Genomic DNA, 121,896 nt, shown 5'->3' with positions numbered 1-121,896 from the left:
TGGCTAGGCATATTTTGAGACATTTCACAAAGAGATTACAGAGCCGCACTAAAATCCTGCCGTCGTTTTCCATTATAATTTGACATTAGTATGCCTAGCCACGACTTCAAGCTTTTTATGTACTTGCACCCTTAGGAACATTGATATATCAAAATTGTTAAAATGTCAAGATGATCTTAAAATGTTTTCTTGTACCATGCAAATCGGAGCTTGTTATGATGTGTATTTTTCAACCATTTTTACAAATTTAAATTATTTTTCATTCAACATTTTCAATTCCAAAATCAGTTTGACATCTAATATTCGATGCGACTGCCTATATTCTTCTACCATGCATTCAGCTGTTTTCCTAGTGAAAAATAGACTTCTAAACCCCTTTTAACGGACACTTTCGATCATGGGATCTCTGTCTTAATCTTGGTTTTTGTTTTGATTTTTATCTTTATTACATATTCTCGCTTAGGGCACTGTTTGTCATCCCGCTTCTTTTGGTGTTGGTTCGCTTGGATCGTGAAATTGCAAAAAATAAATTCGCGAATAATCTTTAATTATTAAGTCATTTGCTTGTAAAAAATTAAAATTTTGGGAGGAAATGGGTGATGTACAAATGTTAATGGAAATGGGCTTCCCCAAGGAAAGAGCCGAATACGCTCTAAAGGTTACCAACAACAAAGGAGTTGAGCCGGCTATGGAGTGGTTGTTAGCTCATGTTGACGAACCAATTCCACAGCAACCTGCCGTTGAGGAGGCACCCAGCACTTCTAATTCGGAAAAAGTTGCCGGTGAAGCAAAATCACTTAAATGCGATGATTGCGGTAAACTGTGTAAAGATCAGGGTGAAGTAGAATTCCATGCTGCAAAGACCGGTCATAGCAATTTTTCTGAATCCACCGAGGAGAAAAAACCGCTAACAGAAGAGGAGAAGAAACAACAGCTGGCTCTGATTGAAGAGAAACTTAAACAAAAGCGTTTGGAACGAGAAGAACGCGAAAGGCAAGATGCCCTGGAACGTGAACGTAATCGCATTAAATCGGGCAAGGACATGTCTGAGGCCCGCAGACGAATCGAGGAGTTGGAAATGAAAAAAATAATTGAACAACGTAAACGTGAAAAGGCCGAAGAAAAGGCAGCACGTGAACGTGTAAAGGCTCAGATTGAAGCGGATAAAGCCAGACGCAAGGCCAGTCAGACATCACCCACTGCCGAAACACCGGTTGCTTCGTCGTCATCGGTTTCTTCTACCACACCAACTGCTGATGCTAGCGTTAAATCTCCCCCAAAGGAGTACAAAGAGACACGCATCCAGATACGTCTCCAAGATGGATCAACTCTAACGGAAACCTTCAACGTTAACGAACAACTGTCCGCAGTGCGTGTGTTCATACAAATGAAAACCGGCAATGAAACGCCATTTGGTCTGATGACAACATTTCCTCGCAAAGTTTTTGACTGTGATGACTTTGAGAAACCATTAAGTGCTCTGGGTCTGGTACCATCGGCCGTCCTAATAATGACCAAAGTCAATGTGTAAACATTTAGCAATATGGTGTAGCTGCTGCATGCGTATTGGATCACTTGCGACATTTAAAATAAATAAATAAAATCGTATTTAATCTCTTTTTTGGTAATGCTCGGCAATTTTGTATGTATATGTATTTATTTCGGTGCAGCAAATAGACTGCAGATTTGAATTTTGTTTTTGAATAAAACGTTTGATACCAACATAAAAATGGCATTATTTTTTTATCAAATATGTTGGGTTCAAATAAAACTGTCGCCTTTTAGGCACATATCTGGGATATGTGATATCAATGTAAGGTTTAGATGCCATTCTTCAGAGTAGGTCCATCCCATCAAAATACATAGCTTTGATAGTAAAAAATTAAAAGTAACAAATTTTCTTGTCGATTACTCGGTTTTTGTCTGTGACTTGAAATATGAGTTAAAGAATCGCCCTGCTGAATTTATTTACTAATAGAAGTTCCGAGGCTAGCTTAAACCCAGCTGAGAAGCTGATTTTTAACACTATATGTGGTCTGTTCCAGAACTGCAAAAATGTAATGTCTTTTTCTACCTGTAAATCCCAACGATGATGTTTCGCATATAAATTCGCATATTTCCCCGACTACGGATAACGTATACCATAGCCGCATATCAACATCTGCTAAACAAACATTTAATATATAGTACATATTATTAATATATTAATTACAATAAATAACTCAAATTGTTTAAAAAGTTGGAGATTCTTACACATTAGGGAACAGAGCTATTATCTCCCAATGTTTTCCTGTCGTCTTCAGCTATTGTAATTATTTCGATAAATCGATAGTTGAATGTATGAAAATCGATGCATCCTGATTGTTTACATTTCACCGGTTGTTGCATGTAAAAGTTCGCCAAATTTCAGTAGAACTTGGAAGTTAACTCAAATCCATAGAATTTCTTCCAAAATCTATTGAAGCTGCTTAAGGATAGACATGCACTTTGAGGAGTTGGAGGCGCTGGATCCTCGCAATCCAACCCTGGCGAGGATTGAAATGCCGACACCACATAAAGTGTCCGTGCTGATTCTAGTTCAACAATACATAAAGGTTGGTAGCTGGTCAATTCCCGGTTACACCAGTTATTCTTGTTAATTTAAGCTAATCAATCAACTCTATTTTTCGTAGGCAAAGAAAGCTGCCACCGACACCGGGTTATTCTATCCCACCAAGTACCGGCGAAACTTTTGTATGTTGCTGCTTAAATTAATTCAATATCCAGATATGACCTACAATGATCTTTATCAACTGCTGTGCTCACCAAAATTTAAAATAGACCCAGTACATTTGGAGGGATTTGAAAAAGTAATGGCGGATGTCTTCTCGCTGGGCATTGAAACTCTATTTGATTTTGCCGAAATGGATAATATTGAAAAGATGCTGGCCGAACAGTTGGGTGTTAGCCAGTTTAGTCTAGTGGGATTATATATACGACGAGTTGGGGTGATATTAGAACGTTTGTCCTTCCCTGAAATGATGGCTTTACACAAAAATATATGTTTGTACTATGAAAAAGGTGAGGGGATTGGAATTCTACGTCATTCATGTCACTAATTTGAATTCTTCGTTTCAAGGTGTACGGTCATTGACATTGGGACCACGTAAGCCACACTGTGGAGCAAGCACCACTGCAACCAATATCACAGAAGACGATGAAAACACCATAGAAGAATCGGTATTGGATACCGAAACGGTGCATCAAGACCGTAATCCGCACAGTAAATGGTCACCCAAGCAGGCCCAGTTGTTTGTGAGCCAACAATGTAACCTCCTCGAGAAGAATGAATTGCGTGCCCTGCCTCCGATTGAAATGCAAACAAAACTCAATGAAATCATACAGGATAATCCACTCAATGCTAAGGCGTACTTTTTGGGCTACATGAATCAATTGCGTTTGCGTGATGTATTTGGGGCACTGGATGCCTTACATCGTTCGTTCGATCGCAGTCCCAATATGATAACCCAAAATGATCAAAAAGGCTTTCAGTACTTCAGCGTTAATTTGGCAATTTTACACGCAACATTCAACCACAAGAAGGAAGCCTTAAATGCTCTAAAGGAATGCATAATGTTGGCCCAAGAATGTGGTGACAAACGATGTCTAGATTTGGCCAATTCCTGGTATTGTTTATTGAACAGTAGTCGTATAGGACCGTTCGAAAAGAGTTTGCCAGATATACAAGATCCCGGACTCATACAAAGTCTGTCCTTGGCCATTGAATTTGTTGTGGCATTTGGAGCCAAATGTGGATTTTTGCCATTGGATTTGTTTGAACTCTTGTTAAAGAGTGATGAGTTGAATAACAAGAATACTCTGCTTGAACACATTTCCGATTCCTTGGCTCTACGTTCAACGCTGTGGGTTCTCTACGGTCGCTACGAGATGTCTGCTTTGTACTCTCAGCTGCTATTGAATCTCAAGAAGACATGGGTCTTTGGCGATGTTAGCAACTCGGAAAGTGTTAGCAAAGTTTTGGCAAATCTTGCCTTGTGGTTTTATGCGCAAGGTGAACACCAGCTTAGTGCTGTGTTACTATATCATGCTCGTACTAGATTTCCTAGACATCCTTTTGCAGCTGACTGGATGACAAGTGAGTGTCATATTTCCATACAACAGGCTATCTACCGTGGTCGCTGGCAAGATGCTTTACGTTGGTGCTGTCAACTTTATTTGCTGGACAAACATGATGGCAACATACAAAGGGCTATTGTCTACATTTCGAAATCGTACAACAATACAGCTAGGAAAATTTTACAAAATTTATTGCAAGATAATGAGCTAGACACTCTGCGACAAGTTCGAGTTTTAACCCTGTTGGCTTGTAATAGCCTAAATGAAAACAATGTCTCCTCGGAGACCATCGATCTATTAATGCGGGCGTCTGTTATTGCTGAATCTGCATATATGCAATACGAGCATGCCATGGTTGATGTGATAATGGCCCAAGTGTTGCTGCAAATGGGCTTGCCACAAAAGGCCTTGCAAGCCTTGCGCAATTCCATTGAAACAATCTACACCAATGGAGGCATATATGATCGGGCTAAAACAGATTTTATTTTTGCTCGTTGTCTGGTGGCTGCAGGACGTGATCGGGAAGAACAACACAAACGTCTAGTGAAATCGTTACCATCCTTAGAAAGAGCCATAGAATTGTTTCGTAAATTGGAAGCACATGCCAAAGTATTGGATGTCTTGGTTTATATCTCGAAGACTTTCAATACATTTGGTTTTATTGCGGAACGTAATAAGTATGCGTGTAAATTTAAACAATATTATACGGAGAATCCTGTACCAAGGGAGTATTTAGGCATGGCCTATTAATAAATGTGTTATTTTTTATTCAAATATTGAACTTGATTGCATTTTTGTTCGATTTGCAGTTCTTGATGATGGAAAACAACAATTTTACTAATTTAACATAAAGCATACTTTTAGGCGCTTGTTTCTTTTGTCTAGGCTAAAAATGACACAGGCATTGGTCTACAAAGAACCGGCCGAAATTTTGCATGCCGTAGTTAAAATTTGTTCAATATCAAGATAAAACCTTTTATGATCTTTATCATCTGTAGCGTTTAAAATTGATCCAGTACATTTTGAGGGCCATGGGAAAGATATGACAGATGTCTGCTTTTTGAAGTAGTTAACAAATTTTTATTATATATTGCATTATAGCGCCTAGAGGAAAAAAACGATCTTTCATATAATTTGGTTATATTTAGCGGAGTGGCTGGACTGGTGTTTTAGCATTCCAGAAATTGTCACAAAATTGGCTGAGGCTTTTGTCTTTGGGCTAATAGGATTCGAGTCGAAGTTTGGTCATTTAAATTGAAAATTTGGACTAATAAACGATTTTATTATCTTAATATTTTTCAAAATCAAGGTATCAACGCTCCAACAATGCTTTTACAATCAATCCTAGTACAGGGAAATAACCAATATCCAAGTAGATTTTTACAATGGACAACATGGTTTTCAAAAGCAAATATCTTTTTAAATAATTTCCCTTTCAAATTATTTTGCGGAAGTTACTTTGAAGATCGAAAATTAAAGAAAATTTTTGTTCTTGCGGTTGGAAGAAAATCCATCGAATAAGCCAGTTATTTACTTTTCCGGTAATTGTCAAGAATTTGACGAAAACTCATTTTCGCAAGAATGTAAAAGTTTATACTACGATAATCGATTTTACCATTATGATATCAAAAAAAAAAAAAAAAAAAAAAAATCAAAATTGGTAGATTGTTACAGATCCTGGAACAGAGCATATACATCGAATTTGATTAAATGTTTTTGAAAATTTGATTCATTTTTTGAAACATATTTTTTTTCAGAGGTGTTTATCACCAAAAATCACTAAAATATATACAAATTTCGATTCCACAAAATGAATTGGTTTCCGAGATATATTATATTTCTTGAAATATTAAAGTGGGAAAAATTCTCCAGAGAATTTATATTTGTGATTGCATTGGTTACGTAAGTTAACAGCTTGTCTCGTGATGTTTTGTTAAATTTTGACAGTTACGATTAGAAATACGAAATTGTTAAAATGAAAAAAAAAAATCCCCATGGAATTGACATTCGTGATTATCCAGATATTCCAAATTTGAGACGTTTTCGACACTTCTTCTGATCAAATTTAGATAAAATACTTTGTAGGTACAATAAACTAAGGAACCCTTGTCTGACTACTGCAGATACCAGTTCAATCCGCTTTTTTCCACACTTCATCGTACACTGAGTACAGAAAAAAATAAAATAAAACCATTCAACAGCTCTAGTAAATCCAACATAGCCAAAATTTTGCTAATCTAATATTCTGATTTTGATTATCTCAGTTGAAGGTTTTATTTACAGCTGGCACCCGAAGGTGATCAATCAATTTCAAATATATCAGCGATATGCCATTTAATTGGTTGAGCGTTTCGGATGTTTGTTTTCATTATTCTGCAAATCACAAATTGTAAATGAAATCCATAACAAAAACCTGGAGTTAAATAAAAAATGCTAGTCAATCCGTAATCATCGTTCTGGTAGCACATGTGCTCCTAATAGTGAGTGTGATTTCTATCATCAGTTTTAATTCCTTGAATAAAAAAACAAGGTAATTTATTCGGTTATTAATTATTAAACTAAACGTACTCATAACTTAATCTAAAATCTTTTTTACACATCTTGCATTCAGTTTAATCCAGTTTCTTGCGTTTCGAGAGGGAGGGTTTCTCAAACACTTGTTTCATACCACCTCCACGTTCACTGTGGAATTTAAGATTGTTTGCCGTCTCAGCATACCATGGCGAATCGAATTTAGTCGTGTCTTGATCAACTAAATGTGTATATTTGGTACGACCACAACGTCCGAAATTTTTCACTTGCATTACTTTGGGGAGAATAGTCTTGTCAAAGTGATCCTCGAGGGTGGCTTGTGCAAAATCACGTTTCAATACATCATTTTCCTCATCTAAATAGAAGGCACCACGATGATAGTATTTCTGCAAGAATTTATATTTGCCCTTGACGGCTTTGTTGGTGACGATCTTGGGATTCATACGCAACTCCTGTCTTCGTTCCTCTTCGGTGAGATTGCGCATGCGATCGATTTCAGCCTTTTCGCGTTCAGCACTGAAAAAATAAGAAAGAGTTTGATTGATTTTTTTCCATCAAGAGAATTACTTAAAAATGATTTTGTGTTAGTATCATTTTATGGAACCTAAAAGGTATATATCACAAACTATGGATTAACAAGGTAAAAAGCTATAAGTTCGGCCGGGTCGAACTTTGAATACCCGTCACCATTTGAAACGAATTTGGCAATTTTCAAAAAAAAAAAAAAAAAAAAAAATCTGTTAAAAATTCTGTTAAAATCTTAAAAATACCGAATGTAGCCGTTATATTAGGGTCTATACGACGACGTGGATCTGCATCATCAAAATACCGAATAAAGGGAGGTACTATTGTATGGGGCTATACCAAAACGTGGACCTGCACGGACACCTTTCCGTCATAGGCTGTAGTATCTATTACGAACTTCAAATACCAAAATTGAAACAATTCGGGTGAATAATGTTGCTAAAATCATCAAAATACCGAATATCGGGAGGTACCGTTATATGGGGGCTATAAGAAGAAGTGGACCTGCACAGACAATCTTCTGTCATAGGCTATACTATCCATTACAAACTTCAAATCTCAAATGTGAAACAATTCCGGGGAATAATGTAGCTAAAATCATCAAACTACCGAATATGGGGGCTATACCAAAACGTGGACCTACATGGCACATTTTCAATACTGAAAGTCCTGCAGACATAGTATACATTTGAGTAAAATTTTATCAACCTTCTTCATTTCGTTCGGAAGCTAGAGTGATTTCCACAGACGGGCATACGGATAGACGGACGGACATCGCTAAATCGACATAGAATTTTATTCTGATCAAGAATATATATATTTTGTGGGTTCTAAAACGTATGGTTCGAGGTGTTAAGAACGGAATGACATACTTAATGGTGGAGGGTATAAAAAAGATTTAAAGTGTGTCTTGATCTGTTTTTAAACATATCGAAAGAAGTGACATGTAAAAAGTTATAATAAAAGATATATTTAAATGAAATATGGGCAAAAAGGACTGAGAAGCAGAACATGCCCGTAATATAAACTTTCCAAAATGTGAACTGCATACATCTCAATTTTTAGATTAGTGCTGTCTTTTAACACATATTAAGGAGATTATTATATCGAAGAAATTGCAAAGCTAGTGGATTCATACAAATATTGGAACACCAATTGATATGTGATAAATTGTGTTATATACGACTTAAATAGGACGTTTCCACTTATTCTTCCACATCGCAATGAATGAGAAGAGAAGCATTTCGAAAAGCACTGGGTTGATAGATTTGTTTTAAATTGCAAGCTATAGAATACCTATTCAAGTTTGGTTGTGGAGTTACTTCTCACAAATGTACTAAAGTGCAATTATTTTCATAATAGCTATCTAGTTTATTATGTATTTTGTCTACGGATGATATCTCTGCCGTTTCCCCAAAAGGTTTCCATTACTTACTTTTCTCTTTCTTCGCGATCGCGTTTCATGCGTTTTAGTTCACGCAGTTTCCATGCTTCATATTCCACTTCGTCGTTCTCGTCATCTGTGCAAACATCTTCTATTTGGGGTTCAGCGGTGTCATTCTAAAAAAATTGGGATTCATTAAATTTTACAAGCCCACAATCATTTGAAATATTGAAACCTTTGTCTTTTCCAAGTCCTTCTTAACACTCTCCTCCACAAGGCGGAGAGTATTTCTTCTTCTTTCTTTGGCCAAACGTTTAGCCTCCAGTTCCAATTGCTTTTGTTTCTGGGCTTCACGCTCTTTCTCCTGTATTGTGGCACGATCTTTTTTGCGTACAAACAATGGCTTGAGACGTGGTTCATTGTCCTCTTCACTTTCAGTTTCCTCCTCATATTCTGAACTTTCCGAGTCGGATGATTCTGATTGTTTCTCCTCCTCCTTTTGGAGAATTTCTTCTTCCTTTTGTTGTTGCAACATACGCTGGCGTAACTTAAGACGCCTTTGCTCCAATTCCGTTTCACTTACATCCGAATCGGAATCAGATTCCGAAGCCAAGGTGATTTTATTTGTGGTTTTTTGCATAGCCTTCTCATCTTCGTTTTCTTCTTCTTCTTCGGAATCACTTTCTTCAAGAAGTTCCGGCTCATGGATGTGACGATGGCGTTCCATACGCTCTCTTTCCAATTCATCTTGTTCCACAGGGCGGGCACGTAGTCGTCTAAGACGTGGATCATCTACATCCTCCTCGTCGTCGTCTTCTTCATGTTTGTTTTCATGTCGTCTACTTCTAACTTCCTCCTCTGGTTCTTCTTCTTTGACTTCCCTGTGATGTCGTTTTTCATATTGCTGTCTGCGACGATGTTCCAAGAAATCATCGTTGTCGCTCTCCTCGCTACTGGAGTTGTATTTGGCATAGTCGGGACGTTTTCCAGATATGTAACGCTGCACTTTTACTTTCTGCATGGATATTTCACCTGAAATCAGGGAACATGTTTAAGGACCATCATCATGCCAATAAAAACATGTCCAGCTTACCTTTTTCATTTCGTACGGCCACAGCACCGGCCGTACTCTGGATACCCATTGGTACCGTTGGGTTATTCATTTTAGCTGTGAGTCGATAATTCTTTTGGACTCACTATTTTTCTTTATAAAATGAAAAAATAAATATTTTCACTACCCACTGACAGACACACACACACTCCTTTATTTACAATGCGTACGTCGTAGAGATGGCAATATATCGATGAAATGTCTTTATAGCGTTGCCAACTTTTCATAATAAGCTATCGTTTATACAGGGTAACACAGAAATGTTTGTTAATTGAAAGAAATGATTTACCCTATAGAATATATTGATATGTCATTGTATAAATCCTCATAAGGGATAAAAGATACGTGTTCTTTTTCAGAAACAGAAAATCTACTACTTTTGAATATTTTCGATATTATAAAGGGAAAATCGGTTATCGTAGTAAAAATTTGATCATAATTGCAGTTCTGGAACAGACCAAATGTTTACGCTCTTGTAGGTTTTAAACAGAGCAAATATTAAGTCCAAATACTTTTTATATAGGGTTGCAGTTCACTCAGATAGACATTTTTGGCAGAAACTATTACAAAAGACCCCGTTAAAATCTAATATGAACACAATTCGACCGAGTATATTTATGCAATTGTAAAAATTATAAACAACCAATACCTTTATTTTCCTAAATTTGATTAAATTTCATTGACAATTGTAAATAAAATTTCCATTTCTATTACTTTTTGGGAAATTTCAGCACCTACGGTTAAGGTGTAAGTACATAAACAGCTTGAAGTCTTCACATGACATATTTGTGATATATCATAAAGGGATGCTAGAGCCTTTACAATTTGACATTAATATGCCTAGCCATGTGTCATGCTGCTTATATACCCTCACCTTTCAAGTGGGAATGCATAAAGCGCTTATTTGGCTGGCTTCTTTGTAGAGGAAAAAAGGAGTTTTAGGTTGACATAGTTCGATTTTGGCCCTAGGCTCCTATGTTCATTTCCTAAGAATCTAGCCAAATAAGCGCTTTATGTATTTCCACCTATACTTTGTAATAATTATACCATGGTCGCAGTTATTGACACTAATGTAATATTATGATCTGTTCCAGAACTGCAGGAATGTAAAGCTTTTCACTACTATAACCGATTATCCCTTTCTGATATCGAAAAAATTGCAGAAATATTAGATTCTTGCAGCTTCTGGAACAGTGCATTAATGTTCAAGACGATATCAAGCATGGTAGAAGAATACAGGTAATCGCATCGACAAATGTGCTGGGATAATGAACTGTCAAACCAATTTTGAAATTAAAAATGTTGAATGGAAAACTATTTAAATTCGTAAATTTTGCGACTTGGGAGTGTGCCGCAGTCGTAAAGTAAAAACCCAGTATTCATTTCTGTTAGTATGTAGATTTCGCACAGGATTTAAAATAAATCTGGTTGTGAAAATATCTATTTTTGTATGATGAATCTGTTGTAAAAATGCGGGTTAAGCCGGATAAAATTTTGTATCTAAACGCACTACTAAACGCCGTGCATACATACACAATAAATCCATAATCGATACATTTCACTTACTATAAGAGTTGACGCATACACAATCAAATTGACAGTTTAAACCACTAGATATTTAATATGTAAACAAACATCTATTTACGCCGAAAGTGTTTTCATAAAACCTTTTATTTATATTATTAATTCCTTTGAATATACGTCAATGTCAATCAAATGACGTAATTAAACACGTAATAATGGTGTAGGTGTGAATAAGGCTTTATGGTTCGTTAAGATTTTTAATATGTGGTTGTAGAATTGCATGTGATTGTAGTTGTTACCTTTCAATAATTCTACCATGACATTTTTGTTTGCATTTTTATTTAATTTGTCTTCAAGATATATACCTTTTTAAGGTTTATAATAATTTGCAAAGAAAAAAGCAACTGATTGCACTGGAAATTTGTTTGTATTGCCACATATGCTTTCAAGTAGAACTTGCAAGAATCAAAAAGGAAAAATCGGTTATTGTAGCACAAACTTAACATACTTGCAGACCCTGGAAAGGAATTATAATAAACCCACGTAATGGGACGTATAAAAGTACGTTTAAATTTACGAAATCTACTCGATCTCAAATGTGAATTCCATAGCGTATACATCAAATAATATCCACTGGATTTATAATTATGATTTATGTGACGTATACGCTATGGAATTGACATTTGACAATACGAGACCGAATAGATAAATCATGCCCTATTCCATTACGTCAAATAAAATACACTGGATTTAATAATTGAGGTATGCCATGGTAGAAGAATACAGGTAGTCGCATCGACACAGCTGCAGCTACACATTTTTGAAATTTGTAAAAATGGTTGAAAAATGCATATTATAACAATCTCTTATTGGCGTCGTATAAAAAATATTTAGAAATCTACTTGTTTTTGATAAAACATTTAAAAAATTTTGACATATCAATGATCTCAAGCATTGATGCATCTACCCATGGCAAAATAACTGATGGTAGAACAAAGCTACTACTTAAAATACAATTTATTTCTTTTGGTGCCCTTATTATGTAAAAACATATATACATTTTGCCAATGTGTTTGCATTGTTTGGAATAAAAAAAAAAATAATTTGAAATTATTTCAATTTTGTTTGCAAAATAAATGCAAATTTTCGACGTAAATAGCTAACAAATTGTACAATTTTGTGATAAAACTGTATTGTCCTATTTAAAAGTCTATTTGGCACTATAAGACTCCGTTACAGAGTTGCATTTCTCTAGTTTCCTTGAAGTTGAGCAACCTTTTTGATTGAGTCATTCTTCTACCATGAGGTATGCGCAATGGGATTGACAGTTGAAATCCACTAGATTCATTGCATGTAAACAAGCCTTAAGACGTGTAGCTAATATTTGTAATACATTTCCACCCCCAGAATTACTATCATTTTTGTTACAACATTTGTAAATAATTATAAATTTTGCATGTCATAATATGACGCTATGTCAGACTTGTAATATTTTTTATTAGGGTTCCATGTGCTGACCGGTGTTTTATTTTATTAAACAACTGCGTATTTATTTGCATTCTTGTATGCGATTAATAATTTAAATACTATTTTGTATGACTTTCAACTTATTACAGTGTGCAACAACAAATTATTTTTTGAAGAGTCCAATTCTACAAAAATGGAAACTTTAAAATTAAATACATTGAATTTAAGATTGTAAACAAATTATAAATGTATCATGATAGAAGAATACAGGTAGACGCATCGACACAGCTGATGGGACAATGAACTGTCAAACTAATTTTGGAATTGAAATTTTTAAATGAAAAACTATTGAAATTTGTAATAATTGTTGAAAAACGTACATTATAATAACCTTTGATTGAAGTCTCATAAGAAAACATGTAAAAATGTATATATATATTTGAAAAAATATAAAAAAAAAATATGTCACAAAGTATGCCATGCGAAGACTTCAAGCTGTTTATGTGCTCTCTTACTTACAACGTCAGCCCGTCTGTTGTAATCACGCTAGAGTCTAAACGAATAAAGATAGGAAGCTAAAATTTTGCACAGATTAGTCTTTTGTCTGTAGGGATGTCAAGTTCGAAGACGGGCTATATCGGCCCACGATATCGTATAGCCCCCAAATAACGGTACCCCCGATATTCGGTATTTTGACGATTGTAGCCTAATTTTTTAATAAAATTGAATTGACGATTTTAGGGACATTATTCACTGGAGTTGTTTTAAATTTGGTATTTAAAATTCGTAACCTATGGCCTATGACAAAAAATTGCAGGCACACGTCTTCGTGTTGCCTCCACATAACGGTACCTCCCAATATTCGGTATTTTTATGATTTTAGCGACATTATTTACCGGAGATGTATCAAATATCGTATTTAAAATTTGTAATGGGTTCTACAGTCTATGACAAAAAATTGCGCATGTAGGCTCAGCTCTTCGTATAGTCCCGATATAACGGTACCTATCTATATTCATTATTCACCTGTTTTTATACCCTCCACCAAAAAAGGTATGGAGGGTATATTAAGTTCGTCATTCCGTTTGTAACTCATCGAAATAATCATTTTAGACCCAACAAAGTATATATATTCTTGATCAGCGTAAAATTCTAAGACGATTTAGCCCTGTCCGTCCGTCTGTCCGTCTGTTGTAATCACGCTACAGTCTAAACGAATTAAGATAGGAAGCTACAATTTTTCACAGATCTCTCTTTTGTCTGCAGGCAGGTCAAGTTCGAAGATGGGCTATATCGGTCCACGATATCGTATAGCCCCCATATAACGGTACCCCCCGATATTCGGTATTTTGATGATTTTACCCACATTTTGCAACGGAATTGTCTGAAAATCCACACAAGGAGTTCCTTGTGGGTACTTTATAGCTCGGCAGAGAATTATCTATATAGGTCCACAATATCGTATAGCCCCCATATAACGGTACCCCCCGATATTCGGTATTTTGATGATTCTACCCACATTTTTCAACGGAATTGTCTGAAAATCCACACAAGGAGTCCCTTGTGGGCATTTTACCTCCTCAAAAAGAATTGTCTATATAGGTCCACGATATCGTATATCCCCCATATAACTGTAACCCCCGATATTCGGTATTTTGATGATGTTAGCCACGCTTTTCAATGGAATTGTCCTAAGATCAACACAAGTAGTTCCTTGAGAGTACTTCACCCCCTGAGAGAGAATTGTCTATACAGGTCCACGATATCGTATATCCCCCATATAACGGTACCTCCCGATATTCGGTATTTTATGATTTGACCCACATTTTTCATCGGAATTGTCTGAAAATCCACACAAGGAGTTCCTTGTGGGTACTTTATACCTCGGCAGAGAATTATCTATATAGATTCACGATATTGTATAGCATTCATATAACGGTACCCCCGATATTCGGTATTTTGATGTTTTTAGCCATATTTTTCAATGGAATGGTCACAAGGGGTTCTTTGTACACAAGGGGTTTTTTGTGAGCACTTTACCCCCCGACAGAGAATTCTCTATATAGGTTAACGATAACGTATAGCTCCCATATAACGGTACCCCGCGATATTCGGTATTTTGATGATTTTAGCCACATTTTCCAATCGTATTGTCTGAAAATCCACACACGGAGTTCTTTGTGAGTACTTTACATGCAGACATAGATTTGTCTTTATGGGTCCACAATATCGTATATCCCCCCATATATCGGCACCTTCCTATATTAGATATTTTAAAGATTTTAAAAGAATTTTTATTGGATTTTATTTTTTTGAAAAATTTCTAATTCGTTACAAATGGTGGAGGGTATTCAAAGTTCGGCCCGGCCGAACTTACTGCTTTTTTACTTGTTTTTTTTTTTCAAATTTCGTTAAATATTTGAATATTGTAATGGCTTATGACAAATTTTGCCTATGCAAGCTCACGTCTACGTATAGACCCCAATAAACTTACTGCTTTTTATACCCTACAGACAAAAGGAAACGAGATAAACACATAGTTCCTTTTGATGATCTGCATAGAATCACATTCTGAGTCGATTTATGCATGTTCGTCCGTCTGTCCATGTATTTTTGTAAACAAAGTACAGTTCGCATTTATTGCTCTATCCAGATGAAATTTTGCACAGATCATTTGTTTGGCCCAAGGACGAACTCTATTGAAATTGGAGATAGTCGGTCAAAATTTAGATATAGTTCCCATATATATCTTCGTCCGATTTGCGTTTTATTGTGCACCAAACGTGCAATATCAGCCGAATAGTATGGAATTTTGTACATACAACCAAATTAGGCCTAAAATTAGTTTGCCAAATTAAATCGAAATCGGTTCGGATATAGCTATAGCTCCCATATATATTGTTCATCCGATTTGTTGTATTTGTTACCCACAGCCGTAATATGCACTCTGTAACAACGATATTCAGGGAAATATATGAAATACATCTCAGATATATCTTTGCCAAATTTGATCAAGATCGGTTCAGATTTGGATTTAGCTCCCATATATATCTTTATCCGATTTACTTTTAATTGTGCACCAAACGTCTAATATTTGCCCAAATTGGATGAAATTTGGTTTACAACTGAATTGAGTCTAGAAGCTAGTATGTCAAATTTGGTGAAGATCGGTTCAGATATAGCTATAGCTCCCATATATACTGTTCATCCGATTTGTCATATTTGTTACCCACAGCCGTACTATGCACTCCGTAACAACGATATTCAGGGCAATATATCAAATACAGCTCAGAAATATCTTTGCCAAATATTATCGAGATCGGTTCTGATTTGGATATAGCTCCCATATATATCTTTATCCGATTTCAAATTAATTGTGCACCAAATGGGCAATACAAGTCCGAATTTAAAAGATACAAATGCTTCGGCATATTTAGTCTTTTGAACTTCAAATTATAATTTTAATCATAGTGTGTATGATTGAATTCTTCCATAAAAAACTTTTAATTGTTATGGGGAGCTCTACTAAATTAGCAAAGTGGATATTCCTTTGGTTGTGTATGTATACGTAAACAAACCTCAGCTGAGCGGCATTTATATCTTCCCATGGTCACATCGACACAGAAGATGAGGGTTTAACATATGTGGTGACACTTTTATTGTCCATATGTATTTCCGTGTGTATGTCAAATACATATGACTCATAATTCGTGCTATCACACACTTGCTAATATTTTTTCTTTGGTTACATTTCTATTATTTATTTAAAAAATTAAAAAAAAAATCGTTTGAATTTGTATTTGTAATATTTTTGTCGATTAGTGCCATTTGATGACATTTAATATTATTAAATAAATCAAAGAACAACAAATTAAAATGTAAAAGCATCCACGCCACACTACCTTTTAACTTGCAATGTGGCAGAAACAAGTTCATTCATGTGGAAATTGAAAACTTTCCATTATTTGCCAAAACGAAAAGAGTAAGGGTGCCTGCTGTAGCAGATTTGTTTGCATTGGCCCAGTGCGGCATATAACAGGTTCTAACTGATCTGTGCCGGACTAAATTAATCTTTTCCCTTCCTCCAAATGACACTTGCGCTGCTTGGAATGCTGATTATTACCCCATAACCATAATTATTGCATTACAAAATTTGAATTGAGTCACACGCGCCTCCTCAGCTTCTGTTGATAACACGCAGATATTATTTTTTGTTTAGTTGTTCTATTGAATTAATAATAAAACTATCTTAATAATTGTTTGTCTTTTGTTTATGAATTTGTGATAGCAACAAATGGATAAAAACAAATTACTTTCTACATGTAACAAATGACAATTAAGAGTTGAGTTGTTGTCAGTTCATTGTGGTCACGCAATTTCATTAGCTTGACATTCTTAATCTTTTTAGGGAAGTGAAATTCTAGAAATAGTTTCACTTTTTCTGAAAGCATCCCAAAAATTATCCCTGTTCCAAAATCTTGATGTTTTTATGACTTTTTTGGATGCCATTTGTATTTAGAGTTGAAAATATTTTAGAAGCTTGGGAACATTGAAATGTCAACATTTTTAAAAATTTTGTCTAAAATAAGAGGATTGGATATGATATCGGATAAACTTTTTTCATTGAAAATTCTCAATTCCTTGACAGTTCATTGTCCCAGCAGCTGTGTCGATGCGACCATGGTAGAAGAATATAGGTAGAAGCATCCATGCATGGGAACATTGTCAAAGTCAAATTTTTTAAAATGTTTTATCAAAAAAAAAGTAGATTTTTAGATGTTTTCTTATACGACGCAAATCGGAGGTTGTTATAATATGCATTTTTCAACAATTTTTATAAATTTCAATAATTTTTCATTCAACATTTTCAATTCCAAAATTGGGTTGACAGTTCATTGTCCCAGCAGCTGTATTGATGCGACTATCTGTATTCTTCCGCCATGGTCGAAAAAAATGTTGCGGAAAAACATTAAATATTTAATAGTATGTTTACATTACAGTTTCTTGTCGGGTTAACCGCCAAATGTAATGAATTTGGAAATTTACTAAATCCAGTAAACTGCGAACGTACTATAAGTTCATCTAAGTCTGTTCAGATTTGGCTATAGCTCCACTAAATTCAGAGAAATGAACGATAACGTTTTTTTATTATTAATTTCCAAATCAGAACTGCTTATATTCTTCCATACAGGCTCTGCAATAGATACTTTTTTATACCTTCAGCCATACGGCTACAGAGGGTATATATCATTTGATTCGGCCACAACGTGTCTCATCAAATTAACAGTTTTATCCATAGATCTCTTTGGATCAAATCCGTTTCAGACATTTCGAGTCGTCCGTCCGTCTGTCTGGCTGGCTGGTGCACACGATAAGTCTCGAAGGCAGTATTCGATTTGTTCCAAACTTGTTACATCGTAATATTTTTTATCAAACTTAGATCAAGTTCGGAGATGGACAATATCCACAAAAAGTCGACATTTTCAAAAAAAAAAAAAAACATTATTTCAGCGCAGAAAGAGATAAGATAATCCGATTTGGTTCTTACTTTGCATTAATGCTACGTCAGGTACGAAAATGGACAATATTGCTCCACTCCATTAAGTACCTCCCTCACAAAGGGTCAAAATTTTGAAAATCCATGAAGATCATAAAACGCGTAATCCATCCGATTCCATTTAGACTTGGTACATTTTAATATTTCATCAACACAAGATTTGTTATAAAGATGGTGGAGATATGTCCATTCCTTCTGGTCCCTCCCCCAATCCGAATCCGAAATGAGCATCCGGCTCTCTTCATTATGGATTTATTGGCATTATTTTTACTAACATCAGATGTGCTGTGAAAATGGGATATATAGACCCACTCATGCTGGTACCTCCCCCATGTAGGGGTGTAGGGTATCATATAGTCAACTTCGCCCGACGTCAGTCGTTCTTTATTGTTTTTTAATTTTTTGAATTTTATTCATATTATTACAATTTTTTCTATCAATGGTATCCAAATAAGAACATCCATCTCTGTCATTTATCCTTGTTTTGTTCTTAAGGTAAGAATGGATAGAAGGCATTTCATTTCACTTCCAGTGACAGCTCATTATATTGTTAACAAGCGTAGAATTTTCCAGAAAAAAAGTTATTCATGATGGAATTCAAGCGTGATATGTGATTTGATTTGGCTGGAAAACCACAAGTGGCTATCGTTAGAGCACTCCAGCATTTAAATGTGAATAAATATTTTGTGTCTCGTACCATCGCTCGTTACCGTGATACTGGTAGCGTAGCCCGACGTCAAGGAAGTTGACGGAAAAAAACAGCGACATCAGCAAAAATGTGCAAGAACTTACACTGCAACAGAAAGAAAATAGACTCGAAAGAGCTAAAGAGTTCCTTCGCTTGGCCGAAAGTGGTGAACTGTCGCGTGTGACTGTTTCATTGGCCGTTTGAAGGCCATAATTCGTGCCAAGGGTGACCAATTCGAACAAATCTAAACTTATTCTAAAATTTAAAACTATTTCCGACAATTTTTCGTTCATTCAAAAAAATTAAAAAAAATGTAAAAATTGGGGCGTTTGACTTTGTTGCAGTTTTTTTACCTCACCCTGTATTAATAAAATACTAAAATTAATCCTTTGAAGTATACTCAAAGGAGTTAACATTTGAAACCCGCTTGATTTTGTAAGTGTAAACATACTTTAAGTAAGAAGTAAACCAAATTGAAAATAAAAAACAAAACTTCTTATTGTTTTATTTTCTTGAGTATTCATTAAATCCAACTACGACTGTCCTAATGTAATATTTAACATCAAGAAAATTCCCCTACCCCTTTTGAGATAAAATACAAAATTCCATTTCAGAACTGTTCAGATTTTATCGAGCGGAACTTACCTGTGTTAATTTACCTATTAAATTCATATAAAATACGCAGTATATTTTAATATTCTTACTTTATGTGGCGTCAAAACTATAGGTATTACAACAGAAAAATGTAAGCTCATGTAACAATCGACTTTAACTGCCAAAATGCAGTTTGAGGCAGTTAACCAGCGAACAGATTTACACAAATTACAAGCAAAGCCAGTTGTTGGGAATGAAAAGAGTACAATTTTAGAGAGAGAGAGAGATATAGAGCCGAAGAAGTTGCATGCTTTTAAACGATTATTTTGCCAATACGTATATTCAATATAAACCAAAATTAATTTAAAGAGATATCATAAGGCCATATTAATAAGCCAAAATTCTGGGAATGAAAAAAGTCCCAACTTAAACTTGATCTAATTTATTAGCTTTATTGGCTATTTAATTGGCATAGTCTGAAAATAAATATATGTTAATACGATGCTAATTCATGCATAAGGTAAAGGTGTGATGACGTAGAAATTTCCATTGGCCGGTAGTGGAATCAGTCACCTGTGTAATGTAAACAAACCAATGTTTGTGTGTGTGTATTTAACGGGTATTCTTTTGTAATAATATTCAATATTTTTTTATATGATTTTAATATGATGGAATAACATTGCTGTTTGGCCCTTGGAAAAATAATTAGTTTAAAGCATTCTTAATCTTTGTCATGTGACATTAACTACCTATACGATGATTAGAAATACTAAATGTTGGTGTGGATCATGTTAAAATTAAGAAGGTAATGTCATTTCAAATAAGTATATCCATCTCTGCATTTTCTGTAATTTCCCTCGTCAAATTTCTCTGAACAAAAAAAGGTTCCCATCTCTGATTTCTGTGTATACAATGGATTTATAAATACAAATTTTGACAATGAGATGTACTCAATCGAATAATTTTAAAAAAATTCTAAATTGCTTTAAATAAATAATAACACCATCATAGATCTTATTAATTGTTCTTTATATGAAGTTATTAATTCTTTTTTAAGCTCAAAGGTCAAATTTAAAGTACGTTTACATATAAATCTTTATATGTACTTTATTATCAGGCTAACCCTGATAAATGGCCAGTCACCATCAATATGACTATATATAAAAACGGGACATAATTTTATTTAAAAAAGTCCTGGAGTGCGTATGCGGTAGTAAAATACAACTCTGATAATTTGTTTGTGTAAACGACTGGTAAGAAAACTAATGTTTAGTATTTAAATGTTATTATAAAAGACTAATAGCATGTTTCCATTGGAAACCGAACAACGTTGTTCGCTCTCAGAATTAGGTACACGAATTAACCCGTTCATACGGCACGATTCGTAATTCATAGTAAAATAATTCCTTTTTTCAAAAAAATTGTTTGTTGATTTTAAAGGGAATGTATACGAAAATACATGAAATTCTCACTAATATGAATATAAGAAATTATTGTTTTTCTCCCAAAGATTTATTATATCATTAATTTTACAATTTTCATTCACGTTTTCATCTTTTTGTGTAAATGTTGACATTTTGAACGTATTTTTGTGTTATTCCATTTTTAAATTTTGCTGGAGAGACACTTGTCAAACATTTTTTCTGCCGATAGAAACATTTTGAAAATATTGACTATTTTGTTTGCAGTTTTATGTAGAAATTTTAACTCGTGGACCAAATGCGTACCTCGAATGAGAGAGAAAACAAAATTTACTTTCGTTTGAATGTACATACGCTATTCAACATTATAGTTGTTAGGGATGGGACATATTTTTTTGTTGTTCTGAGAGTGATTTGATTTGAACAACGTACAAATATGAGTGTTCGCTCAGGAAATTTTGTGTGAAGAATTAGGTAGTTTTTTCATAGTTAAGGGTCAAACAACGAATAGAGAGCAAATCAAGTGCAGTGGAAACGCCACATAATTTTATTTCTTATTTTATTTTATTTCAAACATGTTTTCAAAAATGCGTTATTTTGATTGTCGGATCGACGAATTGTCAATTTGTATACCGTTTGAACTATGATTGCCATCACAATAAGTATTTTGACAACACGACTGAATGATTATGTACGGTTTCATGGTAGAAGAATAGAGGTAGATGCATCAAAACTTGGGTTTGATATGTCAAAACTTTTAAAATGTTTTGACAAAAATAAGTAGTTTTGTATATGTTCTTATGCGACTCAAATCGGGGGTTGTCATGTACAGGGTGAGATAAAAAAACTGCAACAAAGTCAAATGTCATAATTTTTACATATTTTTTTAATTTTATTGAATGAAAGCAAAAAATGTCGGAAATAGCATCAAATTTTATCATTTTGGTATTTCTTAGTGCCAACCTTGCTTTCCAAAAGACTCCAGACATAATAGCGAGGAACCTCATTTTGCAACAATTTTTGGGTGGCGCGTGCTGAGTGCGATGGAGCTAAGTCCTTTTGGAATGTCCAAGGTCTGTGGGCAAAATGTTTGTGTGCCCAAGGCTTTAATACACCTTTCAGAATATTTTCCCGATAATATTCGTCATTTATTCTGTTATGGCGGCCCACACCATCACCATGGCCGGCGCTTGAGTTCTGGTGGCCCACCGAAGGTGCACATTTCCTTAAGTCCTTAATTTTATCATGTCATACATTCTTAAAATACTTATTGTGATGGGAATAACGGTGCAAAACATTAAGAAATAGTAAAAGAAACTCTGATTCTTGTTCTGCTACTCATCCAAATTTAAAAAAAAAAAAAAAAACAGTCGCTCTGATATAATTTTTGATAATCCGCTACTTCCAAAAACATGGAACGACATTGACGTTGCAAAAAAAAAAAAAACACAAGTAAAAAAGCAGCCGGCCGAACTTTTTATACCCTCCACCATTCGGAAGGAACTTGAAAAAATTAAAAAAAAATCCGTCGAAAAATACCGCTCATATGAAAACCTTTATATGGGGGCTATACGAAGACGTGGTGCTGGATAAATAATTTAATGTCAAAAGCTGTAGAAACAATTAATAAAATAATGTCGCTAATATCATCAAAATATCGAATAAAGGGACGTAGACCTGCATAGACAATTTTCCGTCATAGGTTGTAGTACCCATTACGAACTTCAAATACGAAATTTGACGCAATTCCGGTGAATAATGTTCTGGAAACTACCGAATAGACAATTCGCTTCCAGGGGGTAAAGTACTCAAAGGGAATTCATTGTTTAGATTTTTTGACTATTCAATTGAAAAATGTGGCTAAAATCATCAAAGTACCGAATATCGGGGGACGCCATTGTATGGAGACTATAGAGTATCGTGGACGTATATGGATAATTCTCTTTCAGGGGGTAAAGTACTCACAGAGATCTCTGTGTAGAATTTTAGATAGATAATTCTCTTGTAGGCCAATTCCATTGAAAAATGTGACTAAAATCATCGAAATACCGAATATTGGGGGGTACAGTTAAAGGGGGGGGGTGGGGTGGGGTAGTTGGTGCACGATATCGTGGACCTATATAGAAAATTATATTTCAGGGGGTAACGTACTCACAGAAAACTCCTTGTGTAGATTTTAACTAATTTCATCGAAAAATGTTACTAAAATCATCATGTTGGGATACAGTCACAGTTATATCAGGGATATACAATATCGCGCGTATATAGACAATTCTTTTTCAGGGGGTAAAGTAGTCACGAAAAATTTCTTGTGTAGAATTTCGGATAATTCCATTGAAAAATGTTGTTAAAATGATCACCATACCGAATATCGGAGGTACCGTTATGTGGGGCCTATACGATATCGTGGACCAATATAGCGAATATCGAACTTGACCTGCCTGCAGACAAAATACAGATCGATTCCAAATTTTAGCTTCCTATCTTTATTCCATCCTATGTATGATGGAGGTTATAAAAGGGGAAACATTGTCGGATGATAATCGCTTTGACAGTTCCTCTTATTTCGTGGTAGATCTTTCCAACTTTTAGATTGTTCAAAAATTGTAAATATTGATTTACACGACGAACAAAATGGTTTGATGTTATGGGGCAGGCAGCAAACAAGCTGAAGATTGATGCGGTTCAAGTAGTTCTTTGAAAAAAAGAGGTGTATGTATGTGTGCCTATTTTGTAGATATATTAATTAATAACAAATCTAAAGTGTAATAAATTTGTATTTTCATCTCAAATATTTTTCATCACTTTTTGCTGACAATTGTCCGAAAGTGTTGTGTCCTAAGTGATGAGACATGTAATTAAAAAACAATTTTCCCCTTTCAATAATTAATTGTGGCCAATTAATGGCAAATAACAATTTATGAGTGAAAAAGAACAGTTTGGTCTTATTTTTATTTTGGCGGCATTGACTTTGAAAAGAAATTCTTAAAAAAAAAAAAAAACAATAAACAAACATTACAAATTGAAATACAAGTGTATTGGAATATAATATTGCAAATTTTGTTATGGGGAATATAAATAGGCGAATGAGGAACGTATCTGTGCTTCAGGAACAGCATTGAGATGTTCATATTTTTGAAGTTATATAAAATATTTTTATTTAATATTAAATAAAATAGTTTTAATTTCTTTATGTGGTGTTCACACAAGGCTGGACTGGAAGCAGAATTTATTACCACAAATATACATCCATGGCACAATTACAGAAGGTAGAACTAATCCCCCTCATAAATATAATTTTTTTCTTTTTGTGCCCCTATTCTGTCAAAACATAGACATACTTAGTGCATTAGTATACCCTCCACATTGAAAAGATGGATATATTAACTTTGTCATTCCGTTTGTAACATCCCTAAATATTCGTCGTAGACTCCATGAAGTACATATATTCATAATCAGCATAAAATTCTAAGTCGATTTAACGATGTCTGTTGCAATTACGATACAGCCAACATTATTAGACGTAGAGATTCAAAGTTTGGCACAACAATATGTATTATGTCTAGGATTGTTGGTATTGAAAATCTAATATATCGGTCCATCGTATATATCGTTTTGGTATTGCCCCATATAACGGTACCTCCCGATATTGTATTATGACAATTTTTCCACAGATTTGTCTAAAAATTGGTATTTGTAGTTCATAATGGGTTCCATTTCCGGTGGCAGAACATTGGAACATAGGAAAACGAGGACCAAAATATTCAAAATCTGCCACCGGGCTAAAACCCATTATGAACTAGAAATTCCAATTTTAAAACAAATTTATGAAAAAGTGTGAAAATCATCAAAATACCGAATATCGGCGATATCGAAACAAATAAAAAGCAGTAAGTTCTTTAAATGCCCTTCGTTTGGAAAAAATTGAAATTCTCCAAAAAAAAAAAAAAAAGAATAAATAAATAATATGAGTTGAAAAATAGTGTTAAAATCATAAAAATATTGAAAGTTTTGTTATTGGCCATTCGAATACGAAACTAAAAAAATCCGGGAAATAATGTCGCTGAAATCATCAAAATACCGAATATACGGTTATATGAGGGCTATACGAAGACGTGACAATTTTCTGTCATAGACTCATTTTCCCTTTAGAACATCAAACACGAAATTTGATCAATGTCACTAAAAAAATCAAAATATCGAATATAGGGAGGTACCGATATATGGGTGACATACAAAGACCTGGGCCTCAATTCTCGTTTTATGAAAATGTGAAATGAAAACTTTTATAAAGGAAAGACAAGACGTCATTTAAAGTTTTCATAGAACAAGAATCCAGCCCCTGGCCATAGACAATGCATAGACGATTTTTTTATCAAAGACTGTAGTACTCATAATGAACTTTAATTACGAAATTTGAAACAATTCCGAAGAACAATGTCGCTAAAATCATCAAAATACTGAATAAAGGGAGGTACAGTTATATGGGGGCTATAACTAAACGTGGACATTTATAGCCCATTTTCAATGCCAAAAGTCCTGCAGACGAAACACACATTTAAGTAAAATTTTATCAACCTACCTCAATTTGTTCGCATCGTTAAATCGACACAAACGCCATAAGATTTACATTTTTTTAATTTTATTGAATGAAAGCAAAAGATGTCGGAAATAGCATCAAATTTTAAAATAAGTTTAGATTTGTTCGAATTGGTCACTTTTGGCATGAATTATGGCCTTCATACAGCCAATGAAACCGTCACACGTCCAAGGTCTGCGGCCAAAATGTTTGCGTGCCCAAGGCTTTAATACACCCTCCAGAATATTTTCGCGATAATATTCGGCATTTATTCGGATGCCACGGTCGATTAATACGAGCGGAGAGCGACCATCGGCTGTTATGGCGGCCCACACCATCACCATTGCCTGCGCTTGAGTTCTGGTTGCCAACCGAAGGTGCACATTTCCGGCTGACCTCTTTGGCAAGTAAACACGATCATTTTGTTTACAAACTGCTGGACAACGAGAGTTTTCTCATTGGAGAAAAACAAATTCGACAGTTCACCACTTTCGGTCAAGCGAAGCAACTCTTTAGCTCTTTTGAGTATTATTTTCTTTCTGTTGTGTTGTAAGTTCTTGCACTTTTTGGAATCTCAATGGCTGTATATGGAGCTATACGAAGACGTGGACCTACATGGCCCATTTTCTGTTTATGCTGCAGTATCTATTACGAACTTCAAATACCAAATTTGGAACGATTCCGTTAAATAATGTCGCTAAAATCATTAAAATACCGAATATCGGGAGGTACCGTTATGTGGGGGCTATACAAAGACGTGGACCTGCACAGAAAATTTTCTGTCCTAGGCTGTAGTATCCATTACGAACTTCAAATGCCAAATTTGAAACAATTCCGGTGAATAATGTCGCTAAAATAATCAAAATACCGAATATCGGGAGGTACCATTATATGGGCGCTATATAATAACTTGGACCTACATGGCCCATTTACGAACTTAACCTGCCTATTGGCAAAATTCATGTGTGCAAAATTTTAGCCTTCTATCTCAATTTTTTCGAAAGATAGCGTGATTACAACAGACAGACAGGCACACAGACGGACATGGCTAAATCGTCTTAGATTTTACGCTGATCAAGAATATATATACTTTGTTGGGTCTGACATGAGTATTTCGAGGGTTACAAACGGAATGACGAAATTAATATACCCTCCATAGTATGTTGGAGGGTATAAAAAAGGTGTAGACTAAAAAGTTTTAAAATTTACCCCTTCCGGCAGATGTCACTATGGTTGATCTTGGGTCAGTAAAGTCACTCAGGGCTAGTGAAGTCATTCGACTGCGAAAACAATTTGTTAATTTTTCTGCTATTAAAGTTCTATATTTTAATATTTCACGACATAGTCGGATAATGTAAATGTAAACAAAGTCACTGATTCGTTTTTAATTGATAAATAATAATAAATCATAAAAAATATTCAATATTTTGTATTTTGAGAGAATTGAGTGAAACGACATCTATTGAAGCACTTTTTTCGGAGATAACAGATGAGACAACTTTTTAGTCTATACATTTATATGTCTATGCTCTCAGTGGAAGAACTTGCAAAATTTCTGTCTCGAATCGCTCTTTTTTGCAGAACTTTTGTGTTAACAGATGACTTCCAGTAACAATTTGCAAAAATTGTCGCAAATGTCAAGTTTACCAGCCTCGTACTACAGAGCAATTATCTTTACACAATCCCAAAAACAAAATTACATTTGTTACCGGAAACCCTGCTAAATATGCAGATTGGTGTAGGGTATCATATAGTCTACCCCGAAACTTTGGCATTATTGTCTTGACCATCATCTGTTTACCATGGAACCTAGTACATCTGTACCTCATCAATTTCGCACCCACATAAATACAATTGGATTACTAACAAAAATATCAATTGTTTTCAATTGATATGCGACTTTGTTAAACACAACAAAAAAATTGAACATAAATTATTTAACGACTTTTATGTCTTTATTAACATTTATCTACATATGTATGCATGTGGAGTATATGATGATCGATATCGCGATCGAGAATACAATTTCACTACAGATTACGGTACATTTCTTCTTGGCGAAATGCAATGATTATCTGCCAAAGAACGTTTTAAATTGGCGTCTATAAATTGAAACACCCACACAAACACTAATAAAAATAAACTTACTCACGTGTTACCCATTGTACAAGAGAGCGAGAGAGAGAGAAATCAAAACGGTATCCAAGATGATATTTTGATATCTCCAACATTGTGGGAGACACTCATGTGAATATCACATACACAATTACAAACAAACACTTGATGCGGCGAAAACCAATGAGAATCGTTGTGAGATTTGATTTGAATTGGCTCTAAGCCTTATTTGTGTGCGTGTGAGTGCTTGCAGCAAAACATCTGAGCAGCTACAATGGTGCCCAGTTGTGAGATGTGTTTTGAAAAAAAAATAAATAAAATCAAACTCAACGAATACTCACCGTTGTAGAAAATCCGACACAAACACATGCCCACATTTACCATGCTCAAGTTTTAGATACCAAAACCCAAGTTGTGCTCAAAAATATATAAAACCCCGTATGGCCAAATAACGAAAGGCATTTATTCGCAAATTGTCAAGACGATCGTAACGAAAAGAAAAATTGGGAGACATTTGTAATTTGTTGTTTGTGAAAAAAAGAAAACAAAAACGTTAATGGAGACAAAAAGAGGAATCGAAACCTAGAACTGAATTAATTGATGGATATTTTTTTTGTGTGTCAGTTAAATGAGAATTAAAAGATAAAGAAGACTATTTTGAGTCCTTTTGTTTTCTCTAAAATAAAAAAAATATAAAAGTATAAAATAATAGAATTTTGAATTTTGAAAAATAATAGAATTTTGAAATATTAGAAAGATTGCAAAATAAAGTGAATATTCCCCTACCATCTGCGGTGTGGTATAATCTGGACAAATGTCCTTTTGTTTATAACACAAAGGACTTAGTAAAAACTCAATATTTATTTTTAAAATCAAATCTTCTGGATTTGTTTTAAACATTCATATTTAATTCACGTTAATGAAATACCGTAATAACCGCGGCACAATACTGCAAATACAATTCAGAACATTTTTGGTGAAGAAACAATTTTGGCATAGGAAGCGCTGCTTTCAGGACGGTAAGTTAAAGAAAATACGGAAACAATAAATAAAAAAAAATAATCTATTATTTAATTAGTTAAAAATGTGTTTGTGTATAAATTTGAACACATTCTCTCAATTCTGATGGGATTTCAAAATAATATTCTCCACGTTCCTATTGTTGCAAAGGACGAAGTGTATTCGTTTTCAAACAAAACCGTTTATGAATGTGATCCCATAGCTTCAACATTTTTTTAGTGAGTAAAGAAACATTGATTGTATTGATCTGAGTCGAAAAGTTATAGAAAAGTATAACAATGTGCCACGGTATCCGTTTAAGGATTTTGAAGTTAAATCTGCCCATGTCTTTCTGGCTGCATTGATGGCATGGTAAAAGAATAAGGCAATCACATCGACACAGCTGCTGGGACAATGAACTGTCAAACCAATTTTGGAATGTACATTTTTGAATGAAAATTTTTCCAAATTTTAAAAATTGTTAAAAAAGCATATCAAAACAATCTCCGATAGCCATCGTGTAGGAAAACATATACAAATCAACTTATTATACCCTTAGCCATATTGCTACAGAGGGAATAAATCATTTTATACGGCCAAAACGTGCCTCATCGAAATAACGGTTTTAGATCAGAACGGTCGATCTGGCGATGTCCGTCCGTCTGTCTGTTTGTCTGCCTGGTGCGCTCAATAATTCTTGAAGGGAGTATTCGATTTGATCCAAACTTAGTACATCGTAATATTATTGTCAAACTTATATAGAGTTCGGATATGGGCAATATCGGTCTACTCTTTCTGGTACATCCCCCACAAAATGTCAACATTTTCAAAAATAAATAAATAAATAATAAATTGAACTGCACAGAAATAGAAAGGATAATCCGATTTTGCTCCAACTTTGCAAATCTTAAAATTTGCTTCAGTACTACTTCAGGTGCGAAAATGGTCCAATATCGGTCCACTCCATCAAGTCCTCCCCACAACCGATCAAAATTTTGAATAATTATAACTTTTATAAAATGTGATTTAAGTACCCGATTGTCCTTAAATTACACACATCTCAATATTTTTATTAACCCAAGGTCTGGTGTGAAGATGGAATATATCGGTCCACTCCTTCTGGTACTTCCCCCACAAAGTGTCAATGTTTTGAATAAACAAAAATATTATAAAATCCGAAATAAGCATAGGGCTCTCTTCAAATTACACACATCACAATAGTTTTATTAACCGAAGGTCTGACGAAAAGATGGGATATATCGATCCACTCCTTCTGGTACCTCCCCCCACAAAGGGTCAACATTTTTAATATTCATGAAACTCATAAAACTCGAAATAAAGATCCGATGCCATTTAGACTTGGCACATCTGAATATTTCTATCAACAAAAGATCTGTTGTAAACATGGTAGAAATCGAACCATTCCTTCTGGTACCTCCCCCACAAAGGGCCAACGTTTTGAATGACCAAAACGTTGATAAAATCCGAAATAAGCATCAGGTTTTCTTCATATTAATATAAGATATAATAGATATAAGATCTGTTGTGAAGATGGGATATATCGGTCTTCTCCTTATGGTACCTCCCCCACAAAGATTCAAAATTTTGAATATCCATGAAGCTCATAAACGCGGAATTAACATCCGATTCCATTCTGACTTGGCCCATCTTAATATTTCGATCAACACAAGATCTGTTATAAAGATTGTAGAGATCGAATCATTTTTTCTGGTACCTCCCCCATATACAGAGTGAGATAAAAAACTGCAACAAATTTATTTAATTTTTACATTTTTTTTAAATCTAATTGAAAGAAAAAAAAAAATCGGAAATAGCATCAAATTTTAGAATATGTTTAGATTTGTTCGAATTGGTCACCTTTGGCACGAAATATGGCCTTCAAACGCCCAAAGAAACCGTCACACGCTGCCCGAATGCTGCGCTGTGGCATTTTGACCCATTTCCGGCGAAGCGCTTGCTACCAGTATCACTGTAATATTTATTCACATTTAAATGCTGGATTGCTTTAAATGCTGGATAGCCACTTGTGGTTTTCCAGCCAAATATAAAGTAATCACACTATCACGCTTGAATTCCATCACGAAAAACTTTTATTCTGGAAAATTCTCACCAAAATGCTTTTGTACGTTTGTAAAAAATATAATGAGCTGTTACTGGAATAATTTCAACAGCTGTCGGACGGTTGGCTTAGAAATGACAGCAGTCTGAAGTTGGTTGCAGTTTTGTCATCTCACCCTGTACTTGCTAATTTTCGTTATTTTTAAGTCTTAATCATTAAATATTTCGTATTCTCTTCCTTGTTCTCTTCTCAAAAAAAATATTTAATGTATTTCCATATTATTTTTAGAAACGGAAATTTTATAAATAATCTCAGCACTTAACAGCTGAAATCTTGAGAAAATATTTTGATAAATAATCAAAGCACACAGAAAATGTCAAAAAACACACATTTTTCTAACGGATTTCCATGTTTGCTCATCTTGATAAAATAACGCTTAATTTCACAAGCTAAAAATGAGAGGAGAAAATAAAGAAACGTAAACAAATTCCAGTGATCGGTGAATGAAATTACAAATATTTATTAATCACACAGACACAAACACACAACAAAAGGAGAAACAAATATTTTTCTGTTATTATCGGTCTGTTGCCTTATTTTGTGACGACATTTCTAACGAATTCTCTGAATTGACACTAATTTGCCTTTATTAGCAGATAATTATGAATTAAATAAATGTCGAATCTTGTTACTGTCACCGCAGTTATTTGTTGTTTGTTTTTTGCTCTGCGATTTAAATATATATTGATCTATTTGCTAATTTGTTTAATAAATATGCAAATATTGATTCGAACATAATTGAGATGTGCCAAAGAGTGGTGTTATTTGGAAAATCGCAGACGTAAATAAGTGTTTTTTTTTTTTTTTGTTATACGATTGATACAATTTTTCGTTGACTTAATTTGTTTGAACATAGCACATTGTCGTCATTTCTTTTACGGCTGAAATAGATGACGACTAAAATTCCAGCAAACATTAATCAAACTAAAAGAACGCCATCTATTGAAAACAAATTGTTTTCCTCATTGAACTCTGTTGGCAGTTCGTTGTCTAGACATAATTTGTCTTTGATATTGGTGTCACAAATATTTTTTAATAACTTTATCCAGTTTATACTGGATTGGTGCAGATATTTCAAGATATTTGAAGTTGATCTAAAAGTCTTTTGACTGGTTAGACGATGATAGCCAAGATCTTGAAAATTTCTGTAGAAGGTATATTTGGTTTGTCATTCCATTGAAAAGCTTATATCCGAAAAAAACATATGTATATACATTTTTTTCTTGTTCAGAAAGTCAATATTGATATATCCATGCAGCTGGAGCCTAATGAGACCTAATTATTTGCCGGTGGTAATTATTCGAATTCAAAATGATAAAATTTTGAACAAATATGTCTAAGGCTAACATATATTATACAACGTTTACATACAAATTTTGTAAAGCTTTTGACAGTGAGTAAGTGAAGGGGACTATAGTTTTTACAAATTTTAAAGCATTAATTCACATTCTCCAAATTTCTTTCTTAATACGGATTTATTTAACATACATTTATTACCTTCCAAAAAATAGATTTTATTACGATTGTATTTATTTTAAATCCGCTGCGGAATCTGCATTATAACGGAATAAATCACTGCGTTCTTGACTTGCATTGCCGCACAAAGTAGCAAATGTTCCTGCATAGATGTTGTTTAAGCTATGCATTCGAACAATAAGAAACAGTAAGGAAAGGTCAAAAGTAGTGCGGGGCCGACTATATGATACCCATACCACTATGCGTATTTAGTAGAGCTTCCGTAACAAAAAAAATTTATATTGGGAATTTATGTAAAGAAGATTATATCAACTACGGACCTTATTTGAATGCGTATCATAGCTTAGGAATAGCACAATTTGGGCACTATATCCAACTCTGAATCTGAATTATATTAAAATATATTTATTGGAGCATTAGATATACCGGCAATAGATGTAATATGAAAGATATATTAAATTTAGGCTAATATTACATAAATGGTGGACAATAACCGTAAAATCAGATGAAGAACCGATCTCCATAAAATTTCGTGCTGTATTTTATGTCCGATATCAAATAACCTTATTGTGGAGTTCATATTACGCATGTGAGGGACTTAAAACCCAAAATTGGTTATTGGATTTTATATTGGAGCTAAAGCTATGTCTGAACCGATTTTCACCAAAATTTGAATCCCGTCGCAATTGCCAAAATTCAGTCCATTCGGGCTGAAATTAGTCATTGGGTGCACAATAAACCTGAGATCGGATAAAGATATATATGGGAGCTATGTCCAAATCTGAAATGATCTTCACAAAATTTTAGGCACTAATTTCTGAGCGGATTTATATATATTGGAGCTAAAGCTATATATGAACCGATTTTCGCCAAATATGATGTACTGAATTCGGTCGGATGTGCCAAAATTCAGGTCATTTGGATTGAGATTGGGCATTTAGTGCCCAATTTCGCCCGAAATCGTTTGAAGATATATATAGGAACTATATCCAAATCTGAACCGATGTTAATAAAATTTAGTAGAGATATTTCTGGGTTGTATCTGATATCTGGTACTAAATATCGTTCTTGTGGACTTCATATTACGAATGTGAGGGACTTAAACACCAAATCGGATGAAACATATATATGGGTGCTAAAGGGTGCAAATTCCAAATTTGAAGTACTTATTTCCAGACTGATTTGGGTTTGGATGTGTCAAAATTCTGGCCATTTGGACTGATATTGGCCATTTAGTGCACAATTAACTCAAAATCAATTGAAGATATATATATGGGAGCTATATCTAAATATGAATCGATTCTCACACATTTCAATAGGGTTCGTGCTAGGGCCAAACAAATATTGTTTGGGAATTTTCATCTCAATCGGAAAAAATATGCGACCTGCATTTTGTCCGCAAAAATAGATGGACAGACGGACTGACGTATCACTCCAGCTTCCGAATCAAATGAAGTAGGATGGTAAAATTTTACTCAAATGTATATTATGTCTGCAGGACTTTTGGTATTGAAAATGGGCCATGTCCACGTTTTTGGTATAGCCCCCATATAATGGTACATTATTCACCGGAAATGTTTCAAATTTGATATTTGATGACAGAAAATTGTGTTTTTGAGCCACATTTTCAAACTGAATTCTGAATGTTGGTAATTTTAACAAAATTGTCTATGAAATTTTGTAGAGTTCGGTAGTTCACTATAGGTACCATTTCTTCTGACAGAAAATGGTCTTTCCAGTTCGAGTTTTCGTACCTCGATAAGAAAAACCCCCGATATTTAGTATTTTGAATACATTATTATTTTGATTAAACAATGAAATTGTCTGAAATTTGATATTAGAAGTTAAAAGTAGTTTAAATTGGTACGCAACATTGACTTATCAATGGCCTATAAAAATTCATTGAAAATTGGAATCCAGCGAATTTTCACATATCCCACCAGTATATTACGCGTTTCGCCTTACATGAAGTGGCTTATTAGGCTTATTTTAGTGGCTATACGACTTATTTTAACGCACATGACTGTGTAGGGTATAAAAATTCAACATCTCATCTTTTATTGCCAAATTTTTAAACTTGTTATATTTTATTCTATTGAATATTTGAATATTCAAAATATTTCACTTTTTATGGCAAATCTTGATATATTATATGCAAATATTGTTACCCGTTTGATTTGTATTAAAATATTCGGTAGCTTCAAGGAGAGAAAGGTTTTTTTAAAAAACAAAAATCGATATTTTATTTTGTTTGCACACAAATAAATTGATTTCTTTAGAATACTTCATTATATATTCGTATTGTTTTGAATTAGAGATCATTAATTTGTCGCACGTTTAATGTCACCAATGTAGACAGACAATTAATTTTAAGCGTTTTAAAGACCTATGTTATTAATCTCCACGAAAAATAAATCCCTTATATCAAATTAGGCAAATTCGGTTGGAAAATGCATCCATTTGATAGGAATATATCAAAATAAATTGAAATCCTCTTAAATATTGTTGTGAAAATTGTGTTTTAAAATTGGCTGTAATTTTATTTTACCACCATTTAATAAAAATTCAAAATTAATGAAAACAAAACTCTTTATAACCAACCAGTAAAAAGCAGTAAGTTTCATAAAAATAAAATCCGTTAAAAATTCGGTTAAAATCTTAAAAATGTCGGATATATGTCGGATATATATATATATATATGTATATATATATATATATATATATATATATATATATATATATATATATATATATATATATATATATATATATATATATATATATATATAAAGTACAAACATTCTACTTGGAATGCCTCGGAAGCTGTTCAACCGATTTTGATGGTCATTAACTACAATAAAAACGTATGTGTCGCTTCTGAACACTAGGAACATTAAAGCCTCGTTATCCAAATCGGCTGCGATTTGCCTCCATAATTTATCAGTGTATAAAATCTTTTCTTGCTGAAAAATTGCCATTTTTAAGGCACATTTGAAGGTACCAGCCGATTTTATGTCAATTTTCAATAGGCAGAACATATTATGGCCACATATCAAATTTTACCCAATTAAAAGGTCAAAAAGAGCGGATAAGTCTGATAAAGACTTTCTTAAAACAAAATTCCACATTAATTTCGGTTATATTTTAGGAATTCGAAAAATAATGGTTTAGCAGTAGCAGTAATAAAGTTACAATCAATTAGCAAATCATATTCAGTACGGACCTGTTATGGAAATTTTGATTTTGGATGTAGAATTCCAATCCCAGTATTTATTCAACAACAATAACATAGGCGTTACTTTCTCAAATTGAGTTCAAATGGATTTTGTATTTAAATATGGGATAGATAAATGGTTCTTTTATGGAAACTCAAGTTAATGCCAAGTATCTTACATACGGTCCCAATAATTTCATCATTAGAATAATGGGAGTGCATAAAAATAGATATTTGGCTAGTATATTGAATATAATATCGTTAAATCATATTTTATTTTTGATTTTGTATCGGATTTTACTTATTATCACCCACTGTAACGGTAGGCAAAGAAGCAGATAAAAGAACTTGTCATAAAATTTTTCATTTCAATTGCCAAAAGTTTCAAAGTGCCACACGACAAATGTTCGCCTCAGGCATTAAAAATATTTTTAACAATTGTTATTGATGATATGCGATGGTTTTTGCTGTTATTTTTTAAAAACGTTATTAAAAAAACTCTTAAAATTGTTATATTCAATAGACCTGTCTCCAATTTTAAAAACAAATTGACAAACATTGTGTTAATTGAATAGACATCTGTGACAACGCTTTAATGTTCTATCAGACAATTTAAAAAATTCTAATTTTACTATGCAACAGAATTTTTAAGGTTTGATAAGGAAAAGGAAATATTGTTTTGAGATTGTTGCTGTTGTGGAGGATTTTGGGGTTTTCTATATCAAAATTAAATTAATTGCATTGGTTAATTCAATTTTCTTATACCGTGGTAGTTTACCAAAGGCAATAAATTAATCCTATGTTTTCCAGAGTCAATTGTTTGTGATTATCCAATTATCAGAGTTAACCCGGATAGAGATTTGTATGTAAACGTGCTTGTGAAAGGCAAAAAAGTTTAAGTTTATTTGTACGATACCGTCATGGTAGAAGAATATAGGTAGGCGCATCGACACAGCTGCTTCGACAATGAACTGTCAAACCAATTTTGGAATGGAAAATGTTGAATGAAAAATTATTTAAATTTGTAAAAATTATTGAAAACCACGAATTATAATAACCACCGAATGACGTCGTATAAGAAAACATATAAAAATCTACTATTTTTTGAAAAAAAAACATTTAAAATTTTTTGACATATCAATGTTCCCAAGCGTTGATGCAACTACCTGTATTTTTCTACCATGGATACCGTTTAACAGCTGACCAGGACATTCGGAGTAAAGGGATCTCTGGGTGTGAAATTGTGTGAATTAATTTAGTATTAGATCCTCTACTCTAGTGGAATCATGGTGTACCTGCAAATATTAACCAGTAAGGAAAGGACAATAGTCGGGCGGGGTCGACTAATTGATACCCTACACTATTATGCGTATATAATAGCTCTCCCGTGACAAAAAAACTATACAAGGTGAAATAAAAAACAGCAACAAAGTCAAATGCCATAATTTTTATTTATTTTTTTTTAATTTTATTGAATGAAAGCAAAATGTTTCGAAAATGGCATCAAATTTTAGAATAAGTTTAGTTTTGTTCGAATTGGTCACCTTTGGCACGAATTATGGCCTTCAAACGGTGAATGAAACCGTCACACGCTGCCGGAATGTTGCTCTGCGCTATTTTGGGCCATTCCCGGCGAAGGCTTGCTTGAGGTGATCGACATTTGGTATATTGTAGTGCCAACCTTGCTTTCTAAAATACTTCAGACACAATAGTCTAACGGATTGGTATCCGGAGATTTTGGTGGCCATTGCGTGCTGGAAATGAAGCGAGGAACATCATTTTGTAACCATTCTTGGGTGGCGCGTGCTGAGTCCTGTTGGAATGTTCAAGGTCTGCGGCCAAAATGTTTGCGGCTATTATACACCCTCCAGAATATTTTCGCGATAATTTCGGCATTTATTCTGATGCCACGGTCGATTAATAGGGGCGGAAAGCGACCATCGGCTGTTATGGTGGCCCACACCATCACCATGGCCGGCGCTTGAGTTCTGGTGGTTTTCTCATCGGAGAAACCCAAATTCGGCAGTTCACCACTTTCGGCCAAGCAAAGCAACTCATTAGCTCTATTGAGTCTATTTTCTTTTTGTTGCGTTGTAAGTTCTTACACTTGCAACCAGAAAACTTGCCTAATGCAAATTCGAACTATGCCCTACTTATAGCAACAGTGCTGCCTAATTCTATGTAAACGTCTGGAAGATCTTAATTTTTTTCTTCTTCGTAATTATGGAAAAGTTTTCCCCTTACCAACCCCCCCCCCCCCCCCCCCCCCCCTTGGAAAATAAAAAAAATGACTTATTGCCATTAATTGTTATGAAAATTTAGTTAATAATTGTACTATTCCATGCAAAACAATCAAAATCAATTAACAATTTGAAGGAAAGTTGATGAGAACGTGATGCGCGGCGTCTGTAAAAACAATCTGTCGTTGATTTGTTTGTTGTAACCAAAACACTTACGACAGACACCGGCAATTGAGTAGCAGGGCTGAGGGGCAGAATAAAAGATTAATTTTGTTTACATTAGTGTAGGTATTGAAGAGTAGATTTTCAAAATCAAATGAAATGTTAAAATTTGGTTTTCTTTTGAACTATGATTTCAATCTTTATAATATAAAAAATGTTAAGAGTTGCCTATGTTGCAGCTCGTATAAAAATGGAATTTCAACAAAAAAGTATCGTTTCAAAATCGAGAGCCGATAAAAAATTCGACTAGGCTGTTTTATTACATTCAAAATTCGACTTTTAACTTAAACGGCTAAACAGAATGCACGCATTGATGCATTTTACGCGTTAAATATAACCGATGAAATAACAAACGCAGGGAGACGTTCAGCATCGATAAACCCGTTTCCTTGTGGTTGTTGTTACTATTTCTCGCTCAACGCGTTCATTCTGCTCTGCTTAGTTGACTTTTTAATATCAAAAGTCGATTAGTCAAAAGTCGACTTACTTGTCCCTAATATTTACCAATGTAATACAGGTAGGTGCATCAACGCTTGTAAACATTGTTCTATGTCAATTTTTTTAAACAATTCTAATATGACGCATTAAAAAAAAAACAATTTTCAATAATTTTTACCTAAAAAAATTTTCAATTTCAAAATTAATTTGACACTTCATTCTCTTAGCAACTATGTCGATGCGATTACCTGTATTCTTCTGACATGGTACCACCCATGGCAACATACACATCTGGTGGTACAATGAACTGTCAAAACAGTTTTGGAATTCAAAATTTCGAGTGAAAACCTATCTAATCTTAATATATCTTAATTATACGTTGCCCTTATAAGAAAATAGTTAAAATAAATTAATTTCTGAAGATTTATTTTTATTATTATTAATTTCTAATGCACCTACCTGTATTTAATCATAGCACCACCCGGTTATAGGTGAATTTTTGTTATAATTTTTGTAAAAATTCAAATAATACAAATTCCAGCAAATGGCACATGAGTTACTGAAGATAATTTATTTATATGTGGCCAGATGATTTAAAGCCAAGTTTTTGTGATTCATAATTAATAATATAAAAATTTAATATTTTATTTATTTAAAGCAACAAATAACTAATTTCTATCCATAAATTTCTCAAAAAAAAAAAAAGCTCGGGGTCGAACTTTCAATTCACCCAACAATTTGAAACGAATTTGAAAATTTAAAAAAAAAATAAAATCCGTTAAAAATTCTGTTAAAATCTTAAAAATACCGAGTATAGCCGTTATATTGGGGTCTCAACGAAGACGGGGACCTGCATAGGCATCTTTTGTCATAAGCCATTACAATATTCAAAATACGAAACTTGAAGAAAAATCCGGTGAATAAAAAAGCCAAAATCATCAAAATACCGAATATAGGGAGGTACAGTTATATCTGGGCTATACGAAGTCCTGGGCATGCATAGACAATTTTCTGTCATAGGCTGTAGTTCCCATTACGAACTCCAAATACGTAAATTGAAACAACTCCATGTGAATTATGTCCCTAAAATCGTCAAAATATCGAATATCGGTAGGTACGGTTGTATGTGGGCTATATGATATCGTGGACCTATATAGACATATCCCTTCCAAGGGGTACAGTGCATAGAAAGAACTTCTGTTATGAATTTTAAGACAATTCCATTGAAAAATTTAGCTAAAATCATCAAAATATTGAAAAATCGGGGGTACTGTTATATGAGGAATATACGCTATCGTGGACCTATGTAGACAATAGTCTTTCAGGGGGTAAAGTAACTTGAAGGAAGATCTTTTGTGGATTTCCAGACAATTTAATTGAAAAATGTACCTAAAATCATCAAAAACTTAATATACCCTCCATACCATGTATGGTGGAGGGTATAAAAAATTAATTGCAATGGAAAATATGAATGCAAAGCAGTTTTCTTCCTGGATTTTAATGAATGTCGTTCGGTAATGTTTCCAAATATTTGCACGTTACAGAGCAAAGTTGTACACCCAGAGCAAATTTCTCTCTCTCTCTCTCTCTCTCTCTCTTTCTCTCTGTCTATAATAATTTGACCAATATAAAAGTAATAGAAAGTAATAGAAAACAGAATTGGACTACATTTTTCTGGTTAAAAAATAGTTCCATAACTTTCAAGAATTGACAATACTCGATAATTAACAGTTATAACCGGTCCACCCCAATATCCATGCACAATGGTATCCAATATCAAAAATTAACCAAATAACGGGTGTGTGATTTGTCACTCGTTTTATTAACTGACTCAGTCCATGAGTAAACGCTTCGATGTGTCTGTCTCTCGGTCAGTCTGTCTGTCTGCCTTTGGTCTGGTTGCTGCTAATGTTCTTTGATTACAAAACCTCTGCTCAATTGAATTCTTCACTTTGGAAAGTCTTCTCTTTTTCTCTCCCAGCAACAACATTAGACGTATTGACAGACCAGCATTTGGGTACATGAATGCAAGATCGTCAAGATTCGCTGTTCCTTTTTCGTCTTTGGCAATTGTATTTGAAATTCATTGGGCGGGCGATTGTGTGCCACTGCGGCTAACGTCATTGTACTGGTTAGTGGCCAGAGGATGGTTGGATGAATGGCTGGTTGGTTAGTTGGCGGCTAATGGGTGCCGCCAGTCTCCCCAGAAACATAAATGCATTAATGTCTGTATTGGTGTATCTTTCCGCTTTCTTACACAGACTAACAAAAAACTAGCTCGTGCCAGTATGTCTGGTAGTATCTGCTATAAACCAGATAAATTCGCTTTGCCAAGATCAGGGGGAACAACGAGTGTCGTGAGTGAGTAATGTTTGTTGTTATGTGGTTTGTAAATTTTTGTGTTCTCCACAGAGTATGTTATGGATGTAAAATGCTTAGTTTTTGCTTTGATTGAAAGTCGATGTGGTTGGTTCTTCGTCGCATTGGTGTTGTAACAAGCTTTGGTTCGAATGCACCAAAGTTAAAACTGGCAAATCGCAAACTAAGCCAAATCTTCAAATTATGAGGCATTTGACTTTGAACCGGTTCATGTAGTTAGTGGGGTTTAAATACATAAATGGGACTATTTTTTATAGTTATTGGATTTTTTGGGTTTAGAATAATATCACATTCTTACATAAATGCTTAATGCTGTAGATTTTCAAAACCAGATTTTTAATTTTTGAACAACTTCTCAGACAAAACACTATTCTTATATTTTTAAAACATTATAGCTTCAAACCAAAAACAGAGAAGTTTTCAATAATTCTTCAGGGACTTTCACACAAAGAATTGGGGGATAAAAATTATGGATTTTTGTAAAATATTGTTAAAAGGACTTTCAGACCAAAAACCGATGATTATAAGAAAAACTATGTTTTTTTTTGGATTAGTAGACTTTTAAATATTTTAAATAGCCCAAAAATTTTGTGGATTTATTGATATTTTAGAAGGATTTCAAGAGCAAAAGTGAGAATTTTTTGACAATTGTGAAAGAACATTTGGACCAATAATCGACGGATTGAAAGGACTTCAAGACAAAAATCGTCAGTTTTCCCAAATATTCGTCGATTTTTAAATATTATTTGAAACTTTCAGACGAAAATAAAAGTATTTTTTAAATATTTTTGAAAGATTTTTAGAGCAAAAATCATGGATTTTTCAAAATGTTTTTCTAAAGGATTACTTTTGTAGGATCCTCTAATTCAAAAATCATGGGTTCTTTAAATATATTTTATACCCTACACCACATTTACGTATTATTACACATTACGTATTATGTCTTTGTGCATTTGTTTGTAACAGGCAAAAGGAAACGAGATGGAGCCATAGTTTCTTTTGATGATCTGCATAGAATCACATTCTGATCCGATTGATGCATGTCCGTCCGTCCATGTATTTCGGAAACAAAGTACAAGTCGCATCTATTGCCCAATCGAGATTAAATTTTGCAAAAATTATTTATTTAAATTGGAGATAATCGGTCAAAATTTAGATATAGCTTCCATATATTTATCTTGTCCGTAATATTGTAATTGTAATCCGTAATATCCAAATAGGATTAATATTAATCCAAATAGGATGGAATTTGGCATATACGACCAATTTCATCGTAGAAATATGTGGAAATCGGTTCAGATATAACTGTAGCTCTCATGTATATTTTTAGTTCGATTTGTTATTTTTGCCCTCCAGAGCCGTAATATGAACTCCGTAATAATGATATTTGGGGAAATATATCAAATACAAATCAGAAATACCTTTGTCAAATTTGATCGAAATCGGCTCAGATTTGGATATAGGTCCCATGAATAAATGTACCCGATTCCAAGTTTATTGAGCATCAAATGGTTAATATAAGTCGAATCGAATGGATTTTGGCACATACGAACGAATTCAGACTGGATGAGAGTGTATTAAGTTTAGTAAAAATCGGTTAAGGTATAAGTATAGGTCCCATATAAATATTTCGTCCGATTTTGTATGTAAGTCCCTCACACCCGTAAAATGCTTATCACAACAACGATATTTGGCGCCAGCTACCAGACACAGCAAATAAATTCCTCTGCTAAATTTTACAGAGATTGGTTCAGATTTGGATATAGCTCCCATATATATATCTACAATCAATTTCACGTTTATTGGGCCTAAAAAGTGTAATATCAGTTAATATAGGATTCATTTTGATAAATCCCTGTTGGTGCCCAATACAAAATTTTAAGATGTCAGCTTTATCGGTTCACCGTAAAAAAACTGTCCCAAATTTATTACCATTTAGTACATTTCGTACACTTGATACACATTTCCAAAACCATCGACATATATTAAACTTACTTTCCAACCTTGATTCTTTTACCAAATTTTTAGCTCTGTCTGTTCACATAGTACCAATTGGTACCATTTTAGATCTTTTCGTAACCCTAAAGTTCGAATTTCCAAAAACCCTCCGGTACATTTACCCAGCATTGCATCAGTGATTCTCATTCCAAATTTCAATTTAATTCCATTATTCGCCTTCCACCAGTGATTCTCATTCCGAATTTCAATTCAATTCAAATATTCGATTTTTTGTACTTTTCGTAACCTTTAAGTACGCATTTCCAGCAATCCAGCCTTATTGAATGCCCACGCACTTAGACTGATGCTCGTGCAAAAAATTCAAGATTCTAGCTTCAGTCATTTCGTCTGGGCGTTGATTCTCGGAAGACCAGTCAGCGATTTATAATTTCAAAGGACTATCATGAGGAGGGTGAAAGGTTTAGAAATTTTATCCTCCTCCTATGATATTTTGTTTGCTCCCAAATGAGTCGCAATTTTTTGTTCCCCAAATAATCGTTGTTTTCTTCCCAATTATATTCGATTAGTTTTTGTTTTTACAAATAATTAATTGCCATGTTTTCAATTTAATCTATTTACCGGGTATTATCTGTCGGCTGGGTAGTAGTCCACCCATTCGCAATTCGATTTTCAGCAATTGGTTTACATTTGGGCTCATCCGCCTCTAACCAGACCAATTTTCGCAATAAATTCACTTGTGGTTTTGTGAACTCATAACTATTTGTCCCACAACAGCGTCTCAATGACAATTAATTAATTGAAGATCGTTGACTTACATAAACACACATGCACACACTGTGTGTGTGTGAAGATCTTATTTAGCCATAATATTCTTGATCTCTTTATAAGTAAGGAAATAATATTGAACTTGAAATTTTGTATTTGTTTTTTTTTGTGATGCTATTAATTAATAAGCATTTAAGCTGAAAACATTCATTGGCAGTCTACGGATATCACACACACACATGCATGTGTATGTGTATGTTTGATATGAGACATTTTTGTTTATGGCCAGATGTTAATTAATTAATGATGCCACCAATTAATAGGAACATTATAACAAAAAAATACTTTTAAGAAGTATTGTTTTTATATAAAACAATTTTGTTTATGGTTTTATGGCGTAGAAACAAAATAAAATAATTAAAACATTAACTTTCTAAATTTGAAAAATATTGGGGCAAGGTCATTAACAAAAATAATTTCTCTGGGTGTGAAAATATACAGAGTTTTATTAGTACATTTTTAAGGATTTTCAGAAAGACAATTATGGAGTTTCGTGGGAGTATTATTAAGAAAATCTGGAGGGAATGTAACACAATTTTAAGGGAATTTTTGTACGAGGATATCGTAAATTAAAAGAGGAAATGGTTCAGTTTTTGTGAAAATTTTCTGAAAAACTTTCTATACTAATTTTATTATACATTAAAGATCAAACGGTGAAAAAAAATATTTTCTGAAGGAATAATTTTTTTTTAATGAATTAAAAATTATATAAGTGGGCTTTAATTTATTCTTCTCTATGCAGGGTGAGATAAAAAACGGCAACAAAGTCAAACGCCATAATTTCTATTTTTTTAAATTTGATTGAATGAAAGCAAAAAATGTTGTACATAGCATCAAATTTTACACGCTGCCCAAATGTTGCTCTGCAGTATTTTGGCCAATTTCCGGCATATGCATGAGGTTATCCAACCTTTGGTATTTTTTAGTGCCAACCTCGCTTTCCAAAATACTCCAGACACAATAGCCCAACGGATTGGTATCCGGAGATTTTGGTGGCCATTGTGCGCTGGAAATGAAGCGAGGAACCTCATTTTGTAACCATTATGGGGTGGCGCGTGCTGAGTGCGATGGTGCTGAGCCCTGTTGGAATGTCCAAGGCCTGCGGCCAAAATGTTTGCGTGCCCGAGGCTTTAATACACCCTCCAGAATATTTTCGCGATAATATTCGGCATTTACTCTGATGCCACGGTCGATTAATACGAGCGGAGAGCGACCATTGGTTGTTATGGCGGCCCACACCATCACCATGGCCTGCGAGTGAGGTGCACATTTTCAGCTGATCTCTTTGGCAAGTATACACGATCATTTTGTTTGTTTACAAACTGCTTGACAACGAATGTTTTCTCATCGGAGAAAACCAAATTCGGCAGTTCACCACTTTCAGCCAAGCAAAGCTACTCTTTAGCTCTTTTGAGTCTATTTTCTTTCTGTTGCGGTGTAAGTTCTTGCACTTTTTGTCTTTACTCCGAGCTCATTTTTCAATATTTGCCGAACCGAATATTGCGATACGTTCAGCTCACGAGCCATTTTTCGGCCACTGCGACGCGGGTTTCGATCAAGTCGCTTTTGGAAAATTCTCACCAAAATGCTTTTGTACGCTTGTAAACAATATAATGAGCTGTGACCGGAATAATTTTAACAGCTGTCAGACGAGTGGCGAGTAATGACAGCAATCTGAAGTTGGTTACAATTTTTTATCTCACCCTGTATACCCTCTCTATCCATATGGCTGAGGGCATAAAAATTTGGGATTGGGTACTAGGATAGAGCTGGAATTCTGGAATTTGTTATGGAGGCCACTGTTGGTAGTGTTGAGAGATGGAGACGGATTTTGAAATTCGTACTATGATTGTTTGAAAAAAAAAAACTAAATGATACTAAATTTGGCGTTGAAATAATGGATAGAGCTTGAATCCTGAAATTTGATGAAAAATTGTATGTGTAACTTCGAATGGAAGGATTCCGAAGACTTTTTGGTGGAATAGTAATTATTAAAAAAAAAAGAAAAACTTGTATATTAATAAAGCGTTATCGAACTAGAGCAGCTGAAAAGTTAGTAAATTGTATCAAGTTTTATCTGAAAATTGAAAAATTGAATTTTGAGAACTTAAGTGAGCTGTTGGAATGAATCAAAAATAATATAATATAATTGGTCTCCATAATAATTATTATTAATTAAATACTTATTTTTGTTTATTTACAGCTTATTGAACTCACTTTGGCAACGGAAACGTGAACTAATTATTGATAGCGAAAAGCTTTAACGGAAATGTAAATAACTCGCCCCCTTGTTTACCGAACTAACAACAGACAAAACCAAAACAAGAAGAAGAAGAAGTCACAAAAGACACCACAAGACCCTAAAATCAAACCAAAGAACTCAAAAGGGATTAAAAGACCCAAATTTCCACAAAATATATTTTTAAAAAAACCACAAAATCAAAATCCAAAAATCCCAACAAAATGCCTGCTCCAATGGTTGCAATTCTAAAACTTTTGTTTTTGTGTGCATTGGCACACACTGCCGGTTGCTTGGCCTTACCGGCCAAGGGTATTGTTGAATCCTTTGAAACCACCACCGATCCACCGGCCAAGAGGGCCGAATACATTATTGTGCGTGGTGAAGATTCTTCGCTGGAAAATCCTCAATTCAAAATGGCCGCATCTGTGCTACTGAAAAATCTACAAGATGTTGCCAGTGTTGCTGTACCACCCTTGGATGAAGAACCCATGGAGGAATGCAGCAATCCCTCACATAAAGCCACATTTTCGCCATATGATTACACCGTCCTCCTGGCCATGTTGGTCATCTCCTTGGGTATTGGTATTTTCTATGGTTTCTTTAAGAAATCGGGTAGTTCATCGAATGAATTCTTGCTCGGCTCAGAAATGTCCATCTTCCCCGTAACATTGAGTTTGACAACGAGTTTTATCACAGCCATTGAGCTGTTGGGCAATCCATCGGAAATGTACTTCCAGGGTACACAATTTGTGTTGATTGGTAAATAAAATCAATATTTGTTAAATTAATTCATTGACATTTTATTTAAATATTTTTATTTCCAGTTATTCCCATGGTCTTTGTTGTGCCCGTGGCTGTCAAGGTCTTTTATCCGATTTATTTCAAAATGGAACTGACCAGTTGTTATGAATATTTGGGTATACGTTTTGGCAAGGAAATTCGTGTCTTGGGCGCCGTGTTGTATGTACTGCAGGTAAATGATTGGAGAGGGAATTCTATCTATCAATTTGATGGAATTTAAAGTTTATTTTTATTAGTGGCCCATTAAACAAAATTGGTGCACAATTAAGCTGAAATAAGTTGAGAATATGTATGGGAGCTATTTCAAAATCTGAACCGATCTTGATTAAATATGTGCCCAATTTTAATTTTAATTTATTTCCTGTTTTCAGATGTGCTTTTATACAGCCGTTGCAGTTTTAGCCCCTGCTATTGCTCTCTCGAAGGCAACGGGATTGGATACAAAAATAGCCGTTGTTCTCATTTATGTTGTGTGTGTTTTCTACTCCTCCCAGGGTGGTATGAAGGCTGTTGTTATTGCTGATACTTTCCAGGTAATATACAAGAAAACTTGAACTAATGGACTTAGTTTGCTATTAATTTTGCTTTTTAAATATTTATAGGCGGCTGTATTAGCTGTTTCGTTGGTGTTAGTTGTTGCCCTGGGCAGCTTTTATAGCGGGACTCCAGTGGAGATTTTCAAGACGGCAGCTGAGCGAGATCGTTTGGAATTTTTCAAGTAAGTATTGATTCAGAATGACTTGAAATTGCAGGTATTAATAAAATAAATCAAAGGTAGCTTCAATTTTTTTTTTTTTGAAAGCTTCCTCAAAATTTTTTAAATATAAAAATTCCTAATTGAATAGAAGGTTTTGTAAACGCTTCCTATAAATAAAAACAAAAATATAAAAAAATCTTTATAGAAGATAGATCTATATAGAATCCTTTTCAAATTTTATAGAAAGAAAATTTTAAGAAAGACTTCGCGACTACAAACGTGGTTTTTTTAAAGAATACTTTTTCAAGGTATTTGCAGAAGTGAATTTTTTTAACAATATTTTTTTAAGGTCTTTGCAAACCTGGATTTTTTAAAGAATATTTTTTCAAGGTCTTTACGAACCTGGATTTTTGAAAGAACATTTTTTCGAAAAACTTGGAATTTTTAAACAATATTTTTTCGAGAAACGTGGATTTTTTTAAAAGAATATTCTTTTGAAACTGGGATTTTTTAAAGAATATTTTATCGAGAAACGGGCATTTTTTAAAGAATATTTCTTTGAGAAACGTGGATTTTTTTTAAAGAATTTTTTTCGAGAAACGGGGATTTTTTAAAGAATATTTTTTTGAGAAACGGCGATTTTTTTAAAGAATTTTTTTTTTTGAGAAACGCGGATTTTTTAAAGAATATTTTTTGGGGAAACGTGGTTTTTTTAAAAAATATTTTTTCGAGAAACGGGGATTTTTTAAAGAATATTTTTTCGAGAAACGGAGATTTTTTAAAGAATATTTCATAGAGAAACGTGGATTTTTTTAAAGAATTTTTTTCGAGAAACGGGGATTTTGTAAAGAATATTTTTTTGGCGAAACGTGGTTTTTTTAAAGAATATTTTTTCGAGAAACGGGGATTTTTTAAAGAATATTTCTTCGAGAAACGTGGATTTTTTTAAGAATTTTTTTCGAGAAACGGGGATTTTTTAAAGAATATAAGAATATATATGAATTTTAAAGAATATATTTTCGAGAAACGGTTTTTTTTTAAATAATATTTTTTCGAGAAACGGGGATTTTTTAAAGAATATTTTTTCGAGAAACGTGGATTTTTTAAAGAATATTTTTTCGAGAAGCGTGGATTTTTTAAAGAATATTTTTCGAGAAACGGGGATTTTTTAAAGAATATTTTTTTGGGGAAACGTGGTTGTTTTAAAGAATATTTTTACGAGAAACGGGGATTTTTTAAAGAATATTTCTTCGAGAAACGTGGATTTTTTTAACGATTTTTTTTTTCGAGAAACGGGGATTTTTTTATAGAATATAAGAATCGATATAAGAATAGACCCCAACTTAGCGGCTATATTCGGTATTTTTAAAATTTTAACAGAATTTTTTGAGGATTTTATTTTTTAAAAATTTTCAAATTCCTCCCAAATAGTGGAGGGTATGCAAAATTCGGCCCGGCCGAACTTGCAGCTTTTTAGTTTGATCTTTTAAAGTTTGATCTTTGTAACTCTCGCAGAAAAAATCTTGAATTTGTTAGAATATTTTTATAAAAGACTTTGTGCTATAATTTTCCACGATTTTTCGAAAAAATTCAGTATATTTATTTTTGAAAATATTGAAATATGAAGGCTTCTTCAGTACTTCGGTTCGAATGACTGTTGACGTTACTCATACGCCCTATATTAATTTTTAATAACGAAAATAAATACAATTTTTTATTTCAGTTTCAATATGGACCCTACAACCCGTCACACCGTTTGGTCCGTGGTCATTGGTGGCTTCTTCTATTGGACATCGTTGTTCTGCACCAATCAGGCTTCGGTGCAGAAGTGTATGTCGTTGAAATCCTTGAAATTGGCACGAATTGCCTTGGGATTTGCCATTTTGGGATTGGTCGTTGTATTCCTGCTGAACTTCTATACCGGTCTGATGGTCTTCAATCATTATGCCGAGTGTGATCCTTTGACTGCTGGACGCATTACTGCCTCAGATCAATTGTTGCCATATTATATTATTAGCACCTATGAACATGTTTATACCATGGCTGGAATATTTGTCGCTGGTATTTTTGCAGCAAGTTTGGGGTGAGTTTTGAATTGAAATGATTTTGATTAGATTTGAAAATATTTATAATTATTTGTTTTTTCCCTTTGTAGAACTGTGGCCTCTGCCTTGAATTCCCTGTCGGCTGTCACCTGCGAAGATTTGCTGGTGAATGGCATGAATATTAAAATCTCTCCCGACAAGGGTGCCCTGTATGCCAAATGGATGTCCTTGGGCTTTGGTGTTTTATCCTTTGGCCTGGTATTCATTGTGGAACGTTTGGGTGGTGTGCTGCAGGCCACCTTGACTTTGAATGGTCTTATTGGCGGCGTCACTTTGGGTCTGTTTGTGTTGGGCATAGCCTTTAAGAGTGCCAATACCAAGGGTGCCTTCTATGGTGGCATCGCTTCATTGGTTATTGTCATTTTCATTGGAGTCGTGGCTCAAATTGCCAATGTCGAACCTGAAGATTTGCCTTTGTCTGTGGAGAATTGTGATTGTTTGGTGAATGCAACTCAAAGCCTGGCTTCGTCGGTTACAGTGCGTCGCGAGGCAGTGGAAGTTGTGGAGACGGGATTTACGTAAGTTAATTATATTTTTTCAATTTAAATTAAATAATTATTAATTTTTCCTCAATTTGTTGTAGGGATTGGCCCATTTTCAAACTCAGCTACATGTGGTATTCCATGATTGGCTGTTTATTGACCCTGGCCCTGGGTCTGCTCATCTCATCTATTGTGAACTGTGTACAAAAACGTCGTGTGCTGAAGATCAACTCGGCCAAGAACTCGAATAACATGAAACTGAACTCCGAAACCAATTTACCAAAGGAGATTAGACCAATGCCAACATTGGCCAATAAACAACCGAGCCCAGAATTGGAAAAAGGTATTACTGGCGAAGCTGGTGGCCATGTAAATCATGCCATACGTCTGGATGACGAATAAATGTTTAGAATAATTCTTTTATATATGTATCCATGTATTAGAACCACCCACCCACCTACCTTTATAATTATATCCCATGAATGTGTGTGCACCATGTATTTATTGTATGTACAAATTACCTCTTAGTTTATAGGTTCGAATTGGCTTCTGGAATCGAATTTACTACAAGCGAAAAATGGAATCACTGAATCAGTTTCCGCCACACCCCGCCGATCCCTGCTGCTTAGACAATGAGGTTGCAAGCAGACCTCGAACAAAGTGATACACCCCACACTAATTTAGTCATAAGTCTTTACGTATTTTATTTAATTTTTTTATTGCTCAAACAACAAAAAAAAAAAAAAAAAACGAAAATAACCATATACTCGTCCTATTCGTACTTTTGTAGTAACTACTTAGATATATACTTGTATGTATGTATTTGCACCAGTATTTATATGTATGTATGATGACACAAGCTATTAGACTTGTCACCTAGTTTTTAAAACATAAACATATTCACGGAAATCTTGTTTTTAGGATTCCAATTAGAAAATTTAACAAATAGTTATACATATAATAACAACGATAATTATGAAAAATGACAAAAAAAATTAATAATAAAAAGACAAAAAAGCCAAGAAAACTTATCGAAAATGCATGCAAATCTAAATAAATATATTATGCAAAAATAAATATGTAAATGTGTATTTTTTATTTTTTTAAACGAGGTTGTAGATCTACCCTTATACATGTACCGAAACACAAAAATTCCGAATATGTTTTTTTTTTTTTTTTTTTTGCAAAGAACTTGGACGTCTACATTTATTTATCTACCAGAGAAGATGGTAATAGGAACTGAAAACACCAAATTTTAAATAATTCCGGCGAAAAAGTGGCGACTGTTTTAACACTTGGACATACTGGGAAGGCAACTGCCAATTTACAGCAAATTCGGGCGAAAATTGAGAATACACCAACAAAAAGTCCTGGAATCTATCGGTACAGTAATATAGAGGCTATAACTATTGCGAACTCAAAACAGGCTATACGAAAACGTTGACCTCTATAGCGAGTTGTCTGCAAGAGAAGGTAAAACCTAATACGAACTCTAAATACCAAGTTTGGAATAATTATATTGAAACAAATTGCTAACATTAAAAAAATTAGGAAAAGCAGGTGTTTCAGTAAGAAACCCTGTAACCAATTCCAAATACCAAGTTCGAGATAATTCTGTTGAAAAAATATACGGAATATAAATGTACCGAATATAGGCTATACGAGGACATTAATATGAAATTTCCTGTCATAGGAATTAGTACCCACTGCGAACTCCAAATTCCATAATTCCAGTGAAAAATGGAGCTAAAATCATCAAAATACCGAATATTGGAGATGGCACCGTTATATAGGGCTATACGAAGATGTGGAACTGTATGGCCAATTTTCTGCCATATGCAAGCGGCAGACGCACATCGCTAAATCGACATAGAATTTCATGCTGATCAATGATATATAGTAAAAATGTATATTTGGAGGTGTTGCAGACGGAATGATAAACTTAATATACCTTCCATACTATGGTGTAGCGTATAAAAAATTGTAGCGTAGTTATAGATATGTGGAAATCAAGTTCCCCAAATGTCGTATTTTCTTCCAGGATAAATTCGGTTGACTGCGTTGACTGTGACTTACAAATAAAAGTTAAGTAGAAAAACATGTAGAAAAACATTAAGTTCGGCCGGGCCAAACTTTTAATACCCTCCATCTTAGGGTAAAGGAAACATTAGAAGAAATGTGGCAAAAACCATTAAAATGCCGAATATCGGGAGGTACCGTTATATGGGGACTATACCAAAACGTCAACCTATAATTACAATGTTTCGCCACACGAACTAGGATCCATTATGAGCCACAAATTCCAATTTTTAGCCAAATCAGTGAAAAAATGTGACAAAAACCATCAAAATACCGAATATCGGGAGGTACCGTTATATGGGGGCTATACCAAATCGTGGACCCATACATGCAATGTTTCGCCACACGCACAGGGACCCGTTATGACCTACAAATACCAATTTTCAGACAAATCGGTGAAAAAATGTGGCATAAATCATCAAAATACCGAATATCGGGAGGTACCGTTATATGGGGACTATACCAGACCGATATATTCAATACCAACCATCCTAGACACCATACAAATTGCTCTGCTAAATTTTGGCGCTCTACGTCAAATAATGTGGGCTGTATCGTGATTTCAACAGACAGACAGACGGAGAGACAGACAGACACTTAGAATTTTATGCTGATTATGAATATATATACTTTATGGGGTCTACGACGAATATTTAAGGTTGTTACAAACAGAATGACAAACTTAATATTCCCTCCCTACAATGGTGTAGGGTATAAACATTTGTATCGGTGTTATAGATATATGGGAATCGAGTTTCACCAAATGTCGTATTTGCTTCCAGGATAAATTCGGTTGACTGTGACTTACAAATAAAAGTTAAGTAGAAAAACAAGTAGAAAACATTTAATAACCTCCACCTTCGGGTGAAGACAATGTTTTTATATAAAAGTATTTAAACGTGTTCCACTTTAAACTACAAATTCCAGTAAGACAGTTTGGATAACTTTTAAAGAAACCATAAAGTGGGTGAGACCGTTGTAAGGGGGCCATACCAAATCGGGAACCTCCATAGACAATTTTATACATCAAGAACTGTCGTCTACAAATCTTCTTAAATACCGAGTATCACTGGGTATCGTTACCCATTTAAACTACAACTACCCATTTGAACTACAAATGCCAATTTTGAAACAAATCCATGGAAAAATGTGGCGAAAATCATCAAAATACTGAATATCCGGAGGTACCATTATGTGGCGGCCAAATTTTGAAGCTCTACGTCAAATAATGTGGGCTGTATCGTGATTTTAACAGACAGACGGAAAGACGGACAAATCGACTTAGAATTTTATGCTTATACTTTATGGGGTCTACGTCGAATATTTATGGATTTACTGTTACAAACGGAATGACAAAGTTAAAATACCAACCTTTTCAAGGTGGAGGGTCTAATAAAAAAACAGGTGTCGAACTTTTCAAAATGGTTTACCATAATTAAAAGTCCATAAAATCTTAAATATCGCGGGTAATTATAAAAGTTTATGTTTAACAAATAAATGCTCTTCAATATTGAATATATTTATGCTTAAATATAATTATTAATTAAATATATAAATAAAAAATAACATAATTTAATTAAATATATAAATAATTCCTATGTTTGTCTGTGGACATCTGATGGAAAAAATGTTGAACTAACTATAATCCCATAATGTTATTGTGTTCATTATTTTATTTAACTCCTATAAAAGAAAGTGACCACACTGAGGTGAGTTAAAACACTAAGCAAAGAACCGAACCACAGAAATTGTACATTACATTAACTACTCATGTTTCCAATAGATGTCACTGGTGACAACAAAATATAATATTTGAATTCCAGTACCTTTAAGAATCTTCTTTATACTCTACACCACATAGTACCCTCTTTATACCCTACACCATATAGAAGAAAGCGATATAGACCCATAGGTTTTGAGGATCTTCATAGAATCACTTTCTGAGTCGATCTATGCATGTCAGTTCGTCTGTCCACGTATTCTTGTGAACGCAGGTCGCATTTATTATCCGCTTGAGATGAAATTTTCCAAACAATATTTGTTTGGCTCAAGGATGAATCCCATTGAAATTGGTGATAATCAGATTTAGATATAGCTACTATATATATATATATATATATATATATATATATATATATATATATATATATATATATATATATATATATATATATATATATATATATTTATATATATATATATATATATATATATATATATATATATATATATATATATATATATATATATATATATATATATATTCATATTTTAATTTCTAGTTTTTTATTTTTGGAAAATAGCGCTAATCCCCTTGTAATAACATAATCAAGTTAAAAAGTATCAGTCGGCTTGCAAACAGATGTTTACCCTCAGCCAATATTCGATTATTTAAATATAGTTTGACTTCTGTTATGATTATTCAAATTGTTGACCCTCTTTGGTATAGGCTCCCAAGGAATGGCCCAATATTGTCCATTTCGTATCGGACCTAAATAAATGTGTATAAATATTTCGACGTGTCAGGTTTGGACTATATTGGTTAGTTCCTTCACGTTGTATGAGATATGTGATCATTTTTAGAAAATGTTAAAATGTGCGTGCGTAAGAAGATATTTTCGTTCACCAGAGTCGTCCGAAGCATTCCATTTTCATACTTCATATAATACAGATAAAAATATTGGTATGGGCAAAATTATAAGAACATCGAACATTTATATCTAGTTTTATGCACAATACAGGGTGAGATAAAAAATCTGCTACAAATTTAAACTCCATAGTTTTTACTTTTTTTAAATTTTTTTGAATGAAATTTTAGAATAATTGGAATTGGTCTCCTTTGGCACGAATTATAGCCTTCAATGAAACCTTCAAAAACGGCCAATGAAACCGTCACGCTGTCCGAATATTGCTCTGCGGTATTTTGGCCCATTCCCGACGAAGCGTTTGCTTGAGGTGATCGACACTTTGGAATTTTTTAGTGTCAACCTTGCTTTCCAAGCAAGCAAAGTAACTCTTAAGCTCTTTGAGTCCATTTTCTTTCTGTTGCGGTATAACTTCTCGCACTTTTTGGAATTTCAATGGTTTTACCCCGAGCTCATATATATTGCGATATGTTCAGTTTACTAGCCATTTTTCGGCCACTGCGACGTGGGTTTCGATCAAGTCGCTTTTTTACTCTTCGAACCATTTCTGCTGATTCTGCCGTTTTCTTCCGTCCACTTTCTACCAGTATCACGGTAACGAGCGATGGTACGAGACTCAAAAGATTTATTCACATTTAAATGGTGGAGTGCTCTAACGATAGCCACTTGTGGTTTTCCAGCCAAATATAAGGAAATTACACTATTACGCTTGAACTCCATCACGAATAACTTTTTTTCTGGAAAATTCTCACCAAAATGCTTTTGTACGCTTGTAAACATTATAATGAGCTGTCACTGGAATAATTTTAACAGCTGTCGGTGTGTCGGAGGAACTTAGAAATGACCGCAGTCTGAAGTTGGTTGCAGTTTTTTCATCACACCCTGTAGATGACAAATTCGCACTACATTCGGTACTTACTCCGCATCAAATGAGATATTTGTATATTTTTTTGAGAATTTTGAACTTTTGTGCAGTGGACAGATATATTCTATTTCTTCGCTTGATTTAGCACTAGCAAAAATATTCGATTGTGCGATGTTATTTAATTTCAAAATTCTTAAATTTTTTTGAGGGAGGAAGAAGAGAGTGTGGGCCGATAGTGTCTTTTTCGCACCGGACCTAAAATTGATAAGTTTTTTATGAGATTTTATATTTGTTTTTATAGCCTCCACCATACTATGGAGGGTATATTAATTTTATCATTCCGTTTGTAACTCCTCGAAATATTCATATCAGACCCAACAAAGTATATATATTCTTGATCAGCGTAAAATTCTAAGACGATTTAGCCATGTCCGTCTGTCCGTCTGTCTGTCTGTCTGTTGTAATCACGCTATCTTTCGAACAAGTTGAGATAGAAGGCTAAAATTTTGCACGCATGTATTTTTTCCCAGTAGGCAGGTTAAGTTCGTAAATGGGCCATGTAGGTCCAAGTTATCATATAGCCCCCATATAACGGTACCTCCCGATATTCGGTATTTTGATGATTTTAGCGACATTATTCACCGGAATTATTTCAAAATTGGCATTTGAAGTTTGCAATGGATGCTACAGCCTAAGACAGAAAATTATCTGTGCAGGTCCTCGTCTTCCTGTAGCCCCCATATAACGGTACCCCCCGATATTCGGTTTTTTGATGATTTTAGCGACATTGTTTACCGGAATTGTTTCAAATTTGGTATTTGAAGTTCGTAATGGATACTTCATCCAAAGTCAAAGAATGAGCCATGTAGGTTCACGTCTTCATATAGCCTCTATATAACGGTACCCCCACCCCCCGATATTCGGTATTTTAATGGTTTTAGCGACGTTATTTACAGGGATTGTTTCAAATTTCGTTTGTGAAGTTCGTAATGGATACTTCAGCCCATGCCAGAAAATTGTCTGTGCAGGTCCACGTCTTCGTATAGCCCCCATATAACGGTACCCCCATATTCGATATTTTGACGATTTTAACTACATTATAAACAGATTTTTCTTCAAGTTTCGCATTTAAATATTGTAATAATTTATGACAAAAGTTGCGTATGCAGGCCCACGTTGTCGTATAAGCATTCGGTATTTTTAAGATTTTAACAGAATTTTTAACGGGTTTTATTTTTTGGAAATTGCCAAATTTTTACCAAATGGTGGAGGGTATTAAAAGTTCGGCCCGGCCGAACTTACAGCTTTTTTACTTGTTATTTTTTTACATCTCCACCAAATTTATACTAAATTTTAATTAAATTCGAAAAAAGTGTTTGTTTTATTAAATAATTCGAAGTTTACATACTTGGTTTATAATAGTTTAATAAATATTTTTTTACAATTCGTCTTCATTAAAATTTAAATATTGAATTTTTTTTAATAAAAAGGCTTACCTTATAAAACTGATCGAATGATTAAATAAATAAATAATTATTAATGATAAATACTTAAATACACAGCTGAACTTAATGCTAAATATTTACAAAATATTAAAAAATAAGTTATACCCTGATTAGGGGTTAATGCTCGACTTGCTTCGATTTAGGGCGGTCACGTTACACTGATCTCCTCATCGCTGTCGGAATTCGATTCGTCATAGTCGTCGTAGTACATTTTCATAAATTCTGAATTTTGAAATTGATGCTGTTGCTGTTGTTGTTGCTGCTGCAGTTGCTGATGTTGGTGGTGGGCAAAATGCTGCCCCGCAGTTAGATGTCCAGAAGAAGGCGGTCCATGTTGGTTGTGGGAGGAATGTTGTAGCTGATGTTGCTGCTGCTGCAAGTGATGTTGCATGGCAAAGAATGGATGCCCTGGATGCAGGGTCATGTGGTGAATTGCATCGGGACCAGCACCACCACCTCCACTACTACTGATGCTCAACATGTTCATGCGTCTTTGTTTGGCCTCATTGAGCGTTGATTCCAGTTTCATTTTCAAATCGGCCGCCACCAAATGTTTGTGCATCTCAGCATTGATTTTGGCCTGGAATTCGGCACTGGTCATGGGCATGAGACCGCCGCCGCCACCAGCACCACCACCTCCTCCACCACAACCACTGGGTGGTGATGAGGCATTCGATGTTGAAGTCGATGATTGATCATGTTGGGTGGGTAATTTGGCCACGGTCAGAAGTGGTGGAGGCGATGACAGTTGATGTAGATTTGAACCAAAAGATCCGGCAGATGGTCCAAGACTAGTAAGGGGCTGTGGCAAATTATGCATATTCAAATTACCGGACTGAGATGATGCTGCCGAAGTTGGTGGTGGCGATTGCATGCTATTTGGAGAATTGGCAGGTTTTGGTGTTGAAGCGGTGGATCTTTGTTGTAATTCATCTTTGGAATTGTCGGGTGATTGCAGCGGCGATGACATTATATTGTGTGAATGATCTGGGGACATTTGCAGCGGCGACAAGGGAGTGAGAGGACGATCACACTTGGCATCGGACAAATCGGGATTGGGATTATTTTTATTGGGCAATGTTTGATCGCGTGATCCGCCACTGGCCAAGAGTTCACGTTCCTTGGAGTTGCGCCATTTCATGCGGCGATTTTGAAACCATATTTTAACCTGAAAGAAATGGGAGAAAAAATGGAAGTTAGTCAAAAGGTTTGAAACTTTTAGAGATGTGTCAGTGAAAGTGAAAATATTTTTTTTAGGATTATCTGAGCTATATTCGTAAATTTTTGAAAAAAAATTTTGAATGACTTCATATTTTCTGAATTATGAGTGCTATAGTCGAAGATTTTTTTAAATATTTTTGAAAGACTATCAAGGTAATTTAAAAATATATTTGGAGACAAAAATCGTGCATTTTTTAAAAATATTTTTCAAGGAAAATAATCAAGAATTTTTAAAAATATTTTTGAAGGACAATAATCGTGGATTTTTAAAAATATTTTTGAAGGACAATAATCGTGAATTTTTTTAAAGACCATAACACAGTGTAACACAAACAAATAATTACAGGTAAAATCCAGCAGATTATAATAGAAGAGATAAAAATCAAAGACACGTGTATTCAAATTCTACTATGGGTTCTAGGGACGTCAAAACTCTGTACATTATGGGAATTTATTCAAAAATCTCCAAACAAGGTCAGGTGCGAAAATGGACAATATCGGCCCACTCCATCAAGTACCTCCCCCACAAATGGTCAAAATTTTGAATAATTACAACTCTTATAAAATGTGATGTAAGAGTTCGATTGTCTTCAAATTTCACACATCCTAATGTTTTTATGAACCCAAGATCTGGTGTAAAGACGGAACATATCGGTCTACTCCTTCTGGTACCTTCCTCACAAAAGGTCGAAATTATGAATATACATTAAGCTCATAAAAGGCGAAACTAACACCCAATTCCATTTAGACTTGGCACATCTAAATATTTCTTTCAACACAGGATATGTAATAAGGACGGTAGAGATCGGAGCATTCCTTCTGGTACCTCCCCCACAAAGGATCAAAATTTTGAATAACCAAAACGATCATAAAATCCGAAATAAGTATACGTTTCTCTTTACATTACACACGTCCCATTATTTCCACTAACTCAATGTCTGGTGGCATATATCGGTCCTCTTTTTCTGGTACCTCCCGCACAAAGGGGAGGAGCTCATAAAACGCGGAATTATCATCCGATTCCATTCAGACTTGGCAGATCTCAATATTTCCATCAGCACAAGATATCTTATAAAAATGGTAGAGATCATACCATCTCTTTTGGTACCTCCCTCCATAGGGTTCAATATTTTGATAAACCAAACGCTCGAAGTAAGCCAAATAAACATTCAACCCTCTTCAAATTTCACACATACAAACATTTTTTACCCTCTACCAGAAACTTGGGATGTATATGGATTTTATGATGAAGTTACCGATATAGACCACACCTGGCATGTCGCAATATTTATATCGTATTTATTTAGGTCCGATACGAAATGAACAATATTGGCCCATTCTTTTGGAACCTACTCCACAGAGGGTCAACAATTTGAATAATCATAACAGAAGTCAAAATATATTTAAATAATCGAACATTGGCTAAGGGTATACATTTGTCTTCAAACCGACTGATATTTTCTAACTTGTTTACTGCTATTTTAATACATTTTCAAGCCAAGTCAAAGTCTCCCTTTATAATTCATATTTTGGGAAAAACGCTAAAGGAAGAATTATTCTAGATCGAATTTCATTGTAAGTCTTTGAACGAAAGAAATTTGTATTTTCAAGAGTTACCCTGAAAAATATCATTAATTTCTGTTAATGAAAAACCTTGTTTATTTTGTAGCAATATAATAATTTTCCCAATTCGCTGCAAATCAATAATAAATGTATTATTATTTATCGACGAATGTATGGTCTTTTAAAAGCACAATACTTAAACAACACTAAAAATCCTTAAAAAAATATATAAATAAAACATAAAATCATCTCTAAACCTATTCCTAAAAATTTTACAAAGATGCTCTTGACCACTGCATGATGTTGGTTGGCCACAATCAACCCCATACCTCCAACATCCGCACTCAACTAGGTTTCAATTAAATATTCAAAGAAAACTTTGCCCATTTCAAACCCTTTTTTCGTTGTAAGGCAAACATGTCTGGTCATAACATCACTGCCAGACATCCTTCAATCACTACTCTCCGGCCATGCAGGCAACATCAATGTCCTTCTCAAACTCAATTTAAAATCATTGGTCGTCTTTGTCGGAGAAAGGCAACAGCAACGAGGAAATAAGAAAAACAAGAATAATTTGTTGCAAATTGATTGCAGAGCAGATACAAATTATTATTTGATACAATCGTTCCATAGCATGGCCTTAAAGTTTGTCGACAACAACTACAAGAAAACATTGAGTAGAGAGAGAGAGAGAAAGAAAGAACGGGTGCAAAGGACCTGCCGGCTGAGAAAGAGATAAATTAAAGCCAGCAACTGTGTGTGTGTGTTACACTAAAACTTAAACAACAAGAAAGCCAGAATACCATTTGAGAAAGATACAACGAGGCTGCGAGTGTGTGTGTGTGTGTGTGTGTGTGTGACTGACAGCTACGAGCAAAGGCGGCAACTTTTGGCCGTAACTGTTTTTGAATTATTGTGCATGCACTTTCCAAAGTGTGGAGTTAGGAAGGTGGCCTCACAGTGTGAGAGATATGCTACGGCATGATAAGACTCCAGGAGTAGTGTTGACTTGGGTATAGACGAAGTTAAAAAGGTATTTGGGAAAAGTTATATTATTTTCCAGGCAACATAGTGCGGAAGTCCAGAGATATTATACGAAGTGATGATGGCTTAGGGGGGAACATTATCTGTTTTTGTTGTTATATTTGGTTACTGTTTTGTTGCCTGGCTATCAGTGCCTGTTTCCAGCAGTTTAGAGACGGGTGTTATTTGCAAAGATGGTACACAGCAGGACTTTTAACACTTGAAATTAATTTCTCTGTTTTGATGTGAGTATGATATTCGGGGATAAACTATTCATGGGTTAGTATGAAAATAGGATATTTAAATGCGGATAAGGATAAATTATTCTGTGTATACAAAAATGTTGATGTTGTATGGAGAGTATTGTTAGGGGATTAGAATAAGAAAGCAGAAGAAAGTATAACATATAGAACTAAGTCATGAGATATACAGGGTGAGATAAAAAACTGCAACAAAGTCAAACGCCATAATTTTTACACTTTCTTTTTCTTTAAATTTTATTGAATGAAAGCAAAAATGTCAGAAATAACATCAAATTTTAGAATAAGTTTAGATTTGTTCGAATTGGTCACCTTTGGCACGAATTATGGCCTTCAAACGGCCAATGAAACCGTCACACGCTGCCCGAATGTTGCTCTGCGTTATTTTATCCCATTCCCGGCGAAGCGGTTGCTTGAGGTGATCGACACTTTGATATTTTTTAGTGCCAACCTTGCTTTCCAAAATACTTCAGACTTAATAGCCCAACGGATTGGTATCCGGAGATTTTGGTGGCCATTGTGCGCTGGTAATGAAGCGAGGAACCCTATTTTGTAACCATTCTTGGGTGGCACGTGCTGAGTGCTCAGTCCTATTGGAATATCCAAGGCCTGCGGGTAAAATGTTTGCGTGCCCAAGGCCTTAATACACCCTCCAGAATATTTATACCCTACACCACATAGTGTAAGGGTATTATGTCTTTGTGCATTTGTTTGTAACATGCAGAAGGAAACGAGATAGACCCATAGTTACTTTTGAGAACCTTCATAGAATCACTTTCTGAGTCGATTTATGCATATCAGTCCGTCTGTCCGTCCGTCCGTCCGTCCGTCTGTCCATGTATTCTTGTGAACAAAATGCAGGTCTCATTTATTGTCCGATTGAGATGAAATTTTCCAAACAATATTTTTTTGGCCCAAGGACGAACCCTATTGAAATTGGTGAGAATCGGATCAAATTTAGATATAGCTCCCATATATATCTTCATCCGATTTCGGGTTAAATGTGCACCAAATGTCCACTATCAGTCCAAATTACCTGAATTTTGGCACACCCAACCGAGTTCGGCCTAGAAGCAAGTATATCAAATTTGAAGAAAATCGGTTCAGATATAGCTATAGCTCCCATATATATCTTTCATCCGATTTGGTCTTTAAGTCCCTCACTATATATATATATATATATATATATATATATATATATATATATATATATATATATATATATATATATATATATATATATATATATATATATATATTTCAGGTTAATTGTGCACTAAATGGTCAATATCAGACCAAATCACCTGAATTTTCGTACATAAATGAAATGCCCTCTATAAACCTTTTTACGAGAGCTCTACTAAATATGCGTAGTGGTGTAGGGTATCATATAGTCGGCCCCGCCCGACTTTTTACAAACTGCTGGACAACGAATGTTTTCTCATCGGAGCGGAGAAAACCAAATTCGGCAGTTCACCACTTTCGGCCAAGCGAAGCGACTTTGAAACAATTCCGGAGCATAGTATAGCTGTATGTATGTAATGGATACGAACTTTAAATACGAAATTTAAAACAATTCCTGTGAAAAATGTCGCTTAAATCTTCAAAATACTGAAAATAGGTAGGTACCATTATATGGGTGCTATACCAAAACGTGGACCTATATGGCCCATTTTCAATACCAAAAGTCCTGCAGATATAATATACATTTTAGTAAAGTTTTATCAATCTACTTTATTTCGTTCGGAAGCTAGAGTGATTTTCACAGACGAACGGACAGACAGACGGACGGACGGACATCGCCAAATCGACATAGAATTTTATGCCGACCAAGAGTATATATCCTTTGTGGGGTATAAAATGTATTGTTCGAGGTGTTACAAACGGAATGACAAACTTAATATACCCTCCATACTATGGTGGAAGGTATAAAAATATATATCCGGGTTCCATCAAGTGGAAACGTACGTCTCGATTAAGGATAGATAACGTCGGATTAAGGATATATATGGGATCTATATTCAAAACTTCCGAGCTCATAAGATATCTGATACAAAATATCATTGTTGTCGAATGTATATTACGAATGTGAGGGTTTTTACGACCATATATGGGAGACTAAGCTATATCTGAACCGATTTACACCAAATTTGATGTACTTGCTCCTAGACTGAATTCGGTCGGATGTGCCAAAACTCTGATCATTTAAATTAATATTGGCCATTTGGTGCAAAATTAACCCGAAATCGGTTGAAGACATATATGGAAGCTATATCTGAATTTTAAACGAGTCTTACCAATTTGAGCCAAACAAATTTCATCTCAATCGGATAATAAATGCGACCTGGTGTAGGTTATAAAAATCAATTACATGATACATATTGATTTCAAGGGACGGAGATACGAACCACTTATATTAAGCCCATTATTTAGGGTGACAAAAATGTATATTTCTGGCGAACAATGAGAATTTCTGCCTAAACGTGTGAAAAATTTCTTCAACAATTTCCGTCGAACACAAGCAACTTTTTCCCGAGTAAAAAACTAGAAAACAATACCCCCAACAACTTGCAAGAGTCCCCATAAAACTTAAGTCCACATAATATACAATAAAATTACACTAAATTGCACACTTTATAATTAATTTCAATCAAAAACAGACATCATCATCAGTAACAGTACCCACCCACCTACCATTGCACTGCCACTAGGCAAGAATAAGAGAGAGAGAGAGAGAAACACATCCTCACATTCACATCTTGTCCACATTGCCGCCACCGCCGCCGTCGCCATACAACCAAAACAAAGACATGGAAAAGCCCGGCATGCCGAGAAGTCCTTTTGTGGGAAAAATGAAGGAGGCCGGTCGTAGCAGCATAAAAGCCATAATCATTAATCTTATCGCCGCCTTGGCTTATTATTTCAATTTACCGATTGTGTCGTTAGCACAACAGCAGCAACAACAACAACAAATGACAAGCATAACAATGGGGTGAAATTTCTGAAAACTTAGCAGAAAAGCTTTGCACGTACGAAGGAACGTTAAAGTTTCTAAATGAGTGGCTGAAGGGCTGCCTGACTGGTTCCATGCGACTGTTTTTGCCAGCAAATCTAATGATGCTGCAATGACTGGCTATCGTCTGCCTGCCTGCAGATTACTCCGCTTTGTTTGTGTTTATGTTTTAAGAATCTCTGCGGTTTGACGCTGGCGAATACCACAGGGCGTAACATTTCAATGACCGGAAGTAAAAACATCCATTAGCCAAGGAAACAAATCGTTCCGACACAACTAAATTGGCCCTAAGCCAAGCAATGGCACGTGTTAGTGTGCGACGCCGGCGAGAGGGAGAGAGAGGGTGGCGGAATGCTCCACACGCTTAAGTTTCGATTGAAAAGTATTAAAAACCAGCAAAACCATTTATTTACTTATTTACCAAAGACTTAGCAGTGTATACAATTTTACGCTTTATTACTTTCTAATACTTGGGTGAGAATAAAAAGAAAAGTGTGTCCATTCTTAGTTTTCGATGAGGGTGTTAAGCTGATGTTTCCGCTTGAACGGACAAATGAATGAGGACAAATAGTCTCAAAGTTTAATGAGAACATTTTGGGTGAACAGAAGGAGAAGAATGGTTCAAAATTTGGTCGAACGGTACCTCATAATACACTCCAGCACTGGGGAAAATAAAATAAAAAACAAGAAAGTTGGTTATTTTCACATTTTATAACCTGAACAGGTGAGCTGTATATTTTATTTGAGTGGTTTACATTTAGGTGTGTATGATAACCCAACAATTTCTAGCCATTCTAACTAATTATTACTGCATGTAGTTCTATAACCCAAAATCCTAGTGAAGACTAGGATACATATAATGTTAGAATCATATGTAAAGCTACCTTTTCTGCATTTAAGTAAAGCATTTTTATAACATACCTTAAGGCGCTTCACACAATTTGTTATCTTAAAGGAAACGCTTTATATAGTACAGGGTGAAATAAAAAAACTGCAACAAAGACAAACGCCACAATTTTTCAATTTTTATACCCTTCACCATAGTATGGAGGGTATATTAAGTTTGTCATTCCGTTTGTAACACCTTGAAATATACATTTTAGACCCCACAGCGATATAGCGATGTCCGTCCGTCTGTGGAAATCACTCTAGCTTCCGAACGAATTGAAGTAGGTAAAATTTTACTAAAATGTATATTATGTCTGCAGGACTTTTGGTATTAAATATGGGCCATGTAGGTCCACGTTTTGGTATAGCCCCCATATAACGGTACCTCCCGATATTCGGTGTTTTGATGATTTTAGCGACAATATTCATCGGAATTGTTTCAAATTTGGTATTTGATGTTCGTAATGGGTGATACAGCCTATGACAGGAGATTATCTGTGCAGGTCCACGTCTTCGCACCTCCCGATAATCGATATTTTGATGATTTTAGCGACATTATTCTCCGCTTTTGTTTCGAATTTCGTATTTGAAGTCCGAAATGGATACTACAGTCTAAGACAGAAAATTGTCTTTGCAGGTCCACGTCTTTGTATAGCCCCCTCCCGATATTCGGCATTTTGATGATTTTAGCGACATTAATCCCCAATTTTTGTCTAAGTTTCGCATTTGGATATTATAATGGCTTGTGACAAAAGATACCTATGCATGTCCATGTCGTCGTATTGACACCTAATATAACAGCTACATTCGGTATTTCTAAGATTTTAACAGAATTTTTAACGGATTTTATTTTATTTAATTTTTTTTTTTGAGAATTGCCAAATTCGTTTCAGATGGTTGAGGCCCGGCCGAACTTTTTACTTCTTTTTTTTAATTTAATGAATGAAATCAAAAAATGTCGGAAAAAGCATCAAATTTTGAAATAAGTTTATATTTGTTCGAATTGGTCACCATTGGCTCGAATTATGGTCTTGAAACGGCCAATGATACGTCACATGTTGCTCTGCGGTATTTTGGCCCATTCCCGGCGAAGCGGTTGCTTGAGGTGATCTGCACTTTGGTATTTTTTAGTGCCAACCTTGCTTTCCAAAATACTCCAGACACAATAGTCCAACGGATTGGTATCCGGAGATTTTGGTGGCCATTGTGCACTGGAAATGAAGCGAGGAACCTCAATTTATTGTAACCATTCTTGGGTGGCGCGTGCTGAGTGCGATGGTCCTGTTGGGATGTCCAAGGTCTGCGGCCAAAATGTTTGCGTGCCCAAGGCTTTAATAAACCTCTAGAATATTTTCGCGATAATATCGGCATTTATTCTGATATCACGGTCGACTACTACGAGCGGAGAGCGACCATCGATTGTTATGGAGGCCTACACCATCACCATGGCCGGCGCTTGAGTTCTGGTGGCCAACCGAAGGTGCACATTTTCAGCTGAACTGTTTGGCAAGTAAACACGATTATTTTATTTACAAACTGCGGGACAAGGAATGTTTTCTCATCGGAGGAAACCAAATTCGACAGTTAACAACTTTCGTCCAAGCGAAACAACACTTTAGCTCTTTTGAGTCTATTTTTCTTTCTGTTGCGGTGTAAGTTTTTGCACTTTTTGGAATTTCAATGGCATTACCCCGAGCTCATTTTCCAATATTTGCCGAATGGAATATTGCGATAAGTTCAGCTCACGAGCCATTTCGGTCTCTGCAACGCGGGTTTCGATCAAGTCGCTTCTTCAACCATTCAACCATTTCTGCTGATGTTGCTGTTTTCTTCCGTCCACTTCCTTGACGTCGGGCTACGCTACCAATATCACGGTAACGAGTGGTGGTACGAGACACAAAAGATTTATTCACATTTAAATGCTTGAGTGCTCTACCGATAGCCACTTGTGGTTTTCCAGCCAAATATAAAGATATCACACTCTCACGCTTCAATTCCATCACGAATAACTTTTTTTATGGAAAATTCTCACAAAAATGCGTTTGTATGCTTGCTATTTTGGAAGAAGTACCCAAAAAGATCATTTGGCAAGGCTCAAAAGAACTCTCGTGTTTTTTCTGCAATATTGCCAAAGACGCTATATACCTAAAAGGTAAGAAGTCCAAAGATTCTTAATTCGAAAATTTCAAAAAATATTGTAGAGGGACGAAATGGGCCTCCTTCAATTATGTTACTTTACGATGTAAACTTTCAAAAGGTCGATATAAGTGTCTTCTCTCTTTAGCTCTGTTTTCATAATATGCCGGATTTTCTCTTAAAATTTTGTGTAATTTTATGGCAAATCCGTTTTAGGAAAATCCGTTTTTGGTTAGTTTAATTCCACAAATACTTTGCGCACATCTCCCAAAATTTTTGGCTTATATTCTGACCCTAAACCTGACTTTCGTGAGGTTAAGCCGTAACTGTCTTTTGTAGTTCGATTATAAATTAAATTGGACAAATGGACGAAATAAATCGATTTAGCTCAGGTCGTCGAGATATGATGATCCTTACACCAAATGCTAAGTCTAGGACCAATATGTTGAGCTGTTGCAAACTGTTTGCCCTGATTAAGCTAAGAATACCTTTCACACCATCGTAGGGTATAAGAAATCATAGATTATGTGGGCGTGGCAGAGATATTTCTCAAAACTAAACTAAATTAATTCATTATTTGTGGACTTCCTTTCGTTGCAAATATAACCTGCATACATTTCCTGCAAATTTATTATTAAATATTTACCCACAAAATGCCAACTATACAAATACACACGTTCTTAACAAACACCCACATATATGAGAGTGTGCATGTGTGTGTGTGAGCATTTATTTGTGGTCCTTAACGTAAACCATTTAACAACTCATCCCCCCTCAAAAAAAAGTTAGTCCCCAGACACTATTTAAATTTCTATTTGGCAGATACTAAACTAAGTGAGTAAGTGTGTGTTTGTCTATCTGTGTGTGAGTGCGTGTGTGTGTGCACAATATCGAATAACATTCCAAACCATCATCACCAAAACTAAACAATTCACTTTAGACTATTCACAATGGATGCTGGGCAATTTAGCCAGGCAATTTCAACCCTCTATTTTGTGTGTGGTGGCGCCCAAGGCGCTTTTCCCATGCTCTGCACTTGGTGACAGGCAAACAAGCAAAGCGAAAAAAAAAACGAAAAAAATCTGTGAAAGTGTTTACCCCAAACAAACATTCCTCGAATCATCAGGGCCAGAAATGTATTTAGAGACTCATTAGTGAAACATATGTTCCGGGGATTGAACAGGCTGCCTGCCTGACGCCACATTCCCTGCATACTTGGCCACCTTCACTTGGTTCTTCCCCCATCGCCCTCGGGAAAAGTCATGAAGTCAGTTGATACTTTTATGTTTTTGTTTCTTTCTTTCTTTTTTTGTCTAAGCACTCCAGTTTTCCGGAAAAACAATTTGTTAGTTTGCCTTTCATTTCCATCAGACGCGAATGAAGGGGAGACAACATCACCAACAAATGAGGGTTGCTTTCAACGCATGAGGGTGGAGTGGATTAGATTCCAAGTTGCTGCAGGGCCGAGAACGTTAACGGCAATAATGTGTCAGTTAAATATGTTACACCAACTTATAATAATTTAATTGTTTTTATGATTGCCAAAAAGAGTGGTGCTTTATATTTCGTAAAGCCCCCCCACCTCACCCCCTGCTCTTTGGGAAAGAAGTATTTAAATGGTTCGTCACTTAAGTGTGTCCCTGGCTCGGGGTTTTGCCAAGATAAAGAAAGAGAGACGCCATACGTTTTACCTTGGCAACATTTGTTGGGATTTTATTTTTCTTAGGGTTTGGGTTCTTTTTTCTCAATTCTCTGCAGTAGTTTATGAAGAGGTGGAGGGAAAGGGAAATGGATTTTAGGAAAGGAGAGTAATTGTTATGATTTATTTAGGGGATATTAATAAGGCATATAAAATTAAAATGATGGCATTTTAAATAAATAAATTATGCATCAATCTTTTACAGAGAATACGAAGTTGTGGTGGATTGGGCATTGCATCAAAACAAAGGTACTAAATTTCGTTATATGGAGATGGAAAAAGGCTTATAATTGAAAATTGAATAATACCAGAAATGACCTTCAAAACCATTTTTGCAACAGACCCAAATTTTGATTTAAAAATAAAATGAAATGAAAAAAATATAAAATATTTAGTTTAGTTCGGAGGCTCAAGTGTGTAAAAACATGGGCAAGTGGAGAATGAATACGAAACGGCAGAAGCTAGCATTCTGGAATTTTGCCGGGCTAAGCTGGGGCTTTTGAAAATACGTACTAAAATGTTACGAATTGAATTCTCTGTATTGGACAAACGGAATGGCTTAGAATTTAGAATAAGAGTCATTGAAGCACCAAAGGGTTTCTGAAAATTCGAACTTCAAGATTACAAAAAGATCTAAAATGGTACTAAACTTCTAATAGGAACGGATAAAATTAAAATTTTAATTTTGGTATGAGATTCAAGGTTGGAAAGCAAGTTTGATATGTGGCGGTGGTCTTGAAAATGTATAGTGAGTGTTCGAACTCACTAAATGGTACTAAATTTGGAAACGTTTTGGGGTGAAAAAGTGAAGATTAGAATGTTGAAATGTTTTATTAGAGTCTCTGCTTGTGGTGGGTTTTGATAAAGAGGTGGTTTTGGAAATGTGGTGAGATGAAAAATTGCAACAAATTTTAGGCTGCTGTCATTTCCAAACCACTCGTCCGACAGCGGTTAAAATTACTCCAGTCACAGCTCATTATATTGTTTGCAAGCGTACAAAAGCATTTTGGTCAGAATATTCCAGAAAAAAAGTTATGCGTGATAGTGTGATTTCTTTATATTTGGCTGGAAAGCCACAAGTGGCTATTGTTAGAGCACTCTGTCTCTGTCACTCGATACCGTTATACTGGTTGCGTAACCCGACGTCAAAGAATTGGACGGAAGAAAACAGCAACATCAGCAGAAATGGTTCGAAAACAAAAAAGCGACTTGATCGAAACCCGCGTCGCAGTGGCCGAAAAATGGCTCATGAGCTGAACATATCGCAATATTCCATTCGGCTAATATTGAAAAATGAGCTCGGGATAGAGCCATTGAAATGCGAAAGAGTCCAAGAACTTACACCGCAACAGAAAGAAAATAGACTGAAAATAGCTAAAGACTTGCTTCGCTTGGCCGAAAGTGGAGAACTGCCGAACTTGGGTTTCTCCGATGAGAAAACATTCGTTGTCCAGCAGTTTGTAAACAAACAAAATGATCGTGTTTACTTGTAAAAGAGGTCAGCTGAATGTGCTCATTCGGTTGACCACCAGAACTCAAGTTCCGACCATGGTGATGGTGTGGGCCGCCATAACAGCCGATGATCGCTCTCCGCTCGTATTAATCGATCATCGAATAAATGCCGAACATTATTGCGAAAATATTCTGGAGGGTGTATTAAAGCCTTGGACAAACATTTTGGCCGCGCCACCCAAGAATGGTTACAAAATGAGGTTCCTCGCTTTATTTCCAGCGCACAATGGCCACTAAAATCTGCGGATACCAATCCGTTGGATTATTGTGTCTGGAGTATTTTGGAAAGCAAGGCTGGCACTAAAAAATACCTCAAGCAAGCGCTTCGCCGGAATGGGTCAAAATACCGCAGAGCAACATTCGGACAACGTGTGATGGTTGCATTTGCCGTTTGAAGGCCATAATTCGTGCCAAAGGTGACCAATTTGGACAAATCTAAATTTATTCTAAAATTTGATGCTATTTCCGATATTTTTTGCTTTAATTTAATAAAATTAAAAAAGGGTAAAAATTATGGCGTTTGTCTTTGTTGCAGTTTTTTGTCTCACCCTGTATATATCATAGAAATCGGGTCAAATATCCGATGTAGTCCCAATTTGGTCTAGGGTAAAAACAAGCCTAGATCAGGAGCCATCATGGAAAATATTGATCCGCTATTTCTCGCACCTCAAAGTCCTGAGACAACGAACTCTTTAATATTCCTTCCTTAAAATACTGTATTTCTCCTTCATTTCTTGCCATTTTTTTAACCAAAAAAAATTAAGTCTTAAACTGCTGTTAATCCCCCCTCACATATTGTCATATTTGCCAAAGAGACAACAATGTGAAGAGCTAACAAGGATCACACACACACACGAACATCGAAAATCCGAATCGAAAATCAAACAAATTTCCATTAAGATGCAGTCAAGCAAATAAAACGCTTTTTTTATTTATATTGTCCTGCCAACGACAACAACAACAACAACAGCCACAGCAATATGTTCCACATTGAGCAGAGAGTTTGCTTATCAGATTTTGTTGTTGATGATGAGGTTTTTTTTATTTTATTTTATTATAGATGGCATCATCGTAGCAGCATGCCAGGACATTAATTCTTTAAGCAAATCAAAAACAGATAAACTCTGCGTTTGACAGAAAACAGCTTGGGGTGGGGGTGTATCGAAGAGAGCAGAATGAAAAAAAATAAACAGCACGCAACCAAATAAATAGATATTTATACTTGAGGGCTGCAAATAAATACTTGAGCATAGGCTGTGGGGGAGGGAAGACACACATACACACATATGTGCTATGGTCATAAAAAGGAATAAGAAGGAAAAAAAGACAAAAATGGGAAGAGATGTGCCGAAAAAAATCACATGAACAAAAATATTTGCGAATATTGACATGATTTTTTTTCAAGCTGTATCACATCATCAAAGCGATTATCATTGTCATTAGTTTTTTAGGCAGGGCAGGCAGCACAGTGATTTGAAAAGGAATTCAAAATCAGATGTAGTTGGGGAATATCAGTTGTAACTTGTAATCTATAAAAGAGTGGTGAAATATCTGATTGACTGAAAATCTGAAACTGAGAACAAACGTCCAATCGAAACGGCCGAAGCTAGAATCTTGAAATTTTGCGCGAGGGTCAGTCTTGTGCCTAAGCGTGTGATAAGGCTGGGTAATTGTAAATTTGTACTAATAGTTTACGGAAAGTTCTCAAATGTGCAAAAAATGGAATACTTTGGACAAACGGAATGCGCTAAAATTTGGAATGAGAGTCAATGAGGGAGTTCAGGACAGATGTACCAGAGAGTTTTTGGAAATTCGAATTTAAAAGTTACGAAAAGATGTAAAATGGTACTAAACTTCTAAAATGGTACCATCTGGTATTTTTTTTAACGGATAGAGCTAAAAATTTGAGAATGAGAAACCAGGTTGGAAACTAAGTTTGATATATGAAGGTAGTATTGGGAGAGTGTACAAAGTGTGCGAACTGTACCAAGTAACAGTAAATTTGGAACAGTTTAGTTTAGCGCTGGAATTTCGAAATTTTGTATTGGCATCCCTGTTTGTGGTAGGTTTGTGATAAAGAGGTGGTTTTGCAAATGTGTGCTTCAAGTGCACGAAAATTACTAAATAATACTATATTTGGTACAATTTGGTATTGGGTGAACAGATAGTGCTTGAAATCTGAAATCTGGTATTAGGGTCGCTGTTCATGTTTAGGCTGGACATATGGAAGAGATTTCCGAAATGTGTACTATAATTGTACGAAGTGTGCTGAATGGTATTTTATTTGGTATTGGGAGAAGGCATAGGGCTAGAATCACGAAATTTTATATAGAGGTGATTTTGGAAATGTGTACTATAAAATTACAAAAAGTAGTATTGGTACTAAATTTGGTATTGGGTAAAGATAACATTTTTAAATTTAATATTTAGATTACTAATGGTATCTGTGTTTAAGATTTGGGGGTGGTTTGAAACTGTGTCCTATATTTGTACGAAAAGTACTAAATGGTACTAAATTTGGTATTGGGTGAGGGGATTGAGCTGGAATCCCGAAATTTGATATTGAGATATCCGGGATTGAGATATGGAGGTGATTTTGCAAATGTGTACCATAATTGTAGGAAATGTACTAAATTTCGTTATGGGTGAAGGGATAGAACTGAAATCCTGAAATTTGATATGGATGTAACTGTTGATGTCTGTGATTGAGAGAAGGAATTGGATTTTGAAATGTGTACTATAATTGTACGAAAGTACTAAATTTGGTATTGAGTATTGGAATTGAGCTGGTATCCCGAAATTTGTTATTAAGGTTGGGATTGATATATGGAAGTGTGTACCATAACTGTACGAAAATAACTGAATGGTACTACATTTGGTATTGAATGAAGCAATAGAGCTGAAATCCTGAAATATTATGTGAATGTTAATGTTGGTGTCTATGGTGGAGATATGGAGATTATAATGGTACTATGGAGATTATAATGGTACTATATTTGGTATTGGGTGAAGGGATAGAGATAAAATTCCGGAATTTGATATTTAGATTACGGTTGGTATTTGTGATTGAGATTTGGTGGTGTTTGGAAATGTGTACCATATTTTTACGAAAAGTGCTACATGGTATCTGAAATAGAGATATGGATGTGGTCTTGGAAATATGTACTTTAATTATACAAAAAGTACTAAATGTTACTAAATTTAGTATTGAGTGAATGTATGGAGCTGATGTCCTGAGATTTGATATAGAGATCTCTGTTGGTATCCGGAGGTGAGATCTGGTGGCAGTTTTGCAACTTCGTACTATAATTGTACGAAAAGTACTAAATGGTACTAAATTTTGATTACTCTCGGTGACTAGGATGGAGATTGTTTTGGACATGCGTACTAAATGTTCCCAAATTTTGTATTTGGTAATTATTTCACTGTTGGACTCTAGGGTTTACATATGGATATGTTGAAATATTTTTGGTTACGAAAAATTGGATGTAGGTCCATTGTGCAATGTTTTTACTTATAAAGGGTGAGATAAAAAACTGCAAAAAAACATACGCCATAATTTCTAATTTTTTTTTAAATTTTATTGAATGAAAACAAAAAATGTCGGAAATAGCATAGATGAAACCGTCATACGCTGCCCGAATGTTGTTCTGCGGTATTTTGGGCGATTCCCGGCGCAGCGCTTGCTTGAGGTGATCGACACTTTGGTATTTTTTAGTGACAACCTTGGTCCAACGGATTGGTATCCGGAGATTTTGGTGCCAATTGCGTGTTGGAAATGAAGCGAGGAACCTAATTTTGTAACCATTCTTAGGTGGCGCGTGCTGAGTGCAATGGTGCTGAGTCCTCCATTCCCTTGCTTTCCAAAATACTCCAGACACAATAGTCCAACGGATTGGTATTCGGAGATTTTGGTGGTCATTGTGCGCTGGAAATGAAGCGAGGATTCTAATTTTTTAACCATTCTTGGGTGGGGCGTGTTGAGTCCTGTTGAAATGTCCATGGTGAAATGTCCAAAATGTTTGCGTGCTTAAGGCTTTAATTCACCCTCCAGAATATTATAAGGAATTTATTCTGATGCCACGGTCGATTAATACAAGTGAAGAGCGACCATTGGCTGTCATGGCCAGCTGGTGGCCAACTGAAGGTGCACATTTTCATCTGACCTCTTTGGCAAGTAAACACGATCATTTTGATTGCTTTCAAACTACTGGACAACGAATGTTTTAAATCGCTTTTTTACTTTTCGAACCATTTCTGCTGAGGTCGCTGCTTTCTTCCGTCCACTTCCTTGACGTCGGGCTACGTTCCCAGTATCCCCGATGGTACGATAGACAAAAAATGTATTCACATTATAAACAATATTATGAGCTGTCACTGGAATAATTTTAACAGCTGTCGGACGAGTGACTTCGATATGACAGCAGTCTGAAGTTGGCCGCAGTTTTTACATCTCACCCTGTATGTACTTTAGTTATACAAAAAGTAGTAAATGTTACTAAATTTGTTATTTAGGAAATGTATAGGGCTGAAATTCTGAAATTTGATATTGAAGTCATTCTTTGATTCCAAAATTTGGTCAAACATTTGGAAAACACTGTTTTGCCCTTTCCACCTTCCGTTTCGAAGTGTGGTTTAAATATTTGCTTTTTTATTTCACTTTGCCGGCTGTGGGATGTGTCGTCGCTGAATGGCTTGCTGGATGCAGCAAATAACCAACACACGCCACGTAAGATGACGCGTGCAGCGTTTTAGCTTCGCTTGAGTTGTCAACATTAACAGGAACTGGAAAATGGATCATACCGTTGCGTTCTGTGCCATGCCACACCAACTCAACTGATTTTGGAAAATTCAATATTTTTACCGCTGTAACCACATTTCCTCCAATTGCTGTATTGCCTTCGGAGAAAAAGCAGAAGAGGAAAAAAAGACAAGTTTCGATTAAATATTCAAATAAAACCTTGGCTATGTTTATTGCCTCAAGTCCCATTTGGCTGTTTACATGCTGCTTCTGCTGCCAAGTAAGCGAGCGTGTGCGTTTGATTGCTTTACCAATTCGATTTCCTTTTCAATTGTATTCCTGGCCTGAAGTGTTGTTGGTTGTTTGTTTGTGTGTGTTCGCTTCCTTGAGCTATGGTGGTAGTGGTCGTGTTGTTGTTGTTGGTGTGCATTTGTCATCGATTTAAATGAATTTCAAAAAGGATGTTGTTGTTGTTGTTGGTTTTTTTTTGTTTGGTTGGCTTCTTATCATGCTGCTTGTTTGCAACTTAAAGGATTTTTAGTTGGCAGATAAGTGTTGTATAAAGTTAACAGATTTTATCGAAGCGTGGGTAAGTGGAAGAGGGTGAGCGTGGGGGGAGGAGTTCCCTGCTCTCATTTGTTGTTCAAATTGTTATGTGATTTTAAGCGATTTCGAAAAGTTGTTTTGTGTTATTGTGGGAACACTTTCTTGATTGATTTTTATTTTCTGGTTTGACACAAAGGATTAAGCCGGATTATGTGGTAAGGACTGTTTTATGGTTCGTTGGCAATAATGTGACATGAATAGCAAATAAGTTCACAAATAGATTAAGCTTTATTTGTATGAAGACGTGGAAGGGGTAAGTAACGTGTAAATATGACCTTTACATGACCTTTAAGGCTAGTCTAGTTCAGTATAATTCACATGACTATAAACGACATGCCCGAAATTCTTTATTTTTCAAATCCCTATAAATGAAAATTACAGAGGATATATCATTTGATAAATCCAAAATGTGCCTTCACCAGCCAGTAATACCGGCTTGGGAATATGTCTCTTTGAATTACATTTAGTTTAGTTTAAAGTTATCTAAATTTTAAATAACACTGTGCAACACAAAAGAAAAACTATTACAGGATACATTCTATACATTATGGTAAAACAGAATACAAGTGTATCGGCGTTTTGAAAATACATAGAATTGTAGAAAAGGGAGAATATACCAGGCAAAAAGCAAGGGAACTTTGGGCTCTTTCCAAAACCTGCCTTCCCCTAAACATTTAAACATTACCATATTTCTCCACTAATAAACAAACGTTGTTTTTATAAAAAACAACAATAATGGGATAAGGTCTGGCTACTTTGCAACAATAAAATTCTACGGTATCCCATATACGGTATCGGAATACCGTTTATTCTGTCCGTCCGTCTGTTCGGAAATCACTCTAGCTTCCGAACAAATTGAAGTAGGTTGATAAAATTTTACTCAAATGTTTATTTGGTCTGCAGGACTTTTGGTATTTAAAAGGGGCTACATATAGGTCCACGTTAAAATTGGCAAATACGTTCCAAGTGGTGGAGGGCCCGGTCGAACTTACAGCTTTTTTACTTGTTCAAAATGCAGAAATTTAAACATTTTTAAATCAAAACTTCATACAACGTAGATTTTCAAACTTTCAAGGTTTTAGATATTTTTCCTTTTTCGGAGAGAATAATAGGAAAATGCTTACCTTGTACACCAAAAAGTCGTCAAAATCTTTCATTTTGAGGAGGATTTTAGTAAAATCATTGCACAATGGACTCACATTCAATTTTTATGTCCAAAGCTATAATATCTATAATAAGCTCCTCGTCTCAATCATAAAAACCAACAGTAACATCCATTTTAAATTCCCACCTTCCAGCTGTATCCCTTCACCCAATACCAAATTTAGCAGTATATAGTACTTTTTGAACAAATTTAGTACGCATTTCCAAAAAAAAACCACATACCTCAGCCTCAAGTACCAACAGTGACTTCAATATCAAAAATCAGAAACCCTTCACCCAATACCTAATTTAGTTGGAATATCCAAACAAATCTACATCTCTCCATCGTAGACTGTACTTAGTACTTTTAGTACAATTATAGTACGCATTTGGAAAATAACCAGCAGATCTCAACACCAGACATCAACAGAGACCTCAATATCAAATTCCGGAATTCCAGCTATATAAATTCACTCAAAGGAAAATTTAGTAACACTTAATACTTTTCGGCCAATTATAGTACTCATTTGCAAGCCACAAAAACAGACAGCAACAATGACACCCGCATTAAATTTAAGGATTTTAGCTCTATCCCATTACCCAACTCACCCAATACAAATTCGTATCTCAACCACAGATACGAACAGTGACCTTAATATGAAATTTCAGGTTTTCTGTTCGGTAATTTCTGCCTTTACCAAATTTAGTACCATTTAGTACAATTACAGTACGGATGTCCAAATCCAGCGCCATCTCCTAACCACAGGTAATAACAGTAACATCCATATCAGATTTCAATTCTATGGCTTCACCCAATACCAAATCTAGTACTTTTCGTACAATTATAGTAAACATTTTCAAAACCAATTTCATATCTCAATGCCAGCTATCAAATTTCGGGATTTCATTAGCAAAGTTTGTCCCATTTAATACAATTATAGTACATATTTGAAAAAAAAAAAAAAAAAAAAACACCACCATATCAAAACACCAGATACCAACAGAGGCCTCGCTATCAAAGTGGACGAATGCAGCTCTATACATTCAATTTAGTAACATTTGGTACTTTTTGCACAAAGTACGTCTACGCAATTGAGGGACAATATATATATATATATATATATATATATATATATATCAAGAACTGACACTAACAGTGACAACAGTTTAGATTTCAGGACTTTAGCTCTGCAATTTCATACATTACCAAATTTTATACCATTGAGAACAAATATAGTACGCATATCCAAAACCAACTCTCAAAAACAGACATCAACAGTGACATCCATAACGAATTTCTGGATTTCGGTTCTATTTCTTCACCCAATACCAAATTCAGTGCTTTTTGTACAATTATTGTACACATTTCGTAAATATCCTCCATATCTCAATCCCACATACCAACAGAGACCTCAATATCAAATTTGGGGATTCCAGCTTTATTCCTTCACCCAATACCCAATTTAGTACCACATAGTACTTTTTGAATAACTAAAGTACACATTTCGAAAAACACCTTCATATCTTAACCAAAGACACCAACAGTGACGACTATATCAAATTTCAGGATATCAGCTCTATTCCTTCAGCTCATACCAAATTTAGTACTATTTAGTACTTTTCGCAATATTATAAGACACAATACCAAAACAACTTACATATGTCACAGCTACACACGAACAGCGACCTAATACCAAAATTCAGATTTCAAGCACTATCTGTTCATCCAAAACCAAATTGTACCAAATATAGTACTATTTAGTATTTTTTTTTGCACTTGTAGTACACATTTCCAACACCAACAGAGACATCAGGATCATCCTTTCATACGAAATTTCAAGTTTTTTAGCTCTATCCGTTCACATGATAAAAATGGTACTATTTTAGAGATTTTATACCATTTTAGGAATTTGGTACCTTTCGTAACATTGAAGTTTGAATTTTCCAAAACCCTTTGGTATATCTCTTCTGCACTACATCATTCTCCCCTGACTCTCATTCCAAATTTCAGGATTCTAGCTTCTTTTTCTTTTTGTCCAATACAACGTATTACATTATAGTAGTTTTCGTATCGAACCTTATCAAACGTCTACGCCCCAAGACAGACCTTCGGGAAAATTTTCAAGATTCTAGTTTCAGCCTTTTATTTCACAATTTTTTACAAATTTTTTATTTGCTCGCATTTAACTTATCATTAGCCATATTTCCTATAATCCTATTATCAAACTGTTTTAAATTCTCTATTCCACTCAGTCCTTCTGCTTTGCATTTTTATAGGCTTCCATAAATTTATCCTTTTTGTCCATGTGTGTCAAAGATATCAATAAATCTTTCAAGAAAAATCAATCAAAAGATATGCACATCTATCTTTTTGGAGTACTCCACAGGGTCTTTAAAACTTCCAATGGGAGACAAGAAAAACAAATCCAACCAGCCTTCGCATGACTGATGGCCATTCCAATTTGAATTTATGTTGGTTGGGTGCAGTGATTTGATGCACTTTGTTGCCTTTGTTGTAGCAAGTGTGGCCATCAACTCTCCTCCTCATCTTTCTTTTTCTCACCCCTCCCCAACATTGATGTTCACTTTGAGTGCGTTTGTTGAAAATGTCATTTAACGCGACAATAATGGTTGCAATAATACTTCAGATGATGAATTGCACCTGAAATGCACCGTTTGTCATTTTGACTCACCAACACCAGAGCCAAGCCCACCATTTGATGTGGCGGCATCTATCGTCAATGTCATCATCACAATTTTTTGTTTTTGGGGGAAAACAAATAAAAAAACAAATATTGCCAGGCATGCATAAGGCAGTTGTTCTTCGAACGAAAATGCATGAGCATCGGAACCATACTTTTGTGAACAGAAAAAATAAAATGCAAAAAAAAAAAAACAACAACAATAAATTCAACCACAATGCATAACAGCCTCAGTGCAATCATTGAAATTCCTGACCAGCCAACCACTGAGTAAGGCATTCATTCAGATATTTCTTTGTATTGGTGCATATGCAGAAGATAATATTTATGAATTTTGGTTGCATGTCCTTTCGTCGTTGAGTCCTTAGAGAAAAAAACAGAACAAATAAACATTTATGGTCATTCATTTTATTGGGAAGCAACAAAAAAATATGGTTGCACATATGCAATGACTTTTCCAGGGAAGTATGGATTTATTTATTTTTGGAAAATTTGGAAATTATTGTACTCTACACACAGTTTGTCAAGGAAAATACTATTTTTCTTCGAAATTCAATATCAGTTTTTAGGTCCTGATAAAAGTACATTTTTCAAAATCCTCAGTGAGCTCAATTGTGGATATTGGCGGAAAATATAAAGGGTGAAATGAAAAAAACTGCAATCAATTTCAGACTGCTATCATTTCTAAGCCACTCTTCCGACAGCTTTTAAAATTTTTCCGGTGACAGCTCGTTATATTGTTTACAAGCGTACAAAAGCATTTTGGTGAGAATTTTCCAGAAAACAAATTATTCGTGATGGAATTCAAGCGTGATAGTGTGATTTCTTTAGATTTGGCTGGAAAACCATAAGTGGCTATCGTTAGAGCACTCCAAAATTTAAATGTGAATAAATCTGTTGTGTCTCGTACCATCCCTCGTTACCGTGATACTGGTAGCGTAGCCTGACGTCAAGGAAGTGGACGGAAGAAAACAGCAACATCAGCAAAAATGGTTCGAAAAGTAAAGAAGCGACTTGATCAAACCTTGCACCACAGTGACCAAAAAATGGCTCGTGAGCTGAACATACCGCAATATTCCATTCGGCAAATATTAAAAAATGAGTTCAAGCTAAAGCCATTGAAATTCCAAAAGTGCAAGAACTTACACTCAAAAGAGATAACGAGTTGCTTCGCTTGGCCGAAAGTGGTGAACTGTCGAATTTGGTTTTCGCCGTCTCCGATGAGAAAACATTCGTTGTCCAGCAGTTCGTAAACAAAAAAAAAAAAAAAAGAAAAAACAAGTAAAAAAAAACAGTAAGTTCGGCCGGGCCGAACTTTGAATACCCTCCACCATTTGAAACGAATTAGAAAATTTTCAAAAATAAAATCCATTAAAAATTCGGTTAAAATCTTTAAAATACCTAATATCGGAAGGTGTCGATATATGCGGGATATACGATATTGCGGACCTATATAGACAAATCTATGTCTATGTCACAAAGAACTCCTTGTGTAGAATTTCAGACAATTCCGTTAAAAAATGTGGCTAAAATCATCAAAATACCGAATATCGGGGGTACCGTTATATGGGGGATATACGATATCGTGAACCTTTACCGTTATATGGGGGATATTCTCTTTCAGGGGGTAAAGTACTCACAAGGAACTCCTTGTGTGGATTTTCAGACAACTCCGTTGAAAATTGTGGCTAAAATCATCAAAATACCGAATATCGGGGGTACCGTTGTATGGGGGCTATACGAGATCGTGGACCTTTATAGACAATTCTCTTTCAGGGAGTAAAGTGCTCATAGGGAACTCCTTGTGTGGATTGTCAGACAGTTCCGTTGAAAAATGTATCTAAAATCAAAATACCGAATATCGGGGGGTACCGTTATATGGGGGCTATACGATAGCATCTTCGAACTTGACCTGCCTGCAGGTAAAAGACAGATCTGTGCAAAATTTAAGTTTCCTATCTTAATTCGTTTTGACTGTAGCGTGATTACAACAGACAGACGTACATGGCTAAGTCTTAGAATTTTACGCTGATCAAGAATATATATACTTTATTGGGTCTAAAATGATTATTTCGATGAGTTACAAACGGAATTACGAACTTAATATACCCTCCATACTATGTATGGTGGAGGGTATAAAAAGGTTTGTGTTTACTTGCCATAGAGGTCAGTTGAAAATGTTCACCTTCAGTTGGCCATCAGAACTTAAGCGCCGGCCATGGTGATCGTGTGGGCTGCCATAACAGCCGATGGTGGCTCTCTGCTCGTATTAATCGACCGTGGCATCAAAATAAATGCCAAATACTATTCCGAAAATATTCTGGAGGGTGTATTTAAGCCTTGGGCACGCAAACATTTTGGCCGCAGACCTTGGACATTCCAACAGAAATCAGCACCATCGCGCTCAGCACGCGCCACCCGCCCAAGAATGGTTACAAAATGCGGTTCCTCGCTTCATTTCCAGCGCACAATGGCCAATAAAATCTTCGGATACCAATCCGTTGGACTTTTGTGTCTGGAGTATTTGGGAATGCTAGGTTAGCACTAAAAAATACCAAAAATGGACTAAAATGCCCCAGAGCAACATTCGGGCAGCGTATGACAGTTTCATTGGCCGTTTGAAGGCCATAATTCCAAAACGTATTCTAAAATTCAATGCTATTTTCGACATTAGTTGAGGAAACAGTAAGCTAGAGCTCCTAAATTTGAAATGAGGATTACTGATGGAGTGTATGATAGATATACCGAAAGGTTTTTGGAAATTCGAAATATAAGTGTACGAAAAGTGCTAAAATGGACTAAATTTTATACCATTTCGTACCATGCAAATGGTTAGAGCTAAGAACTTGAAATTTGGAATGGGAATCAAGGTTGAAGTATAGAGTCAATGTAAGGATGTAAGAGGTGTATACGGTAGTACTAAACGGTACTATATTTGGTACAATTTGAATTTGGGACATATAGGTCGTTTTCATGAATTCGTACTTATGTGTACTAAATGGTACTAAATTTAGGAGAATTGTGGGAAAACCTGTAGAGTTGGAAGTAGGAAAAGTGATTGAACAATGCTTTTCGATATTGATATCATTGCGATTGTACAAGTTCCAATACCGTCGTATGGACTTGTTGTGGTTCAAATTCTACTGAGTAGATTTTGAGCCGGAATTTATTGTTGCACAAAGACGAACAACAATATTGTTTAGCAAACTACAAACAAACACAAAAGTATTCTGGCAATACTTACGTTTGTTGTCTGCACAAAAGAAAAAGCACTTTAATAATTAGTATTTCAAAGTTGAAAATGACTCAGTCGGTCAAATTTTTATACCCTCCACCATACTATGGAGGGTATATTAACTTTGTCATTCCGTTTGTAACTCCTCGAAATACTCATATCAGACCCAACAAAGTATATATATTCTTGATCAGCGTAAAATTCTAAGTCGATTTAGCGATGTCCGTCTGTCTGTCTGTCTGTCTGTCTGTCCGTCTGTCTGTCTGTCCGTCTGTCTGTCTGTTGTAATCACGCTATCTTTCGAATGAATTAAGATAGGTGGCTAAAATTTTGCACACATGTTTATTTTTCCAGTAGGCAGGTTAAGTTCGTAAATGGGCTATGTAGGTCCACGTTTTCATATAGCCCCCATATAACGGTACCTCCCTATATTCGGTATTTTGATGATTTTAGCGACATTATTCACGGGAATTGTTTCAAATTTGGTATTTGAAGTTCAAAATGGATACTACACCCTAAGACGGAAAATTATCCGTGCAGGTCCACGTCTTCGTATAGCCCCCATATAACGGTACCTCCCTATATTCGGTATTTTGATGATTTTAGCGACATTATTCACCGGAATTGTTTTAAAATTGGTATTTGATGTTCGTTATGGGAACTACAGTCTGTGACAGAAAATTGTCTGTGCGGGGCCAGGTCTTCGGATAGCCCCCATATAACGGTACCTCCCTATATTCGGTATTTTGATGATTTTAGCTACATTATTCACCGTTTATTTCAAGTTTCGAATTTGAATATGGTAATGGCTTATGAGAAACAATGCCTATGTATGCCCACGTCGTATAGACCCCAAAATAACGGCTATATTCGGTATTTTCAAAATTTTAACAGAATTTTTTAAGGATTTTATTTTTTGAAAATTTCCAAATTCGTTGCAAATGGTGGAGGGTATTAAAAGTTCGGCCCGGCCGAACTTACTGCTTTTTAACTTGTTATTTTATAAAAAATTCACAATTTTGATCTGGCGATCCACTTTTCTAAACTTCAAGAAGAAGAGTGCAAACCAAAACTCCTTGACGATGTAATTTCATCGATAGTTTTAATTATCGAGATCGATAAGGTCCATATCGATATCATCGTCTATGGGGTTGGGTCTATTCCCAACAGCGATCACTGCCACATTTTAAAAATAAAGAAAAATACAACGTTACATGATCAATGCTGCCATTTTTATACCCTATAGAAAAAAATATTCACGTCCGTCCATCCGACCGCTATTGAGATATTTATTTGGCCCAAGGACGAACTCTATTGAAATTGGTGAGAATCGGTTCAAATTTAGATATAGCTCCCATACATATCTTCAACCAATTTCGATTTAATTCTGCACCAAATGACCAATATCAGTCCAAATGACCTGCATTTTGGCACATCCGACAAAATTCAGTCTACAATCAATTCATCAAAATTGGTGAAAATCAGTTCAGATATAGCTATAGTTCCCATATATTTGTTTCATCCGATTTGGGGGTTTAAGTCCCTCACGTGAGTAATAGGCACTCCACAAGAATGATATTTGGTACCAGATAACATATGGAGCTCAAAAAAAACCTCTGTCAGATATCAGGTGCACAAAATGGCTAATGGAAATTTGGGCAATTCCGACTAAATTCATTCTAGAAATAAGTATTTCAAATTTGGTGAAAATCGGTTTAGATATAGCTATGGCTCCCATATATATGTTTCATCCGATTTGTGTTTAAGTCCCTCACATTCGACAACAATGATATTTGGTACCAGTTATCAAATAGCTCTGCCAAATGTTTTCAAGATCGGATCAGATTTGGATATAGCTTCCATATATATCTTTAAACGATTTCGGGTTAATTGTGCTAAATGGCCAATATTAGTCCAAATGACCTAAATTTTGGTACATCCGATCGAATTCGTTCTAGAAGTAAGTACATCGAATTCGGAGTACATCGTTTCGGATATAGCTATACATCCCATATATATGTTTCATCCGATTTGGTGTTTAAGTCCTTCAAATTGGTAATATCTTATAGAGCTCGGAAATACCTCTGTCCAATTTTATCAAGATCGTTTCAGAGTTGGGAATAGTCCCGATTCCAGGTTTATTGTGCAAATAATGACTAATATGAGCGCAAATGGAGTAAATGTCGAGACGCACGTTTCCAATTTGTGCATCTAGGCTCCGATGCATATTTTTTTAATATAATCCTCCTCGAAGTGATATCATCCACTCTATGGCAATGTTATCATTTGGTATAAAAGTTAAAAATGTCTCCGTCAGATTTATTGAAAATCAATACAGAATTGGATATGCCTCCCATAATATTAGTTCCCTCTGCAACCAAACTATAACTGCTCTAAAGCAAATGTTGATAGGTGGTATGATCTACTTTAAATAAATTCTTTTGCTACGGTAGCTCTTCTAAATAAGTTTAGTGGTGTAGGGTATCATATAGTCGGTCCCGCCTGACTTTTGACTTTTCCTTACTGGTTTTAAATTTTAAAAGCATTCACACATACACCTTAAACTTGGCGTTTTTTATTTCCGTGTGCTTTTTTTTGGCAATGATTGAATTTTGAAATGGACATGTGCTACACAAACTTCATAAACACACCAACTCCCCATACGTGTGGGTACATACATAGTTATACATGTAGGTATGTATGTGCTTCGCTGTCATTTGACACTTTGGCTGATTGTGTCCTTTGAAAATTCGTTGCCTTTAGCTATGTGGGGCTCCCATTCCTTTGCGGGCTGACGATGATGGTCATCACGGGCACAAGTGTTGAATTTAACGCAATTCCGGCTGTTAATATACCTTCCAGGCGTTTGGTGTTATAAAATGGTCACCGGCCACCCATGGCCAACATCCGTGTGTGACACTGAAAAGGGATTACTGCAGTCATGGCAAAGTAAAACAGCAAAATGCTGTCTCCTGCTGTGGTCATCTATGACCAACAAAAACGCCATCACAATTTTCGAGAGGAGTTTTTATGACACTTTTGCTTTTTTTGCAAATAGGTTGTTGGGTATTTTTTAGGCAAGACTTAAAAAATGTCCTCTCCCCCATACATTTTCAGTCAACTCGGGCCTTTTCCAATCCAATCTAAATGTAAAAGTTTTGCTTGAATTTGACTTTAAATATTGAATTTTAGTTGTGGTCGGTGTGTTTGGTTTGTATTTTTATTAAAGATCAATGTCGATATTCTACAAATATTGTTGGTGTTATTGGTTTTTGATTTGAACCAATTTATAGAATTATTAAGTTTCCAGAGCATGTCATCTGCCATGCCATGGAACAGCATGACACAACGCCATTGAGCGAGAGCGACGGAGGAATAAAAAAGTCAATCAAATCAATGCATTTGACAAATGATGGCCATGGAAGAATTTTGTTGTGTTTTGTGAATTTATTCTGTGATTTTATGGTGTGTAGAACGGAGATATTGAATTGAGAGCTTTGATAAATGGTAGTATAAAGAGGAATAAAAATAATTTTTTAGTAGTTTTTTAAATTAAATATAAATTTTGTTATGGATAGAAAATTGTGGTGTAGAAATTGAGAATGGTATTTAAAACCAGTAAAGAAAGTCCTAAAGTCGGGCGGGGCCGATTTTATGATACCCTACACCACTTTGCTAATTTAGTTGAGCTCCACTTAATAATTAAAAGTTTTTATGGGAGAATTCAATCATACACGCTATGATTAAAATTATAATTTAAAATTCAAAGGACTAAACATACCGAAGCATTTGTATCTTTTAAATTCGGACTTGCATTGCCATTTGGTGCGAAATTAATTTGAAATCGGATAAAAATATATATGGGAACTATATCCAAATCTGAACCGATCTCGATAAAATTTGACAAAGATATTTCTGAGCTGTATTTGATATATTTCCCTGAATATCGTTGTTACGGAGTGCATATTACGGCTGTGGGTAACAAATACAATAAATCGGATGAACAATATATATGGGAGCTATAACTATATCTGAACCGATCTTCACCAAATTTGGCATACTGGCTTCTAGACTAAATTCGGTCGTATGTGCCAAATTCCATCCCATTTGGACAAATATTAGACGTTTGGTGTACAATAAATGGTAAATCGGACGAAGTTATATATGGGAGCTATATCCAAATCTGAACCGATCTCGATAAAATTTAGCAAAGGTATTTCTGAGCTGCATTTAATATATTTCCCCAAATATTGTTGTTACAGAGTGCATATTACGGCTGCGGAGGACAAAAATAACAAATCGGATGAACAATATATATGGGAACTGTAGCTATATCTGAACCGATTTCGATCAAATTTGGCATACTTATTTTCAGGCCTAATTTGGTTGTATGTACAGAATTCCATAATAGTTGGGCTAATATTACACGTTTGGTGCACAATAAAAGGCAAATCGGACGAGGATATATATGGGAGCTATATCTTAATTTTTACCGATTATCTCCAATTTCAATAGGGTTCGTCCTTGGGCCAAACAAATGTTGTTTGCAAAATTTCATCTCAATCGGATAATAAATGCGACCTGCATTTTGTTCACAAGAATACATGGACAGACGGACGGACGGACGGACTGACATGCATAAATCAACTCAGAAAGTGATTCTATGCAGATCATCAAAAGGAACTATGGGTCTATCTCGTTTCCTTTTGCCTGTTACAAACAAATGCAAAAGACATAATACCCTGACCACCTTGTGGTGTAGGGTATAGTAAAATCACACAAAATAAATGAGTGAAAATCAATTGCAGTACCTCAAATGAAAAAAAAATGTTTAAATTCTACTAACAATTATTTTGTCCTGTGGGACACACATATATGCATATATATGTGTGTATAACTATTTTCAAAATACAACTCATAAACTATTCATATTCCCCAAAAAATTTTGCAATAAATACATCAACATCATTTAAAATTCAGTTCAGTAGACTAACATCGCTGCCGCTGCAATTGATTTAGTTTGCAATGAAATTCAATATTTTCCAAATTTTCAAATATCAACTTGACAAAAATGCTAAAATATTCATTAACTTTTAGCAAAACAATTATTCTAAATATGAATGCAATTCGCATAACTTTTGACAATTAAATATGTACATATATCAAGTTTCAGTGCGACAGGGATGTCCAGTTTGGATTTGAGTGCGAGTAGGGGAATTTTTGATTGTCCCACAATTCGGGGACAATATTTTAATAGAGAAATTTTCAGTCATAGACAAAAATTTCATGACAAAAATTAGTTAGAACTCTTATATATAGTATAGACTTGTTCAGAAAACAAGTAAAAATGCTGTAAGGCTGGGCCGAACTTTGAATACCCTTCATCATTTTGAACGAATTTGGCAATTTTCCAAAAAATAAAATCCGTTAAAAATTCTGTTAAAATCTTAAAAATATCGAATGTAGCCGTTATAGTGGCCCTATATAGACTGTTCTGTGTCAGGGGGTAGGAACTCCTTGTGTGGATTTTCAGATATACCATTGAAAAACTTGGCTACAATCAACAAAATAGTTGAACCTGACTGAGGAATTTTCAGTCATAGATAGCAGCATTTCATGTACAAAATTTGAAACAATTCCGAATGAAAATGTCGCTAAAATCATTAAAATACCGGGTATCAGAAAGTATCGTTATTGGGGGCTATGCGAAAACGTGGACCAGCATAAACAATTTTCCGTCATAGGTTAATGTACCCATTGTAAACTTCAAATGAGAAATTAAAAAAAAAAAAAAAAAAAAAAAAAATCGGTGAATACTGTCGCTAAAATCATCAACATTAGGGCTATACGATATCGTGGACCGATATGGACAATAATCTTCTAGGGGGTAAAGTACGCAAAAGGAACTCCTTGTGTGGATTTTCAGACCATTCCAATAGAGAATTTGGCTACAATCATAAAAATACCGAATATGGGGAGGTACCGTTATATGGGGGATATACGATATCGATATATAGACAAATCTCTTCCAGGGGGGAAAGTGTTCAGAAGGAAGTCCTTGTGTAGAAGTTGTGATAATTGCAAAATGTGGCTAAAATCATCAAAATACCGAATTTCGGGGGTTACCGTTGTATAGGGGCTTGATCGAAACCTGCGTCGCAGTGGCCGAAAAATGGCTCGTGAACTGAACATATCGCAATATTCCATTCGACAAATATTGAAAAATGAGCTCGGGGTAAAGCCATTGAAATTCCAAAAAGTGCAAGAACTTACACCGCAACAGAAAGAAAATAGACTTAAATAATCGTTTATTCCTCGAACTTAGTCGAAACACAAATCAATTGGAATCCCTATTAAAATTGTATAAATTTTCTTTTTTTAGTTTCTAAATTTCATATTTTGCAGATTGCACATTTTGGATGTCTGTTTGCATCGTGCCACATAGACAATAACATTTTTCCAACAATTTGAGGTAATTTTCATTTAAACTAAACGTTATGAAATGCATATTTGTCAGTTGAAAATTCTGTTTTTATTCTCGAAATCCCAAAGGGGCAGTGTGTTCGGAATGTTACACAAGATTATAACTTCATTAGTCAAAAATATCCAAACAATGGAAACAGACCGAACGGCAATGCAAAACAAAACCATGTAGTTTTTGATCGATTGCTGTCAAAAAGTAATTAGTTACACTTTCAACGTAATTATGGCGGAAAAAAAAACATATGAAGACGGATGCCAACATTAGCTCAAAAAATCTAAAAGATACCAGAACGCACAATAATAATTTCCGAATGGGGAATAGAAATTGAAATCAGAAAATTTGAAAAACAAAAGAACTGCACTAATTTGGCGTAACATCAGTGACACATTGGTGGTTGGCGATAAAAAGGATATGTTACCATGTCAATGTCGCAATGTGTGTGTGTGCGTACATCTATGCATACACATGAATGTACATATGTTTCATGTGGGCAATGATTTCGTTCGTAAATGTGTTTGTGTAGGTAATTGAATACATTTAGATGACAATTGTGAACAATCAAATTCCCTTGCTACGGCTGATTGCAAGGAGTGAGTAAAAGACTCTGGTGTGTGTGTGTGAACATTATCCACACACATACACACACACTCTTACGTTATAATGATGTTGGCAAATATTCACATATTTCATTGGCCCCCGTCGTAATTGAGTTGTGATCGATTACATTTTGACTTTTGTTAATTTGTTGCGGCAAATTTTTTTCGTTAATTTCGTTCCACCCGAAAGACATCTGATGCTGTCATCCAAATTCCTAATAGTCATCATTATTAGCGTTAATTATTTTATTGATTATTTTTACCAATTTGTTGGTTTCTTCATACATACATATTATTTGTGAGTTTCATATTTTTTTTCTTTTAAAAGCACTACTTTTAAGCAAAAAGTCCTTGGAAAAAATTTTAAAAATAGGGTATTTTAGCGAAGAAAAAATTATTTTTGATATTTAGATAAGAGTTTCTAAAATGTTTCTAAAAAAGGCGAATTTTAGCTAAAAGTTGTTTAAAACATGTCCAATTTAAGCAACATTTTTGGAAAATTCGCCTCATTTTAGACACATTTTAGAAACCCATATCTAAATATTAAAAATATTTTTTTTCTTGGCTAAAACTTTTCCTTTTTTTACCAGCAAATCCTTGAAAAACTTCAGATTTCGGCAGGGAAATCTTAAAAATATTTTTAGAAATCAATTATTTTTAGACAGAATGTCGCAGAAAACAATTTTCTCAGAAACATTTTTTTTAATTCATCCTCATCCGTTTCAATTTATTTTTAAAAGCCTCCAACATTTGGTTAGGAGGCCTTAGATATTTTTTTTATTAAAAAATCATGATTTTATCGAGAAGGTCCTTTAAAATTTTGTTTAAAACGACTGCTTTTAACCATACAGTTCTAGACAATGTCTCTTAAAAAATACTCGATGGTTAATCATAAAGTCCATGAAAATGTTTCTTTAAAAATCCACTGAACCCTACTACACACTATAAAATGCACTACTTCTCGCCAGTGAGTCTTGAAAATTTAAAAAATATTAAAAAAGTCAGATGTCGGGCGGGACAGACTACATGATACCCTACACCACTATGCATACTAAATAGATGTTGAGTAAAAAAATAATTTATATTGGGAATTTATTTGAAGTGGTTCATTCCACCTGTCAACCTTTGGCTTTAGAGCAGTTATAGTTTGGTTTCAGAGGGAGCTAATATATGAGGGGCATATTCAATTCTGAATCGATTTTCACCAAATTTGACGAATATATTTTTATATTTTATACATAATAACATTGCTATAGAGTTCATAATATCACTTCGAAAAGGATTATATTAAAAACCACTAAAAAAGCTGTAAGTTTGGCCGATCTTTGAATATCCTCCACCATTTGGAGCGAATTTGGCAATTTTCAAAAAAATAAAATTCTGTTAAAATGTTAAAAATAAAATCTTAGGGTCTATACAAAGTGGACCTGCATAGGCAACTTTGGTCATAAGCCATTACAATATTCAAATGTGAAACTTAAAAAAAAAAAATCTGTGAATAATGTTGCTAAATACCGAATACCGAATATAATTAGATGCCGTTATATGGGGGCTATACGAAGACGTGGACCCTTACGAACTTCAAATACAAAATTTAAAATAATTCCGGTAAATAATGTCGCTAAAATCATCAAAATACCGAATATCGGGAGGTACCATTATATGAAGGCTATACCAAAACGTGGACCTATATGGCCCATTTTCAATACCGAGAGTCCTGCAGACATAACATACATTTGAGTAAAATTTTATCAACCTACTTCATTTTGTTCGGAAGCTAGAATGATTAGAATGAATACTGTTCAAGAATATATATATTTTATGGGGTCTAAAATGTATATTTCGAGGTGTTACAAACGGAATGACAAACTTAATATACCCTCTTTACTATGGTGGAGGATATGAAAACATGTATCGGATCCGAGTTCTACCGAACAATAAACCTTAAATCGGATTGAAGATATGTATGGGAGGTATATTCAAATCTGAGCCAATCTCGATAATATTTGGCAAGGCGTTTCCGAGCTTTATAAGATATCTGCTACCAAATATCATTTTGTGGATAGCATATTTGGACTTAAAGGCCATATCGGATGAAATATATATATATATATATATATATATATATATATATATATATATATATATATATATATATCGGAACCGAGTTTCACCAAATAGATTGAATTCAGTCTGATGTGCCAAAATTTAGGTCATTGGAATGATATTGGCCAGTTATTGGAGCTATATCCAAATCTGAACTGATGTTGCTAAAATTTGCCATATTTCTGGGCTGTACCTGATATCTGGTACCAAATATCATTATTGTGGAGTGCATATTACGAATGTGAGGGACTTAAACACCAAGTCGGATGAAACTTATATATGAGAGCTATAGCAATATCTGAACCGATTTTCACCGAATTTGATTTAGTTGCTTGTAGATTGAATTGGGTCGAATGTGCCAAAATTCTGGTCAATTGAACTGATATTGGCCTGATATCGGTGCATAATTAACCCGAGATCGGTTGAAGATATATATGGGAGCTATTTTTAATTTTGAACCGCGTCTAACCAATTTCAATGGGGTTCGTTCTGGGGCCAAACAAATATTGTTTGGATAATTTCATCTCAATCGAATAGTATATGCGACCTGCATTTTGTTCATACAAAAATACATGGACAGACTGACGGACTGACATACATAAATCGACTCAGAAAATGACTCTATAAAGCTCCTCAAATATAACTATGGATCTATCAAACATTTTTCAAAATTCCACAATTATTATTTCTTGTATTTATTTATTTTTTTTTTTTTTTTAAACCACTAAAAGCTAATTTTATTTCAGAGGTCCTTTCAATTTGTCCTTATTTAATTATTCCCTAAATTTGTATAAAAAAGTTGTTATTCCAAATATAGTATAAGAATATTAATAACGAAAACTTCATTACAATAATTACATAAAAATCCTTTTATATCTTCATAGTTAATAATTGAAATACATGCAGATACACACTCATACTCACACACACATACACATTTATATGTATAAATTATTGTGTCTGCCACAAGTTTTTTTTCTTGGAATTTTCCAATTGGTATCCTATTTTATATTCACCACACGGTTATGCATAAATTTCCTGCAGATTTTATTTCAAGTTTTTTTATATTCTCTTTTTAGCTTCCTATTTTCAATATGAATAAAATATGTAAAGTGGGATAATGCTGGTATTACAGGGCTGGTTGTGTGTGTGAGTGTGGAGCGTGTGAATTGGGAAACCAAAGAAAATGGCTGTGAACCACAAGAATATATTTTTTAAAGCGATTCTATTCTCTTTCTTTTTTTGTTGGGTTTTTATACCGACGCACTATGGCATTGAGACTGCGCACTTAAGTCTGGGGTGTTAACCAGATTTTGTTGTTGTTGCTTTTGCTATTACTACTGCTTTGGTATTTGAAGTTGAATAATGGTGTAAGTTTCCAGCACACACACACACATATACACATACATTTGTGTATATCCTTTTCAAGAGCTCCGACTCGTAACCTCAAGTGAAGAAGTCTCAATGATGTATTTGTATGTATTGTGTCCATGAGTATTTTGAAACGCTAAGCAGTATTGGTCATGTTCATTTCTTTCTCCTGCCGCTCTCAAGTAGGGGTTATTGTTTCACCGACGGCCTTTAGCTTTTCCCATTCTTTTTTTTCTTTGCCTTTGACCGACCATCTTTATGGTTTTGTATTGTTTGATTGGTTTTGTTTGGTGTTTTTTTTTTCGTTTCGCTTTACAAGTGGAGAAGTAGGCAAACCGAATAATGGGCGGAGTCCTTTTTACAGTTGGTTGTTCTAGTATTTGTTTTATGCTTTGTTCTTATTGCCTTTTTTACATTGTCTGTGTCCGATAAGCTTTGCCGAGGATAAGGGCACATTTTGTTCCTTTTGTGATTCGGTGTTATATTGTATTGGAAAATAATAGTAAAGAATCGTATTGTGTTATTTTTTATCGAGAATTTTGGAATTTAACTCATGACGAAAACGGTGTGAGGTTAATGTTATGTTAACTTTAATTAAAATATTCATATATTCCTATTTAAAATATACCTAACGAAGAGTCTCATCCGCCTCAAAAAATTGGTAATATATGTCAAATAGAGCGTCTCTATGAAGAATTTCCGAGCAGAGCATGATATAGAGATATAAAGGAATATTTTTATCAGACGAATACTTTTTAAGGATATAAATTTCGGGATGCCCGTTTAATGTTATCCTATCCAAAGAACATACAACAAATATTTTCCCGTTGAAGGAGATTTGTTTAGAATATACATATTTAATAAGTAAGGAAATTCAAAAGTCGGACGGGCCGACTATATTATACCCTACACTTCTATGCATACTTTGTAGAGCTCCCGTAACAAAAAAGTTTATATTGGGAATTTATGTGAAGTAGATCATACCGACTATGAAGCAAATAACATTACTGTATAGAGCATGATATGATTTAGATAAGGATTATATTAAAAAGTATTTATTGGAACTATAGGTATACCGGACGGAGTTTCACCAAATGGTAAAATTCGGTTGAACATGAAGAAATCTGTTCAATGTGGCCTGATATTACATATATGATGACCAATAACCGTAAAATCGGATAAAGATGTATATCGCTGATATACAAAAATCTGAACCTATCTCCATAAATTTTGGCCGTGGTATTTTCGAGCAGTATCTGATGCCCGGTATCAAATATCACAGTTGTGAAGCGCATGTTACGCATGGGAGGTACTTTAAAACCAAATCGGATGAAACATATATATGGGAGCTATAGTTATATCTGAACCGATCTTCAGCAAATTATATATAAGTGTTTCCAGGATGAATTCAGTCGGAATTGCCAAAATTCCGTTCATTCGGGCGGATATAAGTCATTTGGGGCACAATAAGCTTGTTATATATAGGGTGGGATGAAAAAAACTGCAACCAAATTCAGACTGCTGTCAACTCTAAGCCACTCGTTCGACAGCTGTTAAAATTATTCCAGTGACAGCTCATTATATTGTTTACAAGCGTGAGATGGAATTCAAGCGTGTTAGTGTGATATCTTTATATTTGGCTGGAAAACCACAAGTGGCTATAGTTAGAGCACTCCAGCATTTAAATGTGAATAAATCTTTTGTGTCTTGTACCATTGCTCGTTACTTATCGATACTGGTAGCGTAGCCCGACGTCAAGGAAGTGACGGAAGAAAAGAGCAACATCAACAGAAATGGTTTGAAAAGTAAAGAAGCGACTTGATCGAAACCTGCATCGCAGTGGCCGAAAATGGGCCGTGAGCTGAACATATCGCAATATTCCATTCGGCAAAAGAATGAAAATAGACTCAAAAGAGCTAAAGACTTGCTTCGCTTTCCCGAAAGTGGTGAACTGCCGAATTTGGGTTTTACCGCTCCGATGAGACAAAATGATCGTGTTTACTTGTCAAAGAGATCAGCTGAAACTGTGCATCTTCGGTTGTCCACCAGAACTCCAGCGCCGGCCATAGTTATGGTGTGGGTCGCCATAACAGCCGATGGTCGCTCTCCGCTTGTATTAATCGGCATCAGAATAAATGCCGAATATTCTCGCGAAAATATTCTGGAGGGTGTGTTAAAGCCTTGTGCATGCAAACATTTTGGCCGCAGACCTTGGATATTCCAACAGGACTCAGTACCGTCGCACTCAGCACGCGCCTCCCAAGAATGGGTACAAAATGTGGTTTCTCGCCATTTCCAGGGCACAATGGCCACGATCGGTTGACGAACCGAGTCTAACCAATTTCAATAGGGCCTTGGGCCAAGCAAATATTGTTTGGAAAATTTCATCTCAATTGGATAATAAATGCGACCTGCATTTTGTTCACAAAAATACATGGACAGACGGACTGACATGCATAAATCGACTCAGAAAGTAACTCTTCTAAAAAGTAACTATGGGTCTATCTCGCTCCCTTCCCCATGTTACAAACAAAATTTATAGGTGTTACATAAGAAATGACAAATTTTATATACCCTGCACAGTGTAGGGAGGGTATAAAATCTAGGCCTTCTACATTAAGATATCCGTTGAAAGTCTTTATCTAATAGAATACCCTCAGAATATAGCAGCAGATGTTTTTTATACCCTCCACCATAGTATGCAGGGTATATAAAGTTTGTCATTCCGTTTGTAACACCTCGAAATATACATTTTAGACCCACAAAGTGTTTATATTCTTGATCAGCACAAAAATTCTATGTCGATTTAGCGATGTCCGTCAGACTGTGGAAATCACTCTAGCTTCCGAACAAAATGAAATAGGTTGGTAAAATGTTTCTCAAATGTGTTTATGTCTGCAGGACTTTTGGTATTGAAAATGGGTGATGTAGGTCCACGTTTTGGTATAGGCCATATATAATGGTACCTCCCGATATTCGGTATTTCTAATTTGGTATTTGAAGTTCGAAATGAATACTACAACAGACTATGACAGAAAAATGTCCGTGCAAAAAAAAAAATGTCCCCATATAATGGCACCTCCCGATTTTCGTTGTTTTGATGATTTTAGCGAGATTATTAATCGGAATTTTTTTAAATTTGACATTTAAAGTTCGTAATGGATACTACGGCCTATAACAGAAAATTGTCTGTGCAGGCCCCCATAAAGGCCCCCCATAAAATGGTACTTCCCTATATTCGGTATTTTGATGATTTAAACTACATTATTCACCGAATTTTTTTTCAAGTTTCGCATTTGAATATTTTAATGGCTTATGACAAAAGTTGCCTATGCAGGTCCACGCCGTCGTATAGACCCTAATATAAAGGCTACATTCGGCATTTTTAAGATTTTAACAGAAAGTTGAAAGTTCTGTTTTTGTTTAAAATTGCCAAATTCGTTCCAAATGGTGGAGGGCATTCAAAGTTCGGCCTGGTCGAGCTTACAGCTTTTTTACTTGTTATAAATTCAAGAAGACCTACAAGATTTGTTTTTTTTCGTTGCAAGTTCTTCTATCTACTTTTGACTTTAGAAAATCTGTTACTTGTAGTCGAATGTTAAGATGCCTATCCATAGAAGTGGCCTAGAACTCCTAAAAGCTATTTTTACGCTTTTTTTCTGTAGAATATCTTAAGAATATTAAGAAAATTTTATTGGATGCTTTTTGAAAGAACTTAATTATATTAACTCTTAAAACTTACCTGAGAATCTTTAAGTCCCAAACGTTCGGCCAATTTCTTACGATCCGGTTTGCTAATGTACTTTTGTTGCTGGAAACGTTTTTCCAAGCCTTTGCGCTGGGAATCTGGAATAAACCATGAGTAAACATTAAAATTATGGACTTCGAAGAACAAAATAAGCAAATAAAATTAATTGCAATCAATATTTTCTCCTGTGAAAATACGAGAGAGTGGGAGCGATAGAGAGGGAGAGAATAACCCAATCGTTATGCAGTTAGTAGGTAATCTCTCCGTCCGCAAAACCACAGCAATAAATTAAAAGATTTTTCGACCGGCTGGTCATGCTCACACATCTACTTACCGGAGAATACAGCACGACGCATCATACCCCTACGTGGCTTGCCACGTGTTGAATGTGCCCAGGGAAAGCCCTGGCCAGGAGGCAGAGGGAACACTTGGGCGCCAACTGTAAATGAAATAAAAATGCGTGGGAAAATTACAAAATAAATTGGAGTAGGTGGTGGGGATAAATTGCAAAACTGGGAAGCGTGGAGGGGAAAGGGGTTTTATATGTGTAAAACATAGACTATTTTATGGCTGTTGCAGTTGCATTTAATTGTTGCACGACTGACTGGCTGTGCATTTTGTCCATGGTGTTGCTGTTGACAACAATTAGAACACTTGTGCCACACAGCACCGGCCTCCGCCGCCCGAGCTAAGGGCATGCAACAATTATTTGTGATTCATATTTAGAAAGGATATTTAGAAATCGCACGCATACGTACATACACATGTATGGGGATGGGTGTGTGGGGGTGTTCAAATCTACTTACCACTCATATAGGGATTCCTACAGTGAGCCAGCAACGAATGCAAGTGAGGATGCTGAAGACTGTGCGGCAGAAATGGTGTTGGGCGACTTGGCAGGGGTTTTGCAATGACGGCTTGCGGATGTTGCGGTTGCTGTTGTTGTGTATGTAATGGGGGTCCAATACCCCCACCACCACCGCCGCCGGGATTGTGCAAAGGCATTGTTTGCTTTTCTTGACCCACCGTCGTAGCCAAGGGCATTGTATGTCTTCGATTGTTATCCTCCGATTCCGTTGAATGCTGTTGACTGTTATCCTTGTCATTTGGACCATTGTTGGAGGATAAAGTGTTACTGCTGTTGTTGTTATTGTTGTTGCTACAACTGGTATTCGTACTGATACTGTTTGCGGTGCAGGTGGAATGATTGTCACTATCACTAATCGTACTGCCAGGTGACGACGATGATGTGGTTTGCGGTTGACAACTATTGGCGGCGACAATGCCATTGTTGTTGTTGTTGCTGTGTATGATGCTGTTGTTGTGATTGTGCTGATGCTGCGTTAGAAATGCTGGATGCGGAAAATGTGGATGATGTATGAAATTTTGTTGTAAATAAGGCCAGATATGTTGTGGTTGCATAAATTCTGCAAAGAAATTAGAGGAGAGAGGGGATGGGAGGTTAAAAGTGGTTTCAAGTAATTAAACATTTAAAGGCAATTAACGTAAAAGAAAGGGTTATAGTCAGTCATTCTCTTTCAAAGTTCGGAGAAAAATTAAATGCATGCTAATGCTTATATGGAGTTGTACGGCTGTATTTCAAGGAAAACTTTGACAGCGAAGTTCCAGATGGGGTTGACAGATGTATATTATCTTCACAACAGATCTTGCGTTAGCAAAAATATTTGGATGTGTGAAACTTAAAGAGATTTGAATGCTTACTTCGCTTTCTTTAAGCGTTTTGTGTTTCTAAATCTTGGACCCTATGTGGGGGAGGTATCAGAAGAAATGGTCCGATCTCCACCATATTTATAATATTTCTTGTGCTGATGAAAATATTGAGATATACCAAGTCTAAATGGAATCGAATATTAATTTCGCATTTTATTGGGTTCATGGATATTAAAAATTGTGACCCTTTGTGGGGCAGGTATCAGAAAAAGTGGACCGACATATCTCATCTTCAGAACAGATCTGGTGTTATTAGAAAAAAATGGGATGTGTGAAATATGAAGAGAACCGGATGCTTATTTCGGATTTTATGATCGTTTTGGTTATTCAAAATTATGATCCTTTGTGGGGGAGGTACCAGAAGGAATGGTCCGATCTCTACCATCTTTTTAACAGATTTTGTGTTGATAGAAGTATTAAAATGTGATAAGTCTGGATATCATCGGATATTAATTTGTTTTTTTATGAGCTTCATGGATATTCAAAATTGTGACCCTCTGTGGGGGAGGCAGCAGAAGACCTTGGGTTAATAAAAATATTGTGATGTGTGTAATTTAAAGGCAATCGAACTCTTTCATCATATTTTATAAGAGTTTTACTTATTGAAAATGTTGACGCTTTGTGGGGAAGGTACTTAATGCAGTGGACCGACACTTTCCACCTGACCTAGCACTCATGCAATTATTAGGTTTTGCAAAGTTGGAGCAAATGATATATACCCTCTCTAGCTATATGGCTGAAGGTATAAAAATTAGGGCCTAACTCTAGTTTAGTAAAAACTCTTTATTTTTTTCAGAGGTAGATATTTTTAGCCTAGCCTGGAACCAATTTTTTTTCTTGGGGGACGGACCGGGGACCCCTGATTTTTTACCCAAAATTTGGGGTTCAAGACTTGTGCTAGACCCGAACCCATTCCTGATATAGACAAACATAATTTTAATGAGCTGGTTAGAATCGGGTTATGCGGGTTGAATGACCTATATATCTGGAGCCGAAAGGGGTCTCAGCACAAATTGTAGCATTTTGGAAAGGTAAGAGTGTCCGTTTTTTAAATTCAATTTTATTGACCCCCGTAATGGGCTCTTTTTCGACTTTTTTGGGTTTTATAAAAATCGGGGTCCAAAAAATCGATAATTTGACTGTAACTTCTGAACGGCTTATAAATATGTGATCATGTGACCAATTTTTGGGTAGGAATTTTCATAAGTTTTCAAACGATACCTATATTGTCCGTCTCCCGTTTTTACTAAACTAGAGTTGTTCCAAAAAAAGACATTATGTTTTTGTCACTTTTTTGTAAAAATTCCGATTATTGTTTTCAAACTCTAGCACCAAACACAAGAAAAATTCACCTGCATAACTTGTTTTTCACAAAAGGTTTTGTAGGTCCCTTTTACAATGGGTATGTGTGTATTCTTACACATACACAATTATACATTTTTAAAACCAAGTGTGTTAATGCGAAAACTTTCATGCAAACAAATTCCGCCCAGACACATCAACTCTTTGGGAAAATCTTAACACATATTATATATTTGGAAAAGTGGAATTATCCACACTTTGAAGTGTCAAAAGATTTCACAATTCATGTGAATGATGCGTATAATTATTTTAAACAATTCAAAGAACAAAAGCAACAACAACAATACCAAAAATTGTGGTAATAATAATGTCTTCATCTCATCGTTGGCAGCAGGGATGCCGCAACTGTCGACGTCATTAATGGCAGCAGATTTAATTATGAAAATTCTTTTGAAGTCATAATTTGGCTGAAGGCAGATATGGGATAGATACACACATTGGCAGACACACATGCACACATACGGTGGTTATATGTGTGAAGATGTGTGTGTGTGTAAGTGTGTATGACAATGAAGTGTTTATTTCCGTTTTTCCATCTAGAAAACTTTTAAAACATCAGCGGGAATTTGGAAAAATCTCATATAACTGTGTCTTCTGGAGAATCCGTTATGTTTGCCTTAAGTAATATCCGTATTCGCAAGGATTCCATTTGTATTTCCATATCACTATATCATCATGCATGAATTATTTCGCTAACCAACAATTCCTATTCTTTGATGGTAAGTATAAATGTCTGGTGTTTTATAAATACATGAAAAGGGTTAGACTTCAAATGTGTCTGGGTACGGTTTATTATGCCGAAGTATTGTTCTATATTTAATTCAATTAAATACAATGAATTAACAAATTAACACCTTTCTTTAAAAACAGGCATAAGAGCCACAAAATTATATCTCACGTGAGAGACTAATTAAATCAGTGAATTTTGCATATCAAAAACGGGGAAGCTGTATCTGCTGAATAACCCATTACAAGAAACTAAATGTAAAACGAACTAAAAAAATAGTTTGTTTGATTAGGCTGAATCTCTGGAAATTCTTTCGGAAATTTCTTTAAGCCAAAATCGTGAAATTCTCCATGAAAGAAAAACGAGCGAAACAGCATTATGTTCTGCCGGACCGAACTTTGACAACCCTCCGCCGTTTGAAAAGAATTTGGAAATATTCAAAAAAAAAAAAAAAAAAAACAAATAAATAAGAAATAGAATTCGTTATAAGTTCTGATAAAATCTTAATAATACTATGTATAGGGAGTTACCGATATTTTGGGGTCTATACGAAGACGTGGACCTGCAATTTTCTGTCACAGGATATAGTATCCATTACAATATGCAAATATGAAATGTTAAACAATTCCGGTGAATAATGTAGCTAAAATCATCAAAGTACCGAATATCGGGAGGTACCGATATTTAGGGGCTATACGAAGACCTGGACCTGCGTAGACAAATTTCTGTCATAGACTGTAGTACCGTAATATGGGGTGTATACGAAGACGTGGACCTGTATAGCCAATTTTCTGTCACAGGCTGTAGTACACATTACGAACTATTATAACGAAATTTGAAACAATTCCGGTGAATAATGTCGCCAAAAACATCAAAATATCGAATATAGGGTAAGAGAGTTATATGGGGGCTATACCTAAACGTGGTCCATTTTCAATACGAAAAGTATTGACCAAATACACATTTGAGTAAAATTTTATGAATATAGTTCAATTCGTTCGGAAGCTGGAGTGATTTCCACAGACGGACAGACATATGCTGATCAAGAATATATTTACTTTGCGGGATCTAAAATGTATATTTCGAGGTGTTACAAACCGAATGAAAAACTTAAGATACCCATACTTTAATGGAAGGTATAAAAGGTTGTGCCATATATTACGAAAACTACGCGATTATAATTTTTGTATGGTATGGTAATTATGTAGGTATTCGATGAAAGCGGTTAGTAAAAATAAAACTCACGTATTTGCATAAATGTTAGCAAAATTCAGCACGTTCGAATAATATGACTTCGACAAAAAATTTTTTTGTTCATATTTATACTCTTCACCATAGTATGGGCGGTACATACCTTGAAATATATATTTTAGAACCCACAAAGTTTCCTGATCGGCATAAATTTTCCATCTGTGAAAATCACTCTAGCTTCCGAACGAAATGTGAGAGTAGCTTTATCAAATTTTACTCAGATGTACTTTATGTTTGCAAGGCTATTGGTATTGAAGTAGTAGGTTCACGTTTTGGCATAGTCCTCATATAACTGTACCTTCACATATTTGGTATTTTAAAGGTTTTTCACTCTTTTCATCAGAATTATTTCAAATATTCTATTTGGAGATCTACTACCATCTATGACAGAAAATTGCTCATACAGATCCCATTATTCGGCATTTTGATCATATTAGCAACATTTTTAGACAACATTTTCTTAAACTTTGTGCTTGGAGTCTGACAGATACCTGATGTTTAGAACTTTTAAAAGAGCAGAATTTTAAATTTAGCCATAATTTCAACGGATTTCTTTAAAGTTTAGCAAGTTCCTTCCAAATGGTGGAGTGTGCTTTTTTTGTTTTGAATATGAAAAGTATCGATCGAAAATATGCGATTTTTAGAATTGAATTTTTTTTTTTTAAATTACACTGTTTCACAGCCTCAGCCATATGACTAGGTATATATCAGATCGAGTTCGGTCCACTCCTTCTGATACCTCCCCTACAAAAGGTCGAAATTTTCAAAGAAAAAAAAAAAAAAAACATAATATTTTATTGCACAGAAACAGAAAGGATAATCCGAATTTGTTTCAACTTTGCAAATCCTAATATTTGCATCAGTGCTAGGCTAGGTACGAAAATGGACAATGTCGGTCCAATCCATCAAGTACCTCCCCCACAAAGGGTAAAAATTTTGAATGATTACAACTCTTCAAATTTCACACACCCCAATATTTATATTAACCCAAGATCTGGTGTTTACATGGAATATATCGGTCCACTCCTTCTGGTACCTCCCCCACAAACGGTCGAGATTTTAAATAAATATATTTTCTGCACAGAAAGGAAACGACAATTCGATTCTGCTAATATTTGCGTCAGTGCTAGGCCAGGTGCGAAAATGGACGGTCCACTCCATCAAGTACCTCCCCCACAAAGGGTGAATATTTTGAATAATTACAAATTTTATAAAATGTGATGTAAGGATCCGATTGTCTTAAAATTTCACAAATCCAAATATTTTTATAAACCCAAGTTATGATGGAATATATCGGTCCACTCATTCGGGTACCTCCCCTACAAAAGGTCGAAATATTGAATATCCATTAATCATAAAACGCGAAATTAACATGCGATTCCATTTAGACTTGGCACATCTGAACATTTCTATCAACACCAGATATATATCGGATCATTTCTTCTAGTACCTCCCCCATACATAGGGTTCAATGTTTTGAAACACAAAAATTTCGAAGAAAGCAAGCGTCATTATTTGCGAAACAAGTCAGCGATTTTTCCAAAAATTATCAGTTATGTCATATAAAGTGAAAGAAGTAACCAATGTAGTTGAAACCTGGCACGTCACAATATTTATATCATATTTTTTAGGTCCGATACGAAATAGACAATATTGGCCCATTTCTTCGGAACCTACTTCATAGAGGGTAGACAATTTAAATAATCATAACATAAGTCAAAATATATTTAAATAATCGAACATTGGCTGTCGGCTAAACCGACTGATACTTTTTAAATTGTTTTTATACCCTAAACCACAAGATGGTCAGGGTATTATGTCTTTGTGCATTTGTCTCTAATAGACAAAAGGAAATGAGATAGACTCATAGTTCCTTTTGATGATCTGCATAGAATCACATTCTGAGTCGATGTATGCATGTCCGTCCGCCTGTCTGTCCATATATTTTTGTAAACAAAGGACAATTTCCTGATCCAGATGAAATTTTGCACAAATCATTTATTTGGTACAAGGACGAACCCTATTGAAATTGGAGATAATCGGTAAAAAATTAAATATAGCTCCCATATATTTCTTCGTCCGATTTGCCTTTTATTGTGCACCAAACGTGTAATATCCCGAATAGTATGGAATTTTGAAAATAAGTATGCCAAATTTGATCGAAATCGGTTCACATATAGCTATAGCTCCCATATATATTGTTCATCCGATTTGTTATTTTAGTCCTCCGCAGCCGTAATATGCACCCTGTAACAACAATACTTGGGGAAATATATCAAATACAGCTCAGAAATACTTTTGCTAAATGTTATCGAGATCGGTTCGGATTTGAATATATATCCCATATATAACTTCGTCCGATTTACTTTTTATTGTGCACCAAACGTCTAATATTTGCCCAAATGGGATGAAATTTGGCACTTACGACCGAATTGAGTCTAGAAGCTAGTATATCAAATTTGGTGAAGATCGGTTCAGATATAGCTATAGCTCCCATATATACTGTTCATCCGATAAGTTATATTTGTTACCCACAGCCGTAATATGCACTCCGTAACAACGATGTTCAGGAAATTATATCAAATACAGCTCCAAAATATCTTTGGCAAATTTTATTGAGGTCGGTTCCGATTTGGATATAGCTCCCATATATATTTTTATCCGATTTCAAATTAATTATGACGAAGAGCATAATAATGAATGGTCATATTTAATATTAATAATTAATCTTAAGGGTTGCAGTTCCAATTCGCAATATATTTTTTTAATGTGCCAAAATTGCCCAATATCAATCACCTTAAACTGTGCCGGAACACCTACAAAAAACTATGCATCAAAAACAACCTACCAAACTTGCACGTGCCACTATTGTCCCCAGCGATAATACCAATAAAATGCACCATCCTTTTTTGCACAAAATTTACCACAAAATAACCCAAAAATTGCCGCAATAAAAAACTATGCCGCAAAAATGACAATTAATCTAATAAAACCGACGGACAATAACCTCCGAAAAAAGGAGGATTTTCTCATAAAAAAGTGAGCCTTACCGGCCTACCACAAAAGATTTTTTATAACGCACTATTTCCGCAATGCATTGAAAGTATGCTACGCATTCATATCAACATACTTACAAACATACAAACAGCCACCAAAGTCTATGAGTGACGGATGGGCAATTTAGTTACGCCTTCCGAAATGAAAGAATGAACAAATATCTTCTATATTTGGTGGGCATTTCCATGTGATCACATTGCCGGATGTGTTTGAAAACTCTGTATGTATATGTGTATTCCGACTGTGGCTTGTTGATCTTCCACCAAAAAGAATTGGCAGTCAAAAGGCCCAACTACAAATTAACCCCCTTTTGGATGAGAGAAGACAAATGTGCGGTAACAATTTTATGTAACATTGTATCATTGTTTAGGGGATTTAGAGAATGTGTGAGGATTGCTCTCTATCTTCGAGTTTGCTGTCATTCATTGGTGGTAGATGCTGAGTTTTTTAACGGAACTTACCGCAACCAATAATTTAAACATGATTAAAAAATTCGAATAAAAAAATGTTTTGTTTTTACAGCAGCGTTTTAATGCCTCTGGGCTTAGCCAATGTGTTTTGATAGGCCAAACAATGTTCGGAACAATGCCGTTAATACCTTCATTATAACGATGATGATGATGAGCACAAAGAGCAGGGAGAAGAAGATGAACCAAAGAGTAACTGATCTAAATCATTGGCTAATCCCCTGGCCATAACTAAAGTGAACTTAAGTTATGGATGGGGTGTGATCTACCGTGTCGTAGAGGATCCTCCCGATCACATAGCTCACATCTGAGTCAATGGCAATGTTAGTGTTGCACATTTATTGTTTGGAAATTAATTTTATTTTTATGTGTTGGCCCGAAGCTATATTGTATTTTAGATACATTCCTTTATTGCTTTTTTGTGATTTTTTAAATATGTGGAAATTAATATGGGAGGAGCGCAAATTATGGAAATGCTTTGAAAATGTTCTAAAATGGGAATTTATTTAACAAATAATAATAATAGTAATAAAAAAAATAAAAATAATAATAATAATAATAATAATAATAATAATAATAATAATAATAATAATAATAATAATAATAATAATAATAATAATAATAATAATAATAATAATATAATAATAATAATAATAATAATAATAATAATAATAATAATAATAAAATAATAATAATAATAATAATAATAATAATATAATAATAATAATAATAATAATAATAATAATAATAATAATAATAATAATAATAATAATAATAATAATAATAATAATAATAATAATAATAATAATAATAATAATAATAATAATAATAATAATAATAATATAATAATAATAATAATAATAATAATAATAATAATAATAATAATAATAATAATAATAATAATAATAATATAATAATAATAATAATAATAATAATAATAATAATAATAATAATAATAATAATAATAATAATAATAATAATATAATAATAATAATAATAATAATAATATAATAATAATAATAATAATAATAATAATAATAATAATAATAATAATAATAATAATAATAATAATAATAATAATAATAATAATAATAATAATAATAATAATAATAATAATAATAATAATAATAATAATAATAATAATAATAATAATAATAATAATAAAATAATAATAATAATAATAATAATAATAATAATAATAATAATAATAATAATAATAATAATAATAATAATAATAATAATAATAATAATAAAAATAAGTAATAATAAAAATAATAAAAAAACTAAAAAATATGAGTCGGATTCGTTCGGAGTGAGCCAAACAGGCAGACGAACGGACAGACATCCCAAAATCGACTCGCCATGTCCTGAAACGGATGTGGTCCAAAGAGATACCGATACCGTTATTTCGATGAGGCACGTTTTTGACGTTTCAAAAGATATATACACTTTGACTAAGGGTATAATAACACTAATAATACAAATAATATGGCTTAGCTTTAATACCCTCCACCCTCCACCCCAACGTTCACCTATATACAGAGTTGCCCATATTCGACGGATCTTTGTGCCCTTTGGGCCCATTTTAATCGACGAGGCTTGTCCGCAGGCAACATTCTTTGCGTCAATTGAATTTTGTACGGGAACAAATGCAAATCAATGCGAATAATCCGTTGTAAAGTGGACCGAGTCATGCTGAGAACGGCGTTTTTGGGATGTTCTTCGGGACCTCTCAACACTGGCTCGTACGGCAGCGATATTCTCGGCCGATCGCCTTGGTCGACTTTTATATGGCCTCTTCGGATTAGAAAGAGCCTTACCAGTCGAAAATTTTTCGTATAAATGCTTAATGGTGTTCTTAGAAGGCGCACTTCTCACATTTTTTAATGTTTTAAAAGCACGTCGAGTTTTCACAATTGACTTCTTCTGTTGAATGTAAATTTCAACTATTTCAGAGCGCTCGCGTGGCGTGTATTGGTTCATGGTAAAAATCTGCTTGGACTGACGCTTCAAACGCGGTATGTCATTAAGCGATGTGACATCTCTTTCAAAAGTTATGGCGTTGCCAGATGGGTCCGTCGAATATGGGCAACCCATAATATTCCGCCACCGGAGCTAGAAACCATTATGACCTACAAATACGGTGTTTCTAGTTAATACCCTCCACCAAAACGTCCACCTATATATAATATTCTGACACAGGAGATAGAACCCATTATGATCTACAAATACGGTATTTTTAGTTCCACAACCGGTATCAGAACAATGACCCCAACTACATTTTACGACGGAATTTTTCTGATTTGGTGTTTGAGATACTTTTATTAATTTATTTAATTTAATGTTTTTTTTTTATTTATTTATAATTATAATACTGCTTAAAATGTAAACATGTCCTAACCCTAATACAGAAAAAAGTTATTCGTGACGGAATTCAAGCGAGATATTGTGATTTTTTATATTTGGCTGGAAAACCACAAGTGGCTATCGTTAGATCACTCCAACATTTAAATGTGCATAAATCTTTTGTGTCTCGTACCATCGTTCGTTACCGTGATACTGGTAGCGTAGCCCGACGTCCAGGAAGCGGACGAAAAATAACATGAGCAGAAATGGTTCGAAAAGTAAAGAAGCGACTTGACGCTGATTTCGCGTCACAGTGGCCGAAAAAATGGCTCGTTAGCTGAACATATCGCAATATTCCATTTGGCAAATATTGAAATATGAGCTCGGGGTAAAGCCATTGAAATTCCAAAAAGTGCTAGAACTTACACCGCTACAGAAAGAAAATAGACTCAAAAGAGCTAAAGTGTTGCTTCACTTGGCCGAAAGTTGTGAACTTCCGAATTTGGTTTTCTCCGATGAGAAAATAGCAGTTTGTAAACAAACAAAATTATCGTGTTTACTTGCCAAAGAGGTCAGCTGAAAATGTGCTCCTTCCGCCATAACAGCCGATGGTCGCTCTCCGCTCGTATTAATCGACCGTGACATCAGAATAAATGCCGAATATTATTGCGAAAATATTCTGGAGGTTGTATTGAAGCTTTGGGCACGCAAACATTTTGTTCCCAGACCTTGGACATTCCAACAGGACTCATCACCATCGCACTCAGCACGTGGCACCCAAGAATGGTCACAAAATGAGGTTTCTCTCTTCATTTCCAGCGCACAATAGCCACCAAAATCTCCGTTTACCAATCCGTTGGACTATTGTGTCTGGAGTATTTTTGAAAGCAAGGTTGGCACTAAAAAATACCAAAGTGTCAATCACCTCAAGCAAGCGCTTCGCCGGGAAAATACCGCAGAGCAACATTCGGGCAGCGTGTGATGGTTTCGGTGGCCGTTTGAAGGCTATAATTCGTGCCAAAGGTGACAAGTTCGAACAAATCTGATGCTATTTCCGACATTTTTTGCTTTCATTCAATAAAATTAAAAAAAAAAAAATGTCAAAATTATGGCGTTTGACTTTGTTGCAGTTTTTTATCTCACCCTGTACTATTTTCCGCCGCCGGAGCTAGAACCCATTATGACCTACAAATATGGTATTGTAGTTAATAATGGATTTCACAACTGGTGTCAGAACAATGTCTATAATGGTCCATGGTTTCCACATAACGGGTACCGATACGCAATGTTTTAATGAACCCAGCTACATTTTCCGACGGAATTGTTTTTAATTTGATGTTTGAGATACTTTTATTTAAAAAGGAAGGAAGGATGCGAGATAGACCCATAGTTACTATTGAGAATTTTCATAGAATCACTTTCTGAGTCGGTTTATGCATGTCAGTTCATCTGTCTGTCCGTTTGTCCATGTATTCTTGTGAACAAAATACAGGTTGGATTTATTATCCGACTGAGATGAAATTTTCCAAACAGTATTTCTTTGACCCAAGGACGAACGCTATTGAAATTGGTGATAATCAGGTCAGATTTAGGTATTGCTCCCATAATATCTTCAGCCGATTTCGGGTTAATTGTGCAATATAAGTCCAAATGACCTGAACTTCGGCACATCCGATTGAATTAAGTCTAGAAATAAGCACATCAAATTTGACCAAAATAAGTCCAAAGGACCTGAATTTTTGCACATCCAACCGAATTCAGTCTAGAAGCAAGTACATCAAATTTGGTGAAAATCGGTTCAGATATAGCTATAACTCTTATACATATGTTTCATCCGATTTGATGTTTACGTCTCCCACATTCGTAATATGCATTCGTAGTACCAGATATCAGATACAGCCCAGAAATACCTCTGCCAAATTGTATCAAGAACGGTTCAGATTTGGATATAGTTCCCATATATATCAAGTCGATTTCGGCGTAATTGTGCACCAAATGGAAAATATCAGTCCAAATAACCAGAATTTCAGCACATCGGACCGAAATCAGTCTAGAAGCAAGTACATGAAAATCGGTTCTGATATATATGTTTCATCCGATTTGATGTTTAAGTCCCTTGTATTCGACAACAATAATATTTGGAAGCAGATATCTTATTGAGCTCTGAAATACCTTTGCTAAATATTATTGAGATCGGCTACAATTTGGATATATTTGGATATATCTCCTAAATATCCTTAATCCTATTTCAGGTTTATTGTGCAAATAATGGCTAATATCAGCACAAATGGAGTGAATTTCGCGGCGTACGTTTCCATTTTGTGGAACTCGGAATTGAACTTTTTTTTTAACCTTGGACGCTATAGCACTGTTATTTGGTACAAAAAATTAAAATGTCTCCGTGAAATTTAGTGAAAATCGATGCAGAATTGGATATTCCTCCCATATCTTAGTTCCCACTGAAACCAAATTATAATTACTCTAGAGCCATAGGTTGATCGGTGGTTTGATTTACTTCAAAAAATTCTTTTGTTACGGTAGCTCTACTAAATAAGCATAGTGGTGTAGGGTATCATATAGTCTGTCCCGCCCGACTTTTGACTTTTTCCAGCTGCTTTTTTAAAACCTTAGCCATAAATAGGAGGGTATATTTATTTTGTCATTTAGTTTGCAACACTAACACCTATTCATTGTCAGCGTAAAATTCTATCTGAATTTAGATATACTCCCATGTATCTCCGTTTTTTGTCCGTGTGTTGAAAACTCAATAGAGATCGCCTTTTATATTTTTTTTAAATTTGCCCAGGTATTTTTATTATTTCTAGGATGTGTGGTATTAAATATGGAATATATCGATCCCGATTTTAGGTATTTGGGAACGTTTTCCGTTCTCAGTGTGTAGATTAACTCCACGCAAAAATATATTTAATGTAGGTCCTCTCATGTTATAATCCTAGCACAATGGTACCCCCAGATGAATTTTTTGAAGCTTTGGCTCCCATTTCCAAACAAAACCAGCTGTTATTTCATAGTTCAGTGGCTTTGAAGGTCGGTTGACTCCTGTCATATTCAACATCGGTTTAGCCTCCCAGCTAAAGGTTTTCCCAAATTTTGAAGATAGAGATTTGCCCTTAAGTCAAGTTTTCATTATTTGGATGTCTTATATCGTCATCATTATTTGTTCCACGATGAGGTCACAATGTCCTCATCCAACATTTTCATAAAACACTTACCATTTCGCACTCGTACTCCTTCGCGCGTATCACCCAATATTGCCGAAACGCTAAATTTCAATATCGGTTTACTGCTGTTATCCTTTAACAGAGTCGTGGTATTGGGTATCGGCGAAATATTTTCCACTTTTGGTATACGTGTAGTTAGCTCCTCATCTTCATCCTCATGGACCAAATCCACATCATCGTCCTCGTCGTCGTGATCCATATCATCCATGTCTATATCCTCATCGATGCCAATGTCAGCAGCATCTTCATCCAGGTCATCGTTGTCCTCATCCAAATCATTGTCACCATCGGTGGCGGCGTCATCGTTATCCTCATTGCTGTTGTTGTTATTATTTGTATTGCGACCACTTTTCCCATTTTCACTGTTTTCACAATTAACACTTTGATTTCGGTTGGCTTTCATTGCCGATTTTCGCACTTTTCGATTTACAGTTTTACACTTTTCACATTTCATGTCGGCCATTTTCAAATTGTCGTATTTATTATTTTCTTTTAAATTTTGGATTTGAATCAAATTTCCACATTGGTGACAACACATTTGATGTTGTTGCTGACGCCCGGCCACGGTCAAATGGTGATGATTCAGATGATGATGCTGCTGCTGCTGCTGCATTTGTTGAGCGTGTTGAGAGTAGGTCAGGTGCTGATCTGTTTCGCTGGCATTTGCGGCTATTTGAGTGGCCGCTGCTGCTGTGGCATTGGCAAAAGTCGTGGACGCATCTTCATGCGAGGCTACCGATGATGAATTCCGACTCAAAAGCATTTTTTAAACATAGGTTGGGACAATTTATTTTTGTGGTTTAGAAGTTTACGAAAAAAATCACAGTTTTCTAGATTTGTGTTTAATTTTGTCTTAGTTATTTTATTTTGTTTTTTTTTTTTAATTATTTTTTTTTAATTTAATAATTAAATTTAATTTTATGTAATATTTCCAATTCACGCAATTTTTTTTGGAATAACTATCCTTGTGTATGAGTCGCTGCAAGTCTGCGTACTGCGAGACTTGTAAACGCGTTTCGTTCAAAAATCGAACTGAACCTTGTGAACCCCGTGAACCAACAGCCTTGTTATCCTGTGCGAATATTATTCTGCTCACACAATGTGTGGTTGTGTGCGTGCGTGTGTGTGTGTGTGACATTTTTTGCAGCATTGGAGGATTGCGCATTTGCCATTGTATGCGTGTGAGTGTGTGTGTGAATTTTAAGGGTTGCTTGGCGGTGGTTGGTCTGTTTCTCCTGCCCATATTTCATCAAGCCCGTTGTGGCGGCCATGGTAGTTTCCTTGCCTTAACAGTATTGGTGTGGGTAGAAAAAATGTGGTGTGCGTGTGGAAGTATTTATATATACGGCACGTGATACTCCTCTTCTGTTACTCACACACACACAAACCTTATTATACTGTTATACCCCATCCTGTCTCCCTCTCTCTCTTTTGTTGGCAGTATAAATTTGAGTATGTTGGTAATGCATTCATTGTTTTCTATTATTTCCTTTATCGCATTTTCCTTTCGTTTTTTTGACAACTTAATTGGCAGCCCTGCACCCCATTTCTTGTTCTTATTGTTGTTATTATTATTTTTTTCAATTATTTTATTTGATTTTATTTACATATTTTTCTTTGTCGACTGCCTTTGTGTGCCCTGAAATAATAAAATTTTTATTTTCGTGTTCCTTTCACCGGTCTGGCTTTTACCGTTATTTTTTATGTTCGCTTCTTTTTTTGTTTTGTTGCCAGATATTCAATTGTGATCTTGTGTGCTGTGTTTATTCATTTGTGAATATCCTTGACTTGATTGAATTTTCTCTGTGTGTGTGTGTGTATTTGCCTGTGTGAGGCAAGAGTTGTTATCTTTGTTAAGTGGAACGTTGATGGTTGGATAACTTTGATATTTTATTCTTATTGGATTAAATGTTAACCTTTTTGGAGACAGTGGCGTGGAAAAGAGGAAATGGGAAATTAAATTTAATTGGAGTAAATAAAATAGAAAATCAGAGGGATTGTCGACAGCACCTGGCCTATGTTACATTCTTATTGCACGTTCTTAAAACGGAAAATACGAAAAATATTAAAAGGTACTAAATATGATACCCATTGTATTTGAGAAAGCAGTAGAGCCAGAACTCTTAAATTTGGAATGAGGTTAGTAATCCTCAGAGTGTATGATAGATGTACCAAAGAGTTTTTGGAAATTGACACCATATGTGTAGGAAAAGTGACAAAATGCACTGCAATTGGTACTACTTGGATTTGGGTGAACCTGAAATTTTGATAAAAATTACAGTTGGTTTGTAGGATTGGGACATAGAGATAACATTGGAAATTTATGTAAACTTAAATTAGGGTGAACCGATAGAACTGGAATGTTGAAATTTGAAAATTTGTACTAATGTGTACTAAAAGGTACTGAATGTGGTACAATTTAAATTTTGGGTGAACAAATATATTTGGAAACCTGGAGTTTGGAAATATGATTACTATTGCATTGTAGGATTGAGGCATGTAGGTTGTTTTGAAAATTCGTACTTATGTGTACAAAATAGTACTGAAGTTGATACTATTTAAATTTTGGGACAATCGGTAGAGCTGCAATCCTGAAGTTTGGAAATGAGATTACTATTGCATTGTAGGGGTGGGTATGCAGGAAGTTTTGGGAATTCGTACTTATGTATACTAAATGGTATTAAAGCTATGGAAATTTGTTTAAATTATTACAAAACAAGCAAAAGAACTGTAAGTTGGGCCTGGCAGAACTTTGAAGACCCTCCAAAATTTGAAACGAATTTGGAAATTAAAAAAAAAAAAACAAAAACTATAATAATAATAAATAAACATAATAAAATCCGTTAAATATTCTGTTAAAATCTTAAAAAAATACCGAATATATATCGGGCCTAAACGAAGACCTGGACCTGCATAGACAGCTTTCTGTCACAGCCTTTAGTACTTATTAGGAACTTCAAACAAATTCATAATTTTTCACTTTTTTTTAAATTTTATTGCATGACAGCAAAAAATGTCGGAAATAGCATCACTTTTAGAACAAGTTCAGATTTTTTCGAATTGGTCATCTTTGGCATGAATAATGGCCTTCAAATGGCCAATCAAACCGTTACACGCTGCTCTAATGTTGTTCTGCGGTATTTCGGCCCATTCCCGGTGAAGCGCTTGCTTGAGGTGATAGACACTTTGGTATTTTTTAGTGCCAACCTTGCTTTCCAAAATACTCCAGACACAATGGCCCAACGGATTGGTATCCGGAGATTGGCCATTGTGCGCTTCACATGAAGCGAGGAACCCCATTTTGTAACCATTCTTTGGTGGCGCGTGCTGAGTGCAATAGTGCTGAGTCCTGTTGGAATGTCCAAGTTCTGCGACCAAAATGTTTGCGTGCCCAAGGCTTTAATACACCCTCCAGAATATTTTCACGATAACATTTGGCATTTATTCTGATGCGACCTGTTATGGCGACCAACAGCTGTTATGGCAGCCCACTCCATCATCATGTCCGGTGCTTGAGTTGTGGTGGCCAACCGAAGGTGCACATTTTCAGCTGACCTCTTTGGCAAGTAAACACGATATTTTTGTTTGTTTACAAACTGCTGGACAACAAATGTTTTCTCATCGGAGAAAACCAAATTCGGCAGTTCAACACTTTCGGCCAAGCGAAGCAACTCTTTAGCTCTTTTGCCCCCCGAGCTTATTTTTCAATATTTGCCGAATGGAATATTGCGATATGTTCAGCTCACGAGTCATTTTTCGGCCACTGCGATGCGGGTTTCAATCAAGTCACTTCTTAACTAAATTTCTGCTGATGTTGCTGTTTTCTTCCGTCCACTTCCTTGACGTCGGGCTACGCCACCAGTATCACGGTAACGAGCGATGGTACGAGACACAAACGATTTATTCACATTTAAATGCTGGAGTGATCTAACGATAGCCACTTGTAGTTTTCCAGCCAAATATAAAGAAATCAAAACATATTTAATGCTAATAACAGACGGCGGTCATGGATAAATTTATATAACATTTCACGTGATTATGGACCTTTCAGACGAACATTGAGAGGTATGGCAACCTGAATGAGAGATTCCATATGACAGTTAATTCATTGTGAAGGTTCTACAATTCTGAATTAATATAATTCTGCATTGTCATGCCATGTTTGCCACCTCTGTTTAGCAAGACAGGTAATTAAGCGCGATAATATTGTAAAATTAGTTAATAATACAATTAGAGGCTATTACTGGTCGATCTGATAAGGGAAATAATAATTGATATTTGTTAATTTATGGAATAATTGTAATCGATGTGATAATACGTGAAATTGATATTATCAGGTAAAAATTTCCAATAAGTGTTTGGAACATTTTCTTAGTTCTGGGAATCAAAGGGTCTAAGTGTCATATGAGCTAATTAAAATTTAAATTTACAAAATCTGTTGACTTTGTTTGAAAAAAAAAATGAAAAAACCCTCTGAAAAAATGAAAAAAACATACAACCTCTTTGCGCATTACTCGATCGAAATATGTATATGCGTGCGGTAACAGATATAGCCGACCGAAGTATTCCATTTTCATACTTCACCTACTACAGATAGAAATTACAAGAAAATCGAACATGTTATGCGAAATCATAAATTCCATATTCAGAATGAAGAATCGCTGACTTGTTTCGCAAGTTATGACAGATAAAAGTATTGATCAAGCAGTATATATCAAGCAGCAAAAATGTTTGTGTGTGTGAAATTTGAAGGGAAGTGGATGGATGTTTCGCTTTCTTTGGGCGTTTTTTTAGAACTTTGAACCCTATTTAGGGGAGGTACGATATATCCCATCTTCACAGCAGATCTTGTGTTGTTGTAAAAGTAATGGGATGTGGGAAATATGAAGAGCACCGGATGCTTATTTCGGATTTTATGACCGTTTTGGTTATTCAAAACTTTGGGTGAGGTGAGGTGAGTACTAGAAGAAATGATCCAATTTTTACCATCTGTATATCAAATCTTGTGTTGATAAAAATATTGAGATGTACCAATCGAATGTTAATTTTGCGTTTAATGAGTTTCTTGGTTTATCATTTGATATGGCCAAAACGAGCTTCATCGAAATAACGGTTTTACACCCTAGGTATCTTTAAACCAAATTCGAATCAGACCATTTGGAGTCGATCTAGTGTATTCCGTTCGTCTGTCCGTTCGTCTGTCTGTTCGTCTATTTGTTGGCTGCTGTACACGATAACTCTGGAAGGGAGTATCCGATTCGGTTTAATCTTGGTATATCGTAATATTATTATGAAACTTAGATCGAGTTCGGCGATGGGAAATATCGGTCCACCCCTTCTGGTAGCTCCCTCACAAAAGGTCGAAATTCTCAAACCTGTCTGTCTGTTTGGCTGTCTTGTGCGCACGATAACTCTCGAAGGGAGTAACCGATTTGGTCCAAACTTCGTACATCGTAATATTATTATCAATCTAGACCAAGTTTGGAGATAGGTAATATTGGCCTACTTCTTCTGGCACCTAACCAAAAACGCCGCAATTTAAAAAAAAAATACTGCACAGAAATAGAAAGGATAATCCGATTTTTCTCCAACTTTACAAATCCTAATATTTGATTCAATGCTCGGTCAGGTGTTAAAGTGGACAATATCGGTCCATCCTATCAAGTACCTCCCCGCACAAATTTGGCGTAATTATAACTCTTATAAAATGTGATATTTTTCCAACGCAAGGCGTGAATATGGGAAATATCAATCCACTCCTTCTAGTACCACCAACCAAGGGTCAACATTTTGAATAATTATAATTATAGAAATGGGAAATACGCACTCCCTTCTCTATAAATTGCACAATAGTTAAACCAGAAGGAGTAAGCCGCTCATTGAGATATATATATATATATATATATATATATATATATATATAACATTATTCAAAATTTTGATCCTTTGTGGAGGAGGTACTGCAATTCTATTTTTCTATATTAGGATTTGTTCTGTGAAGTAAATAATATTTTGCCAAAATTTTGACTTTCTGTGATGGAGGTATAAGAAGGAGTGGACCGATATTGCCCTTTTTCGAACTCGATCTAAGTTTGATAATAATATCACGATGTACCAATTTTAGACCAAATCGGATACTCCCCTCGAGAGTTATTGTGCGCACCAGCCCGCCAGACAGAAGGACGGACGGACATCGCTAGATCGACTCCAAATGTACTAAAAACCGTTATTTCGATGAGGCATGTTTTGGCCGTATCAAATGATATATACTCTCTCTAGCCATATGACTGAGGGTATAATGAGAAATAAGCTTGTGATACCTTTTAAATTTTGTGCATTCCAATATTTTTATCAACATATGATCTGGTGTGAAGATGGGATACAAAGGATCTCAATTTTCTACACGTGTATCTCTCATAACTTGTGAAACAAGTCAGCGATTTTTTTTCAAAATTGGTATGTCTTAGTATTTTTCTTAGCCAGAGATGTGATGTGAATATGGAATCTAACGGTCCCACTTCTTCGGAATATCACTCATAACGGGTCAACAGTATGGACGATGATAACGCAAGGCTATATATACCGATACTTTTTAACTTGTTATAAAATTTTGTTTCAGTGTCTATTTGATCCACTGTTCCTGTCATACATAAACAAATAATTGAAATTATTTTTATGAGATCAAATACAAAAGGATAATAATAAAAAGAAAAAGAAGAAGAAAACAACAAAAACGTATTATGGCAATAGTCGTATTATAAACTTTTATTATGACCACAAATTAGTTGTAGTTACTGTCATCATTGTTCATGGCTGAATCTTTTGGGTACCGCCTACTGCCCATTCCCTTATTTTTGCCCCCGTTCCCCTCCCCCTTTCATCAACATCATCGTCGTCATGATGAAAATATACTACCGCTGGATATTTACTCAGAAGTTTCAATTACACGATGACGTACTAAAAGCCAACAATAAAACGATAACATTTCATAAGTAAATATATATACCACGAGTCAAGTAAATAAGTTGAACAAATAAACAGATGATACAGACACACACACACTCACACGGACATTCACATTTGGGGGAAAATGGCAAACACAGACACACACATACCCAAATTCCACAGCACAGACCCCAATGACTTTTTATAATACCCTCACAATGTACTCGACACGCTATTCAAGGATGATGGGCAAACGAGAGAAAAAAGAGTCCTTCGAAAGATAACAAACATATAAATGACAAGAAAGTAGTCATCACATCGCATCGCATTGCTCTCACATACACACATTTGCAGTTAGTGTATCACATGTTAAGTGGAGATATGTTCCCATAATAGGCATGTCCTTTTGACTTTTGGTAATTTTTTTTTCCTTTTGAAAAGTCGCAAGTGCTGGATGTTGGCATTGTTGGTTTGGTGTATTAGAACACCGACACACACCCATACACATACCAACTATTTTCGACTACTGTTATCTGAAGTAACTACCCCCAAATGCATGCTTTCGTCTGGATGCAAGAACAGCTCGCACAAAGGATAAGTGGTTGAAACTCTTATTGCCAGGATGAGAGTCAGTGTGTGTGTGTGTGTACGTTTGATGCTTGCATTTTATTGGAAGGCGTGGTTTATGAGCAAAAAGCAGGACAAGTATAATACTCTCGCTCATTGTATGGCCAAGAATAAGTAAGGAAGGAAGGATAAAAGCATTTAAACACACACGCACACACACAGGGATTCGCACACAATACCCTCACATAAATACTCTTCGCACAAATGTCGTGTGCCATGTTTCTAAGTTCAAATTGAATTGCCTCGGAATTGACTCCATTCATTGTTATCACCATTTACTACTGTTGCCATGAAATGCTCTCACATGGACACACTACTCATCGGATTTATTGCGAATTGAACAATAAGACTGTTAAATACTTCACCAACACTAATGATCATTTGTAGAGGATGAAAATAATTTATTTCTAAAGGAAGAAGTTGGAAATTAGATATTGTTTGTTTCTATAAAAAATTCAATCTGAAGTCCTATTTTTTATGGAAAACTATTCGATCTCCATTACTAAGATTCTGCGCTCTTATATTCTCTCTTATATTATCATATTATGAATTTCAAAATATTGGCCCGTTTGTTAATATAAGACATGACTGACTGAGAATCAACGCCTAAACGATACGGCTGAGGCTCTTGACATTTTGCACGAGGATCTGTCATGTCATAAGGATGTGTTTTTGGAAAATTTTACCAAAAAGGGGAAAGAAATTCATACTAAGGGTAAAGTATAAAATGTTCTAAAACTTAAATACTTTGTATTGGACATACGGAATGAGCTAGAATTGAATGAAATTTGGAATGAGAGGGATTTTTTGGAAATGCGAAATTAAATGTTACGAAAAGTTCTAATATGATGGTGGTTTTGGAAATGCGTACTAAGAGTGCAAATTGTACTACATTTGGAACAATTTGGTTTCGAGTGAAGGGGTGAAGGTGGAATTTTGAGATATGGTATTAGGCGACGGAAAGTTTTGGGTGAAGGTGGAATTTTGAGATTTGGTATTAGGCGCCGGAAAGTTTGCTACAAGTGTAGTGTAAAGTACTAAATAGTACTGTTTGCTACAATTTGGTATTGGGTAAACAGATAGTGCTTGAAATCTGAAATTCGGTATCATGGTTGCTGCTAACGTGTAGCCTGGACATATGGAGGTAATTCCGGACATTTGTACTACAATTGCATATCATTTTCACAACAGATGTTGTGTTAACAAAAATGTTTGTATGTGTGAAATTTGAAGAGAATTAAATGCTAATTTCGCATTCTTTGCGCGTTTTGTTTTTTTTAAAATTTTGAACCCAGAATAAATGATCCGATCTCTACCATCTTTATAACAGCTCTTGTGGTGAAATATTGAGATCTGCCAAGTTTGAATGGGATCGGATGTTAATTTCGCGTTTTATGAGCTTCATGGATATTCAAAATTTTGAACCTTTGTGGGGGAGGTACTAGAAGGTGTGGACCGATATCTTCACAGCAGGTCTTGTGTTAGTAAAAATAATTATATGTGCGAAATATGAAGAGAACTGGATGCTTATTTTAGATTTTGGTTATTAAAAACGTTGGCCCTTTATGGGGAAGGAGTGGAACGATATATTCCATCTTTATACCAGACCCTGGTTAATAAAAATTTTGCGAAGTGTGTAATTTGAAGACAATCGGACCCGTAAATCACATTTTATAAGAGTTATAATTATTCAAAATATTGACCCTTTGTGGGAGAGGTACTCGATAAAGTGGACCGATGTTGTTAATTTTCGACCTGGCCTAGCACTGATGAAAATATATGGATTTGCAGAGTTGGGGCAACATAGGATTATGCTTTCTATGTTTGTGTGCAATAAAAAATTAAGTTTTTTCTATATTTTCTTTGAAAAGTTCAAACTTATTTTTTTTGGGGGGGGGGGGGGGGGGGGTTTACCAGGAGTGGTCCGATATTGCTCATCTCTAAAACTCGATCTACGCTTGACAATAATATTGAGATTTAGCAATATTAGACCAAATCGGATCCTTCCTTCGAGAGTTATCGTGCGCCCCAGACAGCCAGACAGGCGGACGAACGGACATCGCTAGATCGACTGCAAGTGTCCTGTAACGAATTTGCTCCAAAGAGATATAGGGTCTAAAACCGTTATTTCGATAAGGTACGTTTTGTCCGTATCAAATGACATATACCCTCTGTAACCATATGGCTGAGGGTATAAAAATATCTTAAATCGGGGAGGGCAAATTTTTATCCAATGAGAATTCAAAATACAAAATGTAGGGTGAGATATAAAAACTGCAACGAAGTCAAATTTTATTGAATGAAGGCAAAATAGCATCAAATTTTAGAATAAGTTTAGATTTGTTCGAATTGGTCACCTTTGGCACGAATTATGACCTTCAAACGGCCAATGAAACCGTCACACGCTGCCCGAAGTTTGCTCTGTGGTATTCAGGCCCTTTCCCGGCGAAGCGCTAGCTTGACGTGATCGACACTTTGGTATTTTTTAGTGCCAACTTTGCTTTCTAAAATGCTCCAGACTATTGTGTCCAACGGATTGGTATCCGGATATTTTGGTGGCCATTGTGCGCTGGAATTGAAGCGAGGAACCTCATTTTGTAACCATTTTTGGGTGGCGCGAGCTGAGTCCTGTTGGAATGTTCAAGGTCTGCGGCCAATATGTTTGCGTGCCCAAGACTTTATACACCTTCCAGAATATTTTCGCGATAATATTCGGCATTTATTCTGATGCCACGGTCGATTAATACTAGCGGAGAGCGACCATCGGCTGTTATGGCGGCCCACACCATCACCATGGCCGGTGCTTGAGTTCTGGTGGCCAACCGAAGGTGCACATTTTCAGGTGACCTCTTTGGCAAGTAAACACGATCATTTTGTTTGATTACAAACTGTTTTCTCGACGGAGAAACCCAAATTCGGCAGTTCACCACTTTCGGCCAATCGAAGCAACTCTTTAGCTCTTTTGAGTATATTTTCTTTCTGTAGCGGTGTAAGTTCTTGCACTTTTTTGGAATATTCAAAGGCTTTACCCCAAGCTCATTTTTCAATATTTGCCGAATGGAACATTGCGATAGGTTCAGCTCACAAGCCATTTTCGGCCACTGCGACCCGGGTTTCGATCAAGTCGCTTCTTTACTTTTCGAACCATTTCTGGCGATGTTGCTGTTT

The 121,896-nt window shown here is 35.2% G+C and overlaps 5 protein-coding genes across 6 annotated transcripts; 3 read left to right on the top strand and 2 right to left on the bottom strand.

The window, feature by feature from the left end:
• The first annotated feature begins 450 nt into the window (after positions 1-450).
• LOC101898031 (UBX domain-containing protein 1) lies at positions 451-1,730 on the top strand. The gene has a single exon (XM_005186616.4). The coding sequence runs from the start codon at positions 593-595 to the stop codon at positions 1,529-1,531; it is 939 nt and encodes a 312-aa protein (XP_005186673.1). The 5' UTR covers positions 451-592; the 3' UTR covers positions 1,532-1,730.
• Positions 1,731-2,341: 611 nt separating this feature from the next.
• LOC101899486 (anaphase-promoting complex subunit 5) lies at positions 2,342-4,891 on the top strand. Its single transcript, XM_005186624.4, has 3 exons — positions 2,342-2,594; positions 2,673-3,060; positions 3,119-4,891. The coding sequence occupies exons 1-3, from the start codon at positions 2,481-2,483 to the stop codon at positions 4,864-4,866; spliced, it is 2,250 nt and encodes a 749-aa protein (XP_005186681.1). The 5' UTR covers positions 2,342-2,480; the 3' UTR covers positions 4,867-4,891.
• A 1,632-nt stretch (positions 4,892-6,523) lies between these two features.
• Positions 6,524-50,591, top strand: LOC101897694 (sodium-coupled monocarboxylate transporter 1). 2 transcript variants are annotated; one of them, XM_059124403.1, is made up of 8 exons: positions 6,524-6,646; positions 45,709-46,506; positions 46,572-46,720; positions 46,920-47,081; positions 47,151-47,266; positions 48,969-49,328; positions 49,401-49,868; positions 49,934-50,591. In XM_059124403.1, the coding sequence occupies exons 2-8, from the start codon at positions 45,969-45,971 to the stop codon at positions 50,232-50,234; spliced, it is 2,094 nt and encodes a 697-aa protein (XP_058980386.1). In that variant the 5' UTR covers positions 6,524-6,646; positions 45,709-45,968; the 3' UTR covers positions 50,235-50,591. The 2 variants fall into 2 exon arrangements, with proteins under 2 accessions (XP_058980386.1, XP_005186671.1); XM_005186614.4 differs by lacking the exon at positions 6,524-6,646 and adding an exon at positions 28,476-28,632.
• On the bottom strand, positions 6,620-9,833 carry LOC101897865 (microfibrillar-associated protein 1). Its single transcript, XM_005186615.4, has 4 exons — positions 9,651-9,833; positions 8,793-9,589; positions 8,609-8,733; positions 6,620-7,164 (listed from the first exon to the last, which is right to left on the bottom strand). The coding sequence occupies exons 1-4, from the start codon at positions 9,718-9,720 to the stop codon at positions 6,729-6,731; spliced, it is 1,428 nt and encodes a 475-aa protein (XP_005186672.1). The 5' UTR covers positions 9,721-9,833; the 3' UTR covers positions 6,620-6,728.
• Positions 50,592-56,916: 6,325 nt separating the features above from the next.
• LOC101899310 (myb-like protein I) lies at positions 56,917-112,278 on the bottom strand. The gene is made up of 5 exons (XM_020037883.2): positions 111,148-112,278; positions 97,780-98,400; positions 97,308-97,412; positions 96,968-97,071; positions 56,917-58,094 (listed from the first exon to the last, which is right to left on the bottom strand). The coding sequence occupies exons 1-5, from the start codon at positions 111,917-111,919 to the stop codon at positions 57,075-57,077; spliced, it is 2,622 nt and encodes an 873-aa protein (XP_019893442.1). The 5' UTR covers positions 111,920-112,278; the 3' UTR covers positions 56,917-57,074.
• Between the last annotated feature and the right edge of the window lie 9,618 nt (positions 112,279-121,896).

This window comes from Musca domestica, unplaced genomic scaffold (genome assembly GCF_030504385.1).
Source record: "Musca domestica strain aabys unplaced genomic scaffold, Musca_domestica.polishedcontigs.V.1.1 29, whole genome shotgun sequence".
NCBI classification, from domain to species: Eukaryota; Metazoa; Arthropoda; class Insecta; order Diptera; family Muscidae; genus Musca; species Musca domestica.
The sequence above is the reverse complement of the archived record's forward strand: the minus strand, read 5'-3'. Positions and strand labels throughout refer to the sequence as shown.

What these genes read in the sequence shown, in the direction of transcription:
- LOC101898031 (XM_005186616.4), top strand. Translation starts at nt 593, where the DNA reads ATGGGTGATGTACAAATGTTAATGGAAATGGGCTTCCCCAAGGAAAGA.
- LOC101899486 (XM_005186624.4), top strand. Translation starts at nt 2,481, where the DNA reads ATGCACTTTGAGGAGTTGGAGGCGCTGGATCCTCGCAATCCAACCCTG. An exon ending in TAGTTCAACAATACATAAAG is followed by an intron (nt 2,595 to 2,672) that starts GTTGGTAGCTGG and finishes TATTTTTCGTAG; the next exon opens with GCAAAGAAAGCTGCCACCGA. An exon ending in ATGTTTGTACTATGAAAAAG is followed by an intron (nt 3,061 to 3,118) that starts GTGAGGGGATTG and finishes CTTCGTTTCAAG; the next exon opens with GTGTACGGTCATTGACATTG.
- LOC101897865 (XM_005186615.4), bottom strand. Translation starts at nt 9,720, where the DNA reads ATGAATAACCCAACGGTACCAATGGGTATCCAGAGTACGGCCGGTGCT. An exon ending in AGGACTTGGAAAAGACAAAG is followed by an intron (nt 8,734 to 8,792) that starts GTTTCAATATTT and finishes CAATTTTTTTAG; the next exon opens with AATGACACCGCTGAACCCCA. An exon ending in GATCGCGAAGAAAGAGAAAA is followed by an intron (nt 7,165 to 8,608) that starts GTAAGTAATGGA and finishes TTATTTTTTCAG; the next exon opens with TGCTGAACGCGAAAAGGCTG.
- LOC101897694 (XM_059124403.1), top strand. Translation starts at nt 45,969, where the DNA reads ATGCCTGCTCCAATGGTTGCAATTCTAAAACTTTTGTTTTTGTGTGCA. An exon ending in TACACAATTTGTGTTGATTG is followed by an intron (nt 46,507 to 46,571) that starts GTAAATAAAATC and finishes TTTTATTTCCAG; the next exon opens with TTATTCCCATGGTCTTTGTT. An exon ending in CCGTGTTGTATGTACTGCAG is followed by an intron (nt 46,721 to 46,919) that starts GTAAATGATTGG and finishes TCCTGTTTTCAG; the next exon opens with ATGTGCTTTTATACAGCCGT.
- LOC101899310 (XM_020037883.2), bottom strand. Translation starts at nt 111,919, where the DNA reads ATGCTTTTGAGTCGGAATTCATCATCGGTAGCCTCGCATGAAGATGCG. An exon ending in TAGGAATCCCTATATGAGTG is followed by an intron (nt 97,413 to 97,779) that starts GTAAGTAGATTT and finishes TTTCATTTACAG; the next exon opens with TTGGCGCCCAAGTGTTCCCT. An exon ending in TGGGACTTAAAGATTCTCAG is followed by an intron (nt 58,095 to 96,967) that starts GTAAGTTTTAAG and finishes CATTTCTTTCAG; the next exon opens with GTTAAAATATGGTTTCAAAA.